The 144179-nt window shown below is 38.3% G+C and overlaps 1 protein-coding gene across 3 annotated transcripts; it reads right to left on the reverse strand.

Annotated features, from left to right (window-relative positions):
• Positions 1–41611: 41611 nt before the first annotated feature.
• Positions 41612–104112, reverse strand: MBNL3 (muscleblind like splicing regulator 3; the record flags this gene model as incomplete). Of its 3 annotated transcripts, none has more annotated exons than XM_082681294.1 (8): positions 41612–42115; positions 44884–44978; positions 47368–47403; positions 49223–49373; positions 52246–52482; positions 53676–53867; positions 66685–66849; positions 103936–104112. In XM_082681294.1, 8 exons carry the CDS (start codon positions 104110–104112, stop codon positions 42104–42106), a joined length of 1065 nt encoding a protein of 354 aa, XP_082537420.1. The 3 variants fall into 3 exon arrangements, with proteins under 3 accessions (XP_082537420.1, XP_082537421.1, XP_082537419.1); XM_082681295.1 differs by lacking the exon at positions 41612–42115 and adding an exon at positions 43897–43953 and having other exon boundaries at positions 49223–49268; XM_082681293.1 differs by lacking the exon at positions 41612–42115 and adding an exon at positions 43897–43953.
• Between the last annotated feature and the right edge of the window lie 40067 nt (positions 104113–144179).

A 144179-nucleotide genomic window follows, 5' to 3' on the forward strand; every position in this document is an offset into this window, starting at 1 on the left:
TGTCTCCAGGCATGGCCACATGTGCCCTGGGAGGAAAAATCCTCACTTGAGAACCAGTGCTCCAGAGAAGGACAGAAGAGTGAAGGTGGATTGAAGCTCAGGGCATCAAGTTGAAACATAGGTTCTTTGGGGCACCTGTTTTTGCACCCTTCACCTAGATGACTTAGGAGAAGTTGAGAAAACGACTGAGTAAACTAAAAGCCAATAATAGCCAACTGCAAAATGGAGAAGAAAGTAGTGAGTAAGGTATTGTAGGAGTCTCTCCTCCCTGCAAGCCAGGTGGAGAGATTTCTATTGTATAGTAGAAAGACTATGGGCTGAAGATTCAGACAGACCGGTTTGTAATCATAACGTTCTAGTTGTTTAGTCCTAGCCAAGTGACATCGCCTCTCTGAATCTCAGTTTCCTCATCTTATCTACGAAAATTGGATTTTTATTTTAATATTTATAATCATAACTTCCTACTAAGGAGGGCATATCTTTTTATTTTATTATATTTTTATTTATTAACATCTTTATTGGAGTATAATTGCTTTACAATGTTGTGTTAGTTTCTGCTCTATAACAAAGTGAATCAGCTATATGTATACATATATCCCCATATCCCCTCCCTCTTGAGTCTCCCTCCCACCCTCCCTATCCCACCCCTCTAGGTGGTCACAAAGCCCCGAGTTGATCTCCCTGTGCTATGCAGCTGCTTTGCACCAACTATCTATTTTACATTTGGTATTGTAAATATGTCCATGCCACTCTCTCACTTCGTCCCAGCTTAACCTTCCCCCTCCTCATGTCCTAAAGACCATTCTCTACATCTGCGTCTTTATTCCTGTCCTGACCCTAGGTGGATCAGAACCTTTTCTTGTTTTTTTGTTTGTTTTAGCTTCCATATATATGTGTTAGCATACAGTGTTTGTTTTTCTCTTTCTGACTTACTTCACTGTGTATGACAGACTCTAGGTACATCCACCTCACTACAAAAAACTCAATTTCGTTTCTTTTTATGGCTGAGTAATATTCCATTGTAGAAATGTGCCACATCTTCTTTATCCATTCATCTGTCGATGGACACTTAGGTTGCTTCCATGTCTGAGCTATTGTAAATAGTGCTGCAATGAACATTGTAGTACATGACTCTTTTTGAATTATGATTCTCTCAAGGTATATGCCCAGTAATGGGATTGCTGGGTCTTATGGTAGTTCTAATTTTACTTTTATTTTTATTTTTTTTTTATTTTGTGGTACGTGGGCCTCTCACTGTTGTGGCCTCTTCCGTTGCAGAGCACAGTCTCCAGATGTGCAGGCTCAGCGGCCATGGCTCACGGGCCTAGCCACTCCGCAGCATCTGGGATCTTCCCAGACCAGGGCACGAACCCGTGTCCCCTGCATCGGAAGGCAGACTCTCAACCATTGCACCACCAGGGAAGCCCTATTTTTACTTTTTTAAGGAACCTCCATACTGTTCTCCAATTTACATTCCCACCAACAGTATCAATTTACATTCCCACCAACAGTGCAAGAGGGTTCCCTTTTCTCCACACCCTCTCCAGCATTTATTGTTTGTAGATATTTGGATGATGGCCATTCTGGCTGGTGTGAGGTGATACCTAATTGTAGTTTTGATTTGCATTTCTCTAATGATTAGTGATGGTGAGCATCCATTCATGTGTTTGATGGCAATGTGTATATCTTCTTTGGAGAAATGTCTATTTAGGTCTTCCGCCCATTTATGGATTGGGTTGTTTGTTTTTTGATATTGAGCTGCATGAGATGCTTGTATATTTTAGAGATTAATCCTTTATCAGTTGCTTTGTTTGCAAATATTTCCTCACATTCTGATGATTGTCTTTTTGTCTTGTTTATGGTTTCCTTTGCTGTGCAAAAGCTTTTAAGTTTCATTAGGTTCCATTTGTTTACTTTTATTTTTATTTCCATTTCTCTGAGAGGGGGGTTAAAAAGGATCTTGCTGTGATTTATGTCAAAGAGTGTTCTTCCTATGTTTTCCTCTAGGAGTTTTATACTGTCTAGCCTTACATTTAGGACTTCAACCCATTTTGAGTTTTTTTGTGTGTATGGTGTTAGGAAGTATTCTAATTTCATTCTTTTACATGTAGCTGTCCAGTTTTTGCAGCACCACTTATCGAAGAGGCTGCCTTTTCTCCATCGTATGTTCTTGCCTCCTTTAGCAAAGATAAGGTGACCATATGTGCATAGGTTTTTCTCTGGGCTGTCTATCCTGTTCCATTGATCTATATTTCTGTTTTTGTGCCAGTACCATACTGTCTTGATTACTGTAGCTTTGTAGTATAGTCGGAAGTCTGGGAGCCTGATTCCTCCAGCTCCGTTTTTCTTTCTCAAGATTGCTTTGGCTGTTTGGGGTCTTTTGTGTTTCCATACAAATTGTGAAATGTTTTGTTCTAGTTCTGTGAAAATTGCCATTGATAGTTTGATAGGGATTGCACTAAATCTGTAGATTGCTTTGGGTAGTATAGTCATTTTCACAATGTTGATTCTTCCAATCCAAGAACATGGTGTGTCTCTCCATCTCTTTGTATCATCTTTAATTTCTTTCATCAGTGTCTTATACTTTTCTGCATACAGGTTTTTTATCTCCTTAAGTAGCTTTATTCCTAGCTATTTTATTCTTTTTGTTGCAGTGGTAAATGGGAGTGTTTCCTTAATTTCTCTTTCAGATTTTTCATCATTAGTGTATAGGAATGCAAGTGATTTCTGTGCATTAATTTTGTATCCTGCTACTTTACCAAATTCATTGATTAGCTCTAGTAGTTTTCTGATAGCACCTTTAGGATTCTCTATGTATAGGATCATGTCATCTGCAAAGAGTGACAGTTTTACTGCTTCTTTTCTGATTTGGATTCCTTTTATTTCTTTTTCTTCTGTGATTGCTGTGGCTGAAATTTCTAAAACTATGTTGAATAGTAGTGGTGTGAGTGGGCAACCTTGTCTTTTTCCTGATCCTAGAGGAAATGGTTTCAGTTTTTCACCATTGAAAATGATGTTGTCCTTGGGATTTTCATATATGGCCTTTATTGTGGTGAGGTAGGTTCTCTGTATGCCTGCCTTCTAGAGAGATTTTTTGTTTGTTTGTTTGTTTGTTTTTTGTGGTACGTGGGCCTCTCACTGGTTGTGGCCTCTCCCGTTGTGGAGCACAGGCTCCAGATGCGCAGGCTCAGCAGCCATGGCTCACGGGCCCAGCCACTCCGCAGCATGTGGGATCCTCCCAGACCAGGGCATGAACCCATGTGTCCTGCACCAGCAGGCAGACTCTCAACCACTGCGCCACCAGGGAAGCCCTCTGGAGAGTTTTTATCACAAATCAGTGTTGAATTTTGTCAAAAGGTTTTTCTGCATCTGTTGAGATTATCATATGGTTTTTATCCTTCAATTTGTTAATATGGTGTATCACATTGATTGATTTGTGTATATTGAAGAATCCTTGCATTCCTGGCATAAACCCAACTTACTCATGGTGTGTGATCCTATTAATGTGCTGTTGGATTCTGTTTGCTAGTATTTTTTCAGGATTTTCATGTCTATGTTCATCAGTGTTATTGGCATGTAGTTTTCTTTTTTTGTGACCTCTTTGTCTGGTTTTGGTGTCAGGGTTATGGTGTCCTCGTAGAATGAGTTTGGGAGTGTTACTCCCTCTGGTATATTTTGGAAGAGTTTGAGAAGGATGAGTGTTAGCTCTTCTCTAAATGTTTGATAGAATTCGCCTGTGAAGCCATCTCATCCTGGGCTTTTGTTTGTTGGAAGATTTTTAATCACTGTTTCAATTTCAGTGCCTGTGATTGGTCTGTTTATATTTTCTATTTCTTCCTGGTTCAGTCTTGGAAGGTTGTGGTTTTCTAAGAATTTGTCCATTTCTTCCAGGTTGTCCATTTTATTTGCATATAGTTGCTTGTAGTAATCTCTCATGACCTTTCTATTTCTGCAGTGTCAGTTGTTACTTCTCCTTTTTCATTTCTAATTCTGTTGATTTGAGTCTTCTTTTTTTTCCTTGATGACTCTGGCTAATGCTTTATCAATTTTGTTTACCTTCTCAAAGAACCAGCTTTTAGTTTTATTGATCTTTGCTATCATTTCCTTCATTCCTTTTTCATTTATTTCTGCTCTGACCTTTATGATTTCTTTCCTTCTGCTAAGTATGGGGATTTTCTGTTCTTCTTTCTCTAATTGCTTTCATTGTAAAGTTAGGTTTTTTATTTGAGTTGTTTCTTGTTTCTTGAGGTAGGATAGTATTGCTATAAACTTCCCTCTTAGAACTGCTTTTGCTGCATCCCATAGATTTTGGGTCGTCGTGTTTTCATTGTCATTTGTTTCTTGGTATTCTTTGATTTCCTCTTTGATTTCTTCAGTGATCTCTTGGTTATTTAGTCATGTATTGTTTAGCCTCCATGTGTTTGTGTTATTTCTGATGTATTTGTGGGGAGGAATGTGATCTCCGCGTCTTACTCTTCTGCCATCTTGAAGCTCCCAGATATTCTATTTTGTCCCTTTTTCCTCTTGAGAGTACTATTGTACCCCACCTATTACTTTAAAAATTCTTCCTTTAATTCCCACCTCCACCTGCCATATTGACAGAGGATTATCAGTCTCTGATGTGACCTTTCATCACTAAAAGGGTAACTTTGGAGACTCAGTTTCTCTCTTCCTAATCTTGTTCCCCTTGCTTACCATGGTGGCATTTCTTTGATGTGCACCTTGCAGCTGTACCTGTAAGATATTATCCACTGTGTCTCTACCCCTTCCCCAAGCCCTCAGCCATCTGGAAGGATGATTGCTTAATCCTTGTGCTCCACCCTCAGTTAAAGTCAGAAACCTTTGATCTGTCCTGTTCACTAGATCCTATATCATGACATATAAAACTCCTGACAACTACATTTTTATTAAATTTGCTTTCCTGGGTTTTCGTCGTAGCACTAAAATTCAGTCCCAACATACAATTATTTTTTAACCTATTATCAGTGTGATTTTACAGTTACTATAGCAGTAAAATCTGCACTCAACAGCATTATTACAATTTTCCCTTACTTAGAGGATATATTTGGTTCATGTTTTCAAGCCAAGGAAGGAAAGAAGTAAATAAAATGATTGCCATCAACACTACTGCAGTCTTTTGTATCCTTAACAGTCATCACCCGTGATACATATACCAACAGATTTCCTGTAAACACACAAAAGCCCTTCTTGGAAAAAGTGGGCTTTTTGTTTCCATCATGGTGAAGGCCAGGTCCTTTGGCAGGACAACGGATGACAAAGATAGGAAAGGATGAGAAGACCTACCTTTGTGCACTCTACACAAGCACCCTGTAGATACATGAACATGAACAGTGGCCTGACCCCTCTTAGCTTCCCGAGATCAAGTGACCCGGACTACAATTTGCTATTGATGAGTGGAGCAGCCCTGGGCTCTGGCAGGAGCAAGTGGGTGATAGAATCTTGCCCACTCTTAATTAATCTTTCATTTTACAAAATATTCCTTTGTGCAGGATGTTTAGGGGATGGTAGACTTGGCCAAACTTTTTATGCCTGTGAGTCTCAGTTCCTATGACTCCTGAGAAGCTGGGTGTCTGGACCTGGTCTGGTTCTCCTTTCTATATACCTGTAGAGGAGCAGGGATTATCTGTATGGAGATGGCTAGTTTGGAGAGTTGGTTTCTGGGTAATCCATGCTAGAATTGGGATATTACATCTGAAGCAACATGGGAAGCATTAGACAAGAAAATCAGTTAATACTAATGGAAAAGTCCAGAAGGCCAGTGGCAACATGAAGATTGAGGTTTAGTGTCAGTGAGAGACAGCCAATGGGTCCTCTTGGGTCTTTGCCCATAGCCTTGCAGATAGGTAGATGCATCGTGTGTGGGTTGATTGGGTTGGCTTGGCTTATGGCCCCTGTGCATCTAAAAGCCTTATTATTTCAATTCTGTATATCTACTGCCTAGCAAATATCCACTCATCAGACTCAACACTAGGATTCCTTCAGGAAGGCAAAAAAGAGGCTCATTTTAATGGATTCCCTTCTACTGTTTTCTTTCAAGAATAAAACCCATGGCTCAATACCTTTGTTCTCAACTTCCCCATTCCTACCAACCCCCATCCGCAAAATTTGTTTCAGTTTCAGTATCGTAAAACAATAACTGTTTTTGGTTATTTTGAAAGGCTTTATTACATTTAAACTCTTAAAATATTTCTTTCTTTTTCATATTCTTCTCAGAGCAAAAGTGGATCAAAAAGAGCTAAGCAGGAAAAATGGAAACTCCACTTCCCTTCTGTCCTGTTGGAGGCCCCTGAAAAATGAATTGAAGTCTTGCCACAGAACTTCCATAGAGTTGATTCTAGATAAAGTTTTCATTAAATCGGACTCACAAATACTGAAACCCAAAGCAGGAAATAAATTAGTGTTAAAAATTTTTCAAATGTTGTATGCCAGAAAAATAATGCGTAGATGTGTGAATGATGTGACTTTGTGTAATAGAGGTGAACATCTAATCTACAAACACAGACTCATGTAAAGTTAATTAGTATAAGTAAGACAAGCTTCTCCATGGCAATCTAGACTCAGGAACAGTCAGAGGCTTTAACACAAGGTCAGTGATATTTGGCTCTGAGCCCCACAGATTTTGGTTAATAGACTACAACCTTCTTCTTTGTCTTAGGCCTCTCATTTTCCGTTCTAATCAAGGAGCTCTTTCTTGGCCTGAACTGCCACTCTCTGTAGTTTTGCACTTGCTCTATTGGTCTGCACCTCCAAGGTTCCACTTCCAAGTTTCTACTTCACAACTTTCAAAGTTGGAGCACAATCATTATCCTTCATTGATTTCAGATTTCTTGGTCAAATACAAATTGTCTAGCATTCAAGAGACTACAGAATTAAGCTCCTTCTGTCCACTCTCCAACCCCCAAGAGTACCTTTCAACTTTATGGTCTTCTTTGAGGAACATTGGACAAGTTCACCATGAACCATTTGTGGGGACATTTTAGTGACATCTCTTCATGCTGCCCTGGGAATATTCTTCTCATCCTCCCTGACCTGGAACCACAATACAGGATGTTTTGACTTTCTGACTCCATGGTGAGTGATCTGACTTCTAAGGATACCATTCCATCCTCCTTCCAGAGGTTTTATTGAAAAGTCTTTTTGTGAATTGCTTTTCAGTGCTTAAATCCCCTTCCCTCTTGCTGCCAGGGTGCCCCTTGTAAATTGGAGTCCATTTGGCTGTTCCCTAATATCCTCAAGTTTCTAATGTATATTTCAAATTAGGGCCCCACACAAGAACCTTGCAGTAGTCTCCTCCACCCAACCTGTGACACTTTTACCGTCTCTTTAAAGCTTTCGCATTCACCCAATATCTCCCCTTTTAAATGATGTCCTTGGAAGTGTTTCTTTAACTTCACTATCCACTCTTAACTCTGCATCTTGGCATAGAGTAGGTACTCAAATATTTGCTGAATGAATCAATCAGTGATGAAATGATGGAAGGAAGGAATGATTGAAACAGATTTCCAAATGCCAAACAGTACTGAATAGGCACTAGAAGTGAACCAAGACAAAGGTTCACTTTGGGGTTCATCCTTCCCTGTCTTTGTGTTTTTGTTTTGTGAAACCACAGTAGAGGGAACCCTAATAGTTTCCTAGTTTAGAGGTATGCTGTACCCTGCCGAGGTGGCAGTAGCTATTTCAAAGTTGACAGTGTTTTCCATAAATTAAAAGGTTTTCCTGATTCACATCATTAGTCACTCCAACATTCTTGAATTTGTTCCCATAATCACTCCCTAATTTCAAGGTAGCCACAGACTGTGACTGACATGTTCGACTCCTGGTTTACAACACCAAGCCTAAGGGATCAAAAGCCTAGACTAAAAATATGGCAAAAGACAATTAAGGCAAGGTCAACTTCACTCTCTGTGCTGATCCCATACCCTGATTCTTTTACCATCTCTTAATAAAGGCCATTGAGTTCAGACTGAAGAGAAACAAAGAGATATTAATGGTCACAGCCTACCCAAGGGCCAGGGAGATGTGGACCTCATGTTTTTCTACTATTTTGACTTCTCCCAGACACACCATACCTTCTGAAACGCCAGGGGTAAATTCTGATTGCTGATGCATCCAACCAATAGATAACAAGCATTATCACAGTAACAACATAACAGCAAGTTTTCCTCAGAATTACTCGCTCTGTATATTTGAGTAATGCCTTCTCAATATCCATTTGCTCCTTTTTATTAAAAAACAGAACTCTTTATTCAGGGCAGCCTACCCTGCATATTAGGGGTAGCCATATTTCAGAGCTAAGAGGGGTAGCCAGTTAAATGTAAACAGAAGTCTAATAGATAAGGCTATCAGGAAAGCTGTTTTCCTTCTAAGAAGATAGAGATTCAGCTATCATACACAGTTTTGCCTTTGCTCTTTCCCCCTTTTCCTTGTCTGGACCATGGATGCAGTGCCTGGAGCTACAATAGCTACCTTAAACCTACAGGAATAAAAGACAAATAGTAAGAAAGACAGAAAAGGAAGATTGGATCAGGACTGCTTTTGAGCAACTAAACCAACCCTGGGATGCCAATCACCAAACTTGTAAAAGGAGAAGGGAAAACTCCTTATTTGTAGCCAAACACTCCTAAGTGATTTCTCTCTTTAACTCTGAGAGCCAACGAATTCTTTCTCAGGGCGAATCTCTGCCATGCAAAGTTCTCACCTTCTCTTACCACCAAGAAAGGCCCTGTTGAGAGTTTCTGTGGCCATCTCAGTTACTTTTGTTGTCCCTCTTTTCACTCTTCTTCCACAGGTAGTTTTGTTTTCCATGGAAAGAGGTTGAGAGTCACACATTCTTATTCCACAGGGGGCGCTTCCACTGAAGTTGAGGGAACCCAACCTCAATCTAATACACAGACTACCATTATCTATGGCAAAAGTAGAAAAATAGTGATTTGAAGGGGAAGATAATGTCTGTAGAAATATTTTGTGTTGGCCTGCCCAGTGTTTTAAGGCATCTGAATCCATTGCCAAGAATTACAAGTCATGGGCTTCCCTGGTGGTGCAGTGGTTGGGAGTCCGTCTGCCGATGCAGGGGATGCGGGTTCGTGCCCCGGTCCGGGAAGATCCCACATGCCGCAGAGCGGCTGGGCCCGTGAGCCATGGCCGCTGAGCCTGCGCGTCCAGAGCCTGTGCTCCACAACAGGAGAGGCCACAACAGTGAGAGGCCCGTGTACTGCCAAAAAAAAAAAGACAAGTAAGAATATTTTTCATAATTTCTGTATTTCTAGCATCTCATGAAAAATCCAAAGAACTGACAACACTGGGCCCTAATGGCAACAACTGACTAAAGTAGCACCTTCTCCACTGAGAAGGGAGTATGCACTTTCCAGATTACCAGAGTTCCCAGCTCTCCTCCACATGGCCCGCTGTCTACTGACTGTGCTCCCTACAGCCAGTGGCAGGAGGTAGGGTGGCGGATGTGCTGCCTGGCTGCATCTCCAAAAATGTGTGTACATATTTGTCAAAACTCATTGAACTACATACTAAAGTGTGTGCATTTTATTGTTTTTGTTTCTGTAAAAGGAAGGAATGTTGAACAGATTAGACAGTAAGCATGTATGTCAATATAAGTAAACATTTTATGTATAAAATATTAATCATGTCTAATTTATTGGTCTAAAAAAAAGGACAAAACAAAATATTGGACCAAACGGCCTGTTGTTGGCAGGCATGGGAGGAGCATTGCTTGGAGTTAAAATGTACTAACATCCATGTTTTTTGTGGAGGAGGGAGATTAAGGTATTATTTTCAACTTTAGGCTGTGTTATGAAAGAATACTGATAACGACTTAAAGAATATTACTTGAGGGACTTTCCTGGCCGTCCAGTGGTTAAGACTCCACACTTCCACTGCAGGAAGAACGGGTTCGATCCCTTGCCAGGGAGCTAAGATCCCGCATGCCGTGTAGCATGGCCAAAAAAAAAAAAAAAAAAAAAGAAAAGAAAAAAAGAAAAAAAATAGTACTTGATATATAAATTCAAACTGTTACAGGAAAAGGGAGTGGAATGTGAAAAAGAATAAAATACAATAATTTTACCATAACAATCATAAGAGAGAAAGAGAGAGAGAGAGAAAGAATTAGAAGAATAGAAAAAGAAGTTTGAATAGAAATGAAACAGTAAGATGGTAGAGACAAATCCAAATATATATAATCTCATTAAATAAACATTTCTAAGAAGGGTTGAAATAATAAATTATCAAAAGATATACCAGAGGGGGAAAAAGATGTACGAGGCAAAAGAGTAGAATAAAGAAAGCTAGGATAGGGGCTTCCCTGGTGGTGCAGTGGTTAAGAATCTGCCTGCCAATGCAGGGGACGTGGGTTTGAGCCCTGGTCCAGGAAGATCCCACATGCCGCAGAGCAACTAAGCCCGTGCACCACAACTACTGAGCCTGCGCTCTAGAGCCCGTGAGCCACGACTACTGAGCCTGAGCACCACAAATACTGAAGCCTACAGGCCTAGAGCCCATGCTCTGCAACAAGAGAAGCCACCGCAGTGAGAAGCCCGTGCACCGCAACAAAGAGTAGCCCCTGCTTGCCACAACTAGAGAAAGCCCGTGCACAGCAACGAAGACCCAAAGCAGCCTAAATAAATAAATAAATGTATTTATTTATTTATTTAAAAAAGAAAACTAGGATAGCAATATTACTAAAAGATAAAAAAGACTAAGACAAAAAGCATTATTAAGGCTAGAGATGGTCACCACAGAATAAAGGCTAAATTCACCAGAAATATATAGTAATTCTAAACTTGCTTGCATATGTATATAGCCTTGAAAATTCAGCAGTGGAGGAAGAGAGAAACAAACAAAATATAGAAAACAAATAGCAAAATGGCAGACACACAGTCCCACCTTATCAGTAATTATATTAAATGTAAATAGATTAAGCACTCCAAAGAAAAGGTAGATATTAGCAGAATGGATTTTTAGAAAATGATCCACTATATGCTCTCTAAAAAACACACACATTAAATTCAAAGGCACAAAGAGTAAAAGGAGAGATCAATGACCTAAATGTATGAGCTAAAACTATAAAACTCTTCAATGAAAACATAGGGATAAATCTTTGTGACCATGGGTTAGGCAATAGATTCTTAGAGAAAACACCAAAAGTACAATGTCAACAGAAAGAAATAGTGAAACTGGAATTCATCAAATTAAAAACATTTCTGCTTCAAATGATGCTATTAATGAAGTAAAAGTTAACCCACACAATGGGAGAAAATATTTGCAAATTATATATCTGATAAGACTTGTATCTAGAATATATAAAAAATTCTTACAACTCAACATTAAAAGCAAATAAATCAGTGCTAAACTTGGTTTCTGGTTTCCCAAGTAAGGAACTTGAAAGTCACCACTACATCCTAACAACAGGTAAAAAGCTGAACAGACTGAAAAATCAACAACTTTTCTTAGATACGTAATAGAGAGGCGAGGACACAGGACAAACCGCTGCCCCCATGACTGGAGAGGCAGACAGGCAAATACAGGGAGTCATGGCTCACTAGAGCTGACTCACAAGTGAAAACTGCCGCGGCGGTGCCAAGGTAGGAAAACCCAAACTGTAATTGACAAATTGCTCGAGGTTCAGTGTAGACAAGACTGAAAATTAAAAACTCCAAGGGGGCCCAGTCATAGAGAGGACCCCGTGCTTTTGTGAGTTTTACATCCAGGAACTCAACCAGGTTCTCACAGTAAATGTTGGAGAAAAATTCTATAAAAAATTAATAAACAAAAACCTCAATTAAATAGAGTTAGGGGACCAGAAGGGGGAGCTCCTGTGCCCTGTGAAGATGGCAGAGCCCAACAGGAAGAAGAAAGACTCCTATTCCTTCCTGGCAAAGACTCAGCCAATGAAAACACATGGACTCTTTGTTTATTATAACCCTCCCAACTTCCTTTTCCTCTCTGTAAAAGAGTTCTCCTTCCCTTGCCATGCAGGACTTAGCTTGCTATGGTCGCAGACTTCTGAATTGCAAGTCTCTGCTGATCCCAAATAAAACTATCTTCCCTGAACAAATATCTGGCAGTCTGTTTGTGTCAGGTCAGCAATTCCCTTGTTCTTCTGGCAAGGGGAGAGGAAAAAGAAACCATTTAGAAATATGCCAGACATTCTGTTTTTCTTTCTTGTTTTTTTTTCTTTTATTGACTATTATATGTAGGTATAGTTTATTTTTTCTTTTAACATCTTTACTGGAGTATAATTGCTTTACAATGGTGTCTTAGTTTCTGCTGTACCACAAAGTGAATCAGCTGTATGTATACATATATCCCCATATCTCCTCCTTGCGTCTCCCTTCCACCCTCCCTATCCCACCCCTCTAGGTGATCACAAAGCACCAGGCTGATCTCCCTGTGCTATGGGGCTGCTTCCCACTAGCTATCTATTTTACATTTGGTAGTATATATAAGTCCATGCCACTCTCTCACTTCGTCCCAGCTTACCCTTCCCCATCCCAGTGTCCTCAAGTCCATTCTCTACACCTGCGTCTTTATTCCTGTTCTGCCCCTAGGTTCTTCATAACCATTTGCTTTTTTTTTCTTTAGATTCCACATATATGTGTTAGCGTATGGTATTTATTTTTCTCTTTCTGCCTTACTTCACTCTGTATGACAGACTCTAGGTACATCCACCTCACTACAAATAACTCAATTTCATTTCTTTTTATGGCTGAGTAGTATTCCACTGTATATGTGTGCCACATCTTTATCCATTCATCTGTCGATGGACACTTAGGTTGCTTCCATGTCCTGGCTATTGTAAATAGTGCTGCAATGAACATTGTGGTACATAACCCTTTTTGAATTATGGATTTATCAAGGTATATGCCCAGTAGTGGGATTGCTGTGTCGTATGGTAGCTCTATTTTTAGTTTTTTAAGGAACCTCCTTACTGTTCTACTTAGTGGCTGTATCAATTTACATTCCCACCAACAGTGCAAGAGGGTTCCCTTTTCTCCACACCCTCTCCAGCATTTATTGTTTATAGATATTTTGATTATGGCCATTCTGACTGGTGTGAGGTGATACCTCAGTGTAGTTTTGATTTGCATTTCTCTAATGATTAGTGATGTTGAGCATCGTTTCATGTGTTTCTTAGCAACCTATATATCTTCTTTGGAGAAATGTCTATTTAGGTCTTCTGCCCATTTTTGGATTGGATTGTTTGTTTTTTTGATATTGAGCTGCATGAGCTGCTTGTAGATTTTTGAGATTAATCCTTAGTCAATTGCTTCATTTGCAAATATTTTCTTCCATTCTAAGAACTGTCTTTTTGGCTTGTTTATGGTTTCCTTTGCTGTGCAAAAGCTTTTAAGTCTCATTAGGTCCCATTTGTTTATTTTTGTTTTTACTTCCATTTCTCTAAGACGTGGGTCAAAAAGGATCTTGCTGTGATTTATGTCATAGAGTGTTCTGGCTATGTTTTCCTCTAAGAGTTTGATAGTGTCTGGCCTTACATTTAGGTCTTTAAGCTATTTTGAGTTTATTTTTATGTATGGTGTTAGGAAGTGTTCTAATTTCATTCTTTTACATGTAGCTGTCCAGCTTTCCCAGCACCACTTATTGAAGAGGCTGTCTTTTCTCCATTGTATATTCTTGCCTCCTTTATCAAAAATAAGGTGACCATACATGTGTGGGTTTATCTCTGGGCTGTCTATCCTGTTCCACTGATATATATTTCTTTTTTTGTTTCAGTGCCGTACTGTCTTAATTACTGTGGCTTTGTAGTTTAGTCTGAAGTCTGGGAGCCTGATTCCTCCAGCTCCGTTTTTCTTTCTCAAGATTGCTTTGGCTATTGCAGGACTTTTGTGTTTCCATACAAATTGTGAAATTTTTTGTTCTAGTTCTGTGAAAAATGCCATTGGTAGTTTGATAAGGTTTGCATAGAATCTGTAGATTGCTTTGGGTAGATTAGTCATTTTCACAATGTTGATTCTTCCAATCCAGGAACATGGTATATCACTCCATCTGTTTGTAACATCTTTAATTTCTTTCATCAGTGTCTTATAGTTTTCTGCATACAGTTTTTTTGTCTCCTTAGGTAGGTTTATTCCTAGGTATTTTATTCTTTTTTTTTTTGCAATGGTAAATGGGAGTGTTTCCTTAATTTCTCTTTCAGATTTTTCATCATTAGTGTATAGGAATGCAAGAGATTTCTGTGCATTAATTTTGTATCCTGCTACTTTACCAGATTCATTGATTAGCTCTAGTAGTTTTCTGGTAGCATCTTTAGGATTCTCTATGTATAGTAGCATGTCATCTGCAAACAGTGACAGCTTTACTTCTTCTTTTCCGATTTGGATTCCTTTTATTTCTTGTTCTTCTCTGATTGCTGTGGCTAAAACTTCCAAAACTATGTTGAATAATAGTGGTGAGAGTGGACATCTTTCTCTTGTTCCTGATTTCAGAGGCAGTGGTTTCAGTTTTTCACCATGGAGAATGATGTTGGCTGTGGGTTTGTCATATATGGCCTTTATTATGTTGAGGTAAGTTCCCTCTATGCCTACTTTCTTCAGGGTTTTTATCATAAATGCATGTGAATTTTGTCAGAAGCTTTTTCTGCATCTATTGAGATGATCATATTGTTTTTATCCTTCAATTTGTTAATATGGTGTATCACCTTGATTGATTTGTGTATATTGAAGAATCCTTGCATTCGTGGGATAAACCCCACTTCATCATAGTGTATGATCCTTTTAATGTGCTGTTGGATTCTGTTTGGTAGTATTTTGTTGAGGACTTCTGCATCTATGTTCATCAGTGATATTGGCCTGTAGTTTTCTTTCTTCGTAACATCTTTGTCTGGTTTTGGTTTCAGGGTGATGGTGGTCTCACAGAATGAATTTGGGAGTGTTCCTCCCTCTGCTATATTTTGGAAGAGTTTGAGAAGGATAGGTGTTAGCTCTTCTCTAAATGTTTGATAGAATTCTCCTGTGAAGCCATCTGGTCCTGGGCTTTTGTTTGTTGGAAGATTTTTAATCACAGTCTCAATTTCAGTGCTTGTGATTGGTCTGTTTATATTCTCCATTTTCATTAATATTGTTTGATCATCCTGCAGTTTATTTTTTCTCTAACCCTTCTTCAGTATTTCTTACATGGTCATAGTTCTTCCGTGTACATCAGTCATTTACAGCTCTAAAAATATTAATCTCTTTTTTTCTTAATTGTGATCAAATACACATAACATAAAACGTACTATCTTAACCACTGTTATGTGTACAATGCGGTAGCGTTAAGTACATTCACACTGTTGTGCAACCAATCTCCAGAAGTTTTTCATCTTCCAAAACTGAAACTTTATACTCATTAAAAAATTATCTTACATTATAGGTTATTACAAGATATTGAATATAGCTTACTGTGCTATATAGTAAATCCTAGTTTCTCTCTATTTTACATATAGACTTGCAAATACTTTCTCCAATTCCATAGGTTGCCTTTCCATTTTGTCTAGACAAATACTGTATGGTCTCACTTATATGTGGAATCTAAAAGAAAGTGAATTCATAGAAACAGAGATGAAAACGTTAGCTAACCTTTTTATGGTAATCATTTTGCAACATATACATATATCAAATCATACACCTTAAACTTACATATGTCAAATATGTCTCAATAAATTTGGAAATAAAGAGAAAAAAAGAAAAGTAAAAAAGAAGAATAAAACATTACTTCTGGTATCCGAATATTTACAGGCTAACTGGGAAGGGGACAATGCATGCCTTGAAAATAATCAGCATGGGAGTAAAAAGAAAGGAATGATTTGTGTCATTCCAATGCTGAGTTAGTGGATTTTGAGATAGGCAAAAACAGTGTGGATCAGAAAACCACAGAAGTGAGAGGAATGGCTCTAGAGTTGTCAGTAAAGAAGGTATTTTCATCAGTAGTCTTTTGTTTATGATAGAAGTCCTACTCTAGGTGTTTAAAAAATTATGTGGAGAAAGTTTTTTCATTTGTTCACACAGTTAAAAAAAATTCTTGGAGTCAATCTGGCTTAAAGAAAAACTGGGTTTGGGGGCTCAATGATATCATCCAGGTGTTCCCCATGTTTCTCCATCTTGCATTGCCCACATCTCAGCTCTGCCTTTCCTTATGCTTACATCATTATCAGGCAGACTCTTTCCACATGATGACAAAGATGGTTATCTGCACCTCCAGGCTTAACAAACCCAGCAGAAACAGAGTGACATTTATTTCCTAATAATTCTATCGAAGTCCCACGTGTGGCTCATTTTGTCACGACTTGTGTCACCTCTCCATCTCTAAATCTGATACAGTGCCTGTTTGGTCTGTCCTGGGTCATATATCCCCCTCTGGAACTGGGTGGGGTATGGGGTAGGGGTTTGAACTCTGCTACAACTCTATTGATTGAGTTAAGAGGAGTTGGGGTTTCCCAGAGGAAAATCAGGATTTTGTTACTTAAAGAGGGGGAATAAGATGTTGGGCAGTTATAAATAGCAGTTGTTTATTTACAGTGTCTTGACAAAACATAGCCCCAGATTTGAGTCACTTACAGACTCTTTGGGAATAGAAGATTGTTAGAGGGAGCATTTTTCTTCCTTGTGTCTTCCTTCCAAACTTGGTCTATAAAAAGAAGGACTTTCACCCCTTCATCAATATTGAATAGAGCTTATGCTCTTTTTTCCTACCTCTCACTCACTGTTTCTATCCAAGAGGAATGACTTACATGTTTGGTGAAATTGGGAAAAACGATTGAATTTGGTTAGTTCAGACCTGCCTTCCCCCAGTGTGACAATCTCTAGGTCCACGTGGCTGCAAATGGCATGAGCAATGTGGTAAATGCACTGAGACTAGGCTTCTTTGTTCTTTGTCTTAGTAGCAAGTCAGTCCAGTTTGATGTGGGAGAGGGGCAAAGTGACAGCCATTAGAATCCCATTTGTGGCCACAGATCCAGGCCACATTCTCCAATCAAGCCTTAGCAACAATAAAGCTGATTTTTTCGTCTCTGACTCCTTATCTATTTTTCAGATGTTTCTAAATGAAGGTGGTCAAAGGGATATGACCAACCCAACTGGAACTGGTGTGCAGGGGTAAGAAGTATACCAAGTTGGAAATCAGGTGACCTAGGTTTCCAGACAAGCAGGTAGGCCATGTCTCTTCTCGGGGATTCAGTTTTCTCATTCATAAAACAAGTGAGTGAGCTTTGGAGAGCTCTAAGGTTATCTCCAGATTTAGCATGTCATGATTATCACTGGGCGATAACCTGAGTCCTGAAGGCAATATATGATTCAGATTTTGAAAGATAAAAAAGTGAAAAGTTGGGGAGAGGCTAGCAGGGATGAAAGCAGCAAAAGAAGAGTTAGCATGGTAAATATGAAGAATAGAAAGAGGAAGGACTGATTGTCCAGCCCAGGCATTTGCAGACTGATTCACCCTGACAACCATTATAGTTTACATAATCACATGTAGGAGGAGTTTCACTGACGCATGTCTTGAAAAATCTTCTACTGATCTGATGAGCTTTATGATCCGATCTTAATAAAGGATCCCTTCCTTCCAAGCAGGAAGATGAAAAGTATCACTAAATATACTTTAAATCTCTATAATTCCTGTCTTAAAGAACAGCAAAGGGATGGGAACATGGACTAACCACTTGTGATTACGTTTTTTGCCTGGATTCCTTGTCTAATGAACATAGCAAGTTTTTTCCTTAGGCTCCATTTCATGAGTTTAACATTCATTATATCGGCTTCTCTGACCTTGTCCTGTCTTTGATTCTGATTCCAGATCTAACATGTCACTGTTATCATTGAGCAATGATAAGAAAGCAGAATAAAAGATATTATATATAGTTATATATAATATAATACAATGTATTATAATATATAATATATATCATGATACAATGTATTATAATATATTATATATCATATGTATATTAATGATATTGATAATATAAATATAATAAATGAGTATTAAAAATTTAATATAAATATAATATATATTATAATATATATATGATATAATCTCAGCTTATATTTCTTGCTTACTCAAGTCCTGCACCTAACAGCTCTGAGGAGCCCATTTGGGTACATCACACTCATTCACCGGAAAAGCTATGAATGTGTTGATCATGTCTCATCATGTCTTCATATCTTCAGGCAAAAGTTCTGCCTTCCTAACCTAGAATCCTTCTGGCTGGTACCAGGGTATATTCAGAGACATCTTTTATATTCGTCTTTAGTATTTTTAATTATTGATTTAATGGTTATAAGAACTCTTACTTGAGGCCATAATCATCATTTGAAGGAGAAATAGTGGCAAGGAGGCATTTGTTCACCAAAAGAACATATTATTAAGTTGGGAGTTCTTTCTGAAAAAGACAGCATCTTACCACTGTAAGATGTGTGGAAGGGAGGGCCTGACCCGCTATGTAGCCTGACCTGATACTAGAACACTTCCTAAGCTCCAGCCAAAGCTATTTTCAAAAAAAATTTATTGGAGTATAGTTGATTCACAATGTTGTGTTAGTTTCAGATGTACAGCAAAGTGAATTAGTTATACATATATCCACTCTTTTTTAGATTCTTTTCCCATATAGGTCATTACAGAGTATTGAGAAGCGGTCCCTGTGCTATACAGTAAGTCCCTATTAGTTATCTATTTTATATATAGTAGTGTACATATGTCAGTCCCAGTCTCCCAATATATCTCTCCCTGCCCCAACCCCAGGTAACCATAAGTTTGTTTTCTACATCTATGACTCTATTTCTGTTTTGTAAATAGGTTCATTTGTATCATTTTTTTAGATTCCACATATAAGTGATATCACATGATATTTGTCTTTCTCTGTCTGACTTACTTCACTCAGTATGACAATCTCTAGGTCCACATTGCTGCAAATGGCATTATTTCATTCTTTTTTATGTCTGAGTAATAGTCCATTGTATATATGTACCACATCTTCTTTATCCATTCCTCTGTCAATGGACATTTAGGTTGCATGTCCTAAATGTCCATGCAATCATGTCCTCCCAGCCAAAGCTATTAAGTGTTCATTATTTACCATGATCCTGGGCTGTAGTCTTTGACAGTCCTAGTGACTAGCACTCCCCCAGCCACTTTCTGAAAGAAATCAGCCCCAGGATTCTTCCTGCATAAAGTTGCAAGAGCCTATGCCATATACATTGAGAGCAGCTAACCCTAGGAATAGAGTTAGCTCCAGCCATGATATGTTGAACAAGAGATTTGCACATAATTAAGGATAACTTTATCTAAGACTGTTTGGCTTGAAACACTGCCTTATAATAGTGTCCTATATTAAAATGTACTGGTAACAAGGGCTAACATCTATAGAATAGATGTGAAGACTATCAGTCCTTTTGTGGCTTATTGAGAAACCTGGTCTTACAGGTCCTATAGATGTAGAGGAGGTAGAGAAGAAGAAGGAGTCTCTAAGGTTCTGAATGAAAGCTGATAATCATCCAAGTCTAGGGATTACTGGGATCTAAAATACCTTTGTGGATAAGATGATAAGTTCCATTGAGAAGCAGTAGAGCCTAAAGGTGGGGTGCAGACTCAGGAGCCAAACTGCCTGTGTTTGAAGACTAGCCTGCCAATAGATAGCTATGTGATCTTATGTAAGTGCCATCAATTCTCTGTACCTTAATTTCTCCATCTGGAAAACTGGTATAATAACGGTATCTGCCAAACTGAATTGTGAGGCTGCAACAAGTTTGTACATGTTAACGCTTAGAACAATGGCTGGCACATAGTAAATGCTCAAAAAGACAAAAGCTCTTAGTATTATTTTATCCTGTTTCTTAAGTGAGGCAAAATAACTTGTTGAGGTGCTGTGTTTCTTTTCCCCCTATTTTCCCTTTCCTGTATTCTAAAGAGGACTCCAGGTCCTTTGTTCTCTCTTTCCTGGGGAGAGAGTGGGTTGGGGTTCAGGGCCTAAAGTCTGTCTTCCTAGCTTTTGTTTACCTGGAATCCTGAGCCTATTGTAAGGATTGTGCTCAAAGGAGAGGAAGGAAGTAGTTGACTTTAGAGTAGGCAGAAGGACTGTGATTTCTCCAAGCCTTGGGAAGAACTGACGGCTGCTAGTTTGGAAGTAGTAAGGATCTGGGGCCCCTTCCTGGCAGAACCCCTGTGGGTGATGTATCTGTGGTCAACCTTAGGAGGCTAACTAGACTCTAGGTACTATGGCTTTCACCTAGGCATGGGAGAAGTGTAACTGCTTGCTTTTCCAGAACCATGCAGACTTGGACTAAAAAACATGATGGCCTGAGGATTAGAGATACTCTTCCTGTTTGACACTTGCAATGCAAATCTCCTGATCCTCAAGAGGGAAGAGAGCTCCAGGAAGTGACTGGAATTTAATTTTTTGCAATTCTGGAAGTGCAGATGAAATAAATTTGATTTAAAGAGAATAAAGAAATATAATAGTTTCTGTATACTCAAATCTGAGGAGTACATCGAAACCAATTACACAATAAACCATTATTACCAAAAGTAATTTAGTTTTTTATAGGGTCTTTTTTGTCATATTAGAAAGACTAAATGATATATAATTTTGTGCTAAGAAATAAATTACAAAGAAAAGATCCTTAAAGGGAATGAGAGGCCAGAGGGGTGGAGTGGGTAGCATCAAGGATCTCCCCACTTGAAGTCATTGTTTGTAATGGTGGACTCATTGATGAAGGTTTCCTTCAGAGTTAAGGTCAGGCTTTGGGGCACATGGCATCTGTCACTTTAGAGTATATATTACTTTCCTAGGACTGCTGTAACAAGGTACCACAAACTGGGTAGCTTAACACAACAGAAATTTATTCTCTCACAGTTCTGGAAGCTGGAAGTATAAAATCAAGGTATCATCAGGGCCATGCTTTCTCCAAAACCTCTAGGGGATAATTCTTCTTTGTCCCCTCTAGCTTCTGCTCTTTGCTGGTAATCCTTGGCCTATCTTGGCTTACAGATGAATCATTCCAATCGGCCTGCATCATCACTTCCATGAAGCTTCTTCACTGTAAGAAATGTCTTCTTCCTTTGCACTGCTATGACATCTAATTCTCAACTTTCTTGTGGTATATATATTATAGCACAGTTATTTATGATTATTTCTGTAGTAGGCACCTTTTCAGTTGTCTGCTCAGACAACCAAATCTCTTCCTTGGAAATAATAGTACAAAACAGCAAGGGAGAGTTCTGTCTGCCATATTCATAGTACATGATCCTTGGCCCCTGATCGTAGCTCATTTGATGAGGGGTGGACAACTGACCAAATTGAATCAGTAAAATTCTCTCCCTAGGGAATTTGAAACTCAGGGATTCTGGTGAGTCTTAGTGCTTTTGATTAAACTGAAGATATGTTAACCCAAGCATTGCTAGGACCAGCAGAAAGCTCAGAGAAACAAAGAAAGTTTTTCTGAACAAACGAGAATGAAGTAGAGGTGCAAAGAGGGATGGCTGTAGTGTTAGGAGAAATTAGAGGGAAAAAAATCAAGATGTTGGCATTTACTACTTACCTTCTGTTGCTTTCACCAAAGTTCTACAGGAGAGGAATTAACTCAAACTAGACCTGAGGAGGTCTGCAAGTAGATATAAAAAGAGATACAGTATTTCTAAGATAAGTACTTTCTGCCTATAGACTGTAGTTTAAATTGACTGATTGTCCCATAATTTGGAGCCTTACAGGATTGTAAAAACCACAGGCTCCTGTATCTCAAAACTGAAGCTGGCACAATCAGTGGCAAAGAATGGCAGGCACAGCAGAGGATACAATTAGTGGTCTAGGCCTTTCTCAAGCAGGTTCTGTTAAAAAATCCTCTGCCAGACCAAAGGGAAAACTCTGTTGACAATGACCCAGATATGAATGATGTCTCATCAACCAAGGTTATTTTAGGCCTAGGGAAATCCAAGTGCAGAGATGAGTAGATAAAAAAGAGATACTTTAAAAAAAAAAAAAGAAAAGAAAACACAGTGGAGCATAATAATAGGGCCTGGAAAAATTCAGATCCCCCTGGTATCCCCCAAGCACCTACTTTTATCAAAAGGAGAGCCAATACCTCAGATGCCTCTTAAAATAAAGGGGAAGATTAGCTGTGCCTCTGCTACCCTAAGGTAATTGAGGGACTAGGGGACCTCGGCAGAGTCCTAGGGCCTGTTGCTAAACTTAAGACAGAAATTTCTAGGCTAGTGTGAAGATTCAAGGACGTGAGTTGACGACAACTCTTCCTTTGACTACCACCCCATGGAAGAGAATTTAAATCAAATCTATTGTGGTAGAAGGTAGAATTTTAATTGCCTACCCCAGCATCTATTTTCTCCTTCTTTAGTAACAGATTCCCGGTTCTTATCTGGGCATATTGCCATTTGGAATGAAAAACTAGACAACATTTCCCTACCTCTCTTACTTAGACAAGGCCATGCATTTAAGTTCTCGTTAATGAGACATAGGCAATAGTGTTTTGTGGGCCTTCTGAGAAATCTGCTTAGAAGGGAGGAGGCTTTCCCTTCTTCACATTTCCCCATCCTACTGCCTGGAATGTGGATATGATAGCTGGAGTTCTCTCAGCCATCTTGGGCCATGAAGATGACAGCCATACCCTAGGGATAGTGGAACAGAGAGCCAAAAGGAAGTTGTGTACTTCATACCAGCTCTGGATGATTTACCTCCAGACTTATGAAGGAAAGAAACTTTAATCTTGAGTAGGACACTATTCTTTGGGTTGTTATCTTATAGGAAACTAAATTTAATACTAAGTGATATATCTACTAATTTTAAGGAAGTACATTGCCAGACAAAAGCAAAGCCTGGCCAAAACAAACAAACAAAAAACAAACAAACAAAATACCCAAAGGCCTATGATTTTTCAACCCCTAAGGCAATCCCCAAGTCACTGAACTCACATCTACAGGAAGTGAGTTGCTGAAATGGTACAGTCCCCAGAAGGATAAACCTTCCCAATGCCCCTTTCAGGAGTAGCCAAGTAGGAAAATGGACAAGGGAGATACTCTCAGAGAACAGAATCTGAGATATCCAGCTGGTTTGAACAAGAACTCACTCTATTGCCAAGTCAAGGAGCTCTTACTATTCATGTATATGGTACATAAATGGATATGATATTGTTTAAGTAATCTTTGTATATTGTATCAATTTTTTTCCATTTCCAAATGGGAGGTTTTATTTAGTTCATCCTGTTTTCCCTCTAAGGAACCAGCTCTCTCTCTTTCAATCCACAGGTTTGAGCAGAGATGTCCCATTCCCTGTCCCATTCCCTGGTTCAAAGAGTAGGTGCATAAACTCTAACCTGGCTTCAAGAATGGGCATGTGATCTAAGCTGGTATAATCATGTGCCCAAAACTAGGCCAGTGAACCAGCCCTTGGAATTACAGTGGAACTATTGGGAACAATGCACTCTCTTCTTCTGGATTGCTAATCTAGTGAGATCTAAGTGTGGACCTTCCAGTGATAAACACAGAGCTTGAGCACCAGCATACAGCTGTGCCTGAAACTAAACCATCCATGGACCTTTCAACTATATGACCTAATACATGCCCTCCTTTTTTAAACCAGTTTATTTTGAATTCAATCGTTTATAATCAGAAGAACTCTGACAAATAGACACCCATATCCTCGTAATGCACCCCTGCCCCCATTATACTTATGCTAAGAATCATTTACTGATAGTAGCTTGTGGTTTTTTCTCAGGGCTATTGGTATTTTTCCCTTCCATATTTATTCTTCCTTGTCTGATCTGCTTTTTTTTTTTTTAAAAAAAAAACATCTTTATTGAAGTATAATTGCTTTACAATGGAGTACAATTGCTTTAGTTTCTGCTGTATAACAAAGTGAATCAGCTATACATATACATACATATATCCCCATATCTCTTCCCTCTTGCATCTCCCTCCCTCCCACCCTCCCTATCCCACCCTCTAGGTGGTCACAACGCATCGAGCTGATCTCCCTGTGCTATGCGGCTGCTTCCCACTAGCTGTCTATTTTACTTTTGGTAGTGTATATGTCCATGCCACTCTCACTTTGTCCCAGCTTACCCTTCCCCCTCTCCGTATTCTCAAGTCCATTCTCTAGTAGGTCTGCATCTTTATTCCCATCTTGCCCCTAGGTTCTTCATGACCATTTTTTTTTTTAGATTCCATATATATGTGTTAGCATACGGTATTTGTTTTTCTCTTTCTGACTTATTTCACTCTGTGTGACAGTCTCTAGGTCCATCCACCTCACTACAAATAACTCAGTTTCATTCCTTTTTATGGCTGAGTAATATTCCATTGTATATATATGCCACATCTTCTTTATCCATTCACCTGTCGACAGAAATTTAGGCTGCTTCCATGTCCTGGCTATTGTAAATAGAGCTGCAATGAACATTGTGATACATGACTCTTTTTGAATTATGGTTTTCTCAGGGTATATGCCCAGTAGTGTGATTGCTGGGTCGTATGGTAGTTCTATTTTTAGTTTTTTAAGGAACCTCCATACTGTTCTCCATAGTGGCTCTTCTGATCTGCTTTTAAGCCACACGTGAGAAGCCAACTCCCATCCTGTTTGTTGATGCTGCTTGTTTTTAAGCATTGCCTTGTGTAAAGAACTATTCTGGATAGTCCTAAAGGGAGAAAGAATAGAGGTGAAGGCTTGGAGATGCAAAAGACAGAGAAGGCAAAATGGGAGGAAGGTTTGGAAAACTTCCTGGGAGACCTAGAAGACCAAACAGGAGGAAGGGTATTCAATTAGGAAGCTATTGCTATTTTGTTGTGCACTCTGTACCCTCTCAGTGCTCTGGGGGATATGGCAGAACCTCGGAAGGAAATGACTGGGTGGTACAATGAGGGAGGCAGATCCTAAGAACTGTGGCTCCCAGTCTTGCAAGTGGGATTCTTATGTCCAAGCTTAGAATAGAAGTAGCAGTGGATTCATGTGCTTTTTTTTTTAATTGTGGAAAAATATACATAACATAAAATTTGCCATCTTAAGATGAATAAAGAAAAGGTGATATATATATATATATACACATATATGTATACATATATAATGAAATATTATTCAGCCATAAAAAAGAAGGAAATCCTGCCATTTGCAACAACATGGATGGACCTCGAGGGCATTATGCTAAGTGAAATAAGCTAGACAGAAGAAGACACTGTATGATCTCACATATATATGGAATCTGAGTACATTGAACTCATAGAAGCAGAGAGTAGAATGGTGGTTGCCAGGGGCTGAGGGGTGGGGAAAATGGGGAGATGTTGGTCAAAGGGTACAAACTTCCGGTTATAAGAAGAATAAGTTCTGGGATCATAAAGTACAACATAGTGACTGTAGTTAATACTATATTGTATGCTTGAAAGTTGCTATGATAGTAGAGCTTTCATGTTCTCACCATGACAACAACAACAAAACGGCAATTATGTGCGGTGAAGGATGTGTTAATTAACCTTATTTTGGTAAACACCTAGCTATATATATGTGTATCAAATCATCACATTGTACACTTTAAACTTACACAAGTTATACAACTATATCTCAATAAAGCTGGAAAAAATTTACTATCTTAACCATTTTTAAGTGTACAGTTCAGTGGCATTTAAGTTCGTTCATGTTATCGTGAAACCATCACCAGCATTCACTTCCAGAACTTTTTTCATCTTTCAAACCTGAAACTCTGTACCCATTAAACAATAACTCCCCAGTCCCTGGCAGTCACCATTCTATTTTCGATCTCTCTAGGTACCTCATATAAGTAGTATTTGTCCTTTTGTGACTAGCTTATTTCACTTAGCATAATGGCCTCAAAATTCATCCATGTTGTTGCATGTATCAGTATTTCCTTCCTTTCTAAGGTTGAATTATATTCCATTGTATGTATATGCCACATTTTATTTATCCATTCATCCATTGATGGACATGTGTTGCTTCCACATTTTGGCTATTGTGAATAGTACTGCTATGTACATGGGTGTACAAATATCTGAGTCCCTGCTTTCAGTCAAGTCATTTACTTTTAAAGAAACATGAAAGCTTGGATAAAGAGCATATTTGTGGCGACTAGTGTGGACATAAGACCAGAATACCTCTCTCTGAATGTTTATGGCTCTGCAAAACACTCAAGGTCCTTGAATGAGCATCTGGGGTAGGGGGCAGTGGTGGGGGAGTTTTTAATTCTTTACCAGTCCATCAGGTGGGGACTCAGAGAAGATTAAATTTAAATTGGAGAAATAGGGAAATTCCTTATACCCATTTTGTAGAGTATTTTCATAGCTGCTATACTGATTTGACTAAATTTTCATTACTTGCTGCAAAACGAGACTTGACTCTATTTTCTCCTCTCTTAGTCTATAAGGTCTTTGCAACAGAATCCAAGTCTGAGCAGTTTCTTTTTATTCCACATAGGAGAAGTATCACACACAAAAAAGGTTAATTGAAAAAAATAAAAAGTTTAATTGTATGACATGCTCCTAAGCGATCAGTGATAAATCTCAACTCTAAAGCTATCAGAGAGGACAAAGGGCCATTCTATGATCTTTCATTCAACATAGGATACTACTTTTTAAAAAGTGTGGTTACATATGTTTATAGCGTAAAATTTTAACAACTTTAAGTGTACAGTTCAGTGCACTACATTCACAGTGTTGTGCAATCATCACCACCATCCAGATCCAGAAATTTTCCATCATCCCTAATAGAAATCCTTTACCCACTAAACAATAACTCGCCATTCCCCGCTCCCCCTACCCCCTGGTAACCCCTATTTTACCTTTTGTCTCTATACATTTTCCTAATCTAAGACCTAATGTAAGTGGAATCATCCAATGTTTGCCTTTTGTGTCTGGCTTATTTCACTTAGCATAATGTTCTCAAGGTTCATACATGTTGTAGCATGTGTCAGAATTTCGTTCCTTTTAATGGCTGAATGTATTCCATTGTACATATGTACCACATTTTATTTATCCATTCATCTGTTGATGGATAATTGGATTATTTTCACCTTTTAGCTATTGTGAATAATGCTGCTAGGAACACTGGTGTACAAGTATCTGAGTCCCTGCTTTCAAGTCTTTTGGGTATATACCCAGGTGTGGTATATACTGCTAATTCATATGGTAATTCTATGTTTAAATTTTTGAGAAACTGATGAACTGTTTTCCAAAATGGCTATACCATTTCACATGGCTACCAGCAAAGCAGAAGGGTTCCAATTTCTCTACATCCTCAGCAACACTAGTTATTTTCCATTTTAAAAATTATAGCTATCTTAGTGAGTATGACGTGGCAGCTCATTATAGTTTTGATTTGCATTTCTCTAAGATGATGTGGAGCATCTTTTCATGTGTTTATTGGCCATTTGTATATCTTCTTTGGAGAAATATCTGTTCAAGTCCTTCCTTTGACCATTTTTGAATTGAGTTATTTGGTTTTTTGTTGTTGAGTTGTATGATTATGCTTTTAAAATCCCTAAGTTAGGTGCTGGAAATATAGCAATGGGTAAGACACAGACTGTGTCCTCAAGAAACTCACAAGCTAGTGGGAGAAGCAGACAATATTCTAATGCAGTGTGGTGAATCCAGTGATAATTGTATGCTCAAGGTATTATGAGAGTTTCAAAGAGGGGTACACTAGTGGAGGTGGGAAACAGACGTGGAAGTTTTCTTGGGTGATATGGTACTTAAACAGAGTCTCAAAGGATGCTAGCCAGGCAAAAAAGGGGTGGGGTGCACATTCAGGCAGAAAGGAAGTGATGAGCAATGGTTTGCAGGCATAGAACAGTAGGGGATGTGCTGGAAACTCCAAGCATTTACCTGCTGTTGAAGTGGCAAGTCCAATGTAGGCAGTGGCAAGGGATGAGGCTGGAGAGCTAGACAGGGACTGGTCATGCCAGATGTTGTAGGCTGTTGTAAGGTGTGTTTATGCTTTATCCTGAGAGCTATGGAGAGTCATTCAAGGGTTTTAAGCAGAGGAGTTATATAGTGAAACTTGTGTTTTAGATCAGACCTTTCCAATCTTTCTTCATATTCCATCATGGTATACATAGCATGATGAGATTTGTGTGGCATTCTGAGGTAGGTGTACTTGCAGCTGCATGCTGCTGGAGATGACAGGACCAGACTTTAGCTGCCCCAGGTCCAACACAGCTGTCTCAGGAGCTAAGGTTGGGAAGGTGTTTTAGATAGATCATTCTGACAGTCATGTGAAGAACAGATTGGAGGAAAACAGCACCGGAGGCAAGCTATCAACCAGGTATAGTAGGGATAGAGAAAATAACTAGGAGATAGAACTGATGGGACTTGCTAGATTAAAGATAGAGGGTGGGGGAGGAGGAGTCAAAAGTGATTCCCAGGTTTCTCGCTTGGACCACTGGGTGGAGGAGCAGCATATTTAAGAGGGAAGATTATGATTTTAGGGCTGGATGTAAAGATTTGATTTACTTTGAGATGACTGGCTGGAGATGCCCAATAGATGGTCATTATGTTCTTATTGGCTCTATTGGCTATGGAGAATTGAGCTGCAGAGACCAAGAATCCAGTTCAGTGTGGAAATTCTTATGGGAATGACTATACCAGAGATCCACCTTCTTTGAAAAGTTTTCCATTCCACAGCCTCAAAAGGGCAACCTTTTGTATATGCCATGTGACTTCACACTTTGTCCACAGCTGCGTGTTATAGGGAGAAACATTTGACTCATCATTCAAATGATCTCTCATGAGAATCAGGCATTGGGGCCCCATGACTTAGTCAGTTTGGTGGGGAACCAAGCTTGAAGGTCCAATAGATCCATCATTCTCAAATTGCATCCCCAGATTATCAGAATCATTTGAGAACTTGTTAGAAATTCAAATTCTCATACTTCATCCCCTAGCTACTGATTCAGAGACTCTTGAATGGGTCCCAGTAATATATGTTTTACAAACCTCCCTTCTGGTGCAGGCTATCATTGATAGAGACTCTTGGGATAAGACTGCCATTCTGAGAGGAACCCTGATGAATCACCCAAGTGCTGATAAGTAAGCAGAGGAAGCTGGTTTGCAGAGAGAAGCAGGAGACTGAAAAGAGAGAGACAGACAGATAGACACAGAGAAACAGAGGCAGAGAGACAAAGAGAGGAGAAACAAGCTACCTGATAACTTCCCGGTAACATGAGTCCCAGTTGTTCTTCCTGCAACTGGAATTTGTGAAATTTCCCTGCATCACTGCATAAATCCCTTTTATTTGAATGGGGTTTTCTTCTTTATAATAAAAATGCCCCGATTTCTTAGTCGATTATTTTTCCAAAAACATATTGTGCATTTACTGTGTGGCCACTGTACAAGACATCATAAATGATAGCAAGGTCGGGCTTCCCTGGTGGCGCAGTGGTTGGGAGTCCGCCTGCCGATGCAGGGGACAGGGGTTCGTGCCCTGGTGTGGGAAGATCCCACATGCCGCAGAGCGGCTGGGCCCGTGAGCCATGGCCGCTGAGCCTGTGTGTCCGGAGCCTGTGCTCTGCAATGGGAGAGGCCGCAACAGTGAGAGGCCCACGTACAGAAAAAAAAAAAAAAAAATGATAGCAAGGTCAGCAAGGGTTATTGCCCTTGAGAGGCCCCGTTTAATGTAGGATGAATATAGATAATGTTAGAAGCCCTGTAGGGGAGGTGGCTGCTGAGATTTGAGATTACTTGGTAAGAACTAAATAAATACAGATCTTCCTTAACTTACGATGGAGTTACACCCCCATAAACCCATTTGAAGGTGAAGATATCATAAGTCGAAAATGCACTTAATACACCAAACCCACCAAACATTGAAGCTTAGCCTAGTCTACGGTAAACGTGCTCAGAATGCTTATATTAGCCTGCAGTTGGGCCAAGTCATCTAACACAAAGCTTATTTTATAATAAAGTGTGGAATATCTCATGTAATTTCTTTAATATTGTGCTAAAGGTGAAAACCAGAACAGTCTTATGGGTCCAGAATGGTTGTGTTTTGGATGGTCACCCTCGTGACCACGTGGCTGACTGGCATTGTAAGATCAAAAAATCGAAAGTTGGAAACTATCTGTAGTAGCTGCATCTCAGTGGTATCTAGTAAGGTCAGAGGAGACTCCAAGGAAGAGGTGATAGTTGATATATACCTTGAATGATGAGGGCAAAGAAGAGGAGGAAGAAGAGGGGAAGATGTTCCAAATAGAGAGAAAAATAGCACAAAGATATGGGAACCGATGGGGTGCGTGTGGGAAACGGTGAGTGGTGTAAGGGCAAATTCAGATTAAAACTGAGATGCTTAATTCTCCTTGTTGAAAATAAGTGAGGAGATGTCTCCCATTTCTTTCCAAATTTCTTTCCCTGTCCCTTACAAATGAATGTAAATCTCAATAATGGCTAAATCAACCTCTCGATAGTCTCACAACTCCGGGATGTTTCCTCAAGGATCTGGGAGCCATCTCTTTGAAATGCAAACATCAAGGGGGATAGAGCCCCATCTTTCAGTTGCTGTGGGAGTTTAGGAGCCTAACTTCCCTGGGCACCTTGCTCCAATTTGCAAGACTATCTTTGATAAAGATATGATAAGTTTGTTTCTCCTACAGATAAAGTCAACACAGGTGGCCTCCCCAGTGGATGAGAAAGTTAGGATGAACTCTGAATGACCACAGGTGCCGTCAAGTCCTCTTAGTTGGGGACTAGTTATTGTTTACCCCGAAAACAAGTATGGAATGGGTTGTATCTGTTTGATTACATGAGGGGGGTGAGATTCCTTTCTGTCTCTGCAATCACTTAGTGGGGTGCCTCTGATGCTCATCCCATTCCACTTTAATGTTCATTCAATAATAAAAATGTTTTCTTTCATGACTACCTTTGTGGAGAGGATTTGGGCATTGGAAGATCTCATTTTTTCAATTTCCCCAACAGAGGTTTGGTTTGTCTAGAGTGTACAGGTTACAGAAGGCAGGGGAGAGATGAAACGAGAAGGTGAGCATAAGGCCAGAGCACAAGTGTGCTATGTGAGCAGGTCAGTGTTATTCCACAGGCAGGGGGAGGAGCTATGGGAGAATTTCAGTCAGGGAAATGACGTAATGTTCGACCTTAGAAAAATGACTCCAGCAGTAACATATAGGGTGGGTTGGAAGGGAGAAGGGTCTAGTGTCATAGCACTGCATGTGGACACAATAATAATTGAAAAATACTAGTTAAGGGCTTTCTTAGTGTGTTACTACTCATAGGTTATTCTTGGACTGGCCTTTCCCTAAGCCCCCTATGAATATCTGGATTTTTGTTTTGTTTTGTTTTGTTTTGCGGTACGCGGGCCTCTCACTGTTGTGGCCTCTCCCGTTGCAGAGCACAGGCTCCGGACGCGCAGGCTCAGCGGCCGTGGCTCACGGGCCCAGCCGCTCCGCGGCATGTGGGACCCTCCCGGACCGGGTCACGAACCTGCGTCCCCTGCATCGGCAGGCGGACTCTCAACCACTGCGCCACCAGGGAAGCCCTGGATTTATATATTTTAATTTTTACCACAGGGACATTTCTCCAGGATGTGGAGAGTAGTGTCTTCAGGAACTAGACTATCTCTGATGATTTCCATCAGGAGAAGGGGAGTTGCTTATTACAGTGGTCTCTGCCATTGGCTGGTGCTGAGTTTATGATAAACACTTGCTTGATATTCAGTGAGGTCCTGTACACCAGCCAAACTGCGGTGTGCCGGTTAGCTCAAATGCCTCATTTATTGGCAACCCCTGCTGGAAGCCCCCAACAGTTACCATTGATTCATGTGAGTTCAGGCTTTCCTAGTATAACAACCCATAAATGGATTTCGGCACCTGGGACTTTGTAAACAGAAATTGAGAAGAATCAAAACACTGTGAATGAACTACATACACATTTATTAAATAGTTAACAAAGGCACATCAATAACCACTTACTATATACATATATATATATATATATATATATATAAAACACAGATATGATTCTTAACTTCCAATTTCCTCAACAAAGAATTGTCCGACTCTTCAGGGCACGAAGGCTAAGGGCAAAGTCTCAGTCCTGACCTTATTATTCCCCGCCCTCTTCTTGAGAACTGCGTTGATCTTCAGAGTTAACCATCATTTTCTGTAGCCATAATGTCTCTAGGAGCATGCTGGCTGCAGAGACTCCTCAGGTTCTTTCTCCATCCTCAGGTCCAGTTCACGAACAGGCTGTGTCTGCTTTAACAGGTGCTGTCGCTACTGCTTGCTGCCATTCATCCAGTTACTCTATGATTTTTCACCAACTTCTCTCTTTGCACTCGGACATGCATGCTGTGCACTGAATCACTTATGGGGTGAAACCTCCCTCTCTCTCATCAGGAAAATCTCTGATTTTTCTTGCATCTATCCGTTTTGCCCCAGGTGTCCTGCCTGCCTTTGCACTGCACTCTGTTTACGTGCAAAACACGAAAATGCTGGGCTGACCAGAACTTCCTTCTCATACCAATTGCTACATCCACTTTGGAATGGGGCATCTATTTGAAAGGACAGGAATCAAATCTCTGTTCCTCTCACAAACCTCACCTTTCTGTCTGGGTGGCTGCCCTTCTTATCAGTGGAGCCCTTGGCTTTTGTTCCCCAGACTCCCACTGTCCTCCTGCTGAAGGGAGAAGTCTAAGTCCAGGCACAGAAAGGAAAAGCTGGGAGGGCTCAGTTAAATGGGCACTTCTAGTACAGGGAAGAGTCAAGTAAAAAGTCAGAGTATGTTGGATATTAGCAAGCACAGGCATGAGGCTACTCCAGAAATGTGACCATTTGTCAGGCCCATCACTCTGTTATGCTCTTTACTACAGAGGTGGACCATGGCGTGGATTCAGGTCTGTGGAATTCGGGGGTGCTCAGTATCAAGTCAGTATTTTAGGTTCATTATGGTATCAGAACTTTCCTGACAATAACAAAATGACAGGAGCCTTCCTTTTTCGGCCTTCTTGATGTGGTGAATGACGGTACCACCCCTCCATGGGAATTTGGTTGCTGGTTAAATGCTGTGATTCAAGTGCCCAGATTTTTGCTTCACTAAAGCATTTCTCCGTCATCTACGCATGTGGCCGTCTGATATTTGAACACTGGAGAGTCATGACTTTTTAAATACAAACACTCCCAGGAGGGGCCGTGCATTAAGCACTTCTGGTCTATAACACCTTAGTGTGATTTGTCTCTTAGCAGCTATGAGCTGCTCTCCATAGCCTGAGATGCCCACCAGGAAAGTTCTGAAGGAAAAAAATCCATTATGTATCTGGGGAAGCAGGCCTGATAAGCTGCTACCATGGGGCTTCTAGAAGGCCAGAGGCCACCATGGGGGATGAGAAAAGGAGGGGCTTAAAAGGATGCTGGGAAAAGGCTGAAAAGTGTCAAGGTAAACTTGGTTGACATCTGGTTTTGCCCCTGAGTCAACTTTCTTCTGACCAATAGAAACTCCATTTTGATGACCACGGAGAATGCCTGCCCTGAATTCTTCCTTCTGTCATTCAGCAGCTTCAAAGAGAGGGACATTAGCTGAATTATTTAGAGGCTAAAGACCTCTTGTAAATGTCTATATACTGAACTGGTTTTAGTGCTGGAATTATGAGAGTCACAGAAACATATCAAACACGTCAAAGGGCTCAAAGTTGGCTAATCAGGAGATGCCACAGCGGGAACCACACTTAGAAATAGTCAAGCAGGGCACAAAGGGCAAGGCAGCTAGTAGCTCTGTATGATTCAGCTGATATTGGACAAGGACCCAACCTCCTCCCTGGCCCTTTTTACTGTTCTAGACACGTGAATAATACTTTACTCTGTTACAACCTCTCATCCAAAGTCTCTTCACATCACTTTTCTATCAGCCTGACTACTGAACAGCAGCGATATGGAGAAGTTCCTGATTAGTGTTTTTAAGTGTTTACACATCTGACCGAATAAAGAATTACCAAGTTACATTTTGCTTTCTTTAAAGAACAAAACCGATTATCCGTTCATTCCTGTGCCATTTGTTGGAGATAACCAATTTTAAGTGAGATAAAACATTTTAATGGAAAAAGTCATGCATCCCGTTGTTATGAGACCATTGATGCCCATCTTGAAAAGAATAAAATGAATGACACTGGTTTCATATGTTACACTCAACATGCAGGATAGAAATGAATAATAGGAAAATACAAACTAATAATAATAATGTATCTTAGAATATGCCTCAGAATTTCTGAAGCACAATAGAAACCAGTAAGCGTTATCACAAAATTTTTAGTGTTCTTTTGCTAAAATATAAGTGTGTCTTTCTTGTGTATACATCTAATACAATGGATGTATTAGCTATATAATTCAAAATACTGAAGGTATATATTTAGTAATAAATTTATTCTATGTATGAAATATAGCACTGAACCAAATCAAATCTTATATTAGAATTACTATTAGGATTAATATACTAGAAGACAAATAGCTTTTAGGTGAACTCGTAATGTGTGAATATGGATTCATAAAAAAAGACAAAACCAAGAAATTTACACATTTTATTGAAAGAACAAAAAATAAACAACATAGAAATAGCATACTAAAATGAATTCCATAATGCACACTTCTAAACACAAACAAGCAGTACAGCGCTATAACTTGGAAAAAAAACACCCCAAAATCAAAGCATCTGCCCTATTGATAGCAGTTGAGGGAATGAGCTATTGCATTTTGGAGGCAAAACATTATGGGAACAGTTTACATTTATTAAATACAGTGATCATTATTTAAATCTACAAGTGTTGCACAGGGCTAATAATTTTCTTATTGATAAGTATTTTTAAATTGGCATTTTTCTGCCCAAAATATGTGCTTCCATTTTCTACATTATACTGGATTGTTGTTATACAAATGCATAAAATTAGCCCTTTAAAAGAGTATATTTGGAGCATCTTTTAAAGAAAACTTATTTAAATTATTGTAATTTGGGGGCATGTCACAAATTGTTCATTTTCTAATGATTAAAGCAACAACAATAATAAAATGAAACTTATTTTGAAAAGGGCAATCCCAGAGTCCAATGATATAATGGTCATGTAATTCTCTCAACTGCTAGACACAAAAGACACAGCAAGAAAATAATTTGGTTTCCATCATTAACAAACAGCATCTGTATACCGGAATAAAGCTTTGGAATCATGCAGTTCTGTGACAGATCAATGTTGTAGGTTGTGTGTTTGGGGAGAAAAGAGCACTGCTTAAAGTTGGGTTACTTTTAGGTCTTGTTACAGGGGTTTTTTTAAAAATTAAAGTAATAATGATATACCTGTGACTTATTTCACAGTGATATGCTATAATTGAGGATGGGTTCTATTTAAAGATAAAATTCCTCTGGAATAACCCTGCTCTGGAGTATTGATGGGTGGTTCTCTTTCAGGAAAGAACAAGTGGAGGGGCTGGAAACTGAATTAGTCAAACTAAATCCTTTCCTGGGCTTAATAATAGAGGTCCTTTCATTCTCTAATTTTACTTACTTAAAAGACAGCACTGTGTTTAAGCTCCAAAGAGTGTGACATAGTGGCTGTCAGTATGTACCACATGCCATCAATTAACTGGTTATCTTTTGTGATGCTTCTAGGTTCATTCTTACTATTTTATAGGTGATTCTGCCTGACTTAAAATCTTACTATATTTCTATTGACCTTATGAAAATATATTCGTGTGGCTTATAGTTTCACAAGGAAATGTCAACACAAGAACATGGGTTAAGTTGGGGAAATATGTTGGTGATAAGGTTAAAGTTGGAGTTCCTAACTACAGAAGGAGTGAATGCTTACATTTTCTATCAATGGAAATACTGGTCAGATGGTCAGGCTGTTAGCTGTATGGCTGACTCTATGTGGTTATGGGCTCAAGGGGGGGAAAAAAAGGACATTTCTAACCAACTGGCCCTGAGCTATTGGACAACTGTAAGGCTTGGATTGCTTTCTGGCTTTGGCTTATTTTCCTGTCTCTGTAAGTGAGAACTATCAAAATGGGTAGCAATAGTAATAACAACTCCCTCAATCCCAAGATGGGCTCCTTCTCCAGGGCAAGGACAACAGGCCTCAAGATGGGAAGGACTCAAAGCCCTCATGGTGATCTATCCTTAAACCTTTCTAACCTCGACCTTTTCTAGGCCTCATCGCCTGGAGGCAACAAAAAGATAAATGGTGATCTGTAGGTGATGTGGGAGCTGAAATTGGCAGAAGTGATCTGATTGAAACATTCTTTTACAGCTCTGATGTACACAAGATTTCGGCTAGTTCTCTTCTGTTTCGTTAAAAGAGTAGGAGGCTGAAGTGGCACAGTGAAGCGCTGTCTCATCTGGTAAAGGTAAGTCAGAAAACAGCCATTTCTAAAATTGTGCCAGAAGCATTTTTTCCTTTGCTGAAGGGAATGAAATGCTCTGTGCTGGCCATACTTAACTGTTCAATTACATCTTTCAGTAGTTGCCAATTTGGTTTCGGCTTCTGGATCTTGAAGGGGAAATAGTGGCAAATGTTAGCAATTTGTCACTTAAATACATATTAATCGATGTAACCGATATATCTCAATCGACCATTTTCTGTGAAAGATGAAATCTACGTAGATCAGAATGGGAATATCCATCTTGCAATTTACAACTCCTTGCAACCATTGAAAAAAGACCTCAGCCAGAAACCTGCTGCCTGTGTGTGTGTGTGTGTGTGTGTGTGTGTGTGTGTACAGTGAGGATTAATTTAAAAACAAACGATCTCTGCTAGCAATCTTGCTAAAAGCTGAAGTACCTTAACTTTTGTTTAGTGCCGTTAGCTCAAGTTGACCTGTTAACCTGTAACCAGTCTTGTCTTATGACGAGCCCGAGCAAACTAGAAAGCCTCCACAACAGCAAAGCAACATCATGTTTTAGTTAAGTCTTGTAGCAAAAAAAAAACAAACCCTTCTTCTCAAAGCCTTAGAAATAACTCTCTCTTACTAACTTTTCCACTATTATCACAGACTTCTTATATCAAAAAAAAAAAAAAAAAGCTCCAAGGATCGCTCTCATGGACTATGTACATAAGTGCAAAAAAGGTGTGTCTCACACGTTCGCACCCTAACTGAGACCATCAGTTAACTGCAGCATATGTCTCTTCAACACTGTTATGGGGTCATTCCACAGTATCTGTATGGATGGTTTCACAAAGATGAATTAATTTAATCTGTGCTTTTGGCATTCTTTAACCCTCATTTGGATAGATTTGTAAAAGAGAATTCTTGTAGCTACAGCTATGCCACTTGAATAGAATGATTCTGAATAAGTAAGGTTATGGAAAGAGATCGGGGCATATTATAAATACGATTGTGTTTTGGAGTCTAAATACTGTGGAATAACCCTATCCACACAACAAATTCTATCAGCTCTAAAGCCTGATTCTAGAATCCAGATGTTGTAAACTTTTTGCTCAAAAAAGTCACACAAGGACACAAATTCAGTTTTCACATGGGAATTTGGATTAAAAAGAAAAATCCACCATATCTATTTCTGAGCTTTGAGCTGTATCTGCTACATGCTCACACTGTCAAAAACCACAGAGTTTACAAGTAAAATTTTCACGCACAAAAAAATGTCTAAAGGTAGCCATGTTGTAGGTTTGTTGCTAAAGCAACAACTAAATACAATTAGTTAAAAATTATTATTTGTATATAAAGTTAAGTTTGTTCTTAAACTGTGAACTGTAAGGAATAGTTATGAACTATATACCTTGTTGTTTTTCAGTGTCAGTTGAGGACCTATCTAGGCGGGTTGAATGCCTGTAGTAAAATCTTAAAGCTTCTCTAACTCTCCTTCAAAATTAAATTCATACTAATGATACTTAAAGATATGAAAAGGGAATAAAATAAAAACTTTAAAAAGTAATAAGAAAAATGAAAACGTGGCACCAGTTAGTGAGTTGGTGCCCAGAACCTCTATTTGTCATTATATTTACAGTTTGATTAGGCTGTCAACTAAACTTGCAAAAAAACTTGTCATACTCTTTTACATAGTGTTTATTCTATTGCCTTTGACAGGCACTGGTAAAATTAAAAATGAGGCCACTATCTTCCTAAATCTATTCAACAGAATTGGGAAATCATATTTCCCTCAATCATATTTCCCTATTTCTATTTCAAAGTGTGTGAAATGTAGAAGAGATCAAAGAAAGAAGATTCCAGTTTCCATTCGTTCTGTGCATCACAGCCTACCCTACAGACTGAAATAACTTGAAAACGTGTGGCTGCATTTTACCTAAGAGCATCCTCATGTACTCTCCAAAGGAGTGGAAGAAGGACCAAATAACATTCCAAGTAGCACACAGGCCTTCCCTACATACTATTTAATAAAATTTGATGTCAATGCTGTCCTTAATCAGACATCACTGTGCTTACTGGTCATGCCATGAAAAAGAGATTCATGTTGTAAAGATGAATTTTATTTGGTTCCTGCTGATGGTAAGGAGGAGGTACTTGCTTTGCCCCCATTGGAGAGCTGGTGAGCTGAGGCTGCCCATTAGTGAACACAGCCTAGTGGTGTAGGACAACACTTATGGCAAGATCAAAGTGCTTTAGCGTGTTCAGAAATGGATGGCAAAGACTGATGGAATAGGGAGAGGATAGCTTTTCGTATCATGATTAACTACAAATTAAAGACTCTAATTTAGACAAATGCAATGAAATGCGACAGCTAGTTGAGGAATCATGCTCCAATTGCAAAAGCAAATACTGCACGGATTTTATGAATCCATTTAATTTAAGTTTCTTAATCCTCTTTAGAATATACTTACGTTGTGGTCACATAGTGCTTTAAAAAATCTGACACTACTAAAACCCTCTTAAAAGAAAACCTTTAGATTATTTTCTCTGTATACATGACCTGTTTTATCCAAGTTTCAGCACGCTTGCGTATTTTTGCAAAAGGCTGAGAGGAATGGACAAAAACAATAATTTTGGATAAATAAAAAGAGGCCCTTGTAAATTAAAAAGCTTATAAAATGTTAACTAAGAATCACAAGTGATTAGAATTTTATATATACAGTCCATCCAGTAAATTGTTGTTTAGAGTCACTGATTAGTTTTGTGACTTGTCTTTTTCACCAGAAACTTATAGTCTAATGACTTCTTTTCTTTTCTTGAATAAAGATCACTTGAATAAGTCATTGCACAACTAGTTAAAGAGTGCTATCTTAAAATTGCATTTTTGTCAAAATTCTTTCACCTCTGATCAAAACCTTAGTGCTTTGAGTTTTCTTTCTTTAAATTCACTCACAAAGCAACTTTTAAAATGCCAACAATATCAAAAATTGTTGCACCAAAAATACCACTACCCTGAATATCTCTCACTGAACCTCTTACTAAAAAATACATCATTATTCATGTCTTCCAGTGCTTAAGGCAACATGCAAACAGCTGTACTCTAGGTTTACTGTCCATGTACATCTTTGTCAGAAGTTTAAAAAGTTAAGTGAGACAGTATGCTGTATCAAAATGTGAAATGACACAAAAGTTCATTTCACACTGAAAATGTCTCTGTCTCTTTTAAGGAATACATCTAGAGTAGCTCAGGTGCATCCCTCCTGGATTCATGTGATCAAATCTGCCCTTCCTGAGAGGCACCAGCACAGGTTTTACAAAACTCAGTTCCAAACACAAGTAATTTCACAAAGGCATATTCTACTTTCTTCTCTAGCAATGTCAAGATTTTGGGAAACAGAAATTAAGTAGTTCAAAGGACCAAAAGGTAAAAGTCAAGACACCTCTTGCTCTCTAACTCCAGACAATACTGTTAGCAGATGACAATGGCTCAGTACAAGCAAGACCATTTAGAAATCCCTGATGATCATGATTTGGATTGATAATTAAGATCAACAGGGTATCAGCTACTGAGGAGTTAATTTTGCTCTTTTGTATTCTGAGCCAAAATGATCTGCTTTGGGATGGAGTCTCAAATGTTCTGAAGCACAAACAATGTGAAAAAGGTGAACAACCAGGAGTCAGGAGATATTTCTGGGTCCAGCTGCTACCAAGTAGTTAGGCAGCCCTGGGTGAATCACATGCCCTGGCTGTGAAAAGGTTTTGCCAGTTCCACTGTTCTGTGATTCAAACACTACTAGCCGGCTTAAGGTATCCTAAATCAGATTTTCCCTTTGCTTGTCATTTTCATGAAGGAGAAAAATAAACTTGGTATGAACATCAAATTTGATGATTTTATACTTTCCAGTGAGAGAACACATATTTAGTAGAAAATATTAAATCTATCTAAATCAATGCAAACTATCATATGGTTCTACCACTGATTAATAATAGTAACTTTAATTACTGAGTAGGGTGGAAGAAGTATGTGACATACCATGGGAATTAATTGCTATTTTACTTGGTTATACAATTATTTCAAAAGTATTAGTAATGTGAATTCAGGTCAGCTCTGTGGAGTGTAGCCACTCTGTCTCATCCAAAGGGTGTTACAAACCTCTCTATTCGTCTCTATTATGATTTTCAAAACATATAAAAACAAAGAAATCCAAACAAACAAAAAAAGAGGCTTGGTTATGATATGAGAGATTCTGCTGTTAATAAAGTTTGGGAAGGGCAACACTTAACATATCACAGGCACTTGCTCCTTCACTGAAATGTTTAACAAAACTGGAAACTCAGCTGAACTGAGGCTAAAGACAACTGTGGACATCCTTCTTAGAACTTTTAAATAAATCGAAGAGTAATTTCAAATGGCTCCCTCCCTCCCTCCCCAGTCCCGCCATTTCTCCAAATCTATACTCAGATTCCAGCTGTGACGAACAGAAGAGACTGTCCATTTGGGGAGGAAAGGCCTCACTTGGAACCAATTCTCCTTCACCCTGACTGACTTTTCCAGACTGCATCTTACTTATTATTCAAAGAGTAGTCTAAAGAGCGTGAGCCATTTGCATTCAGAAAGTGGCACTTGTATCAAAGGTTACATTGCAATGGTTTTTACACACTTTCCTCCAATATGTAAAAACTAGCTCCAAGCCCCCCTCTCTCTGCTTAATTTATAACCTGTCATTAGAATACCTTTAAGCTTCCAAGAACCAATTTTTCAGCTGAAAATGACAAATGGCTCCGTTTTAGACACTCAACCTAGAAGACAGGATCCTTGAGCCACAAAAAATGTAATGGGCACTTTACATAATTTTTAGTATATACGCTGAGAAATTCACTTAAAGGTAAATTCTAGTTTTTCAATCTACTTAAGGAGTGAAATTCGGGTTAATGTTTTAAGAAGTTCCCTGTTATTTTCAGGTAATTATTTCTCTCTCACAAAAAAAATCCAGTAATGTGATTGTACTATGCAAGGTCAGATCTACAGGTACAAATTATACACATGCATGTTTATGAACAGGTTTTGGACACACTCAAAAGTGAGGCCTTTTAAACGTCTGCCTCAAGAAACCTACAGAAATATTCTAAAGAGAGAGGGAGAGCATATCAACATTAACCTATCATGTTTTTCAAGCACATGTGTTTCTGTTTCCCATTAATAGCATTTTAGTTAAAATCAAACACCACACATTACAGCAAAACACTATAGTATGTAAAAACCTAACACAACACACCACAATACAATACAATGCAATACAGTAATGGGGAAAATGGTATTGGATATATTTGTTACATCCTGAATCAAACCAACAGACTACTGTGTAAACAAAATGGTAAGGTAACACTTCCAAACAGACCGAACATTTATCCACCAAGAATGCACAATAAGCCAGCAGTCCACTGTAGAGATTCACTCAGCATGATGGTTATTGGAAAATCACAAAGAATAGTGTGATAAATTACAAAATGTTATGCTGTTCTACCTAATAATTCAAATAAGATAGACAGATGGTAGTTGTTAGTTTTCTGTTGGTGTTTTAACATCTCCATTGATTGTTTGATGCTTTGTTTTTTATTCGAATTTGTTGGTTGGTATGTTTGTTTTGTTTAATATATTGACTGCACCATGCTTATTGTTGTGTTGGTAGAAGAGGACATACGTGAATGTACATAGAAAGGCCATATGGAGGTTCTCACGGAGAGATTCTGATACTCCATAACTCTGTTGTTCAGAATTTCAACTGAAATGGAAGAAAAAAAAGAGTGAGAAATATTGGAGGGTTATTGAAGTAGGGGTCAGGATACTTGGTTCTTGTTCCAGTTCTGTGTGTGAACCATATGCCAAGATATTCCCCACTCTGAATCTACGAAAATCGAGCTGTTGGAAATGCTCACTAAGGAGTCACATAGCATGACAGTCTGATAGTCTATGGTTCTCGCTGAGTGACAGTGTGGACAGTTGCCCTAAGTTAACAGAGATACACTCGGTTGTTTAAGGCACTGTCTACACCATGAACATCCACCCATCCATCCACTTCCTCCAACAAGCATATATTGACAAAACATACTGGATTCCATTTTGAAATATGCAAATATTAAACAAACTTTAAACTTTTTATCTGTATGTTTTGGAGCAGTGCAGGAATAGCCTAAGTGTGAATTCTCGGTATACAGTATTTTACAAAATTACATTTTTGCACTCTGGAGAAATTTTCAACATCTGTTACATATTGCAATGATTATGATGTGCCAAATACCTCTAAATTTTCTAATGGAATCAAGTAAAAAAGAATCACTATTCCCAAACATGTTCTGTTGGAAAGTTAAATATATTTGACCACTTTTGTTTACCTTGATGTGAAGCAGCCCATGAGACTCAGGGAAGTGTTTACAAAGCCTATTATTCTCCTGTTCGTTGCTATTCCCAACTTGCCACTATCCAAAATGATACCCCTGAAAACTACTACAATATACAGCTACTTCAGTTATTCCGTGTACTCAAAGATGTCTTTTTTAAAACGCTCCTTATGATTGAAGGGACCTGTTATCTAATGTACAGCTATCTATATGCTCTGTCCAGAACAGTTAGTCTTCTGGGCCTGTGTGTCCTCAGCAGGAAAGAAATGCTAGCCAGGTTCTGGGGAACTAGTCCATCAAGAGAACAGAACTGTTGCCTTCTTCAACCAAGTGAAACACTCCAGGTGTGAGAACTTCAAGCTTTCAATGACTAATGGATGCAACTCAGAATCAGTGTATTTGTTTAATAACTCCCTATAATTATTAATTAAGATGCCTCAGCGTCTTGAGTGACTTTAAAAGTCACATGTTCCAAGTGAACAATTGCTCAAATTAAGTGTGTTGCCATTACAGGCTCTGGACCAGGCAAAGGAAATCAAAAGTGAAGGGGGAAAAAGCCGAAAACAACAACAAAAATTACCAAAAAAAAGGTGCCATGATGTGAGTGAAAATAATGATTAAATTATTAAATTATGTCACTCAAAATTGAAAACAGCTGGAGCAATTCTGCTAGACTTACATGGGAAGCAACACAAAGTGGCAGAATGTAAAAGCGCTATTTTCCATAACGTCTTTAGAAAAAGCATACTGCCTACTGTCTTTAAGATAACCATCTTAATCAAATTGTGACAAAATTACTTTGCTTTATTTCAATTAAAATAAAACAAAGCTAGAAAAATGTTAAAAGATTAAAATTCAAAATCGATCTGTGCCTTTGGCTAACCAATCATACCCCTTTAATAATGGGAAAACATTTGGGAATTTGTAAGCTCATTGGGAAAATACAATACCAGCTGTCATTTTCATATTAAAAAATTGCATATTTGCTGTCCATATTTCATTGTGGAAAATTTGGAATGCTTAAATCAAGCTCTAAGTTATAAGCAGTGCCTATTAATGAAAATATTTACCAAAGTCTTTAGCAAATGCAACTGCGTAGATAAAAGATATAACCTACAAATATTATATTAATACTTAAAGAGACTTACTGTTCTACTGGTAACTTCTACATCTGTGAAACAAACATGCTGCTATTCAGTTCATCTATTGATAATGGGGGTATCTATAGTAGTAAAAAAGATTTTAGATTAAAATAGTTTCTTGAGAGAATTCCATTTATTTTGTTCACTGCTTGGACATGGTAATCAATAACCGTAACCAATTTCACAGAAAAATTTAGACATACTAACCATATCCAATAATAGTTAACTTTGCGAAAAACACGGGTTAGAATGTGGTTTGTTTCCCCAATGGATTAATGCTCTGCGTCCTAAATGTTTATCATACTTGTAATTGAAACAGCAGTGGAACTTGCAGTCTTTAAGAGTGGTTACCACTTTAACAAGGCAAAATGGCCATAATATTACACAATAATTATTCTAAGTATCTCCTTATAATTTCAAGACTCACCCCAAACTCATAATTTGCCTTGTGACTGCCTGTAAAAACCTCAAGCAAATGCAAATTAAAACAACACAAGCACATCTCATGTCGGTATGAGAAGGAATTTCGGATGTAATCACTGGGTAATGATAAGCATATCTGTGCCTTGGAAAGAAATGTGTTATCTTTCTTTCCAGTAGATCTAAAGGTAAAGGTGATGATAGTACTAAGTGAAAGTTCAAACGCAATAACCAAAAATGGTAGTCAACTAAAATAAATTCTCCTCTCAACCAATGAAGAAACATTTAAAAAATATTTAGTATATACCTTTGAGGATTGGTGTGGAAGCAACAACTATATATATAAGATGTCAAGAGTGACATCTGTAACCAATTAAAAAAACACTCTGCTGACTCATCTCAGGATGAACAGCAAAGCAGGAACATCCCTCTAGAATATACACAAAAAGAGAAATTCTAAATGTAACAATGGCTAAAGAAACACTTAAGAATAGGGACTAATGTCTCTCACCAATCCCAAAAGCATATACTGTGCCTTACCAACACACCTTAGTTAGCTAGGTCTGAACAGGTGAAATAAATGGCCAAACCTGATTGATTGTAGCTGTTGCAGCGAAGGGAACGCTGGTGGCAGGTGGTGTTGCTGCAGACACAGTGGTAGGTGTAGCACCGTGCATCATGGGCACTTTCAGTAGGAAATCATGGAAGCAACACACGAGGGGGTGGAGCATTTACGTAACCGTGACATACACGATGGAATGGGGCGTGGCAGGTATCACAGCAACAAGCCATGTAACATCATCATGATGGATACACCAGGGTGCAACATGCAATCACAGTCAGTGCAAAGCAACACAGCATGGAAGGGGGAAATATTTAAAAAGAGAAAAGGGGAAAGCCAATTATAGTTACCATTAAGGAAAATGGAATCATTCTCAACATTTAGTTAGTTTTTGAGCAGAATCACACTGTAGTTGACTTCAAGGGCCAAATTTTCAGAAGGGGTTACAATGGGTACCTATGACAAATCTGAGTTTACCAAGGCTATCTCTGTGGACAGCTAGTCAGGCAGAAATCGCTATGAACAGCTAGTCAAGCAGAAAAGTAACTGGGCTGTGCATTCAAAACGGGAGTAGGGAACTGTGAATTGGTGTTTGGTTTCGCTAACTCATGACAGACATGAGCGCTGTCACTGGATTTGCAGGTGCGAAGATATACTTACCTGATCTGTATACAAAAAGATCATAGTTTGCTTGGTGGGTATGCGGTAGGGGAGCAGATAAAGAATACAGTGGCCTATGCACGCAGGTTTTTCAGCACACCTCTGGCAAACCCCTTGCAAACTTAGGCTACTTATGAAACAACGTAGGCCATTTATTTATTGTTTCATAAATAGCCGAAATTTCCAAGGGGTACTTCATAGTAAATATCCGACAGAATCTTGTCTTCACTGCAATATTACAGCGACAATGACTAGCAGCTGCAACATCTCTTTCAGGCTGATTTCTCTTTGCCTTTTCTAGTTTCTATGTCATTTTGAAAGCTGCTGGGATGCTTTCCTTATTTCTAGCTCATTTTGGATAGCAAGCCAAGGAATTAATGTGTGAATGGCACGTGTGCATATGTGATAATTTGCATCTATAATATATCGATTGAGTTCAGATTTTCTGAAAGTCTACAGAGAAAGTGAATGGCCTGGAGAGAGGAAAATCAACACATGCAACGTCACAGAAACCACAAATGTACCCCAAATGGTGATTAACAGAAACTCTGTAGTTATCTCTCATGCTCATCTCTAGTTATCCATTACCTATCAACATCCCTTATTGTAGCACATGCCAATTCTAAAAACACTCTTGTTTTCCCTTTGGGAGCACAAGAACTGTGCAGAAAGCAGCACCACTGAAGCATGCAGTTTGCATTCCTACACTGAGCTCTTAGGTGAAAGGACAAGGGAGCAGAGTCACAAAATGGGAAGATGGAGACACATTTCACGAACTTGCAGAAGTATGCTCTTCTAATCATATGCATATGATGCTTCTGTTAGTACCAGTGGAAATGTTTTTAATTCTGACAGAGCACAGCTAATAACAGGGGCCTCACCTGTTAGTGAGTGCTACTACTATGTAGTTGTCATTTTGACTTTTTTGTTTTATCTTGATAAACCTGTTAGTCCCTTTTGGGTTCTGCATCGACTTTGGTTGACCAATGGGATGGAGGTCAAAGCTGTTGCGAACTCTCAAAAAGAATAAAAGGAACTGGATTGATATGAGATGGTGGGGTGAGGTGGGATAATTCCTCCCTGTATGGAACAGAGCTATTTTCTCCTGGTCTGTTCCTGGTGCCCATGGAAACTATAGGAGCTGTGAACTCCCTAGGAGTTCTGACAGGGAAACAAGTCCCTTTCCTTGTCTTCTTCGGTGTTAGTGATGTACAAAATGGTTTCGAGATGGCTACCATATTGGATAGGTGGCTAATTAAAGGATCTGTGTGCAACTGGTTATTAAAAATCACATACCCCCAAAGAGTCATTTTGAAATGATTCTGTGGTGCCTGGTTTCCGTGCAGATAGCACTTCATCCTAGAACACTATAGAAATCATCACAAAACACTACAGAACGCTCTAGCTTTGCTTTTTTGCAACATCTGAGTATTGAATGATTTTGATCTTATGGATAACTTTTTTTTGGAGGAATTGTTGTGTTGTACTTTACAAATTATACATTTAAAATATTTTAAATATTTTACAATTTCTTAGTAACAGATGTAAAGCTAAGAATAAAACTGCCCATTCTGGCTAGATAAGGAAATGTTTCAAAATATTTCAGCTACTATTTTTAGGGTGAAAATACAGAAATGGCAGGGTCGGTATTTGACCACAGTGGCAACCAACTGTGAGAGTGTAGGACTGTTGTGATTCCACAAAGACATGTAACAGACAGCACCATATTAAACCTTAAATACTCAGAAAATGTCCAGCCACGTCATCCAGTTGCTTGTCTCTTTCATAGTCACAACAGAAAAACACTTTTTTTCAGACTGTAAAAAGTTGAGAATTTTTGTACAAAACCTACCAATACTTGAAGCAGGTACCATGCACAGTATTGGCCCTGTACACCATGCAGAAAAGCGTGAAAAGTAAAGAAAAGAGATATTTCATTATTGAAGTTTTACTGATAGAAATAATTTCTAACTAGAAAGATATTCTTAGCAATATTAATCAATCAGCACATGCATATCCAGTAATCTCCCATGCTCACAATTACAGCTTAAGATCCCAAACCCAGGTAATCAAAGTAATTCTTGGATTCTTAGGTATAAAAATGAACATTAATTTTTCTTTAAAGGTATTAGCTCACTTAAATTACATATTTATTCTGGACGAATACATCCTAAGTGATTTTTATTATGAAAGGAAGAATTTTAATTTATTATACGTACAATTTTCAAAATATGCACCAGGATCTGGCAGCTGGTGCCAATAAGTTGTACTTAGGGCACTAATCTATTATCATTGCTTTCTCCACCTCGCAACCAAGGACTTGACTGTGAACATATGGCAAACAGGCTTTTCATCAAGAGGGGGCTCTCAGCCTGACAAGTTTTTCTTTTGCTATTAATTAAGGAGAAAGGGATTCTTCTGATGTTTTTGCTTGTAAATCTAGATTTTAAATTAGCCAAATCCAGCCCAACAAGTCTAAAAATTGTGTTTTTAAATGATATCATGAGGAACTATTGTGGTTAGTTAACTAGACAAAAGACTGGATTTTTATGGCTTCTTTCAAAATTAATTAACTGATTAATGTATCAGTTAACCAATGGGTTTCTTCAAGTCCAGGCATACAATACCATGTGCTTAGTATGTTTATAATTAACAAGGTTTCTAAATTAATTTTTAAAGCATGTAACTTTCATGTAACAGTTTCCAAACTGGGGCATTTATGATTCTGACAAAAAAAAAAAATCTACCATACTCCCAGGGGTTAGTATTTTCAACTTATGCCTAAGAGACTATATGCTTGTTCTTAAAGTACTGAACCACTGGAAGAAAAGTAATTCCCCTCATATATGATATTTGTTTGACCTCAGCTCTTCTGCTTCTGGGCCTGCATGAATGCTGGTTTGAGACCATATCTGGTCATGGAAATAATTTCATTTTGCCAGCTACAAATCAACCAGCGGCATGTGGGATCTTGCCGGACCAGGGCTCGAACCCGTGTCCCCTGCACTGGCAGGTGGATTCTTAACCACTGTGCCACCAGGGAAGCCCCCTATGATATTTATTTGAAAAAATTATGGCTTAAATTTTTCTTTTCGATTTAGTGCAAAACTGTTATGCTATTAAATATAGTTGAATGTAGGAGGTAATAAAATATGCCACAAAGTGTCAGGAAAATGTGATAAACTGCTATATATTTTATATTAACTGGTTTAAGAGTTAGAGGCTAAAACTACCTGTTTTATATATATACTACACTGTATTATATTGTAAATGCAAGGGTAGTTTTATTATAACTATCTTTGGCATATCAAAGATATATGGACTACCTATTTTTGCAATGCTGAAGCTTGGAAACTTTCTTTTTTTTTTTTGAGGGCAGACCATTGTCTTTGAAAGTGATACCTAAGAATCAAGGAATTAGTTTGAGACTGAAACAAGTGAATCAAACATGAGAAGCAAAAATTAGAAAATGCTCAAAAGAAAAATGTTGACAGTGTTTCCTAGTTTGATTTCAAAACCATTAATTATCAGGAATCATAGGAAAGCAGTTTGTTCAGTATACAAACAGATTGAGCATAGCTGCCTTGTTTTATTTCTAACCACAATATCTGTTGACCGTTCTCACATAAATGCTCTTTGGAAGCTGGTGGGCACTGTATTCATTCGCAACATCAAGCAACTCATGGTGCCCAGAGCCCCGTTCTCACCTGCAGGGATAAATGCCGGCTGCGGGAGTTGCAGGTTAGCCAGAGCCTGCTGGCAGTGGAAAACACTGGGATTAAAGACCGGGGTGGCACCATTGGTCTTTTCAAGTGCTGATCTCTTTGGTATCAGTTGAAGTGCACCGGGCTGCAGGGCCTGTGAGGGAAGGGTGGATTAATAAATAGTATTAAGGAAAGTAAAATATGTACACAAACCAAGCAAGCAGCAGTTAGATAAGGTCTGGCCTGGGAACCCTTTGCAAGGGTCGCCATTGAGCAAGGTAACCAACTTCAGAGATGAAGCCATTGACTATATGAGTACATACTCAGTCCAAAACAGAAAATAAACATACAGGGGGGAAAAGAAGCTTTTCAACTTCACTAATTTAGACAAATTAATGAAGCTGAAAAGGACCTCATCGTGTGGGCTGGATGTGACAGGATGCTGTTGACAGCAAATAATCATTTAAAATTAACATCTAAAGGATGCTCATCTCCTAACCTATTAAAATGAGATTAGCAGAAGCAACAGATATAGCAGAAGAAATTTTTGCCAGTTACAATTCCAATATAAATCTAGGAGATAAATGGTATGTAGGTGAAAAAACAGATGTCAGTAGATCAGAGTCTAAAGCTCCAAAATCCAAAATTCAATTTATACAAGGATTTCAGGTCCAAACCCTATAACTGTATATTTCCCAACTAACATGTAAGGAAAAAGCAAATGAATTAATGTGCCCCCGCCACCTCACCCAGATACCATAGATAGCAAAATGTATGCAATTCTCACTTAGAGAGACTTGCTGTGCATTTCGGTATGTACTGCTTGCTTTGTTGTAAGGTTTAATTCTGAAACCTCTTAGCGTTTTAAAATCCTCCTTTCATGTCTACAATTCTTTCAAAATCCCACTGTGCTTAAAATATTCAGTCAAAGCTCCCCCTGGATCAGATTCATTGGAGAAATTTGACATTACTTTACATTTTTTCCTCAGCAAATTGCACAGTACTTTAAAAACTTGTCCCAGCAACAACGATTGGGTATGCTCCAAATTCTTAAGGAGACGGGCACACTTATGCTGAGTATCTAGCCTTCCACAAGCCGAAAAGGGGCATGCCATCACCTCCTTATTCCTATGGACAAGAAGGCCTAATGGTACCTCTATTTTCATTTGGGAAATAAATATCACGCCTTCAAGTCTTTCCTTTTAAATGCATACAAGCTGCTTTCAGTAAAGACAACCTGAGCTGTGCACATGAACACGAACAGGGTAAAAATCTCTGCTTCACAAAGCATTTCAACTCTGAATCTTTAAAATATAGAAAGCTTAAATTTCTTCATGCAGCCTCCTTTGTTTAATCTTACCTCAAACAAATTCCTATGGGCCAGTGTTACTTTACCTTTAAGACGCTGCTCTGATCAGTCACTCAGAAAAGAATTCTATATTGACGTTCAAAAGTACCAGTTGAAGACCTTACTATATATAGTATGTTTAACTCTCTACATGGATATTTGGGGCTGACTTATATGCATTCTAACAAACACACCAAAATCATCAGAAATAGGCACATACATACAAAGGCTCCATGACTGAGCACTGGACAGGTAGGTACACCATGGCACAGGCACGGTATTCCTTGTACATCCCATGCATATGAGAACCTTTATTTTTAGGGGGCCAACTGTATTCCTCTCCTTTACAATAGGGTGCGTTGTTTCTGAACTGTATGCCACCAACAGAAATAACCTAACAATTGGAGGCTTAAATTCTGCATTGAATATTCTGGATACCTTCCTATTTTCATAGCTTAAAATTCCCTCATCCAAAATAATTTAAGACAAAAAATATTTGGTGAAGTCTTTCTTTTTTGACGTTCGTTAACAAATTCCGCTGTCCAGATCAAGCCAGAAAATAAGTTTGTTCTATTTTGGTACTCAGCTCTTTCACAAAGTATTGGGTTCAGTTTTGAGAGAGCAGGGGTACTGAGAAAGAGAACAAGTCCAAATTTGGGGTGTTTGGCTTAGGGAAAAGACATGAGAATCAGGCTCCTATGAAATAGGGATTGGCATGTTTTGCAATAAACTAAGTGTAAGTTCCAGTTACAACAAGGTAGATTTTAACTTAGTATGAGGAAAACCTTCTCAACAAATAGGGATGTCTGAAAACAAATGTATCTCTCTTATGAAAAGGAAAGGTCTCTGTCATGGGCTTCAGGGTCATGGAGGTGATTTTTTTTCCACAGCTGGGAAAAATGAGGTTTCCTCAGGGTTTTGTCCCTTATTGGGGTTATACCCTATTACATGCGGAAAAGCCCAGACTATAAAAGAAATGAATAGCCCACAGCCTATCAAAATAATTGACAGCTGTGACAAGCGTAAGTAATCGTAATTCCTATTTTTTAACCTATCACGCTATAGTGTCATGCAAATAGTTTCCTACCTCCTATCTTTTCGTGGTTCAGTAGGACTAACTTTTCCCCCAAATTTACTTACTAGGGCAACTCAATAGCCAGGCCTCTTCTCCAACCATGTAGAAATTCCCCCCCAGCCTTGGCTGGCTGCTGACTTGAAATCATTAACCTTTGGGAAATTAGAACCTATTTTCCACCCCATCCTCCAAGTCCTCTGTTTGTGAAAGGCATTAAGGATGTTACCAGCAAAGTGACCATCTAGGTGGCTCACGGGGCAGAAAGGCAACTTTCTGCCTTTTTACGATATTAAGGTTAGTTAGGCTATAAAAACCACTCCAAAATAATTTACTGTTTAAGTTGTATAATTTACTCTTTCTTTAAAAATGGGAGAAAAAGCACAGTAAGTTAAAATCATTAGGAAAGATTTTAAATAGTTATTTTTAGAAAATTTTAGTGAACTAGAATAAATAGGTTCTCTCTTTTCCAGCTTATAACCTGGGCAATTCATTTTAAGGTCCCCTCATGACCATCCAAGATCATGGTTCCAGGATATTAGACAAATTGAGGGATATAAGAATCATTTATCCCCAAACAGTCGACGAGTCCTGGCCTGTTCTTACCATGGCAGTGGCAGCTGAATGGTTCATCTGGTGATGAGCTGCCTTGAGTCTGGCTTGCAAGTGTGCAGGAGGATGAAAGTACTTGCATTTCTCCCGGGAGCATCGACCTTTGATATAATCCATGCAGATGGTCACGGTATTATCACTTGCCTCAATCATGGAAACATCAGTAGGGTGAGCATAGCGGCAATCGTTCTCACCACGGGTACAATTTCCACGCTGAAATTCACGGCAAACCTTAAAGAAAAAAAAAATCACATTGATGCTTGGAAGGTGATTAGCTTTTATTTATTTTGCTAGTGAATGTATAAGAGCAACAGTATACATTCTTTTGTCATCTATTTAGGAAAAATTCTAAAAGCTGAAGGATAATGTCGAGCCATATTCACTATGAGATGTAAACCTAAACAAAATTTCTATTCCGAGGAAGAAAAACTCCAATCTTCCCAAAGGAAAAGTTTGTCTGCTTTCCTTACATTGAAATGCAAGTATTGTTGAAAACCAGTTTTTAATCCTCCACTTGATACACAGCCTAAAGTGTAATTAGCTAAGTTTGCAAGAGGGGGTTATTTTGTTAAGCTCCAAGATGTGTCTTTATTACACAGCAATGTGCTTTCTTTTTTTTTTAAAATTAATTTATTTATTTTTGGCTGCATTGGGTCTTCGTTGCTGCGCGGGGGCTTTCTCTAGTTGTGGCTAGCGGGGACTACTCTTCATTGCGGTGCGCGGGCTTCTCATTGCGGTGGCTTCTCTTGTTACGGAGCACGGGCTCTAGGTGCGCGGGCTTCAGTAGTTGTGGCACACAGGCTCAGTAGTTGTGGCTCGCGGGCTCTAGAGTGCAGGCTCAGTAGCTGTGGTGCACAGGCTTAGTTGCTCCGCAGCACGTGGGATCTTCCTGGACCAGGGCTCGAACCGTGTCCCCTGCATTGGCAGGCAGATTCTTAACCACTGCGCCACCAGGGAAGTCTGGCAATGTGCTTTTTACAAGCAGACTTGTGGACCATGACTAAAGGACATGCACAGATTCCAGTTCAATACATGGCAAGGCATTTAAGGAGCTGCCAATGGAGCTGACTTTTTGATTATTCTAGCAAGTAGAGACTCATCAACGAATACAGTAATCCCACTCTGCAAAGCTGGAGCCTGGCTGAAAGGAGCATTCCCACCAGACTTTCTGTGCCATAGCAAAGGAGATGCACAGTCTGCAGCTGGGTACACTAAGACATTGTTTGACCTACTATACAACCGTGCACTTCATAACAGGGTAAAATTGCAGTAATAAAATGTCTAACATTTCTCTGAAGTTATATTCCATAAGCTTAAAATTCAGATGTACTTATTTAAAGCATTGAAAACATTGGGCTCTAAGAATGTTTATGCATAAGGTTAATATCTACCCCATAGGGATTTATATATTTCTACACAAATACCTCCAGTTTATCTGTACGCATCGGTTTTGGACCAGGAGCTCCTGGCAGTGGGAGAGGCGGGTTTCCAGAAATCAGCACAGGTGCATTTGGTAAAAGTTCGGCAGGGACCAGGCCCATCCCAGGATGAGGTAAGTAGGGATTGAAAGCCATGGCAGGATTAGCTGCCAGGGATGGAGTCACAGGAAAAGAAGTCTGTATGATTAAAAGAGAAAAAAAGGTGTTAGAGGTCAATAGAATATTCCTATTATTACACAAGGAAGCATTCTTTCAAAAAGCTCAAGTCATATCAAAAGTTACCATTGTATTTTCTGCTTTATTTTTAGTCTCATACTAATTCCCATAAAGGAGGAGTTCCTTTTAAAACCACAAATCTCTTTGAGTAACAAATTTATTGGTAACCTGATAAGCCAAGCCACATAATTTTAACAGTCATAAGTAAATTAAATCCCACTGATGGAGTCTGTTCCAAATGTGTTTTCTCTAGCACTTCCATTTTTACCTAAAAACCATGTCACCAACGATATCAAATACGTGGGCAATCTGCCTTATCTCCTCACACAAGCATGGCCTTTGCACACAGACTTCAGGTTCTCCCCCTTCATGCCACCCTCTTCCTTCCCTTCCCCTTCCTCGCAGTACTGCTTGGCTCCAAAGCTGCTGGTCCTACCATGGTTCCCAACTGCCCTACCAAACACTTGCTTCTTGGCCCACTATCAATTAAGGAAGAAAGCAAGAAGGCAGGAAGAAAGGGGTAGATTTTGAAAAGTGAGAGCTGTAAGGGCTTCTTGCTGTCTATCTAAAATGAAATTAGTACGGTCATTTTTTTTAGAGGTCTTATTTTACAAATGAATCTGACTTGCCTAGCCTTGTCTTTATCTGAGGGATCAGATGATGTGCACAGTTAAAAAGGGGGCCCTGAACATGCTACGAGAATCCCTATTAGGCAGGAAGAGATAACAGGATTATAAGGTACATACACTAGAGTATAACTTGTAAAGAAAAGTCGTGGAAATGCAAAGGAATCTTACTGGTTTTTCTATTTTTTTTTATTAACAGGTTATTTTATTTGACTCAAATCTTATTGTAAACATCACAAAAAATGTTAATCTCCATAAATACTCAACCTTTATGGAGACAACAAAAAACTAATTTAGGCTAATTGAAAATAAATTCTGAACTGACAAATACATATAATGTATGGTAACACAGCATAGTTATAAACACTTCACTCTAGATGATACACAGTTTTGTTATTAATTCTCACTTAATCTAAATGGAAATTATTGAAAACTTTTAGTCAAATGTTTGGTTTTTCTTTTTTTTTGACATCTTTATTGGAGTATAATTGCTTTACATTGTTGTGTTAGTTTCTGCTGTATAACAAAGTGAATCAGCTGTACATATACATATATCCCCATATATCCTCCCTCTTGCGTCTCCCTCCCACCCTCCCTATCCCACCCCTCTAGGTAGTCCTGATCTCAAAGAGTTTCATATATGTACTGCCTTTATTATCTGTAACCACATAATTTATCACTTTACTGTGCTGTTTTCCAGTTTGTTCCCTATGTGGGTGTCTTTTCTTCTCAATGTGGTCATAATTTCTTTGATAGTTCTCTTGTCTCCCCTATAGTACCCAATATATAGTGAATGACTGATATAATCAATGACATAATTTAAAAATAATGTAAGCATTTTAATGAATGAATAACAAATCATGGTTAAATATAGTACATTTCTAATAGTGACTTTATAAGGTAGGTAGCGCATTGTCATGCAAATGGTGATGTCTCATGTATTACTAATAGCATTGTTCTTTCTTGCTTTCTTTTTATTTCTTTCACTAAAACAATAATCTGTTGCACTGCCAAGCTATGCCCACACCTTCTGCTAAATCACATTAATAGGAACAGCTCTAAATGCAGGCAGAATAGAAGTCTATTGAGTATGAAGTGGGGGGCGATCTATATTCATGGCGCCACACCCTAGTCGGACTTGAAACTTTCAATAGCACAGCCTTCTCCTTGAAACCCGTTACAAACAACATTCAGCTTGGAAGGAAGGACTTCCCCATTAGCACTCTACCTTAGATGAGTTTATCATTAGCTAACTGGCAAATTTGGAAGGGCAGAAAGAGCATGCCCCCTCCTCCCCAAACTGGCAAGACTCACCAGGGTTAAGCAGAGAAGGCATGGTGGCCAAGAGCTTTAAGAGGAAAGGGGTGACGTCAGGTGGCAGGAAAGATGATGGGGCAGTCAGGGAGGTGCTTTAAGGTTTGAGGACAAAAGCCAAGGGCTGACCCAGCCTAACTAGCGCTGTGATGTAACAGGGAATAGGGACATGTCATACTTCTCATGGAATGAAAACTATTGAATTAAAAGGAAAACTTGCAGGTGAGTGAATTTTCCAGATTAAAAAATCATTAATCACTAATAAATAACTGATCAATAATATTTAAGAATAATGTACATGTAAGCAATGCTTCCTATTTATAATAGCTCTGAACTTCTGTATTTTTTCCTTCCTTTTTTGGGGGAAATTTCCTGGTTAACTTCTGCTTTCTTTAGAATATGTTTTAACCCTCTCACGTTTGTTATATGTTCCAATTGTATGAAAACAAGCTGAAAATGAAAAGTCTATATAAATAGTGCAAGGGACTTGCTGAAAAAGTTTAGGGTTTGTAAGGTTATACTGTGCCATGTTTAGGTTTTAAAGTTAGTATTGTAGATTTTATAACCATTTTCCTCCTTGGTATAAACTTCATTCTATAACTCTGTTTATTGAGAAGAAGCAGGTTTTTTTTATTCCCAACCCTCGGGCACAGGGAGGAACTCCTGAGTTTCTTATTTATTTTCAAATGGACATTTCTGTTTCTCACCACCACCTCTGCCCCAGGGTAACCACTCCATTTTCATGAATGTGAACATTCAAGGGCTTAGCTTTAGTTAACAGCCACCTGTTATATCAGGCAGCCTGCAAGTTCACACATTCAATTTTAATAAGCGACTTTAATCCTTCCTATACCTGTATTGCAGCCTTTGATGTCAGTTGAGCTAACATGAACCAATTAGTGGGGTAATCTTAATATTAAAGAAAAAGGTTCCTAACAGGTTGAATCTGATTTCTATTTACAACCTGAATGGTCTGGGCACTTAAATATGTTTCAGATATTCACTCAAACCTAAATTATTTCCTAAATATTTGAAAATATGAGAAAACTTTCCCTCCTAGAACAGGGGGTATGGATTTTCATCTTTCTCTGAGACTTATAAAACCAACACGAATGATGGCGACAACTGACTATATGAATAAAACGATCACCTAGACAATTATTTACCCTCAATGTCTCTTGCAGTATTAGCTGCTAGGGTAGGAATTCCCGCGAGCTACCAGTTACTTGCACAGTACCTAGGAACTATCAGGGCCTTAGGAAATGCCTTCTAAAATTTGGTGAATTGCCTTTAGAACAGAGGCACCTAATCTTTTTCGAGTCCTGAACTTCTCTGAGAGTCTGATGAGAGCTGTAAACCCTGTCCACGGAAAAATTCATATGTGCATAAACTGCATGTGATCTCAAGAAGTTCAAGGACCTCATGAAACTCACCCCTGGTGTGGGGTTATGGACGACTTACTGTTTAAGAGCTTGTGTTCTAGGGTAACGGTTGGCAAACCACATCTCCTGAACCAAATCCAGCCTGCCCTGTTTTTGTATGGCCAGAATGGTAAGAGTGGTTTCTACATTTTTATTTTATTTTTTTTAAATTTTATTTGAATTATAGTTGATATACAATGTTGTGTTAGTTTCTGGTGTACAGCAAAGTGATTCAGTATATATATATATATATATATATATATATATATATACACACACACACACACACATATACTACTTTTTCATATTCTTTTCCATTATGGTTTATTATAGGATATTAAATATAGTTCCCTGTGCTATACAGTAGGACCTTGTTGTTTACGCATGCTATACATATTAGTTTGCAACTGCTAGTCCCAAACTCCCAATTCAACCCCCCCACCCCTCCCCCCTGGCAACCACAAGTCTGTTCTCTATGTCTGTGAGTCTGTCTCTGTTTTGTAGATAAGTTCATTTGTGTCACATTTTAGATTCCACATATAAGTGATATCATATGGTATTTGTCTTTCTCTTTCTGACTTACTTTACTTAGTATGATAATCTCTAGGTCCATCCATGTTGCTGCAAATGGCATTAATTCATTCTTTTTATGGCTGAGTAATATTCCATTGTATACATATACCACATCTTCTTTATCCATTCATCCACTGATGGACATTTAGATTGTTTCCATGTCTTGGCTATTGTAAATAATGCTGCTATGAACACAGGGGTGCATGTATCTTTCCAAATTATAGTTTTGTCTGGATATATGCCCAGGAGTGGGATTGATGGATCATATAGCAACTCTATTTTGTAGTCTTTTGAGGAACCTCCATACTGTTCTCCATAGCGGTTGTACCAATTTACATTCCCACCAACAGTGTAGGAGGGTTCCCTTTTTTTCCACACCCTCTCCAGCATTTGTTATTCTCTACCTTTTTAAATGGTTGAAAAAAGGTACAAGATAAGTAATATTTCATAACACATGAAAATTATATGCAATTCGTGTTTCAGTGTCCATAAATAAATTCCACTGCACTCACTCGTAGACCTATATAACAAAAGTGTGGATATCTGTTTTCTCTCTTGTTACAGAAGTACCTACATAATATCCTCAACTTTGTTTCTTTCCCACAAATCCTCAAATACTTTTATTAGTCATTTAGAGAAAATTTTGCTGACCCTCATTCTAAAGGACTCCAAAAAATAAAGCACTCCATCAATTTCTGAAGTAAAGCACTAACTATATAAAAATCTATTGGTGTGAATTTAATACTTGTAGCAAGATTCCATAAGCTGAAGAAGTTAAACTTTACAAACAGATACTAAAGTATTCACTAAAATGTTCTTTTACATAGTTAGTAAAATTCATGTTCTTAACTATTTGTTTATAAAACAATAACTACTCAGTGACTAAGAATGGGGAGATAGATGGACTCCTGTAAAGGTAAAATTTTAGGAGCCACCACATTTTGGCCTTAAAGGATTCTGAAGCACCTCTGAATAATAATACAGCTCAGTGAAAAATGATGCCTCAAATAAATATGTCTAGTTCACATATACATCTTAGTAACACTGATTTATTACTTAAAATGAGTTATTCCTCAAGCTAGTATAAAGAAAAAAATTAAATGTTATGCTAAATCCATCTCTGTATCTCCCCACAGCCTAGATCTATTTGTAGTTACTTGAATAATATCCAAGGTCAGTTACAATTATTGTTGGATGAATGCAAGACACTTAAGTCTCTTAGGCTAATCCTGGCCTGAAGTCAACATCATAATTGAGGTCTCCTCTCTCTAAATTCCTGTCTAAAGGTGGACGACTAAACATTTTCTTTTATAGGATGGTAAACATTTGGTAACAATTTGTTGATTTGATTTTAATACCAGAAAAATAGCACTCTTAACTTTATCACTCATAAGACCTTAATTTTATTACTCATTTACAAGCATTTATACAGTACAAAAGGAAGCCCCTTTCCCCAGTCACCATGCATATTTCTATCCTTAGATAATCCCAAAGCACAATGAAATGTATCATTTTTGTTTCCATCAGACTTTACTAGCTGTTGACGAGGAGCACAACTGAATCGTTTTTGTTTCACAGTTTTTGCTTGGTCATCTCCACATTCTCTGAGCGTTGTTCTAGGGGGACTGCAGTGGCCAAAAGGCACACTGCAGGAGGCCCACATAACCTCCAGACTAGTTAATTGGTCCCTCAATAATTGAGAGTGAACTTTATAAACAGATGCAAGCCGATAGTGGTGTTTATGTACTAATCACACTTGTTAATGAATAAGTCACTGTGGCCCAAGAGAGAGTGAAGAAAAACAAATACATTCAAGGGTCAAAGTGAATAGTTATCTTCACCTAGACCTGGCTTTTCTGACCTTACTAATCATGGAAGTCTCCAAATAAGGGGGAGCATTGAAGGAAGACAGGTAGGGGAAGGGTCGATAGATTATTGTGCGTATAAAAGGTGTAAAGTATCACAAGAAAGAGGGAACAAGTCATGGTTTGGATCTGCCTGTAGGTGGTGGGAGAAGCTGCAGAGCAGGTCAGGAATTATAATCCACAGCTGATTCCTAGAGGTAAGGATCTGGCAGAAGGGTAAATGACTTCTTCCTCAGATGGGTGAGGGGATTTTAACTTTGCTCCTGAGACGTGAACAAGAACTGCCCTAAAAATTATTTGTTGGTGAATCACTATGTAATAACAGTGACAATTCAATTAACTTTAGTATACCACTAGGAAAGAAAAAGTACTTAAAAAATCAAGTGGTTACCCAATTTTAACAACGGGTATGAAAAAAGGAAGGGTTTGGGGGGAGGGGGAAATGGCAAGAGCTGAGAAAAGCAAAGAACCCACAGGAAGCCTGGAGACTAGAGACATCTCAGTGCAAATCCAGGATAAATGGATGCAAAGGGTTATAATTATCAGAGGTTCAACAAAGCACCACCACCACCGCCACCAAAACAACAACACAAACTAAAACGAAACCTTGCATGGCTAATATAAAAATACTCTACGGAGGAAAAAAGAAAGCCCAAAGCTATAAAAATATGGAGGATCAGGTACAAAGCAGAAACGATGGGGATCACGAAAACATTAATCCACCATTTCACTACTGTTAGATCATATATTCCTAGAGGGTAGAGACTGTTTCTAATTCACCTTTTAATCCATCTCTTACTCTTATAAATGCCTGGCACAGAGTAGATGCTCAAGAAATATTTAGTGAATTGAGTCAAAAGGGATTCCTAAGCCATTGATTACTTTTAGGTTTACCAGTTAGAAAAATCCAAATCAAAAATCACCAAACAAAAGAAACACTCAGGGATCGAAAGTTAGTGGCAGAGAGATTGAAAAATCCATCAGTTTTGGTCTCTATCTCGGAAAACTTTAAGCAGAAGGCCACTCCCAAACGGTCTTTTGAAATGCTAAACAGTATTAGAAGCACAGGGTACTGTATAACACATACACATGCATGTGCACATGCACGTACGCACACCCACACATATGTATGCGTGGCAGTTTTTAATTGGAGTGGCTAAATCATCAGTATCAAAAGGTATCCAATAAAGAGTCTGGAAAAAAAAACGGTTTAGTGATACTACAGACTGAAATATGCAACTTCTTATTACAAAATGTGTGGTCCCAGGGGACGATTGAATTGCTAATGTTTCTGATATCCACAGAATGGTTTAAGAGGGGAGACTAGGTGAAGAAGGTTTTCAAATAATATTTAGCACATCTATAAAGATTATTATGGCAGATTAGGATTTTTGGGGGAAAGATTATTATCAGGTGGGGAGGGCAACCACATTTTTTCACACTAGGTCTCCTGATGGCCCTCTCAGTGACAAACCACTGAACTCTACTGATCTGAGCAAGAGGATGGTGATAAGAAAAAAAATATCATCCTCTCTAGGTGAGATTGCCAAGCATTGGCTTTGTTTCTCGTTGCTGTTGTGATTTTTTATCCTCCGTCAGGGAAAACGATTTTCACAGATCCTCCCAACTTCCCTGCCTTCATCTCACCGGTGATGAACGGCAAGCCATGCTGAGGTAGCTGCTGGAGCTTAGACTGTGACCGCAAGCAGGAAAGCTAACGGGCCCACATGGTCTCATTAGCACCAGCCTCTCACCAACCGACCTAACCAGATCCAGAGGAGGACACAAAATGGGCTGAGAGGAGATTACATTTTAATTTATCTCCTGGGAATATATGAGGGAGGATAAAGGGAGAGTGTTGAGATTCCTCACTATCAAAGAAACTGCGCACTGTAAAGATATCATGTACAAATGCCCTCTGTTTGACAGCAAAAGTACAGCATTTTCATTTCACTTTTTAAAAAAACAGATTTCACATTGTCTATTAAGCCGAGTGGGGCAAGGCAGCAAACCTCCAGCTGGTGTGATTTATTTTGCTTTACTCTAAAAGGAGCTTTAAGCTGTGTGACATGCACAGCCTCGGGAAAGGACCTGAATAACTACTCTACTTTGGACAAGTAATTGCAATCAGGAGTGAATCCAGGATCTGTGGGGCCCCAAGTTTAGGCCTTCAGAACAAAGGATACACAAATATTTTTGGCAAATTTTACAAACACACTGTAAACACATTGCTACGCCTCCTCCCGGGGCCCTGGCATGACACCACGCTAATGAGGGGCCCTGAGCCTTCACTAACCTCAAGGTAAGCCTACACCTGGGAACAATTTGTGGAACAAATACATAATATTAGGTCTCAGTTGCTACATCTAAAAGTAAAATCTTTTCTAATTTTTTAGAAAACTTAGTAAAATCTTGATAAAACTTTGGGCTTTTAGCATGGTATCACTCCAAACACTCCTGTGATATGATCTGCTCAACCTCGGTCAATGTGGAATTTCACATGATAATGACAGTCATAATTATATTAAGAGCATATTAATCTTATAATTACATAATGCCCGTCGTCCACTGACTTGAACATTTTGCAAAAATCACTTTACAAAACACCGAATGTCACCACATTGAGATGAAAGACGTAAAGGTTGTCATTCATCGTTTCATGAGTAGGTAAACTGAGAGACTCACTGAAGAATCTTCATTAAAATTCACTGTAATTTCTGTATTGTCCATGAGACTGGTAATCTGGAAAATGGATAGAATTTCCTTTTCCATTAAATCTACAAAATGTCTTGCTCACCTTTTTAATGATAATTTTTTAATAGAAGAGCCCTGACAACAGGGAGATAGCATATATACTTCAGTCAATCAAACTAATTTATGTGAGCTAGAAAAACTATAACTCTGGATGAATATGCAAAATGTAGAATGTATCTTGGTGAGGGAAGGATATTATCCTTTCATCTTTAACTACAAAATCATTTAATATTTTCAAAAGTTAAAAAGTAAATAAATATTTTGCAATTTTACTTCTATTCACTTAAATCTGTCCCGGTCCAAAGTTGCATAGAGTAATATAATATCTTAGAGGTCCTATTTAATTAAAGAAGAAAAACGTTCAAAACACGGGAGCCTAAAAATACTGAAATTATTCACTAATTAGTATATCTCCCTTCCTCTTATCTACTGCAACTTCCTATTTTTCCCCATTTGGTCCTGAAGTGTTACATCACCTTCATTCCTTACTATATTAATGTCAGACAGACATATAAGCTTGTTTCTGAGAAATATATTTGGTAAATAGAATTGTAAAAATGATGCAAAAAGGTGGGGAGGGTCCAGACAGACATGAGATGATTCTATCTGTGATAAAGAAAAAGACTGAAGTCCCGTGTTTATAGCCTCTGTGGTTTGGAACACCATGACTTGGCCACAGGAATGCAAGTCATGAAAAGCATACAGCAGACCGGAGGACTTGGCACACCGTGATGGATGATCCAGTAATCTCTGTATGAATCATCAGGTGAATACACCCGACTGGGTCAAGTTTACCTGTGTGTAAAGAACTGGTTCTACGTGAATCATCACATTCAAACAGAGAAGCAAAAGGAATTTACTAGATATAGACAGGTCTAGATTATACAAAATGTCTGAGCCAAAAATATTTTTAATAGCCTTCTAACATCATATCCACCTTTTACATGCATATATTACATCCAGCAGTGAGAATCCTTCCTTGGAAATTTCTTTCTGTAATGAAGATTCCAAGTTGTGAAAAGACCTGAAATTTTGAAACATTAGCTTTGCTTGAGAGTTGGAATCCAATGTGTCTGCTTGCCCTAAAATTCTTCTCCAGTGCTCGTGTCTGCCTCTTAATTATGCCAAGGGGAGTTCTTAATTGTACAATTTTTTGCTGTGAACATCAGCAACTATCTCTCTTAAACTGCACTGAAAAATATTAGGGAGTCACACCCTTTGCCTCACTTGCTAAACTTCCTCAATAAAGCTAACAAGAGCTTTCTGAGGTGGAATTTTATACGTGCAAATGTCAATTTAGACCTGTTAGATACAGTGAACAAACTTGCCTGCTACAGCAAGCATTCTACCCGAATTGACTAGGTGTGGCTTTTATTCATTGTTCAGTCACACTGAACAGAATCTGTTCTCTAGCTACATTTAGGTTGACGTTCCCTTTATCTGGGGGCTTATAATAAGCAAAACAGACTCGATTTTCCAAAAGCAGATGTGCTCTTCTGTTATCCTAGAAACAGATCAAAGTGTGCTTTGTGGGAAGACCTGAGGTTCAAGGCAGTGATACCAAATGGGTCTTAATATGCAGCCAGACAAACAGCAGGACTGGAAATTTAAACAAAAGCTTGAATATTTTAGAGAAAAGAATCAGATGATCAGGGCGGGAGGGGGGTGCGGTTAGAAGGGATAGAGAGTTGTTTGGGGAGAGTAGGTACCAAGGAAATGAAGTAAAATTATACATTGCTTCCATAGTAAAATCAAGATCCATAATAAAGAACAGTTCTTTCAAGTCAGACTGGTAAATGTCACTTAAAATTGCTCACACTAGCTCAATTACAACATGCCCACAAGGCAGCTTTCTAGACCACAAGAGAAGATCATATCAAACATCTCGAGGTTAGCTTTTTGTACACATAGTAACTACAGAAATCAATCTTTTATCAGTTTATCACATCACAACAGCTACTGTTAAATAATCTACAAGGCAGAAAAGCAATTTCCAATTGTTCCCTGGGGTCTTCTAAGCAATGTCTTGTGTCTTGTGATATGCTATAAAATAAATTGTATTCCTGTGAGTCATATCAGTCATATTCTGCAGCCTGAAATTGCCCTCATTGAAGAAAAAAGGGAAATGTATTCTGTTATAGAAAGCATGGAGGATCAAATTAGAAAGCACAAGAGGCTGAAAAACTCAATGAATCTCTCACTGGACTCTAAAAAGCCACTCCCTAATCAATAATGCATGAAGGGTTGAGACTTGGCATGGAGATACTTGACTGGAGGCTGAAGGGAAGATGAATAGTCTGCCTTCTGTCTTTACCCCTATTTTACCCCAGGCCCTTGCTCTATGATTCCCTGAAATAGGGTAGTTGACTGATGTCCCTTGACCTGTGAAAAAATATATGCTCCAGCTGTATAGGAAATGCTGGGCTCAGGTGTGTGATAAAATCTGGCTCCTATTCTTTGCTCAGTCTGAAATTGGGACATCCCACAAGAGGCCAAGAGGAGTAATGGTGGGTTAAAGGCTCCCTTGCTTTATTCCCCATCTACTCACATTTTCTGGACTCACCAAGCATATTCATTTCTCTGTGGCTTTGTTCATACTATTCTCAGTATCTAGAACACTTTCTCTTCCTTATCCCTTCAGGAGTAAGGACAAACTGAAATACTTCAGTGTTTGAAAGCTAAGGACAGAGTTTGAAGGAGTTCAACCATGTAAAGTATTACTAAAGATCAAAGGGGAACTCCAGGGAGCTCACTGGTGACCTTCTGGGAACGAATTTATCAATGTAATTAATCAGCACTGAATTCCAAGGCAAATGTTTTTGGCAAATGAATAGCGTAAAACATGAAATCTATTTATGCTACTTAAAATTTTCTAGACATTCTGGAAAGAGTATCATGGTACAGAATTTTAGTGACTTGTCAATGCCTCAAGCACCTGTTTTTTGCATTATCTATAAAGATGTACCAATTAAGGAGTAGCCTATCTATACAGATGTCCTTGAATTCTGAGAAACAACTTTCTAATGAGATACACTTTGCTGAGAGCAGATTGACCTATTCCCACATTTTTGTTGCATCTAAATACTATATACATCTTTCAGTTTTCAGTGTGTTCATTATATAGTCACCAATGAAGTGGGTTACAGAAAAGAAAACATAAGCCTTTCAAATTAGTATCCGGATAATGGTTAAAAGGAAACAGGCCAGCTGGAATTAGAATGAGACACCACGGAACTAAATTTGAGACCTGGAAGAACTCAGTAGACAGGGACAGTTTTCAATTCCCCCTTAAAACTCTAAGACCAAACTACAACTTTATATTTTAAGGTATCAGGACAAGATGAATTCTCCGTAGGACAAAATTACTTTTTAGGTGATCCATTTAAACTCACTGATCCACACAAATACTAGACATTGGTCTAGAATGACGCCAAAATATTATTAATTTCAGCAAAGGGAAACTGTGGCTAGATTAAGTTAAAACCGCCATCAACTACCTGGCCAGTATTCCTCAAGACTGTCAAGGTCATGGGAAACAGGGAAAGACTGAGAAATGGTCACAGACCAGAGGAGAGAGGGGAGACAGGATTCAAATAAATGCACTGTGGTGTCCTGGATTGGACACTGGAACAGAAGGGGTACACTAATGGAAAATCTGGTGAAGTCTGAATAAAGTCTGGAGTTCAGTTAATAGTAATGTGTAAATGTCAGTTCCTTAGTTTTGACAAATATACCATGGAAATATAAGATATTAACAGTGGGGGAAACCAGGTGAGGGGTAATATGGGAACTCTCTGTACTATGTTTGCAACTTTTCTTTAAATCTAAAATTATTTTAAAATAAAAAGTCTATTAAAAAGTCACAACAAAACTACCATCAGAGAGCAAGGAAATTTGTTTGAATTAATATCCTAAAATTAAAAGGGTTATATGTAATAATAATCAAACCTCTTCCTCCTCTTAAAATGTCCCTGCTCCTTTATTAATATTCTTCTATAAACTACATTCATGGTTCCTGCAACCCAGGTTTTAAATCCAACGCACCTGATTGCTCCCTTCATGTGCACAGCAGCTTTGTAGTGTCAATTACCTATCAGCCTGCATCCTCAATACTTTGGTGACTAACTTCCCAAAGGCCCTGCAAGGTTATTCCAATGTAGATATATATCCTTAAAAAATAAAAGACATACATATGCAATTTTGAAAAAGCAGCACTGTGACTTACAAGTGATGGCATTTGACCATTTTGGAGCATAAACTGCATCTGCTGGGCAAACATGGCTGCAGCAGTCTTTTGTTGAATCAGATTGTTCCGTCCATTAATTTCCAGCTGCGTTTTTAAATGCGGAGGAGGGTGAAGGTACTTGCAGTTCTCTCTAGCACACCGACCCTGAAAATGAAGGATTAGATGAATTTACATTAATATTTCTAAAAATCTGGTGTGGCTAAGAAAATAAGAAAAGTTTATTAATCTCTTAGCATATGTGATGTACTTATGTATATGTCATAAGTACTTTACTTGAATGAATGCATTCAGTCTTCATACAAGGCTGCTAAGACTGATACTCTCATAATCTTCATCTTCCAGGTGAGGAAACTGAGACTGAGAGAAGCTTGCACAGCTAACATGTGACAAAACCAGAACTAAAACCCAGTTAGTCTAGTCTGATTCCAGAACTTATTCTCTTAGCCACTTTGCTCTGCTCTACTTTGATACGCATCAACTTATGTTTAAAATATAAAACATTAGGAATAGTGTATCATCATAACATTACAGATTTATATAAAAATTTCCCAACATGAGACATCATGCATGTTAAATATGATTTAGGGTGTGTATCTACATATACAATCAGGAAAACTGAGGGAAAATGTTACATATATACACATAAATGTATCTTAAAACTTTTAGATCCATTATTCTGGACAATTTTGGCTCTCAAGTTTTTTCCTGAATCCATACAATGTGAGAAACATCCTGAAATCCACTGATATTTTGTTAATCAAAGAATAAATCTCTACCTTGGGGCTATGCTGTTCTGTAGATTCCGGAGGCACTGGCCCTGGATCACTTGGATAATTGAGACCAAAGTGTACTTGGGAGTGTCTGGTATTCGAATGTTTTATGGATGGTTTAAGCACTTCCAGACAGGATCATATGTCAGTCCTGTGGAACCAAACATGCGTTTGGTATTACCTAAATGCTGATATGGCTGATAATTATGGTGTTGACTATGTGGTAGCAAAGGATGTCACTGAACAGGTATTTATCACATTCTCAAATGTGACCTGTTGTGTTTGTTTAACTCTTGAGCACTGGGCAAAGCAGCTAATGATTCTCTCATTTGGATTACTAGGTCTGCCATAATCCTTTTAAGATAAGCACAACTGCAAGCCATTCTTTTTCCCACAGTTGCTAAGATCCTTCATAGTGCGTGAGCTTACTGGAGGGAGGGGTGGGAAAAAAAGGCAACTTTTTTTTGAACCCAAGAGCGCAAGTTGCTAGGCCACCCGAATTCCCAGGAGAAAGTCAGTTAGTTCATCAAGTGTTTTCAACACATGCTACGAATTTTCCCTATTTATGATGCCTTAACGGATTATGTAATCACTTCTCCATATTTAGTTATCTTGTTATCCAAGCATTCCTATAATTTCACTGAGAATCAAGGTGTGTCCTTCAAAATTTTAGAGAGTTACCTATAAAGCAAAACCAGATGCACTGCAACTGCTCTTTTAAATATCAGATCAGTGGGACGAGGTGGCTCTTTTATTTTATCTCCCCTGGCAGGAAGCTGAGTATAACTTAAAACATAGCTTGAGAAGTCAAGGAAGCCACTATTGTTTTCCGTCAGGCTTGTCCTGTTGTTTCTCAGTTTGATCAAATTTTTAATCAAATTATTTATAAAATCAAATAATACCCTAGTTTCAATGTGTTTTTATATTTCTCTGGAAATCCTGGAAAAGGAAGAATTTCTTGGTAGTAAGAGTTGAGGGTGGTATGAACCCAGTCTTCCTGAACTCATTAAGTAGCCTAGGAAACAGCTACATAATTTTAGTACATATAAGGACTATAAGGAAATCCTTATATGGGCTAAAAATTGCGGTAATGGAGGGTTCCCCCCAGTAATGTCCCCCCTAAGAGAAAACATAAGCTTCTTTTTTTTGTTTGTTTTTTGCGTTACGCGGGCCTCTCACTGTTGTGGCCTCTCCCGTTGCGGAGCACAGGCTCCGGACGCACAGGCTCAGCGGCCATGGCTCATGGGCCCAGCCGCTCCGCGGCACGTGGGATCTTCCCGGACCGGGGCACGAACCCGTGTCCCCTGCATCGGCAGGCAGACTCTCAACCACTGTGCCACCAGGGAAGCCCCATAAGCTTCTTTTTACACCTACTACAACCTGCATCAAAGCAAAGATAGTCACAAGGATTTTAGTTCCCAGATTCTCCACCCTCTACCCAGTATAACTGGGATTATCTGGTTCAGAATTAACAGCTCAGGGGAAGTAGTGACACTTGGTGGCTTCCAGGGCCAAGCATGGTAGTTTATACTTCCGGGGTTTCTCTTTTCCTCCCACACCCTAACATTAAAGATTTCCCCAAGGTACAGTCCTAAATCCTCTGCTCTCCTCCTTAATCTCTTTCCCCTGGAGAAATGAAGTGCTGGTAAAATTTCATCTCTCACTGCAATTGCTCAGATCTTAAATCTCTATCTCTACCTCTGACCCCTCTTCTGAATTTCAGGTCTTTTTTATCACTACCTGCAGCTGCATTTGGAAATCCTGCCCCCTAACCAGGTCTAAGCAACTTAGTCCTGACCTTCCTTCTCCTTAGACTATCTTTCCTCTTGCTGCCTACTAGCATTTAGGGCCATTGCTCCAATTCCCAGGCTTTGGGACAGTTGCATAGCAGCCCTGAAAAAAGAAACCAGGCACCTGCTGAGCAGGATTGCCTTAGGATCACAAACCCACCTTGATAGCTTTCCCAGACAAGTGGCAAACACAACCATAAACATTTAAACAGAACACAATTTGTAACCCACTCCCTGCGCCCCCAAAATTAGATGAGGACTCTCTCTTACATTCAGGAATTCCAAACAATAGATCAGTTAAAAAACAAAGGAAAAGGAATACCTTAAGATTTTTGCCATTTGTTACAGTTTAGAGTTTTAACGTCATTTACACTGAATGTCATCAGAGAGGAGAGGAGAATGGGAGGGAGTGAGACAACATGGTGTATTTGGCACATTTCCTGCCGATCTACAGGTAAAGAATTGCTACCTGCCTTTGTGCTGCTATGTTACTGTCCTTTATATATAATAACTTTTCTTAAGCTGTTATGTTTGTGCTGCTATGTTACTGTCCTTTATATATAATAACTTTTCTTAAGCTGTTATGTTTGTGCTGCTATGTTACTGTCCTTTATATATAATAACTTTTCTTAAGCTGTTATGTTTGTGCTGCTATGTTACTGTCCTTTATATATAATAACTTTTCTTAAGCGTTTTCTTGGGAAACTAATGACATTTTTACAAATCAAAAATGGTACACAGAAATAGAAAAAAAATTACACTTTAAAAATTACATCAAGTTAGGCTCTAAAACTAAAGTATGGAATATGAGGCAGCATAAGATTTTAAAAAACTTATTCATCTTAGTTATGAGATTTTACTTGATTTATAAAGCATTCTCTTCTGAATGACAGAATCCATCATTTAATTCTATAACAATGCAAATGCACAGAAACACTACCTTACCAGAGACTGCTTCTTATGTTAAAGAAAGCTTATAAAGAAAAAAAAACAACCTGCATTTTCTATCCAAACAATAGATGAGAACAAATAATTTAACATCAACGTTATCTGTGGAACACAATATTTCAAAAGAAAGCCAAGCCCCTCAAGTTTTTTCAAAACGACTTTAGGACTCAGGATAATATATTTATATGCACAACACTTGGTGATAACAAATCTCCCCTGTATTAATTCTTCAAGGTGCCCAAACTTAATTACAGGCCAAAATACTTTCATTGGAGCTGAGGAGAGGGTGGCGAACTTTGCTCTTGACGTTTGCTAACATTTGCTTTTAGTCCTTGGAGGGGATTAAGGCTTTGGTAAGCAAGTATGAATGGGATGGGGTGGAGGCTGAGGAGGGATCTGCCCAGCACAGTATGTAATCACTTATTGTTTTTGTCCTTTGGAAAACCAGAGACTATGGAGTAGAAAGGTTCCAATGTTTTCCTGAGGCCAGCTAAGCACTCTTGAATGGGCCACAAGACTCCCTATCACATCAGGTCTATAACAGCCCAGAAACCATCTTGCGCTGAAAAAAAATCACCCATTGTGTTTCCTAAGCCAAGTCAATGTTGTCCAAGCCCTCCTTCTAGAGCCACAGGTTCAGAGTTGCCATGTGCTCAGTGCAAAGTAGGACACCATGTCATAAACGACTCTAAATGTCGTACCTGTGAAAATTGCCATCCACTGGTAGAGCTGGCTCTATCCTAAAAACAGCAGCTAAGGCTGGTCAAGATGTGTAAACCTCTCTCCCTCCCCTCCACAGACACACAAAATTAAAGCATTGAAGAGATTAGAGTGCAAGCTCATTTAGGCTTGCCTCAATTTCACTCCTTTTCCATTTCCTTTGGCCTCATTGGGTTTTTCACTGTGATACGGAGTCAAGAAAATAGCAAGGTGATTCAATGGGAAAGTGATTCTCTGCTGAAATAAGCACTAGTATATCTATGAAGCTTCCCTCTCCCCTTTCCCATCTACTCTCTTTGAAAAAGCACCCGAAAAGCAGCAGGGGAATAAATGACCAATGAAATTTCTGAAATACATCAAAAAGTTGATGACAGACAAAGGAAAAAGTTGCAGAGCATTCATAAAACCTCCCAAATTCAATCTATTTCCTTTTTCCTACCTTCAGGCTTTTCAGAAATGAGCACAAAGAGTACTTGAGTGAAAGAGAAAAGTAGCATTGTAGAGATTCAAATCCCACCCAAGTCTTGGGAGTTATGAGAGTGAGAGTCTGTCAGAGACAAGACTTCCCGGGCACTTGGTGGTAGAAACCCCCTGTGAAGTGTACTTTTTTATGTTCATGAGAGAAAGCTCTACCATCCATCAGAATAAGAAAAGGACCCCAGGAAGCTGAAAATTACCCTTTGTCAATCACCAGTATATTAACAGGAACAGCTGTTTGCAGAATGACTTGCTTCTTCAAATACATTAGGAATTATGGGGGGAAAAAGCTCTCAAATACAGTGGTAACTGGATTACTTTTTCAAAGACATCTCACTGCTCTGCTAGACTATCAAGAGTTAAAAGTTAAATGTTAAATAAAGGCAATGAAGAGATGATTTGATTTCTATGAAAAAAGTTATTTCATTTTAATGATCATGTGTTAAATGAAAAACCCTCTTGATTATACTGCCCCACTGAAACGTACTTACATATGCATAGACATGGCTTCTCAGAGGAAGTAACAGTAATTTTAGAATTACAAATGATACGTAGTAGGTTGCCTGGTTCCTACAACCATCACGGACCTATTAAGGGCTAGGAACAATCTGAAATGGCTAAAAGTGAGGCAACATGAACATAAACTGAGTGTTAGCCAGATATCAGTATAGTAAAGGCAAACTTCCCACTTTCTTCCTCTTAGAGTTCTGTCTTTATAAAAATGGATATCCTCCAGTATTGTACCATCTATGAATATTGACATATACGCACAAAAAGCATCCTTAAAATCTTGCATACAACTTTTAATTTAAATTTGGGATGCAGACAAAAAATCCTTTTAAAAAAGTCTTTTTTTTTTAACATCTTTATTGGGGTATAATTGCTTTACAATGGTGTGTTAGTTTCTGCTTTATAACAAAGTGAATCAGTTATACATATACATATGTTCCCATATCTCTTCCCTCTTGCGTCTCCCTCCCTCCCACCCTCCCTATCCCACCCCTCCAGGCTGTCACAAAGCACCGAGCCAATATCCCTGTGCCATGCGGCTGCTTCCCACTAGCTATCTACCTTACTACGTTTGTTAGTGTGTATATGTCCATGACTCTCTCTAAAAAAGTCTTTATTAAACCATTTCCTGAGTTTATTGAAGGCAAAATGAATGAGCCAGCCAAGCACTCCCCCACTGCAGTCAGCACTGCATCTCTGCTGCACTCTGCCTTCCTCTTTTTACATTTTATTGAAGTATAGTTGATTTACACTGTCATGTTAATTTCAGCTGTACAGCAAAGTGACTCAGTTATACATATGTATACATTCTTTTTCATACTCTTTTCCATTACGGTTTACCACAGGATATTGAATATAGCGCCTTGTGCTGTACAGCAGGACCTCGTTGTTTATCCATCCTACATATAGTTTGCATCTGCTAATCCCAAACTCATGAACTCTGCTTTCTTGACATCCCATATACACATATACAGGGCAATGACTTCGGTGCAAACCAGACACCAAGTCTGAATAGGTAAGAAGCTGGAAGGAGGGCAGAAGAATTTTCTCGCCTATCTGCCTCAAGAAATCTTGCAAGTGGTGACCTCCAAAAGATGAAGGGAGGAGTAGGCTCAACAATCACACCATTGTTCTCTGCAGCAGCCCGCTAAGATAACCTGATTACCAGAATCGGAACATTTAGGGCTGAACCGGATTTTAAGGAACATCTGTGCACTTTTATCTTACAGAGAAAGTGAAGGCCAAATTGATGAGATGGCTTGTCCTAATTAACAAGCAGCTCAGTAAGGACAGAAGCCAAGTTTGCAGACTCTCACTACCCAATATGGATTTTCACTTCAAATGACTCTTTCTCTGTAAAGATCTTCCTGAACCCCTCTCCCCACCCCACCCCCACTTCCCTCTCCCTCTCCCTCGTTTGTGTCTCCAGCTGCGTCTTGTACTCCCTTTTATCATAGCACTTATCACTGTGTACATTGATACATTGTTTGCATGCCTATCTCCCCATTCCACCTTGAGTTTGTCTAAAGGCAGGACTATATCTTACTCATCTTTGAACCTCCAGGTCTGTTTCTGTGCCTGGTGAATAGTGACCACTCCATAAAAGTTTGCTGAATGAATGAATAAACTTCGTGAGAATAATTTTATAGGGCATCACACTAAGTCGGCCTTAGAGGCCTAATTGCTTCTCTCGCCATTTCCTTTCCTAAGTTCTTTCTTCTTCCTCCAAGAAGAGAACAAGAGGCAACATATGACTGAGGCTGTTCCTGGTTTTCTGTTGCAAATGAACCGTTATTCTATTCAGGTCCAGAAAATAGCTACTTCGTAACAATTTTTTTTCTATGAATATATACTCTGGGGTGTGTGTGATCATCATGGCTGAAAAATCCTGGTAATTCAGTATAACTGAATCAGAAATGTTAGGAACCCATGAGGCACAGACACAAACCCTGGTCTAATTCCCAGGGGTCTGTGGTCACAAGAACCCCCAGGATATAGCGGCCCACAGAGCAGAATAAAGGAACCTGCAGCAGATTCACATTTAATCAGCACCTGGGCCTGCCCAAGGGGAGCACTGCATTTCTAGGGTCAGCTTAGAATAAACTGCCTTCTTCAACTGCTCCATCCCCACCCTGCATTTCTCTAACCAGCTGCAAGTCAAATTCCCTGAAGCCACTGAGACAAAGGTGGCTTCAGGATAATCACATGGAGTGGAGCCTTCTTGTGCATCTCTATTGCATATGCTGACTTCTTACAAGAAAAATGTTCCCGCTGTGCTTTAAGACCCATGTTCAGCTGCATTCACATTAAACATTTATTTTCAAATAATCATTAGCTTGAAAATTTTTTGAAGAACAAATAACACCAAAAATCATAGTTGCGGCCATAGTGAAACCAAGCCTGCCTCCCCAATACCCCAGATCTGCTTCCTGCCCACCCCCCAATTTTTCTCCTCTGGTCTAATCAAATACCTTCAACTGCTTGAGAAAAATATTAACTGGATATCTGTTCAATAATATGCTCCTCAGGAATGTATGATCTCTGTTTACAAAACAGCCAACCAGAATCAAATTAAAACCCAAAGACAATTGAAGCACACTGGTGCCGAGTTACCGAAAGTCAGAAGGCGTTTCCAATGCTAAGGATTCACGGACGCTGTCTTTAAAGTAGCTGATGGCTGCCAGTGTAAAATGTCATTAAAATACAGAAAAAAAGGAAAGAAAAAAAGAATGACATTGAATGTTACTCCAAGAAAACAAATACACAAAATCATGCAACTTCAAGAAGCTACTTACTACATAGGCTTTGTTACAAAACAACATAAAGGGGTCTCTCCCTTGGCCCTTAGGCAGTCAAATCTCTGGCTCCCAGGGTTCTCACGGCTTCCTTCTCCGGACACCCCATCCAGTCACTAACCACAGCGATTTGGAACCAGGACAAAAAGGATGCCGGCTGCTTGCACCCTTTCTTCCCAGCTAGGGCTTCTGCCTGGGATCCTATCTAGGGTTGCCAGATTTATCAAATGAAAACACAGGATTCCCAATCAAATTTGAATTTCAAATGAACAAGGACTAATTTTTTAGGATAAGTATGCCCCATACAAAATATTATACGGCAACCCTCTCCCTATCTATTCTCCACCCTTGTGAGTTGAGCTAAATAAAGTCAAATCCTCAAAAACCCATTTTCATCCCGTTACCTTAAGGTCATAAGCAGCCCCCTCTATGGAATCAGCCCAGGCTCTACTAGGCCTTCAGTTGCCCGGAGCAAAGCAGAAGGCACTCTCAGCCCCAGCTTACCTGACCAGCTGCAAGGAATTTAAGGAAGTTGACTGTTGGAGAAAGCAATTTTTTATCCCCTGGCTCCTCCCACCAAAAGCTTCGCACGTCTCCCTACCCAGTCAGCCAGTCCACTTTCCCAACCACCGTGGCGCAACTGTATATTCAAATGACTTTGATGCCTGCCTGCCGGAGCTCCTCCTTTAAACTGGGATGGGGGAGGGTGTGGTGAGTGACCACCATGCCGGAACTCCTGACTCTAAATTCATATACATTTTTGAACATATGAGTTATTACAGGAAGATGAGGCTCTTATGTTTTTAAGGTTTTTGTTAGTGGGGGGAGGGAGAGGAGGACAGGTTAACCTTAATTTCTTCAGTCCTGTCGGTGGTATTCTTAAATTCAAGCAAAAGTCATCCATTAAAGCCCAGGAAAACATCTGCTTAAGTATTATGTTTCCACATGCACACATAAGATCGATGCAGATACATATTCAAAACCTGCAAAAAATGGCATGAATAGCCATTATTTGCATAGATGTCTTTTTCAGTCAACCCTTGATTACTCATATTAAAAGAGAGGGAGATGTAGAGGGGCATGGTTAATTCTAATGAACAAAATAATATACTCAGCAAAAATGGCAATCCGTAACAGCCCTACATGACAGAACAGGTATATCACAAAAGTGGCAATGGTGAACATTTAGGAATCAGTTATTAGACACAATCCTGAATTTATTTTTTATTAAGATTGCAGTCTCCTTTGTTGGAATTATCAAAGAGTCAGAATTAGTAAGGTCAGAGAGAATGAAATTGTACTTCACTGGGGAAGCTTATATGTTATAGACAACATGTCATGGAAACATTAAAGCTGGAAAGGCTCTTAGAGATCCTTCAGTCTGTGTACCACAGACCACTATTCCCAAGAGAGGAGCCTCAGAAACTGAGCTTCCTGGTGAAATACTTGTAAGGAATGGTACCCTCTATTCCCCTCTTGGAGATTAACAGTCCACCGGAGCATACTAAAGGTTCCCCCTCACATGTCTTAGAGTAAAGAAACCTGCTGACTTCTGTTAACTGAAACACAGTTCAATCGCAGAAACCATGCCTCTTTTTTTTTTCCATAAAATACCTTTTAACATATTTCGTTAGAGAATCGTTATGAAAATACTGATTAAATTCAACTCCCTCCTACTAAAGCTCAAAGCAAGCCCCATGGCATACAGTGAACTCCAAGGAACTGGATCGTCCGTCGAAATGACATTGAACACTCCTGCCCATGCTCGATCTCTGCACAGCTAACAAGATGTAGATTTTCTCTATGATGGCTACAAAGAAAGATCCCACAGTCAGCTTCCCAGCGCTCCTTGCCAAAGTCATAAGTTCTGCCAGAGCTTTCCAAATGGCTGCCGGGCCTTTCTTCTTTTGTTTGAATGCTTCAGTCAGGTAACTTCTGAAATCACAACTTCAAGCCTTCTCTGTCTAACTGGCTTTCCTACACTGTGACTTCTATCCCTTGAAACCATGCCAGTTACCTTAGGTTTTCCATGACTTAAGGGTCTCAAGTGAGTTTTAACGGCACTAAAACTTGGGAAGTAGGAATGTATTTGGCAATCCCTCCAATTCCTAAGGGTCTTAGTTGTGCACTAAACTTAAACCTTGTGGTTTCCACCTGGCAAAGTTAAATTTCCTGTCTCCAAGCAAAAAGAAAATTTCAAAGAAGAATTAAATGTAGACAAATATCTTGCAAACTTAAGGGGAGTAAAAGGTGAGAAAGGCACTGATTATTGTTCAGATGTAAACAATTTATCTTTGCAACGCTCAGTATGCTGCTAAGAATAAATTAAATAATTACATCTCTAGAGCCAGCCATGTACCCCTCCACCCAGAGGTTATATAAAGGGCAGATACGGTTATTGATTTACCTCTGCATTTTTGAAATTAGAGGCACAGAGATAAAAATCAGTCCTTTTTTTTTTTTGCTAGACATAAGTTTTCTTTCAGATAAAGAAATTTAAAAGCATGATACCAAATGGTTGTTTACAGGGTCTTGCTAAATTCATAAGTAGAAATCATGTTTCAAACGCCGGAGCCAAATGTATCCACTTTAAAATACGCATTTTTCTCACAATCCTACCCAACTACCAAACTAATACCAAATATGCAATTTCCAAGCAGAAAGGTTTACTTGGTGACATGGACTGCATTAAAATGCTTTGAGGCATGGACTAGCTCTACATTTCGTTAATGATAAATATATTTTTATCACCAAAAGCCTTACTGAAACCTTTATGCTAACTTGTTATTAAAACTGTAGGCATTTTAGAGTATCAGACAAATCTCCAAAGAAAACTCCAAACTCCAAATGCACTGTGTATTTAAATAAAGTGGGTTTTTTTTTTTTAGTCAAGTGATTCTTTATTAGGCCAAGTTGCTGTTTGTTTCTGTTCTGACATAAAAGCAAGCAATTTATTGATATAAATTCTTTCTCTTTTAAAAATAAAGATCTATTCTGCCTGGCCTGATTATTTACCAAATATATTAAGTTTCATCCAAAATGTATTTCAGAGATATGAACAGAACTGACAATGCTCTAGATGAAACTACCGAGACTACTTTTTTAAAGAATATGTTTAAAAATGATCCTCTCTCAGTCTTAGTAAATATAGCAACCTTGTTAAACTCACCTTCTGCTTTCAGTGAGCAGTTAATATTTGATGATGATGAAACTGTTCCTGGTATTTAAAGAACTAAACAAGGCCATCCACAAACAATGTAACTAGAAATGGGGTTGTTTAAAGAAGATAGAATGATAAATGGAAGTTTTACATTTTAAAATAAATCAATCCCTCAACCATAAATGTCTCATATCTTTACAGAGAAGAAGTTGAAATATGACCCCTGCCAAAGAATGCCTATCTCCAAATCTAAAACAAAGTAAAGCAAAGGACAGCGAAAGTTAATTAGTTTTAAAAATCTATTAATTGTTCTCTGCAAGTCAGTTTAAGCAGCTAGAAGAGTTAGTGGGTGAACAGTGCACTTGTAAGGATGCAGTGTTTCTTAAAACCATAAACCCTCTATATTAAGCACAAGAAGGTTTCTAAGGTCTAGTCACTGCCTTTTAATTAGTGGAATCCTTATTCTGGTGAGGGGAAAAATAGGAAAAATAAAACAAATCCCTAGCTTCATTGTGCCTTCCCTGAAAATCAGAATAAAATTAGAAAACTTCAGAAAACATGTCTTTCTGGAAAAAAAAAGAGCCCAGTTTATATGTCTCTTATACAAGGTAAATCAAATTCTATTCTAGAAAAATATTTGATCAAGTGATAGAGAAATAAACTAGGCCATATAAAACATCGGTGTGCCAATATTTCACAGTTCTTTTTCTACTAAAGGTAACTGGAGCATTTAACCGTTTTTGTTTTGTTTCATGTTTTACAGACTCTAGTATATAAGGTCAAATGACCCTTCAGATGTGAACTAATTCTGACCATTTATGAGTGGGCTACAGAATAACTGTATCTACAGGTTTAGCTCATGTAACTTGGCATGAGATGACTGTTGACACACATTTAGAGACCACGTTGAGGCCCCTGTAAAATTATATTTTCCATTAATATCATGAAAGTAGTCATAATGACACAACTCATTTGAGGGAATTATTGAACGCTGTGGTCAGGTTTGCATTTTTTTTTCACATCATGACCACCTGAATAATAATAACAACTGACTTTATCGTAGGTATATTTACCATGTGCCAGACACTGTTCAAAGTGCTTTACGTGCATTACCTCATATAGTCTTCACAATATAACCCTAGGAAGTCAGTGTTTTACTGAAGAACTGAGGCACAGAGATGTGAAGAAACACGCTCAAGGTAACAGAACAAATGTCGCAGAGCTGTGATTTGAACCCAGGTGGACTGAGTCTGCAGCTCACATTCCTAACCCGTACACTAATGCCTCACAACACCATGGTGTGTTAAACTGAGGAATGAGCTCGTTCAAATATTTCTAATGGTTGGGTCACTATTTTCCTTCTAAGATTATAATAAAGATTGCATACCAACTGGCCGTTAGGTATGTCTAGAAACTATTTAATAGATAAATGTATGCCAAGTGGGATGTTTTGTTAAGCACCTGGGGATCATAGGTGACTTGAAAACGAATAAGACAAGATAACTGAGTGTCCAATGTTTTTTACACCACATCCACCTGAATAACTTTACTGTGTATTTACCATGTGCTGGGCACTGTTCAAAGTGCTTTAAACGGATTATGAAGTCTTTCATCCTAACCAAAGCAGAACAATTAGTACATATATCTCATCTCTTAGCACAGCTTTTTAGCAAATGTCTACATGATAGAATTTTGCCAGTTGGTCTGGGAGAAGCAGTGTCCTGGAATCAGGAGTCGGGTTATAAGAGCTTAAGCACAAATGACCATGGCCTGACAAAAGTAACAGTCCTGCAAAACCCCATGGACATAGAGAACAGATGGAAGTGGGGCTCAATGAAAGGGTTGGTTGTGTGCCTTTTTGTGACTATTATTATTACCACTCTAAAAGAAGAATCTTAAAAAAAAAAAAAACACCACGGCAGTGCCATTTAGAAGCAGGTTTACTCAGACCATAAGTGTCTGGGTGCTGTAGGTTCAACACTATGACAAAGCAGAGAAAATCCCAAACGATGACAAAAGATCAACCTTATCACAAAGAAGTACAAAGTGTTCTTCTGAAGCATTTCATTCCACAAAGAACAGACAAATAAGGATTCACACACACCACACATACCATCTCACAAAAGACTACGCCACCAAAAGCTCAGTTTTAGTGGGGATTTGACTTAAATGACTAGAGAATGTATAAAAATATATAAACTTATACATGGGTGCATGTATAAAACACATGCACCCCATGTGCAACATGGGGTGATGATTTGTGGGCCTGGGAACTAGGATTTGACTTTTTCAGTGCTTCAACTCTGCCTGTGAGCAAGTTATGTTTATTTATTTTCTTTTCTATATTGTCAATTTATTTTTGATTAAGTAAACATTACTCACAAAATAAGACTAAAGACTTCAAATGCAAATCAACATGTAAATGCATCAGGTAAACATATAAACATGATGTAAACACATCAATTCTATTCACTCTAACTTAGCATTTAGGTTTTTCCACAGCTTTTAAAAGACAAAATATTCTAGGTATTTGCTGATGATGTAGTAGGGAACCTAGATCTTATATAAGTGACTAGACAATTGAACGTGTAGAATCCAAAAGGGTACTTATACTTTTAAAGACAATTTGATGGGGAAAATAATAATGATAAACAAATCCAAAGTTGAAATGAATCAGCTGTTTGGAATCAGGTTGCAGGCAGTTCATACTCTGACTTCTAACACATTTATTCTGAGACAAAGCAGGAACAAATCTAAATTTTTAATATGAATGCAGTATTTTACTAAATACGAATGCAGCATTTTATTAGGAAGAGGGCTAAACTGGGATTTAAGTGTCCTGGATTCTAATTACCTTTAGATCATGGCTAAATTATTTTCCAATTCTGTTAATCAGTTTTTCTAGGAATAATTCCCGCCCCTACATACTTCATAAGTACTTTGAAAGAATAAAGGGAACAAGTGAAATTTAGTATGCTTTGGAAGTAAAATCAGTAAAAAAAAAAAATATTTATTTTCTTTATTAGTTAGTTAGAACTAAAATTGTTGCTGTGAATTAAGTATAAAAAATTCAATAGATTACAAATTATGTTTTACCATTTTACCTCCCCACAGAAGATAATGCACTATTATATGAGGAATCCTTGATTTTGTGAGTAATATAAATTATCATGTGTCTAGAGAGGGAATTTATATACAATGTTAGAAAACCAAGGACACTTCTCTTCTTAGAACCAGATATTGTTACAGTTGCTGCTCCCACAACTCAGTAGTAATGGTAGGTGAAAGAGCAGAGGATAAAGAAGCAGATCCAAGCTTTAATCTTATCCTTGCAAATAACTGAAAAGAGAAAGGAATTATTGCTCCCTTTACAATTGGCAATAAGCCAGTGCCTACTTAGAAGACCAGTTTACCTAGTCAAGAGGCACTTCTCTACCATCACAAGCTTCTTACTTTAAGATCTCACATAATGAAAATTCACTTTAGAATCATAATGAATAAAACATTCAAAGTAATCTCTATCATATGAAAAACTTGGGAGCGTCACATTTTTTGGTTGGTACTTTTTATATTTTAATTTTGCCAAAACTGCTGTTATATTTTATTTATAACACATATTAAAAGGATATAAAGAAATCAAGGAAGTCATTTTTTTCCTGGTAAGTTAGGAGGATAAAGCAAAACAAGCTTTAGGCTATAAGAGAAGATGTTAATGGTGCTTAAAATACTAACAAGTAATTAATTATAGCAAAGGGATTTTGAATATTATTTATATAAGTTGGTAAAATAATAATGAATCTCATTATAAAACTGTTTCTAACTATTTGAACAGATTTTCATTTTTCTTATTTTTCATCTCAACAGGCCCAACTGCTTAGAAGCCAAGATTGACTCATATAAATGTGAAACATGTTGGAACATATATACTTATACACTGAATATTCTTATTGTACTGAAAATTATATTGAATATGTATTTCTATTGTAAAGAACTAATAATAAATATATATTATATACAAATATATATTATATATGTTATATACACATATAAGCCCTTTTTGTCCCCACACTTGCTGCATATAAAACTTTGAAAGTCCACTTGTGGCAGCTAGTAACACCTACAATAGACCTTTTGGGGTATAAAAAAAGTCACTAATCCTTCCAAAGGGTTACAAGAGACAAGTGATTAAAATAATCTTTTTCTTCTTGGTTTCACACATTTACACACCAATGTTATTCTTGTCCAGCTACCTGTGATGAGATGTTCAATGGGAAGTTTCTATGTGCTCCACAAAAATAGGGTTTCTGTGGTAAAAGAATTTTGAGAAATGTTGAGTGTAACAGAAGTAAACTGCTCTTTCGTGCAGTACGTCTCAGAGCCTTATCTCAGCTAATAAGCACTGTGGTGCTCCCTGGGGAGAGAAATATAATAAGTTTCCCAAAGATATATAAGTCTTCCAGAACAGATGTCATTTTCTTTCCACCAGATCTGAGTATAAACAATAAGCCAGAGTGCTGAGAATTCTGAAACTGAGAAACATTATCTTTAGTTGATACTCTCTTGGACTGTTAGGGTTTTCTCTAAACCAGTGGTCCTCAAACTTGAGTGTTCATCAGAATCACCAAGAAGGCTTTGTAAAACACAGACTGTCAGATTCACCTTCAAAGTTTCTGATTCAGCAGTCCTGGGTAGGGCCCAAGAATCTGCATTTCTAACAAGTACCCAGGTGAAGGTGGTGCTGCCAGTCAGCCAACAACACTTTCCCAACACTGTGGGAATGGCTGTCTTACGGAACAATAGATTTAGCTATTTACTAAGCATTTTCTTATGTCGCTAATAATCAGTTTCTAAAAGGTCATATAGACGGGGTTTTGATATCTTAATTCCACATCTCTGACCTCAGTAATGATGTTAGCAGTCGTATAAAAGAAGGCCAGTCCAGGTCACACAAAAAAAGGATTGGACCTCTCAAGATTCTATTCTACTATTCCTAGAAAACACATTCATTTTCTGTTTACAAAGTAGTGCTATTAGTTATAAAGGTAAGTATATAAGAGCTCTGTATTACAAGTTGCCTATGTTTGCTCTACAAATCTCCCCAGAGTGTTTTTCAAAATGTTTGCTACATACCCAAATTTAAGCAGATAAAGGATTTTCTAGTAAACGCTCCTCGGCTCTCTAATAAATTAATACCTTTACTCACTGCAGAAACCACACTCATTTGAAAGTACTACCTCTTCTCCTCACCCCCAAAAAAGGTATCTGGAAAAAAGACAAGCTCAAAGGAGGGAAATACTTTTCACATCAAATAAGCAAACAACCCAATGTTGACCACAGCATTTCAACATGGATAACCAAAAGGTGAAGTATTGATAGACTCCCAAACCTCAAAGCAAGCACCAAATACAAAGTTCATCCGTTGTACCCTGCAGTGATGCAGTAAGGAAACAGGACATCCCATACAACACTTTGTCCTTTTCATTGTGAAGAAAATAAATACCTGGCTAAGGAGTTCCAAGTATTTGTTATCATTTCCTTTCTGATTAAGAATAGTCTCAGCAGTACTCGGTTTACTTCTACCACTGGCAGCCTATTTAAATCTGAAGCCCCCAGTTTGCAATACCATAATGCTTGCAATACATTGGCACGTCTAAATGAAAAACACTCAAATAGCTTAATAAGCTGTAAATAAGAAATTCAGAAATAGAATTAGCCCCTTCCCTTGCCCTCTCACTAGGTATACAACTCCATTCTTCCACAAGGGCTTGGAAACAACTTACAGGAAAGACACACTTCCAAAAACACCATTATCATGGGCCTAAAGAGTAAGAGTGATATAATGGGGAAGGTGGTGATAATTACATCAAAAACTTCAAAAATCTAGATAAGGTTAATTGCTTCAGCTGGGCCCTAAATGTAGCTCTGCGCTTTCTGGCAACCACTGTAAAGAGGAAAATGTATTGAACTGCATTGTTCTTATTGCTTGATAAAGGAAAGTACACTGGTTAATAAGCACCTCTCTGTAAAAGAGACTGCTGGATACTATGGAAGACAATGAATAGGGCAGGGAACCTGCCCACAAGGAGTTTGCCTATCTTATCTCTTCTGCAACTGCAGAGGCCTGAGGACTGTTGCTGAGAGGGGCTCTAGCACTTGACATTATGGGATAGAAATCAAAGGAAAACAGTGGGGTAGAAATCAAAGGTGACTAAACTAGGGGTCTAGAGGTGCTATTGAGGAGGAGGAGAAATTTGATGGGGAGAATGAGACGTCTCTGAGCCATAATTAATCACAGCTCTTCATTTTTGCTTCAAGGAAAGCCAAGGAGTTTATAATGTGTGATAAAAATGGCACAAATAATTCTCTCTCTGGCAGAGTCTCACTTTCTCTATCACCCCCCCCCTTCATTAGTATGTTACTTTATTCATTACACTTTCATTCTGGTTTCGCTTCAAATACATTATTATTGGAGCTGAAGTATTTCAGAATGAAAAGCTTTTCTCAGATAGGTGTCTCCGAATTTCTTCTTTTTTTCTCTACAATCTCCGGCATGGAAGTAATGTCATTTTTTTCCTTAAGTGTTTCTCTAGTGAGGAGAATAGGAGATTTGGGGGAGGAATAGTGAAATATGATTAAATACATTTTATCAGCAATATTTCGTAGATGGAATAAATGTCATGTGCCACCGGAGTGAGGCCTTGAGAATTTGGGAAGAGTGAAAGAGGGTCTTGGTTTTGTCTTAGCTGTCAGTTGCCTATTAAGATATGCAAGTCACAATTATGGATATTATTGTAAACTATTAATGACATCAGCTGAATGCTGCTAAATACTTAAAACCATTTTAAGTTTCCTTCTTTGTTGAAACATTTTTCTAAAATGGTCCAGGTACTTTTCTTATTTTTGAAGTAGGGTCAGTTGCCCAAACCTGAATCACATCTCGATTACTAAGGATTGCACCCAAGGCCTCAGGATGTCTGTCCTGAAAAACAGAAATCACTATGACAAATGGAGATGAAGATGGAGAAGGTATAAGAGATTGAGCTGACTGCACAAATACCGAGGTACAGCTCATAAGCCTAGAAATCCTTTTTTAAATTCCATCTTGAAATTAGTTTCCCATTTCTTATTACTTTCCCATTTCTTTTAAAAAGCAGATTGCTAGCTAAGTTTATCTTAAAAAGTCAATGCACAGGCTCTCTCTCTAAGAATTTTTCTTTGCCTTTCTAAGCTGAAACTCTTCAGACTTTTTAAATATCACTGTACATTCGAAGCAATCATTATTGATTAAACTTTAAATATATATTTTTACTGGATTAGGCAGTCACCTTTTACACAAAACCCTTTTCTGCAGATTATGACCTGGTACTTGACTCAGAATGACCTTATTAGTGCTAATCATGCTTCCAAGAATACCTTTATTTGCAAGCTAGCCACTTGCTGTAAAATTCAATTTCAACTATTTTAAGGCAGAAGATGATGCTTGAATATTACTAGATTATCACACTAATTACTTTAAAATAATATGTAACAGTGGCCATTCAGTAAATTTTTTAAAAATCCACATAGAGGGTAAAAACACTCAAATGCTAAATTTGGAGAGTATCCAAGGCGTTTGGCCAATGAACATTTCTATAATGCCAAGGGACAGAATTAAATTCACAAAAATCAGCAATCTGTAGGCCATGAAATCTAGGTTAAAATGTGGTTGAGTGAGGAAAGTTGGCACATGGGTGTATACAATTTTCATTCATATTTAGGTAAAAACTGAACTGGGAGTAGAAGTACAGATGCAGGTGGAGAGATGACTAGGCACCTTGCAGGGGAGCCCATATTGGTTCTCCCTCTGTCAAAGCGATTCAACAAGCTCATGTTTCATTCAGGGACCACTTTTCAAGCTCCCAATATTTACTACGTGTGCTACGCACAAAAGCTGTGGTGGTGAACAAGACACCGTCTAATGTGAAACCAAAAAAAAGTATGACAAATCTTCATTTCAAATTCAATGAAATTGGATATTAAGGTGAACACAATAGCAGTAGGTGGAAGTAGTATTTCAACCAACCCCCTCTTACTTAACCATGTTGACTTGAGCAGCATCTCAACTCCATCACTGGCTTCTCCTTCCCACGGCCACCCCCTAATTCAAATTCTTATCATTTCATACCTTCAATATGAAGCTCTCTAAGCTTCAATAGCAGCTTTCTAAGAGGTCCCCCTGTGGCCAGTCTCTTTTGCTCTATTCATTCATCTTGCATAGGCTGATGATGCCATTTCTCTACTCAAAATTGTCAGATTCCACAGCACTACAAAATCAAGTTCAAGCTCCTCACTTCCTTTTAAGGCTACTCCTCTACCAACACAGGCTCTATGCTTCAGCCAGGCTGACTTAACACTCGACTCCCCAAATCCACACTACAGTTTTTTCCCCTCTGTCTTTGCTTAGGTTGTCCTTTCTGCCTGGAATGTCCTCCTGTCTCTCCTTCCAAGAATATCTCACACGGTACCTCTCCCATGACTACTTCTTTAACCACCACAGCTGGATATAATCCCAGCCCTCCCTCCTCCCTTGGACTCTTTTAGTGGTTCGTTTGTACCTGGCTTATGGCACATAACACAAGCAGCTTCATACTAAAAGGTCAGGCAGGGACCATATCTTCCATAACTTTGTATTCTGTGCAGTACTCAGCCCTGTGCCTAACAAGTAATAGTTTTCAATAAATGTCTGTTGAATGAATCATTTCCTTGGGGAATTGAATGTATATAGATAGAACTCTTAATGGATTTAACAGGACTTTCAGCATTAAATGACCCCTGACATTTATAAAATCCATGTAGTAAATCACAAGCAATAGTCCTGCAAATTGAGTACTGCTGCTTGCTCTTGTATGAAGAGAAACAGAGGTAGGTAGGATTCTCATGACTTCCTCAAGGCCACACAAGGAGCCTTGGTTAGAGCTGTTATTACAAGTCAGCATTTTCTATGTTTATGCCACTTGCTGATACCATGCTTCACATCAAGCATTTCCATGGTTACATCTGTTGTTCACCCAAGAAAGAGGCATTTATCAAGACTACCTCTAAGGCCTCTATGAAAAATAAGACAATATTCCAAAATACATACAATGGAATATTATTCAGCCATGAGAAAGAAGGAAATCCTGCCTTTTTTGGCAATATGCATGTACCTTGAAGGCCAGACACAGAAAGACAAATACTGTACAATTTCACTGATATGAGGAATCTAAAAAAGCTAAACTCATAGAAACAGAGTAGAATGGAGGTTACCAGGGACTGGGGGTGGGGAAAATGGAGAGATGTGGTCAAAGGGTACAAACTTCCAGTTATAAGGTGAATATGTTATGGTAATCTAAGATACAGCATCGTGACTATAGTGAACAAAACTGTATTATATACTTGACAGTTGCTTAAGACAGTAAGTCTTAAACTGTTCTTACCACAAAAAGAGTAACTATGTGAGGTGGTCATCATTTCCCAATATATACTTGTATCAAATCATCATGTTGTACACCGTAAACTTACACAATGTTATATGTCAATTAAATCTCACTAAAGCTGGAAAAAATCCTTCCTCTAGTGGGGTACTAGCAGAATAAAAATGGACAATTAAAAAATTTTTTTTCAGTTACTTGGAAGTAAGTTAAGATTGAATTTGTTTCTATATAGAATGCTTTTCCGGCTAATAGAAAAAGCGAAATAACCAGGAAATGGCAAAACAAACAAACAAACAAAACACCTCTAGAGATTATGTTTTTATACAAGTTGGAAAAAATTTAAGTTTGTTGAATAAAGTATGTGATAAATATAAACATTAACAACAGAAAAACAACTTCTGGGATAAGTATTTAGCAAACATTTTAAAACCACACAGAGTTCTTAAATATATTCAACGTTCTCAAACGGTTACTTCAGGGTTACTATTTTTTCATAAATAGGATGAACAATTTTAAGGCAATATGACAATGTGATCTTAAAACAATGTCATCTTAAAAATACAGTCTCCAAAATGTATTTGGAATGGAATAAGAGATGATTGATACTATAATGCTGCCTACTCAATGTACCTAGACACATGTAAAAGATGGGTTAAGAGTTTAAAGTCACAAAGCACGTGACCGCCTGGAGGGGTGGGATAGGAGGGTGGGAGGGAGGGAGACGCAAGAGGGAAGAGATATGGGAACATATGTATATATATAACTGATTCACTTTGTTGTAAAGCAGAAACTAACACACCATTGTAAAGCAATTATACTCCAATAAAGATGTTAAAAAAAAGAGTTTAAAGTCACAGAGAAAAAGGTTTTCTGTTTGCATTCCTGCATCCTAGAGACAGAAATTAGAACCTTAGTACTATCTAGTTAGCTGGCAAATCATGGCTGACACATAGGATATCTCTTACTTAGTTCAGGAAATTTGCCATATTTAACACAGTTATATCACTGTGACTCTATGTTTTCAAGCTGTTGGATGGTTTTCAGTGTGGAAACTGCCTTCACTGTCTACCCACAAGAACATGTGTAGGAGCAAAAGGCTAATCTCTTTTCTACAAATTCCCAGTGGGTAAATAAAAATCTGAGTTTCAACAACAACAAAAAATATGTCCATTTACAATAGAAAAAACAGTCCAATTGAAAGCATACATTGACATGCCTATGACCAAGCAACAGCCGCAAAAACCGATGGATCGTTTTGTCACATCTACTTCTGTAAGTAACAGAGTTTGACATGACACTAAGCCATATTATACAAGCTCATCAGGAATAATATTGGAAAAATAATTTACTCCAACTCTAGACAACATGGTTAAGTCCAAATAGTGGAGATGATTTACAAAACAAAAGGTCGTAGACCAAATGGAATCATTCACTGACTTTTAAGAAAACAGTATCAAGAAAGACAGGAAAAAGCATGAGTTAAACTTCTCATTACGTCGAGCAGTAAAACTTGACTTTGTGGTGAGAACTGAAGGCACAGAAATAAAAACATTGAAAACCTAAGCAGGGTTGCAAATCTGGATTAGACAGCAACAGCAACAAAAACCATAAATTTGGGGCTTCCCTGGTGGCACAGTGGTTGAGAGTCCGCCTGCCAATGCAGGGGACACGGGTTTGTGCCCCCGTCCGGGAGGATCCCACATGCCGTGGAGCGGCTGGGCCCGTGAACCATGGCCGCTGAGCCTGCGCGTCCGGAACCTGTGCTCCACAACGGGAGAGGCCACAACATTGAGGGGCCCGCGTACCACAAAAAAAAAAAAAAAAAAAAAAAAACACACATAAATTTAAGAAACCAAAGACTGATTACACAGTGGAGGAAATACAGAAAAAAAATGAAAAGATTATTTAGAGATAATGAGGAAAGAACAGATGGCCAGATGGCTAAAATTCCTCTGGAATATATACCCCTGTAGGTCAACAATCAAGCGGCCAGCTGAGACAGAGGAAAACAAGGCAAACCTGGGGACTTTACAATCAGAAACCTAATCTGTAAGGGCAAAAACAGCAGTGAGTAAATGATGTTCTATGAATAAAGTCATGTTCCTAGAAGAACTAATTGCTATTTCCAGATGCACAGAAGTACCTTGTATCCACGTTTCACAAAAACGTGAAGTAAAGAAAAAAACAATATTTATAATGACTTCATATAGCTATGTGACATGAGAGAATTATTATATGATCAAGTAAGATCAGACATCTATTTCCATAACATGTAAAGAGCTTCTTCCACACAAAAGAGTTGACATATAGTAGACAGTTCTCAAACTTCAGATATTCAGATCTCTTGTACTAAATGGGGTTCCTGTGACAAAGGGTCCATCTTAATGGTACCAAATTTTGGTTGAAGAATACATCCCTGGCCATATCACAAGTCCTTTCTTACCAGGTAGCCAATTGCAACCTTGGCTGCAAGGGGGAGAGAGAAATGATCTTGAGCTATGCTTCCATAAAACAACGTTTTAAAATTCATTGGATTAGATTCCAAATTCTTTTACAAAACTGTATTTGACCCATAACAAGGCTGAGCTGCTAGTGCAATATTTTCAGTTAATCTGTGACAGGTACCTCCCTAGCTGGCCAGGACTTTGTACTAATGAGTATATCTATAACAGCATCAGACATCAAAGAGTTTCATGCAGTGAAGATATACGTGATCCACAGCCCGTTACAATCCCCGACTCTGGCTAGCTAACTCAGCAATGCAGGGTGTGAAGAAAAGGATGGACGAGGGAGTAGAGACAGCTCAGTGTTCTGACTCTTGGTGATTAAACAAAGCTTAGTATCACTAAGTTAGATAACATGGTCTAAAAATAAAAACACCCTGCCTCTCTTCCTCCTTCTTTTCAAAATTAATAGCCCAAATGACTGTCAGAGAACTAAATATGAAACTTTAATTAAAGTCTTCATCTAAACACAGTGTCATGAAACAATAAATGAGGGAGAGATTAGGAAAGGGAAAGTTGACTTTTTCCCCCTTTTGAAATAACAGAAAGTGAAGGAGAAACACAAAACGTTGAAAACAGGGCATCCCAATGTCATGTGGGACAGTCTGACATGATAAGCACTGGATGCTTTTGGTTTAGTAAAACAATAGCCCAGTGCTTGCTTCGACAGCACATATTCTAAAATTGGAAAGATACAGAGAAGACTAGCATGGCTCCCGCACACGGATGACACGAAAATTCGTGACGCGTTCCATATTTTTGAGCAGTATGTTTCTTCTCTTAGAATTAAACGAATGCTGCAAAGATCAAAAACAAACAAAACACAATAAGCCCAAATGATGTTTTCTCCATCTCCTTCTTCACCACAGGAAAAAAGACTGAAATGATTGGAAGAACACTGGAGTTCTCAGGATCTTTTGATAACTGCTTATGTGACGTTGGACAAGGGACTCTCCCTCACTGGATCTCCAGTTTCCTATATGTAAATGGTGACAATCTGAAATGAATGTTCTACATTCAAAGTTTTTGATTTGCTAGGTTTGTGAAGCGCTGTTATGGGTATGAGTGCTTTCTTAACTATTTAAATTATCCAACCCATCTAGTTAGTTGAGGTTAGTCCCAAGACCAGCCACTCCATGCATTTCAGAGTTTTCTCATTACCACACCCAAAGTTTAAAAAAGAGAAGAAAGTAAAAGAAACATTAGGACTTTCCTGGTGGCACAGTGGTTAAGAATCCACCTGCCAATGCAGGGGACACAGGTTCAAGCCCTGGTCTGGGAAGATCCCATATGCTGTGAAGCAAATAAGCCCGTGCGCCACAACTACTTAGCTTGCGCTCTAGAGCCCGTGAGCCACAACTACTGAAGCCCGTGCTCCGCAACAAGAGAAGCCACAGCAATGAGAAGACCGCGCATCGCAACCAGGAGTAGCCCCCGCTCGCCGCAACTAGGGAAAGTCCGCACACAGCAACAAAGACCCAATGCAGCCCAAAATTAAATAAATAAATAAATTAATTAATTAATTAAAAAGATTTTAAAAAAGAAACAATAATACTCCACTGTATTTCTGAGCATCAAAAGACAGGAGATGCATGTGCAAGACTAAGAAAGTTCTTTTTAAAACATTTAACTTTGAAATAATTTTAGACTTACAGAGAAATTACAAAAATAGTACAGAACGCCCCTGGAGACCCTTAACTCAGATTCCTGTAATGTCTATAACTTACATACCATACATAGCACAGTTATAAAAACCAGGAAATTATCTTTACTACAATACCATTAAATAAACTAGAGACCTTATTTGAATTTCACCAATTTTTCCCCTAATGTCCTTTCTCTGCTCCAGTATCCAATCCAGGATCCCATATTGCATTTACTTGTCATGTTTATTTAGTCTCCTCCAATCTGTGACAGTTTCTCAGTCTTTCCTCATCTCTTGGTCCATTTTCTCCTCCCTCCCTTTCTTGACTGACAGTTAGTAGAGAAGTGTGTTACCCATCACTTCTAAGATGGACACTTCCACATTTTGACAGCTTGGATATTGGGATGATCCTTACCATCAATGGTATGTTGAGGAGATGTTGAATAAATGAAGAAGATATTTATCGATTTTCACAAGAGGAAAACTTTACAGCACAGAAACCCAGCAGACACCATCTTTATCAGGTGATTAAGGTTAACATGAGAGAGAAGATACATCAACATCAAGTACCCTCGAATATGACGCACATCATTTCTATGGTTTTCTTGCCAAAAATGCATGACCTCAGTCAAATCATGAGAATGCATTTGACAAACCCAAACTGAGAGGCATTCTACAAAATAACTGACCAGTACTCATCCAAAGTGTCAGGGTCATGAAAGACAAGGAAAGGCTGAGGAACTGTCACAGATTGGAGGAGACTAAATAAACATGACAAGTAAATGCAATGTGGGGTCCTGGAGCAGAGAAAGGACATTAGAGGGAAAATTGGTGAAATTCAAATAAGGTCTCTAGTTTACTTAATGGTATTGAACTAGAGTTATTTCCTGGTTTTGATAACTGTGCTATGTATGGTATGTAAGTTGTTGACATTACAGGAAGCTGGGTGAAGGGTATGCAGGAACTCCTTGTACTATTTTTGCAACTTTTCTGTAAGCCTAAAATTATTTCAAAATAAAAAGTTTAACAAGTGAGGCTGAGCTATCAATATGTATTTCATTGGGTACTGACTGTAATTCCATTTTTCTTTCAAAAGAGATTTTTGAAATGTCCAAAATAGCATTGACTTTTACCGGTCAAAGATACATCCTTTTTAAGGTCAATAATAGAAGATAGAGATCCTTAAGTAAAATGTTATTTTCCTTGAGTCTCAGGATGACAGGTGCTGTCTATGTATCTTTATAATACAGGCAGACCCCTCTGATCAAGCTCATAAATGATTCTAAATCTTGCATAATTCAGCAACCCTTGGGATTATGTTGCTAGGAGTCTTCTGCTCCCAGTAAGTTTTCCCTTAGCAAGCAGGGATGAGGTAAATATTCACTCAAAAATAATCAAATTTTAAACTGGTGAAAACTGCTGTGACTAGTGATACTAGTACAGAATATACTGGTAACTCAGGACAAATTGACCTACAAGGATAGATTCACACCCATACGTCTATAAAACCAGTTTCACTTGCCAAAATATTATTATGCTTGTGATCATATGTGATGTTTGAAGACATAGTATGGGGCTGTTTTGTGTTTTCCTCACCCAGTCCTCTGATCATGCCTGCTGCTAAGGCCCTTGCCAGGAGATTTTTGTCACAAAACTACCCAAGGTGGTGAGTGCAGTGGGCAGATGTGATGGGTGTTGATCTTTCATAATTAAATAATGACAGCATATATATCCTCCCTAGATAACAAGTGGCAGGTATCACAGTGCTTCAAGTATGGAGAAGAAGGTTTAAGACACATGAAATTGCTGAAGCAGAATACATGAAGACAATATTGGCTACGAAAACAATCACAGATTCTAGTATTTTCAGTATTTTCTAGTATTTTCAGGAATGATCTTTTGTTAAAGTCAAGGGACAGTCGCTAAAAATACCAACCTAGATCAATTGCAAACTGTAATATCAAGAAATTGGCACAGAATGGGTGAAGCAATACTTTGGAGAGAAATTCTGAAATAAATTGTGCCAAGCCGACTAGGCAATTGAGTCAAAAAACAGCTGCATATCAACATGACACAAGACTCTTTTACGTAGCTGGAAATTAATCTATGGGCTGTGCTATCTAGATCTCTATCTGAAGATGGTGCAAACTTCATCCCTGAACACTCAACATTCATGGAGTGATGGGCACAGCACTTCAGCACAATGCACAATTAGCCATCAAGCTTGCCCTCCTTATTTTCATAACATTCCCTCATTATAAGGTGAGTATAGGATATTGTTAACTATTGTGCCTATTACGAAGGCAAAGAACCATCACCATCTGGTAGAGTACCTAGCGCTAATGGAATCCTTATAAAAACAACAAAAACAAAAGCAGCTGCCCAAAACTCATCAAGTGATTGCTTGTTATTTAACCACTCATGGAAGAAGAAACAGTGCACAGATACATCTCAAAAGTGTTTCAAGCACAGAAACTCAAAGTGGGTAGCAAATGCTGCAATAACCATCGAGGTATGTTATTTTGTTATTTGTGTATTATAGATATGATAGTAGTACAACCCACGTAGGTCAACTATTGTCAACTTGGTATAGTTTTCATGCTTATCATGGATAAGGAATAATATAAGAGAACTACAAAGCTTTTATGCAGACGTGGAACTGTGATGCATGTGCTATCTAAATGACTAATTAATTGTTTGAAAGGCACTGTATGTTTCAAATACTAAGATTTTCATTAAAATTTGAGGATGTAAGGATTATGTAAATCATCTTTATCTTGTGCGACTGGTCATCAAGATTTTAACATATGAAAAATTATTTTAAAAACACTGGATATACTGAGTAGACAGTGTATTTAAATAATTAAGTGGCTTATTACTATTCATTGGCCATTATCTATTTAGTCTCTGAATTAAACATTTTCCAAGCTTTAAAGTGGTAGTGCAGTATGCATTTTGTTAACAATCATGTTCCATATTACTTTTTCAAAATGTTTCCATTATGGCATTCTTTTGCCTTTAAATGGGAGAACTGATCTGAAGTATATCAATGATTAGTAATATCACACATCTCTTTCCGCCAGACACCTGAAAAGACAGAATTTACAAAGCCTGCAAGGAACTCTATATCTAAGAGTAAGCCATAAAAACAGTGATACTTAGCTTGAAGAACTAACATCACACTCATGGCAACTGGATGTGGGCATGTCCATTTGAAACATTAATGTGTAGTTTTAGATAATAAAACCCTAACTAAATAGAACTGTTTTGAAGAACTCCTAAAATAAGCATCTTAGTTAATAGTAAGAAGATAACTTTTCATTTAATTCACTTTTTTGGGGGGGGGGGCCATGTTATGCGGCTTGCAGGATCTTCCCCAACCAGGGACTAAACCCGGGGCCATGGAGTCAAAGCGCCGATTCCTAACCACTGGACTGCCAGGGAAGTCCTTAATTCACTTTTATAGTGATACATGGCTTTTCATTTATGTTATCTCATTGGAATCTCCACAATATTCATGGAAGTTAGGTAGAGAAGAATTACCCATGCATTACAGATAAAGCAACTCAAGCTCTGTCAGATTAAGTAGCTAAAGTCAAAAACAGTAGTGGGGCTGGGACTCCTGAAACAAGATCTGTAAAGTGACTAGTGCAGTGCTGGACACTCTATATGAACTGGCTAAAAGACATCTCCTTTTTTCCCCCTTAAACTAGTCCAGTGCTCTTTTCCATTTAAGGCACTGCACAGTCCTTGATTTAAGTAATACACAGAAGATTTAAATAATACATAAAATAATTGTAGATGAAACCTGAATGAAAATGAAATAAAGAAAACAGAATAAGCCCTTTAGTTATAATATCTGCTACAAAAAAGAGCAATTCAGACATTTTCAATGTTAGGAATTGCCATTATCTTTATAACTAGTTCCCATTCTTGAACTGGAATGGTCTGCAACAAAAACTAGCAACCACGAAATAAGCAAAAGTAACTACTTAAGTAGGATATCACGATAACATGTTTTCTGAATAAATGATCACAGGAAGGAATGCATCTCTATTAGCCAAAGCAGCCATAAATAAAAATGTGAATGAGGTAAAATTGGTCATGATGAGGATAAAACAATATCAAGAAATTGAGGCTTGGTTGGGCAAGATGGTGGAAGAGTAAGACGCGGAGATCACCTTCTTCCCCACAGATACACCAGAAATACATCTACACGTGGAACAACTCCTACAGAACACCTACTGAACGCTGGCAGAAGACCTCAGACCTCCCAAAAGGCAAGAAACTCCCCACGTACCTGGGTAGGGCAAAAGAAAAAATAAACAGAGACAAAGGGATAGGGACGGGACCTGCACCAGTGGGAGGGAGCTGTGAAGGAGGGAAAGTTTCCACACACTAGGAAGCCCCTTCGCGGGCGGAGACTGCAGGTGGCGGAGGGGGAAAGCTTTGGAGCCGCGGAGGAGAGCACAGTAACAGGGGTGCAGAGGGCAAAGCGGAGAGATTCCCGCACAGAGGATCGGTGCCAACCGGCACTCACCAGCCCGAGATGCTTGTCTGCTCACCCGCCGGGGCGGGCGGGGCCGGGAGCTGAGGCTTGGGCTTTGGTGGGAGCACCGGGAGAGGACTGGGGCTGGCGGCTTGAACACAGCCTGAAGGGGGTTAGTGCACCACGCCTAGCCGGGAGGGAGTCCGGGAAAAAGTCTGGACCTGCCGAAGAGGCAAGAGACTTTTTCTTCCCACTTCGTTTCCTGGTGCGCGAGGCGAGGGGATTAAGAGCGCCGCTTAAAGGAGCTCCAGAGACGGGTGTGAGCCACGGCTAAAAGCGCGGACCCCAGAGACGGGCATGGGACGCTAAGGCTGCTGCTGCCGCCACCAAGAAGCCTGTGTGCGAGCACAGGTCACCATCCACACCTCCCCTCCCGGGAGCCTGTGCAGCCCGCCACTGCCAGGGTCCCGGGACCCAGGGACAACTTCCCCGGGAGAACACACGGCGTGCCTCAGGCTGGTACAACATCACGCCGGCCTCTGCCGCCGCAGGCTCGCCCCGCACTCCGTACCCCTCCCTCCCCCCGGCCTGAGTGAGCCAGAGCCCCCGAATCAGCGGCTCCTTTAACCCCGTCCTGTCCGAGCGAAGAACAGACACCCTCCAGCGACCTACACGCAGAGGCGGGGCCAAATCCAAAGCTGAGCCCCTGGGAGCTGTGAGAACAAAGAAGAGAAAGGGAAATCTCTCCCAGCAGCCTCAGGAGCAGCGGATTAACTCTCCACAATCAACGTGATGTGCCCTTCATCTGTGGAATACATGAATAGACAACAAATCATCCCAAATTGAGGAGGTGAACTTTGAAAGCAAGATTTATGATTTTTCCCCCTTTTCCTCTTTTTGTGAGTGTGTATGTGTATGCTTCTGTGTGAGATTTTGTCTGTATAGCTTTGCTTCCACCATTTGTCCGAGGGTTCTATCCATCCGGTTTTTTTTAAAATTTTTTTCTTGATAATTACCTTTTATTTTAATAACTTTATTTTACTTTATATTCGTTCTTTCTTTCCTTCCTTCCCTCCTTTAGATAACGAATCATCCCAAATTGAGAAGGTGAACTTTGAGAGCTAGATTTATGATTTTTTCCCCTTTTCCTCTTTCTGTGAGTGTGTATGTATATGCTTCTGTGTGAGATTTTGTCTGTATAGCTTTGCTTCCACCATTTGTCCTAGGGTTCTATCCATCCGTTTTTTTGTTTGTTTGTTTTTCTCTTAATAATTATTTTTTTATTTTAATAACTTTATTATAGTTTATCATACTTTATTTTACCTTATCTTCTTTCTTTCTTTTTTCCTTCCTTCCTCCCTCCCTCCCTCCCTCCTTTCTTTCTTTCTTTCTACTTCTACTAATTCTTTCTTTCTACTTTTTCTCCCTTTTATTCTGAGCCATGTGGATGAAAGAATCTTAGTGCTGCAGCCAGGAGTCAGTGCTGTGCCTCTGAGGCGGAAGAGCCAACTTCAGGACACTGGTCCACAAGAGACCTCCCAGCTCCACATAATATCAAACGGCGAAAATCTCCCAGAGATCTCCATCTCAACACCAGCACTCAGCTTCACTCAACGACCAGCAAGCTACAGTGTTGGACATCCTATGCCAAACAACTAGCAAGACAGGAACACAACCCCACCCATTAGCAGAGAGGCTGCCTAAAATCATAATAAGTCCACAGGCACCCCAAAACACAGCAACAGACGTGGACCTGCCCACCAGAAAGACAAGATCATGCGTCATCCACCAGAACACAGGCACTAGTCCCCTCCACCAGGAAGCCTACACAACCCACTGAACCAACCTTAGCCACTGGGGACAGACACCAAAAAACAACGGGAACTACGAACCTACAGCCTGCAAAAAGGATACCCCAAACACAGTAAGATAAGCAAAATGAGAAGACAGAAAAACACACAGTAGATGAAGGAGCAAGATAAAAACCCATCAGACCTAACAAATGAAGAGGAAATAGGCAGTCCACCTGAAAAAGAATTCAGAATAATGATAGTAAAGATGATCCAAAATCTTGAAAACAGAATAGACAAAATGCAAGAAACATTTAACAAGGACCTAGAAGAACTAAAGATGAAACAAACAACAATGAACAGCACAATAAATGAAATTAAAAATACTCTAGATGGGATCAAGAGCAGAATAACTGAGGCAGAAGAACGGATAAGTGACCTGGAAAATAAAATAGTAGAAATAACTACTGCAGAGCAGAATAAAGAAAAAAGATGAAAAGAACTGAGGACAGTCGCAGAGACCTCTGGGACAACATTAAAGGCACCAACATTCGAATTATAGGGGTTCCAGAAGAAGAAGAGAAAAAGAAAGGGACTGAGAAAATATTTGAAGAGATTATAGTTGAAAACTTCCGTAATATGGGAAAGAAATAGTTAATCAAGTCTAGGAAGCACAGACAGTCCCTTACAGGATAAATCCAAGGAGAAATACGCCAAGACACATATTAATCAAACTGTCAAAAATTAAATACAAAGAAAACATATTAAAAGCAGCAAGGGAAAAACAACAAATAACACACAAGGGAATCCCCATAAGGATAACAGCTGATCTTTCAGCAGAAACTCTGCAAGCCAGAAGGGAGTGGCAGGACATATTTAAAGTAATGAAGGAGAAAAACCTGCAACCAAGATTACTCTATCCAGCAAGGATCTCATTCAGATTTGATGGAGAAATTAAAACCTTTACAGACAAGCAAAAGCTGAGAGAGTTCAGCACCACCAAACCAGCTCTACAACAACTGCTAAAGGAACTTCTCTAGGCAAGAAACACAAGAGAAGGAAAAGACCTACAATAATGAACCCAAAACAATTAAGAAAATGGGAATAGGAACATACATATCGATAATTACCTTAAATGTAGATGGACTAAATGCTCCCACCAAAAGACACAGATTGGCTGAATGGATACAAAAACAAGACCCATATATTTGCAGTCTACAAGAGACCCACTTCAGACCCAGAGACACAAAGTGAGGGGATGGAAAAAGATATTCCATGCAAATGGAAACCAAAAGAAATCTGGAGTAGCAATTCTCACATCAGACAAAATAGACTTTAAAATAAAGACTATTAGAAGAGACAAAGAAGGACACTACATAATGATCAAGGGATCGATCCAAGAAGAAGATATAACAATTGTAAATATTTATGCACCCAACATAGGAGCACCTCAATACATCGGGCAAATACTAACAGCCATAAAAGGGGAAATTGACAGAAACACATTCATAGTAGGGGCCTTCAACACCCCACTTTCACCAATGGACAGATCATCCAAAATGAAAATAAATAAGGAAACACAAGCTTTAAATGATACATTAAACAAGATGGACTTAACTGATATTCATAGGACATTCCATCCAAAAACAAAAGAATACACATTTTTCTCAAGTGCTCATGGAACATTCTCCAGGATAGATCATATCTTGGGTCACAAATCAAGCCTTGGTAAATTTAAGAAAACTGAAATTGTATCAAGTATCTTTTCCGACCACAACGCTATGAGACTAGACATCAATTACAGGAAAAGACCTGTAAAAAATACAAACACATGGAGGCTAAACAATACACTACTTAATAACGAAGTGATCACTGAAGAAATCAAAGAGGAAATAAAAAAATTCCTAGAAACAAATGACAATGGAGACACGACGACCCAAAATCTATGGGATGAGCAAAAGCAGTTCTAAAAGGGAAGTTTATAGCAATACAAGCCCACCTTAAGAAACAGGAAACATCTTGAATAAACAACCTAACCTTGCACCTAAAACAATTAGAGAAAGAACAAAAAACCCCCAAAGTTAGCAGAAGGAAAGAAATCATAAAAATCAGATCAGAAATAAATGGAAAAGAAATGAAGGAAACAGTAGCAAAGATCAATAAAACTAAAAGCTGGTTCTTTGAGAAGAGAAACAAAATAGATAAACCATTTGCCAGACTCATCAAGGAAAAAAGGGAAAAGACTCAAATCAATACAATTAGAAATGAAAAAGGAGAAGTAACAAGTGACACTGCAGAAATACAAAAGATTATGAGAGATTACTACAAGCAACTCTATGCCAATAAAATGGACAACCTGGAAGAAATGGACAAATTCTTAGAAATGCACAACCTGCCGAGACTGAATCAGGAATAAATAGAAAATATGAACAGACCAATCACAAGCACTGAAATTGAAACTGTGATTAAAAATCTTCCAACAAACAAAAGCCCAGGACCAGATGGCTTCACAGGCGAATTCTCTCAAACATTTAGAGAAGAGCTAACACCTATCCTTCTCAAACTCTTCTACAATAGAGCAGAAGGAGGAACACTCCCAAACTCATTCTATGAGGCCACCATCACCCTGATACCAAAACCAGACAAGGATGTCACACAGAAAGAAAACTACAGGCCAATATCACTGATGAACATAGATGCAAAAATCCTCAACAAAATACTAGCAAACAGAATCCAACAGCACATTAAACGGATCATACACCATGATCAAGTGGGGTTTATTCCAGGAATGCAAGGATTCTTCAATATACACAAATCAATCAACGTGATACACCATATCAACAAACTGAAGGAGAAAAACCATACGATCATCTCAATAGATGCAGAAAAAGCTTTTGACAAAACTCAACACCCATTTATGATAAAAACCCTCCAGAAAGCAGGCATAGAGGGAACTTTCCTCAACATAATAAAGGCCATATATGACAAACCCACAGCCAACATTGTCTCCAATGGTGAAAAACTGAAAGCATTTCCACTAAGATCAGGAACAAGACAAGGTTGCCCACTCTCACCACTCTTATTCAACATAGTTTTGGAAGTTTTAGCCACAGCAATCAGAGAAGAAAAGGAAATAAAAGGAATCCAAATTGGAAAAGAAGAAGTAAAGCTGTCACTGTTTGCAAATGACATGACACTATACATAGAGAATCCTAAAGATGCTACCAAAAAACTACTAGAGCTAATCAATGAATTTGGTAAAGTAGCAGGATACAAAATTAATGCCCAGAAATTTCTGGCATTCCTATACACTAATGATGAAAAATCTGAAAGTGAAATCAAGAAAACACTCCCATTTACCATTGCAACAAAAAGAAAAAAATATCCAGGAATAAACCTACCTAAGGAGACAAAAGACCTGTATGCAGAAAATTATAAGACACTGATGAAAGAAATTAAAGATGATACAAATAGATGGAGAGATATACCATGTTCTTGGATTGGAAGAATCAACATTGTGAAAATGACTCTACTACCCAAAGCAATCTACAGATTCAATGCAATCCCTATCAAACTACCACTGGCACTTTTAACAGAACTAGAACAAAAAATTTCACAATTTGTATGGAAACACAAAAGACCCCGAATAGCCAAAGCAATCCTGAGAATGAAAAACGGAGCTGGAGGAATCAGGCTCCCTGACTTCAGACTATACTACAAAGCTACAGTAATCAGGACAGTATGGTACTGGTGCAGAAACAGAAAGATAGATCAATGGAACAGGATAGAAATCCCAGAGATAAACCCACGCACATATGGTCACCTTATCTTTGATAAAGGAGGCAGGAATGTACAGTGGAGAAAGGACAGCCTCTTCAATAAGTGGTGCTGGGAAAACTGGACAGGTACATGTAAAATATGAGATTAGATCACTCCCTAACACCATACGCAAAAATAAACTCAAAATGGATTAAAGACCTAAATGTAAGGCCAGAAACTATCAAACTCTTAGAGGAAAACATAGGCAGAACACTCTAAGACATAAATCACAGCAAGATCCTTTTTGACCCACCTCCTAGAGAAATGGAAATAAAAACAAAAATAAACAAATTGGACCTAATGAAACTTCAAAGCTGTTGCACAGCAAAGGAAACCGTAAACAAGATGAAGAGACAACCCTCAGAATGGGAGAAAATATTTGCAAATGAAGCAACTGACAAAGGATTAATCTCTAAAATTTATAAGCAGCTCATGGAGGTTAATAACAAAAAAACAAACAACCCAATCCAAAAATGGGCAGAAGACCTAAATAGACATTTCTCCAAAAAAGATATACAGACTGCCAACAAACACATGAAAGAATTCTCAACATCACTAATCATTAGAGAAATGCAAATCAAGACTACAATGAGATATCATCTCACACCGGTCAGAATGGCCATCATCAAAAAATCTAGAAACAATAAATGCTGGAGAGGGTGTGGAGAAAAGGGAACCCTCTTGCACTGTTGGTGGGAATGTAAATTGATACAGCCACTGCGGAGAACAGTATGAGGTTCCTTAAAAAACTACAAATAGAACTATCATATGACCCAGCAATCCCACTACTGGGCATATACCCTGAGAAAAACATAATTCAAAAAGAGTCATGTACCAAAATGTTCATTGCAGCTCTATTTACAATAGCCTGGAGATGGAAACAATCTAAGTGCCCATCATTGGATGAATGGATAAAGAAGATGTGGCACATATATACAACGGAATATTACTCGGCCATAAAAGAAACGAAATTGAGCTATTTGTAATGAGGTGGATGGACCTAGAGTCTGTCATACAGAGTGAAGTAAGTCAGAAAGAGAAAGACAAATACTGTATTCTAACACATATATATGGAATTTAAGAAAAAAAATGTCATGTAGAACCTAGGGGTAAGACAGGAATAAAGACACAGACCTACTAGAGAATGGACTTGAGGATATGGGGAGGGGGAAGGGTAAGCTGTGACAAAGTGAGCGAGAGAGGCATGGACATATATACACTACCAAACGTAAGGTAGATAGCTAGTGGGAAGCAGCCGCACAGGGAGATAAGCTCGGTGCTTTGTGACCGCCTGGAGGGGTGGGATAGGGAGGCTAGGAGGGAGGGAGATGCAAGAGGGAAGAGATATGGGAACATATGTATATATATAACTGATTCATTTTGTTGTAAAGCAGAAACTAACACACCATTGTAAAGCAATTATACTCCAATAAAGATGTTAAAAAAAAAAGAAATTGAAATGGTTATTAAGGTTAATTCATTTCCCCCCCCATATCTATTTTAACATATTTTGAAAAAAAATCTAAAATGAATCACAGCAAATCTTACTAATTCAACCAGGAATCTATTATCATTTTTTACTCTTATGCTTTAATTTGTACGTTTATGCTTAATTTAAGAATAACCATGGATAAAACATGAAAATCAGTGCATTTTTCATTCTGCAATCATATATGTTCTATTCTACATAATATCTCACCTGTCCTCATATTTTGTTTATACTCATGTACATAATATTCAGGTTTGATCACCTTGGCAATAGACCTTTCCTTATAAAATGTGCTCACAAATATGAAATTGGTCAATCAGTTGCTCAGGAAGAAAATTACATGAACCTAGTTTTGTAGCAAATATGTTTAAGTTAAAGGTTCAAAATATCCTTTAACTAAGAAAATTCAAAATACCATCATTTTCCTCCTGGATGGTGAGATTTTCACCTTATACTTTCTCTGTCTGACTTTATTTATCCTCTGATTGGTCCCTGCCAAGTATATTTTGATAATATAGATAATAAGCTATATTTCAGTGAAGGACTTCTCTATGTTGAGGACTATGACCACTGTATTAAAATCTAAATAATATACACAGACGTAAAGTACAGCAAGGCTACAACTTCTCACTCCTACAAAAATTCTTGAATTTTTTTTTATTTAAGTCTATCTATCTCGGTCAGTGAGCTTTGATTGGTGAGCTTTAGTCTGGCTTAGTTCTACAAAGTCTACATCCTGTCTTAAAAAACAAACTTACTGCTTTCATGGTATCATTAACTTGACTAATTTCAAGGCACAACATATTTCCAAAAAAACCCAGAGAAATCAACAAGTTTCAATTAAAAATGATGTGCATTTAGATGAGACTCACCTTTAAAGAATCAAAACAAGCCATCACACGACCATTTTCCACATGGCAAACTCTTGGCGGATGGGCAAACTTGCAATCTGCATCAGCTCGAGAGCAGGTTCCTCTCTGAAATTCTCTACAGACTTCCAAAGTCAGCCACTTGGTATCACGAACCAGGGCAACATTGACAGCCGTCATATTGAAAGCAAAGTTAAAATCAAGTGCACCCTCTCTACAACACTATTACTGCTGTTGTTGAAAGGTTAAAAATAAATTCAAGCTAAATGTGAAGAGATAACTGGTCGCTTTGGTGAAAGGTTTCTTTGTTAGCACTTAAGTTTTCATTTAAGTCAAATTTGGTGGTCTAGTCAAACAAAAAGCCCACTATAAAATAAAAATCGTATCAGAATAACTAAAAATCAAATTAGAGACCAACTCCTAAGAAGGCAGCCGTCAAGGTTAAGATATTGAGTGCTTTATTTTTTTCCTCTGCTGAAGTTACTTCAAATAACTGGCAGAGTTTCAAAAGGATTCTGTGCTCTCCAGTTGATATTTTCAATTATTCTCGCAAAAAGCATATGCTGCTGGCTGCCTGTCAATGTGTGGAATGGTCTCAAGTCAAGGGGAGAAAAGTTTTTTTACCTGTCTCTTGGCTTTAAAGATTAATAGGATGTTACAACTGCAATTTTTTTTTTGTTTTTGCTGCAAAATCGGGAGGAGGAAAAATGACTATGAAAATTGAGAATCAAAGAAAAAAAGAATGAACGAGTTGCTGAGAATGAACTACAAGCACACCAGGGTTTTTTTGTGGGGGCGGGGCGAGGAGAGGTGGCAGTGATGGTGGTAGGGAGAGGGGTTTATAAAGAGGCAGCTCGAAAGTGGAATCCAATCAGCAGTTTTCAGAAAAGGCACTTTCCAGAAACCTGCAAAAAATAAAATAAAATAAAATAAAATTAGCTAATATAACACATTGCTTCCGTTTTAAACTCTAGATTTGGAAAAGTAGTAATATATCCTCTTTAAAACAGGAAGCATCTAGATACTGACAGTGCAACGTAGGAGACAGTCAGCCATTGTCAATAAAAAGGGCATTTCCCAGTGTAGAACTGTACATAGTAAAAGGAAGCAACCACTTCGATTTACTGTTGAAATACAAGACTGGGCAACAACCCAATTAAAAAGAAAAAAAAGATTATTTCATTTTGGTCTGTTTGGGGGCAGAAATTCATTCAGGGGTCCACTGCACAGAAAGAGCCAGAGCCTGACATGTCAGCGCTTTATGTAGTCATGATCCACCTGTGTGTCTTCAGGTTTTAGAGGCTACCAAAGACCTGCCATTAAACTGGCTTTACTATGATCTGATCGAAGGCTTGATGATCTGCTCTCAAAATCCAGAAAACAGAAATTGCTAGGAAAATTTAAGATGCTCCAAGAGGTAACTGTGTATTTGAAATGTAATTGTTGATGATCACACAAAACAGATATGACATAACTAGCTGGAGACCCACTGCAAATGAGGTAGGGGAGAGACTGTGAAATGTAAAATGTGCTTCAGATCAAGAAAGAAATCCTTTGAAAAGATGCTGGATTTTTTTTTCTGTGTATGCTCTATTAGTTCTTAGTCTTTATGAAGGGATATTGGAACAACTCAGAAGGAGGTTTCAGCATGGACAAATAAGTGAGACCGAAAGCACTGTTCATACACTGGTCATACATTAAATACTGTGCAGCTTTAGGGTTTGTACTTTAAACCAGTGTCGACCAGCAACAATTTCTAGGAACTCAGCTGAGAAGATAGATTAAATGTTAATTTATTGGCATTATGCCATGAACACATACCAAAATAACAGGGATTTTCTAAAGCAAAAGTAAGCTCTGAGTATCAGACAAATCAACTAATTGTTAACTTCATCAAAAAAGTAGAATTAAAGTTCTTGAAAACATTTAATTTACTTTTTAAAACAGTTTCTTCAATAATTTTACAGAATCTGGATTTTTGCTTTATTCTTTCCGCATTCAAGATGAAACTCAATATCACCTAATTTTTCAGATACCATTAGGAAATTAAGTATATAGAAAATTCATGCAGGCTTATCCATTTAAGAGCAAAACGTGTTTCTCTAAGTCATTCTTCATGGAAATATTTCTAAAATGTATTATATGTAGCTTTGCCTTCTTAAAAAATACTGAACATAATTTGGGCTCTGGTTGAAGACTTGGGGTCATAAAATGCCCTGGGAAGTATTATAGTTCTCTTTCAGTGGCAGATTGTTAATTGTCACTTCTACTGTCACTTCCCTTCCTGCCACAATATCTGCCATGGTGGATTGTCCAGCTCCTTTCTGGAATACATAATAGCTAATCATGAGGTTGAATAAGAGTTAGTTACTCACTGTATGAGGGGCCTGTGGGCAAAGTGCAGGGCTTTCATGCAGAAGGTCTGTGACTACTCTTACTGGTTTGGAAACCCTTTTGCAATATGTTCCATTCAGGACCATGTTCTAGAGGGTTAAGGTTGCCAGGTGAATGACCTCTAAAAATATTTAAAATAGATATCTATTTTAAACAGCCAGATGGGGGAAATGCAAATGAAAATCACAATGTGATACCACTTCACACCCATTAGGATAGCTACAATAAAAAAGAAAAACTGGAGGGGTTTCCCTGGTGGTGCAGTGGTTGACAGTCCGTCTGCCGACGCAGGGGACACGGGTTCGTGCCCCGGTCCGGGAAGATCCCACATGCTGCGGAGCGGCTGTGCCCGTGAGCCATGGACACTGAGCCTCCGCATCCGGACCCCCTGTGCTCCGCAACGGGAGAGGCCACAACAGTGAGAGGCCCGCATACCACAAAAAATAAGAAAAAAAAAAAAGAAAAATTGGAGAAATTGAAACTATCGTACATTGCTGGTGGGAATGTAAAATAGTGCAGCTGCTGCAGCAGTATAACAGTTCCTCAAAATGTTAAGCAGTTACAATATGACCTAGCAGTTCCATGCCTAGGTATATACCCAAAAAAATTGAAAGCAGGATCTCGAAGACATATGTGTACACTCATGTTCATAGCAGCACTATTCACAATCGCCAAGAGGTAGAAACAACCCAAGTGTCCATCAGCGGATGAGTGGATACACAAAATGTGATACGTCAACACAATGAAATATTACTCTACCATAAAAAGGAATAAAGTACTGACACATGCCACAACACGAATGAACCCCCCAAAAATGATGCTAAGTGGAAGAAGCCAGTCACAGCGGCCACATATTGTATGGTTCCATTTATATTAAATATCCAGAATAAGTGAATCCATAGAGTCAGAAAGCAAATTAGTGGTTGTGAGGGCCTGGGGAAGGGGAGAAAGTGGAGCAACTGCTGAATGTGTATGGGGTCTCCTTTGGGGGTGACGAAAATATTCTGGAATTAGACAGTGGTGATGGTTGCACAATGTTTTGAATATACCAAAGCCCATTCACTAAACTGTATACTTTAAATGAGTGAATTGGAGAATATGTGAATTATATATCAATAAAGCTATTTTTTAAGTCTAAAGAGACATGACAACAACAACAAAAAAAGCTTCATAAGTGATGGAATTGGCTACCCCAATCTTTTCTTTCTTAGATTCTTCTTAGACACACATTCTTCTAAGTAGTGTTCTGAAGTTGAATTTCAAGAGTAAATTCATTTCCACGCTTGTATTATAGAAAGTACTCTAATAAAAGAGTATGTTCTGTGAGTTTGTAAGTTTAGATTTAAAGATATATTCAAATTTAATCCTATAACTAAATTACATGGGCTGCCTGAACACATTTGAAAGAAAAATAATGAAAAAGAAATATATATATAATGGGTTTTTTCCTCAGAACATAAACGGTGAGTGAGGGTCTGGAGAAAGATTTCTCTACAGAGGTCTATCAGTATAGAAACAAATAATAAATTTGAATTTTAAACTTTTACAAATGAAAAAATACAAACAGGAATTGAACTCTGGTCCTGCATTTTATGTAAGACAGGGGGAATGGGAGAAGGAATTTTCTTCATTTTTAAAATTGACCTGTAACCTCTGATGGGACCCTGGCCAGCTCCTCAAAACAGTTCTAGCCAGCGCATATCTGCATGTCTTCCTTCAAACTGGAACTATTTTTGGTGCTGGCACAGAAGAAGCTAGGTGCAACAACTAAAAAGAGCTGGTGTGACAGTGGAGAGATGTTCCGTCCTGCCGTGCCGCTCATCTCTGTATAAAAGACGGGGAGGGGGGTCCATTTTAAAGATCAACTTTGTTTGGGGGACAATACAACTTTATCTTCACTACTTTAGACTTGAGTAATAGGAATACGAGTTTGTTTTTCATGATTTATAGTCCTCTAATGTAGAACATGAAAAGTTACCGTTTCTTAGTACATTTGTACTTGTATGGTATTCGCAGCTTGCAAGTGTTTTTATTTCATTGATCTTTGGAGCTCTAAAAAATACTCTAAACCATGGGTGATAACCCAAAAAGACCAATGAAGGAAATGAAGCTCAAGGAAGCTAAATTACTTATCTGAAGTTACAAAGCCTTAAGTGGTAGAACCATGGCTCCAGGCAAGATCCTCTGACTCTAAATGTCATGCTTAGATCCTGGCAGAGAAATGTAGCAGTGATCATTTCTTATCTCTTGTCTCTCTTGGGAATCTTAAACAACGAAAGCCAGTCATTTTTGCGTAGTACTTATGATTCCTTCTCAAAATTATGTTCATGCCTGTTGCAGTGCCATCTTCATAATATTCCTGTGTTGTGCTGCACCAACATTTATCCACATCCACTATATGCCAAGCACCGTTCTAGATGTGGAACAAGACTGATAAGGTCCCTGCTGTCGTAGAACTTCCCATGCTCATTTAAATAGAGAAGAAACCAAAGGCATAGCAAAGAGAAATGATTATGAGAGTTTATGAAGGGGTGGAAGCAGACTCTAGGTATTCTGATTCCAACACAGGTCTCTCATTCTCCCATGAATGGTACACCAAGCACTCTAACTTAACAATACTCTTAAACACACACTCAAACACTATTGCATAGAAACAAGTCACTAAAAGGAACACCCCAGAAATTACCACACCAAGTCTTACTGCTCTCCGGACTCCTCTTGAAGACAGTACTACTGTTCCCATTTTACAGTGGGGAAACAGAGGTGGAGAAGGGTTAAGTCTTGCACAACTTCATGTAGCTCCCCTCAAGCCATGGTTCAAACTCAGGCAGTCTGCGACCAGAGCCCACCTTCTTAGTCATGTCATCATACTGTGTCTCCCTTATGGCACGGATCACATTCTTATTATAGTCCCTTAAGTTTTCTCCCTTATCAGACTGTAAATTCCACAAAAGTAGAGATCATGTTTTACTTAGTTTTGCTGACTCTATCTTCTCATTGGAAGTTAGAGCATGACAGCATTTCTCAGGATTCTTACTTCGAAAGGTCAAAGATTAAATGGTAACTTAACCCTTCCAAGCAAGGATTTTTGTCAGTTGAGCATCCTCTAGGCTGGCTGAGCTTTGGCCACCTCTGTCAGTTTCATATCTATCAGATTTGTAAAGTTGAGTATTTTCTCATAATTCTAGCTTTCAAATTGAAATGTTAATACCTGCAATTCTTGATATATAGAGCACTCAGTTTCGATAAAGAATGGTCTATTCCTGCTCTTTTGGTAACAGCAAGATCTTATCTTGGATTTAGAGTAAAAATATGAGATAACCAAATGACTTTTCTCTATATCTTTGGATAGTAGGTTAATTTTTGGAATGTTTTTGCCCAAGAATCAGTGTGATGAAACTGAACTGGGAGTGGGGTGAAGGAGATTTCACTTTGAGCCACAGGAAGAAACAAGAAACATCCCCAAAGTACATATTTTTCCTTGAAAGTAAAGGAGTTATTTTTGAATTTTAATTAATGCTCCTTTACAAAAATTCTATATTAGATATAACATAAGGAAAATAAAAAATGTTTTTACTTCAAGAAAACAATCCCTTTTAAAAATCACATTAAAAACACTTAGGAATAAACCTGACCAAGGAAGTTAAAAGACTTATATGCTGAGAACTATAAAACATTGATAAAGGGAATTGAAGATGATTTAAAGAAATAGAAAGATATCCCATGTTCTTGGACTGGAAGAATTAATCTTGTTAAAATGGCCATACTACCCAAAGAAATCTACAGATTTAATGTGATCCCTATCAAAATATCCATGACATTTTTCACAGAACTGGAACAAATAATCCTAAAATTCATATGGAACCATAAAAGACCCTAAATTGCCAAAGCAATCCTGAGGAAAAAGAACAAAGCAGGAGGCATCGTTCTCCCTGACTTTAGGCTATACTATAAAGCTACAGTAATCAAAAAGCATGATATTGACACAAAAAACAGACATATGGATCAATGGAACAGAATAGAGCCCAGAAATAAACCGACACACTTACAGTCAATTAATTTTTGACAAAGGAGGCAAGAATATACAATGGCGAGAAGACAGTCTCATTGCAGCACCATTTGCAATAGCCAAGACATGGAAACAATCCAAGTGCCCATCAACTGATGACTGGACAAAGAAAATGTGGGGTGTGTGTGTGTGTGTGTGTGTGTATATGTGTATATATATATATATATATAATGGAATACTACTGAGCCATAAAAAAGAATGAAATATACCCATTTGCAGCAACATGGATGGACCCAGGGAATAGCATATTAAGTGAATATCAGACAGAGAAAGACAAATATCATATGATATCACTTAGATGTGGAATCTAAAATATGACACAAATGAACTTCTTATTTACAAAACAGAACCAGACTCACAGACACAGAAAAAAAACTTATGGTTACCAAAGGGGAAAGGGAGGGGGAGAGAGAAATTAGGAGTTTGGGGTTAGGAGATACAAACTACTATATATAAAACAGATAAACACAAGGTCCTACTCTATAGCATAGTGAACTATATCTAATAGCTTATAGTAAGCTATAGTGGAAAAGAATGTATATACACACACACCTGAATCACCTTGCTGTACACCAGAAACGAACACAACATTGTAAATCAGCTATACTTCAATTTAAAAAAAGTTTTTACTTTAAAATTACATACACACTAGATTCATTATTAAGTAGATTATCTATATTTTTAAGGATTCAAACATTTTCTCATGGAGTTGTTCTTGATGGTAAAACAAAATAAATAAATATTTTCTACTGATATAATGGAAATAGTACCTTGTTCCAGAGTGGCTTGCAAGGCCACTGCCAGCAGTTACTTTTGTCCCACTTTTTCTTACACTTTCCTCGTCTCCTCCTTTCTTTTGCCTTCCCTTCACAAGCCAGCACATAACATAGAAACATTGCCAGTGTCTGGTCCAGAAGATCACAAAGACGCTCTTTGGCACCTAAAGCAATATCTGAAGAGGCATTTCTTTAAATGTATTTATCGACCTCCGGAATAAACAATGAAAACAATGTTTTCTTTCTTTCCATTTTAAGCTTTCCTTACATCTGTATTACCACAAGGAATTCTTTGTGGCCATTTATTTTGGCTCTACGAATATATGACACGCCTGCTACATGCTGCTTGAATTGGCAGGCTAACAAGGCTTAAAAGCTTACAAGTTTTCTAATTTGCTTCAAGTTCTATTTCCCTCACATATTTAGCTTAGTGGTCCACCAATCCAATTCTTTAAGGCATATGAGAGGTCCTCAGCACTGTAGATGGAAGCCATGATTTCACAAGCATCCTATAGAAAACTGAGTTTTATGTCTGAAAAAAATAAGTGTGAAAATAAGGACATTTCACCTATGTGCAGAACTTTTTCATTAAGCTTTTCTTTTAAGTTTCATTGAATTTTTTTCACAATATTCCCAGGGTAACAAATTTATCTTTTACAAAAAGCAGGTAAATCAAGTTATTCTGTTTCATAAAGCAATTAAAAGACCCACCTCAGTGCATATATATGGTCATAAAAAGAAAAAAAAAAAACAGGTGCTACCCTGTCTCTTTCAAACATAGCTCTAGCAACAAATGTGATTGGTTTTGTTAGTCAGAGGAGTTCATCTTTTTTTTAAAAAAAGATATATCTCTTTTAAAATAATATATGAAATTATGAGAACTTGCTAATAAATGCCATTTAAATATTTTAAACTAATCCAATTTAATATAAAAACAACCCAAAACCTGGATTCTGCACACAGTTGTTATCAAACAACACTGGTTAATTGCTTGCTTATGTCCATGGGACAGAAATCCCAGAGCCATTAAAAGATCACCAAAAAACTGGATTTAAAATTGAAGACAGTAAGAACTTAACATATTTGGCAATTTAAGTCCCATAATGCTCAAGCATTTGAGATGAGAGAAATACAAAATGTCACAAGACATTGCATTTAATATATGCAGGGTGATTTTGCTGAAGATTCATTCAACAAATATTTATTGGGCATCTAATATGACCTAGGCACTGATCTAGGTGCTGGGGATGCAAAGTTGAACAAGAAGATTAAATCCCTGTCCTGAGAATCATACATTCAATTGGTTGGCCACGAATGGGGATGGGGGGGTGGCGAAAATAAATAAAAAATCATATCCGTCATTCATTTTATCCATTTAACAAATATCTATTATGATTCCCTAAAATTCAAGCCAATGAGGTCTTTAAAAATGTTCATGTGGAATAACAAATGTTGGTGAGGATGTGAAGGAAAGGGAACCCTTGTACACTGTTGGTGGGAGCGTAAATTGGTGCAGCCACTATGGAGAACAGTACAAAGGTTCCTCAAAAAACTAAAAACAGAACTACCATATGATTCAGCAATCCCACTCCTGGGCATATATCCCAAGAAATGAAAACACTAATTTGAAAAGATACATGCACCCCAATGTTCAGAGGAGCATTATTTATAATAGCCAAGATATGGAAGCAACCTAAGTGTCCATCAACAGATGAATGGATAAAGAAGATATAGTAAACAATATACAATGGAATACTACTCAGCCATAAAAAAGAATGAAATGTTGCCATTTGCAACAACATGGATGGACTTAAAGGGTATTATGCTTGCTGAAATAAGTCAGAGAAAGATAAATACTGTATGTTATCACTTATATGTGGAATTTAAAAAATAAAACACACTAGTGAATGTATCAAAAAAGAAATAGACTCACAGATATATAGAACAAACTAGTGGTTGCCAGTGGGGAGAGGAAAGGGGGGAGGGGCAAGATAAGGGTAGGGGATTAAGAAGTACAAACTATTATGTATAAAATAAGCTACAAGGATATATTGTACAGAACAGGGAATATAGCCAATATTTTATAATATCTATAAACGGAGTATAATCTTTTAAAAATTGTGAATCACTTGTTGTATACCTGAAACTTTTATAATATCGTAAATCAACTATATCTCAATAAATAAATAAATAAATAAAAATGAAAATGTTCACGTGGGAAAGTGTCAGTTAATCAACAAACATTTATTGTGTCCACCAACAATATGCACAGACTTGTGTCACACGCTTCCGGGGAACCAGACGAGCTTTAAAATACTGCCTGTGTACTCAAGAAACCTCTTTTGAGTTGGGGAGACAAGAACAACATAATATGAAATAAAAGCAAACAATGTAGACAATTAAGAGCAAAATTTAGTAACATTAACAACAAATGTGATGAGAGTTCTGAGAAGAGGATGTCACTCAGGCCTGAAGTTGTCAAGGGAGTTTTCCAAGAGGAGAAAGTGGAGCTGGGTCTTAAAGAATGAGAAGGACCTAGGTGAGGATGGAGGGGCAGAGAGACTTCCTGGAAAGAGGAACAGCACGAATGAGGATGAGAAGATTAGGTATCAGGTATTTGTAGGATGGTGAGCACACATGGGCGGGCTAGGATGGCAGGTTCATACTGTGGAAGACAAATCATTTGTGGGTTGTTTCTGAAGATCCTTGAAAATGGCTCAAGGACTGTAATGTTTATTATAGAAATAGGAGCCGCTCTCAAAGATTTTAAGCAGAGTAGAAACTTAGTGGCCATAAATGCAGTATGGTAACAATGATCTGCCCTTGCAAAATTGTTTTATTTAAGGAGCCCACAACACACAATCAGAGCAAAGTTTACACATCTGACATACTCTGGAAGAACAAAAGATGAGAGAGAAGTGGGTGGATGTCAGAGTGTTTCTCTAGTTCACAGGCTCTGTGAGGATAGGACAGGCAGTGATTCAAGTCAGGCTGTCATGAAAAGTGGGTAAAAAAACAAACTGAAAAGTGCAGCTTCTTGCTTTCATTTTGCTAATTACACATTTATCAATGACCCCCATCATTAAGAACACATAACTGTATTCCTATTTTACGAAGTGACTCAAATGTTTTTCAGTCTTACTCTCTGCAAGGTAAATTCCTATTAAAAATGTAGTTGAAACTTCAGCAAGAATTTCTTTTCTTCAGTTAGATTTTGCTACAGAACAAGCTCATGCCAGGAGTTAAATTTAGATAGCAACTTTTTGGCTGTAATGGCATCCTGTAAATTCCTGCTACAGGACTTTAACCAGCACCCCAGTGGCTGGAAAGTGTTCGTGCTCCTCCCAAAGTACATACTGAATTGAACTCAATTCAATTTTCAGGGCCAATTTACTCACTGATAAGATTTGGTTGAACATTCACTATTCACCAACACACACACACACAAACACACACACATTGGAAAACAATCATCAGAAGCTATCACAAAATGTTTATTTATCCTTTAAATACTTGAACAGCTCAAGTAACTCTCTAGTCAAATTTGTGAGTCACATAAGTATGATTATTTGTCAGAGAGGTAAACTAAACTAGCATCTAAGTGATTTGATCATGTAAAGGGATTCATCACTGTATCTAGTAAGCATCCAGTGAGGGCTTCCTTACCCGACTTCATCACTGGTATTATGCCCAATAAATTCAGATTCTCAATCTCAGCACAAAGCCTCCAATCCTTATTAGGAGCACTTATAGGACTAGTAAAAGACTGAGGAAAAAAGCTTTATGGCTAAAAAAGTTGGGAGAGGACCAAAGGTACCCTGATTTCAAGGACCAAGTAATTTAATACATCAATGCCAAAAGTTCTAGTAAGACTTGAAGGGAGTTTTCTGGGAAAGTAAATTTCTTAAGCAAGTATACACAAGAGTTCTATCATCTATGTCTGAAGTTACTGTTGCTAGAGGCATTATTTCACATTCATATTATACACAACTGTGACATATCTGTAAGCTAACTGCCTAGAGTTAATTGGAAAGCTGGGTACTTTAGTAAAGAATTATTCATCAAGAAAAAATAGGGAGACGACTCAAAATCAGAAATAAAAGAGTAGATATTACAACTGATGTCACAGAAATACAAAGGATTATGGGAGTACTATGAGGAATTATATGCTAACAAATTGGACAATCTAGAAATACTGGATAAATTCCTAGAAACATACTACCTACTAAGTCCAAATCATGGTGAAATAGAAAACACGAACAGACCAATAACAAATAAGGTGATCAAATCAGTAATCAAAAGCCTCCCAACAAACAAAAGTCCAGGACCAGATGGCTTCACTGGTGAATTCTACCAAACATTCAAAGAATTAATATCAATCCTTCTCAAACTCTTCCAAAAAAATAGAAGAGAATGGAAGTCTTCCAAACTCATTTCACAAGGCCTGCATTACCCTAATATCAAAACCAGTCAAAAATGCCACAACAGGATTCCCTGGTGGTGCAGTGGTTAAGAATCTGCCTGCCAATGCACGGGACACGGGTTTGAGCACTGGTCCAGGAAGATCCCACATATCGTGAAGCAACTAAGCCCATGCACCACAACTACTGAAGACCTGTGCTCTAGAGCCCACGTGCCACAACTACTGAAGCCTGTGCGCCTAGAGCCCATGCTGCGCAACAAGAGAAGCCACCACAATGAGAAGCCTGCACACTGCAACAAAGAGTAGCCCCCACTTGCTGCAACTAGAGAAAGCCCACGCACAGCAACATAGACCCAACACAACCAAAACTAACTAACTAAATAAATAAATTTTAAAATGCCACAAGGAAAGAAAATTACAGGCCAATTTCCCTGATGAACATAGATACAAAAATTCTCAACAAAATATTAGGAAACTGAATTCAACAATATATTAAAAGGTTCATACTCCAAGATCAAGTGGGATTTATTCCAGGGATGGAAAGATGGTTCAGCATCTGCATATCAGTCAATGTGGTACACAACATTAACAAAATGAAGGGGCTTCCCTGGTGGCGCAGTGGTTGAGAGTCCACCTGCCAATGTGGGGGACACGGGTTCGTGCCCCAGTCCGGGAGGATCCCACATGCCGTGGAGCGGCTGGGCCCGTGAGCCATGGCTGATGAGCCTGCGCTTCCGGAGCCTGTGCTCCGCAACGGGAGAGGCCACAACAGTGAGAGGCCTGCGTACCGCAAAAAAAGCAAAACAAAAAAAAAATGGAGGATAAGAATCATATGATCATCTCAACAAATGCAGAAAAAGCATTTGACAAAATTCAACACCCATTTATGATAAAAACTCTCAACAAAGTGGGTAGAGAGGAACACAGTAAAGGACATATATAACAACTCAATGGTTGAAAGCTTAAAGCTTTTCTGCTAATATCAGGAGCCAGAGAAGGATGCCCATTTTCAGAAACTTTTATTCAACATAGAATTGGGAATCCTACCCAGAGCAATTATTCAAGAAAAAGAAATAAAAGAAATCCAAATTGGATGGGAAGAAGTAAAACAGTCGCTATTTGCAGATGACATGATATTACATATAGAAAACTCTAAAGATTCCATCAGAAAATTCCTAAAACAAATAAGTGGATTCAGTAAAGTTGCAGGATACAGAATCAATACACAAAAGTCTGCTGTGTTTCTATACACTAATAATGAAGTATCAGAAAGAGTAATTAAGAAAACAATCCTAAAGTAGCAGGACACAAAATTAATGCACAGAAATCTCTTGCATTCCTATACACTAACGATGAAAAATGTGAAAGTGAAATTAAGAAAACACTCCCATTTACCATTGCAACAAAAAGAGTAAAATATCTAGGAATAAACCTACCTAAGGAGACAAAAGACCTGTATGCAGAAAATTATAAGACACTGATGAAAGAAATTAAAGATGATACAAATAGATGGAGAGATATACCATGTTCTTGGATTGGAAGAATCAACATTGTGAAAATGATTCTACTACAAAAGCAATCTACAGATTCAATGCAATCCTTATCAAACTACCACTGGCATTTTTCACAGAACTAGAACACAATTTGTATGGAAACACAAAAGACCCCGAATAGCCAAAGCAATCTTGAGAACGAAAAACGGAGCTGGAGGAATCAGGCTCCCTGACTTCAGACTATACTACAAAGCTACAGTAATCAAGGCAGTATGGTACTGGCACAAAAACAGAAATATAGATCAATGGAACAGGATAGAAAGCCCAGAGATAAACCCACACACATATGGTCACCTTATCTTTGATAAGGAGGCAAGAATATACAGTGGAGAAAAGACAGCCTCTTCAATAAGTGGTACTGGGAAAACTGGACAGCTACATGTAAAAGAATGAAATTAGAACACTCCCTAACGCCATACACAAAAATAAACTCAAAATGGATTAAAGACCTAAATGTAAGGCCAGACACCATCAAACTCTTAGAGGAAAACATAGGCAGAACACTCTAGGACATAAATCACAGCAAGATCCTTTTTGACCCACCTCCTAGAGAAATGGAAATAAAAACAAAAATAAACAAATGGGGCCTAATGAAACTTAAAATCTTTTGCACAGCAAAGGAAACCATAAATAAGATGAAAAGACAACCCTCAGAATGGGAGAAAATATTTGCAAATGAAGCAACTGACAAATGAGTAATCTCCAAAACATACAAGCAACTCATGCAGCTCAGTATCAAAAGAACAAACAACCCAATCCAAAACTGGGCAGAAGACCTAAATAGACATTTCTCCAAAGAAGATATACAGATTGCCAACAAACACACGAAAGAATGCTCAACATCATTAATCATTAAAGAAATGCAAATCAAAACTACAATGAGATATCATCTCACACTGGTCAGAATGGCCATCATCAAAAAATCTACAAACAATAAATGCTGAAGAGGGTGTGGAGAAAAGGGAACCCTCTTGCACTGTTGGTGGGAATGTAAATTGATACAGCCACTATGGAGAACAGTACGGAGGTTCCTTAAAAAACTAAAAATAGAACTACCATACGACCCAGCAATCCCACTGCTGGGCATATACCCTGAGAAAACCATAATTCAAAAAGAGTCATGTACCAACATGTTCACTGCAGCTCTATTTACAATAGCCAGGACATGGAAGCAACCTAAGTGTCCATCAACAGATGAATGGATAAAGAAGATGTGGCACGTATATACAATGGAATATTACTCAGCCATAAAAAGGAATGAAACTGAGCTATTTGTAGTGAGGTGGATGGACCTAGAGACTGTCACACAGAGTAAAGTAAATCAGAACGAGAAAAACAAATACCATATGCTAACATTTATATATGGAATCTAAAAAAGAAAAGAAAAAAATGGTCAGAAGAACCTAGGGGCAAGACGGGAATAAAGATGCAGACCTACTAGAGAATGGACTTGAGGATACAAGGAGGGGGAAGGGTAAGCTGGGACAAAGTGAGAGAGTGGCATGGACATATATACACTTCCAAACGTAAGATGGATAGATAGTGGGAAGCAGCTGCATAGCACATGGAGATCAGCTCGGTGCTCTGTGACCACCAAAGGGGTGGGCTAGGGAGGGTGGGATGGAGGGAGATGCAAAAGGGAAGAGATATGGGGACATATGTATATGCATAACTGATTCACTTTGTTATAAAGCAAAAACTAACACACCATGGCAAAGCAATTATCCTCCATTAAAGATGTTTAAAAAAAAAGAAAACAATCCTATTTACCATTGCATCAAAAAGAATAAAATACCTAGGAATAAATTTAACCAAGGAGGTAAAAGACCTATATATTGAAAACTATAAGACATTAATGAAAGAAATTGAAGAAGACAGAAATAAATAAAAAGATATTCTGTGCACATGGATTGAAAGAATTAATATTGTTAAAACATCCATACTAGCCAAAGCAATATACAGGTTCAATACTATCCCTACCAAAATTCCAATGAGATTTTTTACAAAAATAGAAAAACAGTCCTAAAATTTATATGGAACCATAAAAGACCCCAAACAGCCAAAGCAATCTTGAGAAAGAACAAAGCTGGAGGCACCACACCATGGTCCTTGATTTCAAACTATATTACAAAGCTATAGTAATTAATGGTATTGGCATAAAAACAGATGCATAGATCAATGGAACAGAATAGACAGCCCATCAATAAACCCACTCATATATGGTCAGTTAATTTATGACTAAAGAAGCCAAGAATGTACAGTGAGGAAAGGATAGTGTCTTCAATAAACAGTGTTGGGAAAATTGGACAGCCACGTGCAAAATAACGAAACTAAACCACTATCTTACACCACACACAAAAATTAACTCAAAATGGATTAAAGATTTGAGTATAAGACCTGAAACCATAAAACTCCTAGAAGAAAACATAGGTAGTAATAAGCCCCTTGACATAGGTCCTGGCAATGATTTTTTTGAATCTGACACCAAAAGTGAACACAACAAAAGCAAAAATAAACAAGTAGGACTACATCGAAATAAAATGCTTCTGCACAGCAGAGGAAACCACCAATGGAATAAAAAGGCAACCTACTGAATGGGAGGAAATATTTGCAAAGCATGTATCTGATAAAGGGCTAATATCCAAAATATATAAAGAACTCATACAATTCAATAGCCAAAAAACCCCCAAATAATCTGATTTTAAAATGTGCAGAAGATCTTAATAGATATTTTTCCAACGAGGATATACAGATGGCCAACAGATACATGAAAAGATGCTCTACAACATTAACCATCAGAGAAACCACAACGAGATACCACCTCACACCAGTCAGGATGGCTATTATCAAAAAGACTAGAAATAACAAATGTTGGTGAGGATGTGGAGAAAAGGGAATCCTAGTGCACTGTTGGTGGGAATGTAAATTGGTACAGACACCATGAAAACCAGTATGGAGGTTCTTCAAAAAATTAAAAATAGAACTACCATATGATACAACAATCCCACTTCTGGGTATTTATTCAAAGAAAACGAAAACACTAATTTGAAAAGATATATGCACCTCCGTGTTCACTGCAGCATTATTTACAGTAGCCAAGGTATGGAAACAACCCAAGTGTCCATGGATGGATGAACGGATGAAGAAATTGTGATATATAAGTAGACATAATGGAATATTATCAGCCATAAAAATGAATGAAATCTTCCCATTTGTGACAACATGGATGGACCTTGAGGGCTTTATTGTAAGTGAAATAAGTCAGACAGAGAAAGACAAATACCATATAGTTTCTCTTACATGTGGGAAAAAATACACACACACACACACACACACACACACACACACACACACACATAAAATCCAAGTGTTCATACATATAGAGAACAGATTGATGGCTGTCAGAGGTGGGGGATGGGAGTGGGAGAAATGGGTGAATATTTTTGTTTGTTTAAATAAATTGAATTTTAAAAAAAGAATTAGGAGTGAAGAGTTCAGAGCACAGACAGGTCAGAATCTTAAGTTCTACATTTCCCAAACTTCACACTGGCCTGAGAGTATCCTTAACAGCCTCTAAAATAAGAATTCCACTTTTCTCTTGATATTTCAGAGTGATTTATACTGGATTGGAAATTATGGGTGTCTCTTTATAGAAAAATTTAGAGAAAATGTAAAATGGGCTGTCTTTTTAACACCTTTTAACTGAATTTTGGACAAGTAGTCAATGCCCTTGCTAACACTAAAGAAAGGTGTGTAACTATAATACTGTCATTATAAAGTTGTCTTCCTGGCCCAGATAGAATAGTTCTCCTCTGTCGTTCAGTCAATCTCAACAAATCTCAAAGGAAAGATTACAAAACTCCCAAAGCAGAGGGGGGCGAGGAAGAAGATTGCTTCAATTGTACCATGAAAATGGAAAGCAACACCTAAACCCTGAAATGTAATACTCATCTTCTATAAGAACAGTTCTGTGAAATCTATCAATTTCAACTCTGGTTTGCCTCAATAAATGGGGAAATAACTTATGTTCCTACTTCTGTAAGGTATATAACTTAAATCCAGATTTCAGATTTTAAAAGGAAGGTATAGAAAAATCAAGCCCACATCAAATATGAAAATACCCCAAATAACTGTAAATGTGGTCACAGCAGAATTATCAAAGCCAGGGCTTCCCTGGTGGTGTAGTGGTTAAGAATCTGCCTGCCAATGCAGGGGACAGGGGTTCGATCCCTGGTCTGGGAAGGTCCCACATGCCGCGGAACAACTGAGCCTGTGCACCACAACTACTGAGCCTGAGCTCTAGAGCCTGCGAGCCACAACTCCTGAAGCCAGTGCTCCTAGAGCCCGTGCTCCACAACAAGAGAAGCCACTACAATGAGAAGCCCGTGCACCGCAACGAAGAGTAGCCCCCGCTTGCCGCAACTAGAGACAGCCCGTGCACAGCAACGAAGACCCAACACAGCCAAAAGTAAATACATAAAATAAATACATAAAATAAAATAAAGTAAAAATAATTATCAAAGCCAATGAGGAGCAAAGTAACCTATTGATTATTTCAACCTTGAACAGTGGCCCAGAATGGTTCATCTACTTGGCTAAAATGCCTGAAACTGTTCGTGTACACATGAAGAGCACATGGTCCGATTTCCTCATATCTGATACCTTGTCCATCTGCGGTCAGAATGGGTGGGCAGATTCCCAAAGTTTAACCCAACTGTCCTGATTCATTTAGTTTCTTTCACTGACAGCACATATCCATGTTTGAGCTTAATTCCTGGCTATGGATGAATTTCACATTGCTGAAAACCAGAAGGGCACTCTCTGAAGCTTTGAATCCCTGGGGAAAGGCAGTCCCTTGCCACTGATATTATAAGGATTTATTGACCCCTGTGAGTCTGTGTCTTCCATTAATTTCAGTGCAACTGCCTTGACACCCTCTTTCAGTTTCAGAGACCACCACCTTCTTTACACACGATTTTGTCCCAACTGCCTCTCTACTGTAGACAAACTTTAGACTCTACTTTTCTATGATGGTCTACCTGGTCTTCTTTAATTTCTAAAACCTTTTAGAATCAGAATCAGTGTACCTGCTTATAACCATCTGACTGACCCTCCCGGCCACAGTCTATTGCTAGCCAAAACATATGATCTGGCATATTCCTCCTGCTAACCAAATGTTTGGTTTTGGCTTCTCTTTTCCTATTTCTACCTATGAGAGTCCATTTCTCCTGCTATCCTCTGTGGTCAGGATAAACATAAATACCAACTATTCCATTAAGAATATTCTCTATATCAATTTCGAATCAATTGAGACACTGGGAATTTTACTGAGTAAAAATTCCAAAAGTGAGTTTAGGGTTCACAAAATAACCACTAAAACACAATAAGAAGGATAAATTTGCTTTGCTGAGCAGATTTAATGATGTATTCTAAAGTGGTATCTTAGTTATTAAAGAACTGGTATTTCTAGAGGTTAATAATACTTAACATTTATGGAGCTCGTATTCTGTGCCAGACACTGTGTTAAGAGTTTTATATTCATTATCTCATTCAATCATCCCAATACTCTATGAAGTAGATAATATTAAGGAGCAATGTTAAAGTCTAATTTCAAAACAAAATCTGTCACAAATCTCAGTTCCAGACTTGTCACCAAATAGTAGTATTGAGTTTTTCAATATTTAAAGTTCTCAGATGTCATAATAATAGAGCTATGGGCACTAATTTAAAAATCTCCAGTTTCTCAATTTTCTTCCCAGCTTCCTGTAATTACAATATGAAAGCTCATTACTTCCTATCCATGGAAGCCAGAGGATCCTGAATTGCTTATAATTTTTTGAATATATCTTTTCATGCATGTCTGGCAAATAAGTTAGAAAATGCTTGACACATTGGGTTTAAAATCTCCCATTCAAAAGAACATGTGGTCCAGAAATCTGGCATCCAGCTGGCAGAAGGGAAGCATAAAAGCCTTTGGGCATACTAAATCCCTCCCCCAATAATAAAACTCTCTACAAAAAAAAATGCTTATCCAAATCAAAGTGAAAACTTTGAACCAAGATTGAGAAATTATGAAAAAACTGTGAAGCTATAATACTATAGCAAAGTAGCCAGCACCTATTAAAACTCTCTCTGTTGCTAATTTGTAAGCTTGTTATATCAAAACCTGGAGTATGCAAATCAAAAGGAGAAGACAAAATAAAAAAGATTTCTCCACACGAGGATTTCACGACATGATCTGAGTAAGAGCCTGAAAAGAAAGCAGGATTTGAAAATAAAACTCAAGGAAAATGCTGAAGTCAAACCAGCAAGGAAGTCTGTACACTAAGGTAAGCACGAACATATATGGAAACTAAGAAAATACCTATAGATAAGAATCATTCAAAAAATCGACTCATTTTTAAATGGCCAAGCAAAAAAGGAGGAGAAGGAGTAATGGCTTAAATATTGGATTAAAGAGAGCATTTACATTTATACTCAGGTGAACGGAATCCCATTAAAACTGATAAATTCTATACTGTAGTTACCATGTTGTGTTCATCAGTTTAAAATCATGTGAGTATACCTTATAGGAATGATGAGGAAATTAGGTTAACATGATATCATCTATATCACCAAGTACTGAATGACTAAAATGATTAAATTGGACTGCCATATAATTCAATGTATCAGTGAAGGAAACCAAAATGCCTTGATTCTATCTTAAATAACAGTATATCTCACAAAAGATCATAAAGTTCTCAGCATAACAGAAACTTCTTCAACTCACACTGACATAAAACTGAACTTAAATTCCCAGGGTCCAAATACGGATGATATCATCAATCACATGTACTTGTTCCACTAAAACCATTCAAGCCTCAAGGAACAAAACAACTTTCACATTAGTAATCACTGAAACAATACAGCTTGGGTTATTAGGTTTGTCAAAAGTCAAACAAGACTCGTTCATCAAAGGATAAAGACTTTAAGAATGCTAGAGTTGCAAGTAATCCTGAAAGATCAAATCTAGCTCATTACCTTCAGGTAAGTAAATGAAGGACTCTAAACCATTCAGGTAGATGGCTCATATCCAGTTACTGAATACATATTGATAGTAGTTCTCCATAATTTCTCTTTCATAAATACATTCTTCAAACAAACATTTATTAAGGACTAACTTCAGGAACACATAACTAGATGTCAAGGCTATAAACACAGATAAGCCACAGCTCCTCGTGTTTGCATTTTATTTTTAAAATTTCAAAAAAATTTGGAAAAGATAATCTTAGTGGATAGGTGACGTGATTTCAGGAATCCAGATGTTATATAACTTTCATTTAAAAAAAACTTATGTTTAGGCCCACAAGGTTACTGATGAATAGGCCAAACCATAATATCCTCAGGAACTCATTCACTCCACGTGTGACCATGTTTCTCAGGAATCTTCCCATTATTTCTTTAAAAAAAAATAAATTTATTTATTTATTTTTGGCTGTGTTGGGTCTTCATTGCTGCACACGGGCTTTCTCTAGTTGCAGCGAGTGGGGGCTATTCTTTGTTGTGGTGTGTGGGCTTCTCATTGCGGTGGCTTCTCTTGTTGCGGAGCATGGGCTCTAGGGGCACAGACTTCAGTAGTTGTGGCTCGTGGGCTCAGTAATTGTGGCTCGCGGGCTCAGTAATTGTGGCTCGCGGGCTCTAGAGCGCAGTCTCAGTACTTGTGGTGCACGGGATTAGTTGCTCCACAGCATGTGGGATCTTCCCGGACCAGGGCTTGAACCAGGCGGATTCTTAACCACTGTGTCACCAGGGAAGCCCTTCCCATGATCTCTTGAGCTGCAATTCTGTCTCTCCCACAAACATCCATGCAACTTTTCTACAGTTCAGCTCTGCCTCTCTCTCAAGGAAGGCTTCCTAAGCCTTCATTGCTGGAATATCTTCAAACTGATTCCTCCTCTTCCTCAGTCTCAATCACTCCTGCACTCACTACAAGATGGATTCCATCTCCACCATTCTATTAAAACTGTTCTACATTCTACAACTGCATTCAAGAACAATGCTAATTTGAATTAAACATTGCTAGAGCTGTAGGTACGTTCACTGTTACCTTCCCTAGCACAGTACCTAGCACAACTAGGTTCTCAATAAGTGTTAGCTGAGTTGAAAATTATATAAATAACAGAGGTGGCAGTAGGCATAAGATAGTAGTTACTCATTAAAAAATCTTTGAATTGTCAGTCGTGTGTAGGTAAGAGTCCATATATTTACAAAAATGTCTTTTTTCCTTCATTCATCCTCCAAATATGTATTAGGTACTATATACGAGGCACTGGACATGGTTCCTCTTCTCATGGACTTTAGTAGTCTAGCAAACTATAATTGTGATGCCACACACTTAATAAACCTGTTTATAGAAAGAAGAGTACAACATGATTTTTTTCAATGTATCTATTTTATGGTAGAATAGAATTATAGAATGTGCTTCTTTAGAAAGGGAGAAATCTCACTTTTTCCTCTAGGGGCAGCTTCTCACCTCTACCAAGAAGAAGGCATCACCGGGTGCTCAAACAGAACTCTCCGCCACGAACTTATAATGTCATAGTTGTGTAGCTATTTCTGTGAACCACTGTTGCGCAGGACCTAGCCTGGTACGTGACACTTAATAGGCTCTCAATCCATTTGTTTTCATTGCACAGATGAGAAAACTAAGGCCCAGGAAAGTGAAGAAAGGCTAGTTGTTCTGGACTGTATAGAATGAGCTTTAGAATCACAAAGACCTGGATTTGACCTTTGGTCAAGATATTTAACCTCAGCATCTCAGTTTCCTTGCAGGATTAAATCATATGACAGATGTGAAAATCCCTGGTGTGAGGTAGGCACTCCAAAAATCCAAGATCCAGGTTAATGACACAGAACTGGTTTTAGACATGGTAGGACAGTTGTTAGGAATTTAAAGAAAGTGAAAAATATATAAATGAGCAAATTATGGTATTTATTTGATGTTTTAGGCTTGAGCCAAAGCAAACATTTAAATAAATTCAGTGTAGGAGAGTGCAAAAGACCTAGATGGAAAAAAGTAGAGCTTCCCTAGGGACAGAAAACAGAGCTGATGTAACAGCATCCTTACAGACTGGAGTAGAACTTTCCCAGATATTAGCAACATCAGTTAACTAAATCGGAAAAAGTTTTATATAATCAGAATAAAGGTATAGTGCTTCAAGGTGGCAAAAACAAACAATAAATGAAAGATCTTTAAGCAGTACCTTTTCCAGACCTTTAAAAAGGAAACAATTTTAAATGTCTCATGAAAAATTGGAAACTTTAAACAGCTAAGTACTAATTTATGAGAATGAAAAAGAGAAAAAAATTAAATGACCCAGCTTAAAAAATAAATTAAAAAAAACCCTAAAAGATATCCCATCTTTGCCTAGTGGTTGAGAATAGGATTTTGGAACAAGAAGCCCTTATTCATAATCTTACCTCTTACCAGATGAAAGATCTTGGGCAAGTTATCTAAATCATCTGTACTTCAGTTTCCTCATCCATAAAATGGTGTCAATGACAGTATCAATCTCACAGGGTTGGATTGTAGATTAAAGTGTGTTAATATTTATAAAGCACTCTGAAGAGTGCTTGGCACTAAAAAGTGCTTCTGAAATAAATCATCAGAATTCATTTTGTTCAATATGGAAATAGGAATCTCACAAACCTCATCCCATGACTACAATGACTAAAAAAATTTTTTTAATGTTTTGCTATGTATTTACTCTGAAGCCATCAAGTTCCTTATATAAATACTTAGGAAATGAGGAACTCTGGAGATGAACAATATAAAGGCAAGCAGTTGACTTGTTTTCTGTTTCTCCAGAAGGATCTAGAGGTGAAAATATATAGAGAGACACATGTTAGCTCAACACAGTGAAGGACCAGCTCAGAGCTTGAACTGTCCAACAGTGCACTGACCTGCTTTGCTAGGTGGTGCGCTCCTCTGCACTGGGTTTCTATCACACTGAATGGGAAGTTGGACTAGAAACATCAAAATCACCATACGAGGCTAAGATGCCATGAGTCAGTAACTTTTTGTCAGAGAGAGGAAGTGCACTGCTAACTTGTAGGCTATGTGCATAGCACTGCATTTGGTCTTTGAGCGACAAAAAAAATGCATATAAGATAGATTCTCTTCCCTCAAGGAGTTTATAATCTATTTGAGGAGACAACCTCACCTCTCCAAATTATTAGAGGTAGCATACGACTAAGTTCTGAATGTCCCTTGCTTTATAACCACAAACTCCTAGAAATACAGAGAGAAGCTGTGCCCTCTTAGAATACTCTCTCTTATCCAAAGGTAGTATTTCTTGTAAATCAGAATGACTGTGTCTATGTGAATGAAAGAAATAAGCATCCCAGGGTTCCTGTTTTCCTTTAGTGTGAATATGAAAGTGTTATATCTACCAGTGTCTCCCAAATGTGAAGCACTGCCTTGACAGCAGCAGGTCCAGGCAATGCAGGAAAGGAGAGGAGAAAGAGTGAACCTATACATTTTTATCACACATAAAAATCTGTGCCTTTTATTGGTAGTTGAGTTGTTTAGTCATGAACTCAAGCAGACCTGAAGCTAAGATACATTCCCCACATTTTTGCTTTAATACGAGCCTGAGTCACAGACTCACAATGTGGGCAATGATGATCTACAGGCCAATTCCTTCATTTTCCAGACAAGATAACAGGACTATAAATGAGAAATCACTTGGTCACAGTTACAAGAAAGTTAGTGACACAGCCAGCACAGGAGCTCAGTTCTAACAACCAAAATTGAATACTTTGTTCTACATCTTGGAGAAGTTTTAATATCTTTCTTTTTCTTTCTTTCTTTCTTTCTTTTCTTTTTCTTTCTTTCTTTCTTTCTTTCTTTCCTTTCTTTCTTTCTTTTCTTTCTTTCTCTTTCTTTCTTTCTTTTCTTTCTTTCTTTCTTTCTTTCTGTTTCTCTCTCTGTCTCTGTCTCTCTCTCTGTGTGTCTCTCTCTCCTCCCTTCTTCCCTTCCTCCATCAGTATCATTCTCTCTCTCTTTCTTCTTTCTCTTCATATTTAAACTCTTAATTTTCACAGCATGAGAACACATGTGATCATAACTGAAGCCACTATGTCTCTACTTAAAACCATTCTATTTATTGAAAGGGAAGTTGAAATAAATGCTTTCAAAGGTTCAGAAGAAATAGAGTAATGGCATCTTTTTACAAAGCAGACTATAAAACTGCCAGGAACTTGCTAGGGAAGTTAATAGATGATCTTTACTATTTGATGCAAATTAGCTTTTAAAACAATCCAAGCATCAAAGTCCAAAGGAAAGCAGGAGTTAGAATTAGTGACAGTGGCTGGCAGCTAGCTGGTGGAAGAGAGACCACCACGGGATTTTTCAGAGACTAAAAGAAGTTACAGCCACTTATCTACATGTGTATATTATACTGCTGGAAGCCAATGCATGAAGGGAGGGAAGGGTGCACGCACTCGGGGTGTGTGTGTGTGTGTGTGTGTGTGTGTGTGCGCGCGCGTGCGTGTGTGTGTGTGTTGTTGGGTAAGGGATAGAATCTTATGACTGCTGGCTAAAAGGGGGTTAAAACTAGTGAGACTGTACTGAATACATGACATGGTTCTTTCCTATATAAAAAGTGCCAAGAAATAATACTTCATCTGAGACCTAAAGAAATCAGACCTTAGTCATTTAGGGCAACTAGAACTAGCAGCAAAGCAATTAACTAGGGCAGTAGAAGAGAAAGCTATAAGCAGAAAGCCTATGGGAAGCTGTATAAAGGCATATAGCCCAAAGCCTCTTAATACACAAAGTTAAAAGGAAGAGAAAAATTCTCCCTAAAGGAAAAAACCAAAGAAAGCATATGAGGTTATTAATAACAAAGTTTGATGGGAGAAAGGTACTCATAGTCATGCACTTTCATTTCCTTAAATATTACTAAAAATGGTGTATCAACCTGTCTATAATAGGTAACTGATGGAATATTTATATTGATCATTTTAATAATTAATTTTCATTGAAAAAATCTGATTCACTTGTGTACTATAAACCTATTCTCACTGTTATTCACACGTGGGAAGCCCAGATGGTTACAATTTACAAACAGGCACGACCTAGTGTCAGCTAACAGAATTGAAAGCATAGTGGCTTGCCTGAATAAGGCTAGCTGTACAAGCATAATTTAGGAAGAAATATGTAATATCTCAAAAATGTCACCAAATAACTAAGGCTATGTCTTTACAATAACTGCTTTTCTCACTTTGGTAGAATTTAAAATACATTCATATTATTACAGCTGAATCAATTGCACAGCAATTTCTATCAATGGATAAGATTTAGAAAATGAGTGGATTTCTCATTCATAATCAATCAAACAAACATGATCTGTATAGATGGTAAATTAAACAAAGGTCCAGCCATCACTGTACCTAAAAAGAGGTTGGCTGAAATTTTTTTAAGGGATAAGAGGAGAATAATCTGGCATTAAATTGTGAACATAAAAAATGACTGGGGCTTCCCTGGTGGCGCAGTGGTTGAGAATCCGCCTGCTAATGCAGGGGACACGGGTTCGAGCCCTGGTCTGGGAAGATCTCACATGCTGCGGAGCAACTGGGCCCATGAGCCACAACTACTGAGCCTGCGCGTCTGGAGCCTGTGCTCCGCAACAAGAGAGGCTGCGATAGTGAGAGGCCTGCGCACCGCAATGAAGAGTGGCCCCCGCTTGCCACAACTAGAGAAAGCCCTCGCACAGAAATGAAGACCCAACACAGCCAAAATAAATAAATTAATAAACTCCTACCCCCAACATCTTCTAAAAAATAAAATGACTGCATGAGAAGAAATAGCTTTTCTTCATCAGTTTTATGAAAAGATAAAGCACACTATTGTCCAAAATCTATAGCTCATATAAAATAGATTCAATTAATAAAAACACTGGGTGATCCTTTTTATTTTTTTATATTTATTTGCTTTTTATTTATTTACTTACTTTTTTTTTTTTTTTTTGTGGTACGCGGGCCTCTCACTGTTGTGGCCTTTCCCGTTGCGGAGCACAGGCTCGGGACGCGCAGGCTCAGCGGCCATGGCTCACGGGCCCAGCCGCTCCGCAGCATGTGGGATCTTCCCAGACCGGGGCACGAACCCGTGTCCCCTGCATCGGCAGGCGGATTCTTAACCACTGTGCCACCAGGAAAGTCCTGGGTGATCCTTTTTAAAAGTCATGGTTACTAGAAATCACTTCGGTAGAAATCTTTTCAATACATGTCCCCCTTTTTTTTATTTTTTGCTTTTGGTCTTAATAAACAACATACAGTAAACCTAACTAAATCTTTCTTTCATTACTAGAGATATTATAATGGCTAAAGGCCAGCATTCCTGGACATCAATTCTTCTCAAGGTTAATAGAAGCTGTTGGGGTTTGGCTTGAATATGAATTGACCTTAGACTACAACACAGGTAGTTTTTTTTCTTATAATCTCTGGTAAATTCATATTTTATTTCTCCTAATGACCAAATGCAGATAAAATTCTTATTGATTGTGGGTTTCAGACAGTTGAGTTCCATTTAACAGTTCACTGTATTTCACAAAATGTATCAACAACCCTCAGTAAAAGGAAAATGATGATCTTACAATGTAAATTCAAAATTAAATATATCTTATAATGCTAGCTAAAATCAAGAAAAACTGCTCCTTAGAATTGCAAAGGTTGATAACATAAAGAATGGAAGAACATTCAATTTTCACATCTAGTAGGAACTAGAAATGAGACTTAAAACCTGAGAAAACAACTCATTCCATATTCCATTTCTTTACTAGGTTATTCATACCAATAGATAAATCAGGAAAACGATTAGTAATAAGTGGAATAGTGCTGTACCTACTAAATGGTATACTGTGTTTGCTATCCAAATATACCAGTTATGCTAAGCAGAGGTAAGAAGAGCATGCTTTAAAAACTATCTGATGCAACAGAAATGCCGTTTCCTAAAAGCAGCTGTAAGCTGAAATGATAAAACAGGATCAAAAAAGAAAAGGGAAGGGAGTAATGCAGAAAAAAGGGAGCTAAAACAGACTTTTTAGTGCTGAGTGCATAGTAGGTTTTCACAAATACATGTTAGTGTAAATATCGAATTCTAACATAGAGCCAATCAAAAAGCCTCCCTCGAGTAAATTACTTTGAGTATATATATTCGCACCTAGAAAACTCTATTTAGGGCACATCTTGTAAACTACTATGTATTTATTTTGTTATGATAGCAGTAACTCTCTTAAATAAATTAGAATATTTGTTGCTCATTATACTGTGAATGATACAAAGCTGAACTTAACTTTGAAAGCTCTGCTTCTGAAGAAAATGCATGCGGTTTTCCGCTAAGCACACACAAGCGACATTTCCATCTGTATGGTATTCTTTTCAGGAGATTACTCCCTCTAACACAGGGTAGCACGAGCATTCCATCCACACAGAACTTGAAAATCCTTGCATAAGCAAAGTGTTACTGTTATTTGGAAAAACTTCCACTGGCAAACTGAAACTCAAAAAACATTGTAAAGTGTTCATCTTTATTCTACTTTTAGCCCACATTTCTATTTCTAAACAATGAACAAATATTTTGGAGTGTGTATGATACTGATGAAAGAAAATAATCTTCCCTCCAGATACAAATGCATATTTATTTTTAAAAAAAGGTGCACACGCAAAAATTCAGTGGTGATACCAGTTTTAGACTCTTTTTTACCAGGCTGCCTTATACTACTATTAGTGAGAAAATAATTCTTCAATTATATTTCATTGAAAAAGAGGACACAGAAGATTAATATTCTGTATTCTTTCCCCCCAACAAACTCTATGAATTTGCAAGTGCTTAAACTGAAAGCAGCTACCTCTTTTTGATAATGATTCTGGTCCCAAAGTAATTTTCTCAATGCTATAATTTCTATGACAAATGATTTTTATTAATATTGCTGGCCCATCAGATATTACAAAAGTCCATAAGTTCACATTAGGGTCTTGTTACAATAACACCTCATTTATTGGAACACTATCGGGCAAGGAGGTATTCAATAAAATTGAGATTTCAAAAAACAAAACTCTTAAACATGAATATTTGTCTCATCATCGATCTGGAGACAAATCTTTCTGAAATGTTTTTAAAATTTTGTTGCTTCCTTAGACTTAAGACAGTAAAAAAAGAAAAGTTATACTTTTTCTGATAATTCTAGGTCATCATTACAAAGAAACATTAGTCATGCCTTGAAGGAAATGTTGAGCACTTTTTAAATGTCCCAAATGCCTGTGTGCTTGGAATCCTCATGCCTACTTTTATAGTCTGTCTGTCTTCCTCCTCACTGGCAAGTATTTATTAGCTGTGACTTCAAGAGTACAACTGCCTCTGTTACCTGCCCTACAAACACACTGATTAAATTTTCTGTTTTACAAAACCAGATTCAATCAAAGAAAACATAGCAGACAACTGCTCTGTGTAAGGTGTTAACTCAAACATGCTAGATTTGTGTCTTGAAATACAAATGACGTGGGCTCTGGAATGCTCTTAGGGAGCGCTTGGGGGCTTCTCTATGAGGGCAGTTCAAAAGCTTTAGGATCTGGCTTTCATGAGATCTCAAGTGTCTGTTTAGAAGCTGAGGTCTGGAAGTAGTGCCCCATCTCTTTATGGGACATGACTCTTCTCTCAGAATGCTAGTTAGCATTTAAGATGCAACCGGGAGGAAACAGTCCATGAAAAGACCGTGAAGGTCTTAGAGCTCCAATGGCATGGGTGGTGGGAAAGGGATAGATCTCACAATTGGCTATGAGCCAGGAATGATATCCAAAATATTAAACAACACTTCTAGGATGGGCACAAGCCAAGCAGGACTGATGCTACTCTGCTAGGAATTGCCTTTTTTTTCTCCCCCTGAATCATGGGGGTGACCGGGAAGTGAGCAGTGGAAAGCGTGCTCTGGTCAGTGCCTATTTACCAACTAATAAGGAATTATTCCAATAAATATTTCAGTAAGATATGCCCGTACGGATGTATACTGCTGGACTATCACACTGATACTTTGTGCTAGGTGCTTGCTAACGCATGCCACATGCTCAGATCCCTTGACATTACGTGCACAGTGTAAAGGGATGTACAAAAGCTTGTTTGAACTTAAGTTGTTGAGCGAGAGGGAGGCTTAGATTTTCCAGGAAGCCAAATAAGAGAAAGCATAGTTTGGATTCCTAGGGAGAGACAGAGCCCTTCTTAAATCTAAAATATGACTAAAAGGCATGCCAATGATTAGGAAATACAAGGGAACTGGTTATTGCTGCTTCTGTTTATTTATCTTAGTACAAACTTTGGAGAGTTAGTCACTTGAACACATGATGATTTCTAGAGATAATTACAGTAGGTTATAAAGACTACTTGTGGGTAAATTTCTAAGCCCAACTTCACTGCTTACATATTTTATTTAAGGGAACTTCAGATTAAAAATTGATAATGACCATACATGTGAAAGCTATAATTAACCCATTTACTTATTGCTACTGAGGAAGCTTTCTTGGTGGGCACAATATTAATATGTTTCCATTTAATGACAAAGATAAAATTGTAATCTAAGTATAATGATGAGGACATTGCAACAACTTGGTCCATAAAGGCTGGAAGAACAAAGTGGATTTCCCCTGGACCCCGGATGAGCTGCACTTAGTATAGCATCTAGTCCCACCAGTCTTCTGTTTTCTGAGCCAAACTGGCTCCCTCACTCCTTCCTGTCATTTTCAGCATTTTTTCATGTGCTTAATCCTGAAAATGACTATATCATCATTGTAATAGAAATAATAAATGTGACATAATATAGAAAGATGAAAGGCTAACAATAATGTGAACTAAGGCAAAAACAGTAATCTCGATGTTAGTTTATTATTATTCTAAATGACTTTGTATTTGTCAACTGTTTTGGCCAAGCAGAATTCCAAAACACTGCCAAAAACCTTTATCAGCAGTAGGAGACTGAAAGTCACCACTAAATTCTGGCCCCTAGACAGCATATTGGCCAATGATGCTAGTGGCTGACTAAAAAAATGTCCACATAAATCACAAGACTGGCAAACAGAATGGCATCAATGCAGTCAAGAAATGTAAATCCAACTCTGTTGTATGCTTTATTTCTTGGGGATTTTAAACTACACATCAAACATTCTAACAGCATTGATCCCTTAGCACAAGCTAGTGCGTGAGCTACAGAAATTTTATCAAGATAACTGAGAGGAGATAGTCACGTAATTTATTGTAAAATGCTGTGGCCTTGTAAAAGGAGCAGAAAGGAATGTCAAAGTTGACCTCTCGTTTCCAAGCAGAGATAATAGAGAGCCTACTCGGCTTTTGGTGTGAAAAGACTCAAAGGACTATGGACTCTGTGTAAGAGAAAAGTTCACATCAATTTCTAATTATCTGAATTTCATTTAAAGGTGAGTGTGTATGATTTATGAAAAACAGAGTAATGAAGCATGAAAGTTCAGATGAATTGAAAATATAATAACAGGAAATATGCACACTGTGTTTACTACGTGCCTGGCACTAACCTTAGCATTTTCACGTACATTATTTACTGTTCATAACAATCCTATGAAGTAGATACCAGCATTTCCCCCATTTTATAGATGAGGAAACTGAGATACTGAAAGACAAGTAATTTGGTCCAAGGTCATACAGTGGATGAGTGGAAGAGCCGGGTCAAATTCAGGCATGCTCTAGAATGCTTGCTGTCAATCACTACTCTGTACTGCCTCCCATGGGCACAAAAGTGAACAAACATAACCTAAAATTTAAAGGCTTATTCCTAGGTATATATTTTGGCACAGAATGAATCCCAGAACCTTTAAGTTCTATTAAGATATAATATGATTTCTGGAGGTGCCAAGCAATACTAACAACAGCTCTACTTAAGTTTTATTTACAAATGAAATATGTAATTGCATTGCATTCATAGATTTAATGTCAAAATACATGGCATTTGGTAGATTAGAAAAATGCAGTTTAACTTCTTCTTGGTAAAAAGTGAGTGCCTTCTTATTGGATGTGCTCCAATGTAGGGGAGAATGCCTCAGATGGGATATGCATATCAGATGAGTGGATGAATGAGATCCAGACACCGAACCATACTCAAGGTTTCAGCATCCCCATCAAACATGCCTGGCCACCTCCATCTCAACACTTGTCACACTATAGTGGAACCCTTGCCTCTCTGTTTGCTCGAATGTCAGCTCCTCAAGGGCATGTGTTATTCATCTTCAGTGTCTGCTCAATACCTCATATATACTAAGTTCCTAACAAATACTTGCTAAACCAATGTAAGTAGTGAACATCTGCTATATGGAAGACATTGTGCTGGTGGGCAAACAAAGATTTGGTCCACATGCAGGGTAGCAAGGCAAAGTGCCCAGTATATGGTGGGACCAATAAAGGAGGCACCCCAAAGAACAGAAATGGTCAGCGTGAGTCTTTATGTAAGAAATCAACTTTCCCCATAAAGGTTACAGAATAAGTGGGAATCCCAACATGTCCCAATCCATTGCTTCTCTTTAAAAGTAGATCAACAACCCCCTTCCACTTCTAACAATACATAGTTCTATAACTTGGAAGTGTATTGCAAAGTCTACAGCATCTGGTCATTCCAGATGTTTACTTCCTTCAAGCAGCACTGTCTTTATCCAGTGTTCAGTCCTAGATCACTAATACATAATGAAAGAGACAAGCAGCAAACTCAGGTTCCCAATGAAGCCTTTTTTATGTTTCCATAATATAGCCACAGGGGTTATAAACATAGACTATGGAGTTAGAAAGTTAAGTTCAAGTTTGGATGCTGCTGTTTACTAGTAGAATGTCTTTGGGCACGCTACCTAATCTCTCGGAGCCTGAGGTTCCCCATCTGTAAAAAGGAGATAAATAATAACACCGACCTCACAGGGTTGCAATGAGGATGAGATGAGATAATATGTGTAAAGTGCTTATCACAGTGCCTGGCACAAAGTCAGTAGCTGTTTCCATTAGAAAAGAATACAAAATTACATCACCTCTTCCTATCACTTCTTAATATGGTCTTAATATTCGTTTTATCTTCCTTTTTTCTCCCTAGTAAATTGTTCTAGAGTTAGGCCTTCTCTGCAACTAAAAACTGGTTATCAATTAATGTTATATTTAAAGAAAAAGGAATGACTGTTTTATTTTAGGTCAGATATTACATGGGAAGATATACTTGAAAAAGATCCAAAGATACTACATATCTATAATACAACCATAATCTACTCCAGAACTCAGGTTTAAATAGAAGTTAAAACTGTTCCTGTGTGTGTTTGTGTGAATATGTGTTGGGGAGGGAGGCATTTAGTACGTAGGATACCCTATTATAAACTCCTAATAAACACGTAATCGTAAATATGCTTTTCAAACAAAAAGAAGATACACTGTCTAAGATATTTTATTGTTGAGGCAATTTTCCAAGGTTGTACATATAGTGATTTCCTGGTCAAAGGCTGCTTTGGAGGGGTGCCAGGGTTGATATGCTGTAGAAAATCAACTGCAAAAATCACACATAGCTGGTGTACCTAATTTTTCTCCATGCATTTTTTGCAGATTCACTTTTTTCATATGAATTTGTGTAGCTTGTTGACTGGAGTCAAGATAAATTGCCCCCTTTCCCCTTTTTCTATCTACTGCTCTGCACATATAAGAGTACAGTGTTCAATTTGAATATTGGAAGAATCAAATTCCTTCCAAGAAAAGAGGCTACAGACCTTTGGATGTCAACACGGATATTTAGGAACATTAATGTTGTTCCAGGAACTGAGGCTAAAGGGCCAAACTTAAGCTTACCTTTTGAGATAAGAGGGAGCTCCGATGATGAACAGACACAAAAGAAATCGAATAGAATTGGAATCTGAAGAAATGAGTAACTACCTCTCAAAGTTGGCAAGTCCTTTCTATTAAAAAAAAAAAAAAAGACAGCAAGTCCGACAAAACCAGACTTCCTTAGCTTTGAAAAAGACAAGGTACTTGGCATCCTAAAGTAAATTAAATGTTTCTCGCAACTTAATGCAGCTGGGCAGAAGTGGAGGCAAAGGCTTTTACTGAAAAGCCATTTTAAGAGAGGTCTGTTTGGAAATACTCTCTCATCACTCACTTTTGTCTTCGTTGCTGGAATTTTTCCACTTGAAGCTCGACAAACAAGTCGTTAATCATACAGGCAAACACACACAGAGACACACAAAGATAATGCAGTAAAGACTGGGAAAAAATACATTTTCTACATGTATTTTAATTTTAATTATTTAAATCATTAATTATTAAACATTCAAATGAGTGTTAATAATTTTGCTTAGTTAATTTCAATGTGTAAAGCTTGTTGTTAAAAAACATAATTTCACTGAGCAAAAGGACTCTGGGGTTGTTATTATTGATACTATACAAACCCCAAAAGAATCCATTTGCAAATTCAATGTCTTTACTGAATCCAATAAATAATTATCAACCAGAGAGCAGACCCCGGGTAGAGGAGCTGGGATACCTGAGAGGTATAGTTAATTGGTAATACAGAACACAGCCTTTGAAGAGATATCAGATTAAATTAGTTCGTTAAGAGATGCATAGAGTTCACAACTTGATTACCAAGCTGTCTGATTCTCTCAAAACAATAGCCTTAATTGAAACCAACCATATAAACTTGCCTTCGTTTGCAATTCTTCCAATTATCAAGCAAAGAGTTGAAAATTGTTGATCACAGATTTAATCAGCCCATCCAGGCTATTATTTCAAGTTTGGATCTGCTGCCTATTTTTACCTGAACAGAGTAAAATATACTCTCAGTAACTGAAATGTGAAACCATTTGGTGTGCTTCTCTATTTAGGATAGTACAGAAATCTATTTTCTCCAGTACAAAATGGTAAGGAAGAAGTTGAAGCTACAAATCATAAACAAGAAATTAAAGGCAAATTCTTCATAGTCATTTTAGAATTACACTTAACATTTTCCCTGCAGTAGGGGGAATCTTTTAATCTAAGTTACTGCTGACTTTGTGCAGTGTGTTCTCTTGGCAGGAAGATGTTATTAAACCATTTTGATTCCTGTTGATGGAGTAGTCTTAAATTCTTATCAACAAGTCATGTTTGCACAGTAATTTGAAATGCAGCACAAAAAGCCAAAAGCTGAAAAAAATTATATACATATATACACTCACTCATATATGTATGCATATATGTATACATATATGTGTGTGTGTATAAATATGTATGTGTGCGTGTGTGTGTGTGTGTATATATATAGTTTAGGGGGGAAGAGGGAATGTAGCTTTAGTACAATTTAATCCTCAGAATATGGTATTCATTTTAACCATCAATTCCCAGGCATTCCACCTAAGAAGCCCTTTTTTACTTCCTGGAATATATGGCAAAATAAACACAGTTTAGGAAATCCTGATTTAGATAATTAGTACCTTTACAATAACTTCAAAGATTTAAGTTTTTCAACATGTCACAAAATTTGCATCTTCTCTATAGAGTAAAAAGCATTTTCAGAACCTCAAAGCAGCAACCATTTCTTTTTGACTAGAATCAAACATCACCCTAGACATTATATACAAGGCTTACATTAGAGATATTTGTACCAATAATCATCAGCTTCTAATAAAGGAAGAACAAAATATGTTCAAGAAGAAAGAACTGGGATAGTGATTAAAACGAGGGGAATTGAATCTGGACCCAAGGTTTACTTTTTAAATTACATGTTAAAATATAAAATCCACAAAAAACTGAAGTTGCCAGATGTGACCCAGGGAAGCTGCTGCACATGTTAAAATTTCTAACTTGATGAAGGACTGACACTGAATCTTAGTCTAAAGGGAAATCATAGAGTAAAAGTCCATCCTTGGCAGTTATATTGGAATCCTTATTATTTTTTATAGCTTTTCCCACCTTCTCTTTTGTTTTCACTGAGCCTGACCTATAGAAAGATGCCAGTCACATTTTCACTAATTCAGTAGCACTGACTTGTCTCTAAAGCCATTTAAAAACAATCCTATCTATTATTTTGGGTGAATTCCACTGTCTTTTTTTTTTTTTTTTTTTTGTCCAAAGCTATCCCAGTTCTTTAATGACAAGCTTAATCCTTTACCTTAAGGGCAAAACGAATAAACACCAGAGCTCTTCACAGATTAATCAGACTGCACAAATAATACTGTGCATATTAACTGAGACGCTGGGCAAGTAATATAGGCACTCGATGCATATTTGGTGATTTACAGACATTTCTACACTTGATGAGTAAATATAGAATGAAAGCTCTGCTTCACCTCTGCGTCCCTGTCAGCACATCTAAGTCACTCCTACCCTAAAAACAGCAACAAGAGAGGGAGGGGAAGATGGCGGAAAAGTAAGATGTGGAGATCACCTTCCTCCCCACAGATACAACAGAAATACATCTACACGTGGAACAACTCCTACAGAACACCGACTGAATGCTGGCAGAAGACCTCAGACCTCCCAAAAGGCAAGAAACTCCCCACGTACCTGGGTAGGGCAAAAGAAAAAAAGAAAAAACAGAGACAAAAGAATAGGGACGGGACCTGCACCAGTGGGAGGGAGCTGTAAAGGAGGAAAGGTTTCCACACACTAAGAAGCCCCTTCTCGGGCGGAGACTGTGGGTGGTGGAGGCGGAAAGCTTCGGAGCTGTGGAGGAGAGCACAGCCACAGGGGTGCGGAGGGCAAAGCAGGGAGATTCCCGCACAGAGGATCGGTGCCGACCGGCACTCACCAGCCCGAGAGGCTTGTCTGCTCACCCGCCGGGGCGGGCGGGGCTGGGAGCTGAGGCTCGGGCTTTGGTCAGAGCGCAGGGAGAGGACTGGGGTTGGCAGCGTGAACACAGCCTGAAGGGGTTAGTGCACCACGGCTAGCCGGGAGGGAGTCCGGGAAAAGGTCTGGAGCTGCCAAAGAGGCAAGAGACTTTTTCTTCCCTCTTTGTTTCCTGGTGCGCGAGGAGAGGGGATTAAGAGCGCTGCTTAAAGCAGCTCCAGAGACGGGCGCGAGCCGCGGCTAACAGCGCAGACCCCAGAGACGGGCATGAGACGCTAAGGCTGCTGCTGTCGCCACCAAGAAGCCTGTGTGCAACCGCAGGTCACTATCCACATCCCCCTTCTGGGGAGCTTGTGCAGCCAGCCACTGCCGGGTTCCCGGGATCCAGGGACAATTTCCCCGGGAGAACGCACAGCGAGCCTCAGGCTGGTGTAACGTCACGCTGCTCTCTCCCGACGCAGGCTCGCCCCGCACTCCGTGTCCCTCCGTCCCCCCGGCCTGAGTGAGCCAGAGACCCCGAACCAGCGGCTCCTTTAACCCCATCTTGTCTGAGCAAACAACAGACACCCTCCAGCGACCTACACGCAGAGGCGGGGCCAAATCCAAAGCTGAGCCCCTGGGAGCTGTGAGAACAAAGAAGAGAAAGGGAAATCTCTCCCAGCAGCCTCAGAAGCAGCGGATTAACTCTCCACAATCAACTTGATGTACCCTGCATCTGTGGAATACATGAATAGACAACGAATCATCCCAAATTGAGGAGGTGGACTTTGAGAGCAAGATTTATGATTTTTTCCCCTTTTCCTCTTTTTGTGAGTGTGTATGTGTATGCTTCTGTGTGAGATTTTGTCTGTACAGCTTTGCTTCCACCACTTGTCCTAGGGTTCTCTCCGTCTTTTTCTTAATTTTTTTTTCTTTCTTAATAATTAATTTTAATTTTAATAACTCTATTTTATTTTACTTTATCTCTTTCTTTCTTTCTTTTCTTTCTTTCTTTCTTTTCTTCCTTCCTTCCTTTCTTTCTTTCCCTTTCTTTCTTTCTTTCTTTCTTTCTTTCTTTCTTTCTTTCTTTCTTTCCTTCCTTCCTTCCTTCCTTCCTTCCTTCCTTCCTTCCGTCCTTCCCTCCTTTAGATAACGAATCATCCCAAATTGAGGAGGTGGACTTTGAGAGCAAGATTTATGATTTCTTCCCCTTTTCCTCTTTTTGTGAGTGTGTATGTGTATGCTTCTGTGTGAGATTTTGTCTGTATAGCTTTGCTTCCACCATTTGTCCTAAGGTTCTATTCGTCCGTTTTTTTTTAAATTTTTTCTTCATAATTATTTTTTAATTTAATAACTTTATTACATTTTACTCTATTTTTTTTACTTTATCTTCTATCTTTCTTATTTCCTGCCTTCCTGCCTTCCATCCTTCCTTCCTTCGTCCCACCGTACCACCCTCCCTCCCTCCCTCCTTCCTTTCTCTCTTTCTTTCCTTTTCTTCTTCCTTCCTTCCTTCCTTTCTTTCTTTCTTTCCTTCTTTCTTTCTTCCTACTTCTACTAATTATTTCTCTCTACCTTTTCTCCCTTTTATTCTGAGCCGTGTGGATGAAAGGCTCTTGGTGCTGCAACCAGGAGTCAGTGCTGTGCCTCTGAGGTGGGAGAGCCAACTTCAGGACACTTGTCAACAAGAGACCTCCCAGCTCCACATAATATAAAATGGCAAAAATCTCCCAGAGATCTCCATCTCAATGCCAGCACCCAACTCCACTCAACGACCAGCAAGCTACAGTGCCAGACACCCTATGCCAAACAACTAGCAAAACAGGAACACAACCCCACCCATTGGCAGAGAGGCTGTCTAAAATCATAATAAGTCCACAGACACCCCAAAACACACCAACAGATGTGGAACTGCCCAACAGAGAGACAAGATCCAGCCTCATCCACCAGAACACAGGCACTAGTCCCCTCCACCAGGAAGCCTACACAACCCACTGAACCGATCTTAGCCACTGGGGATAGACACCAAAAACAACGGGAACTACGAACGTGCAGCCTGCAAAAAGGAGACCCCAAACACAGTAAGATAAGCAAAATGAGAAGACAGAAAAACACACAGCAGATGAAGGAGCAAGATAAAAACCCACCAGACCTAACAAATGAAGAGGAAATAGGCACTCTCCCGAAAAAGAATTCAGAATAATGATAGTAAAGATGATCCAAAATCTTGGTAATAGAATAGACAAAATGCAAGAAACATTTAACAAGGACCTAGAAGAACTAAAGATGAAACAAACAAAGATGAACAGCACAATAAATGAAATGAAAAATTCTCTAGAAGGAATCAGTAGCAGAATAACTGAGGCAGAAGAATGGATAAGTGACCTGGAGGATGAAAGAGTGGAAATAACTACTGCAGAGCAGAATAAAGAAAAAAGAATGAAAAGAACTGAGGACAGTCTCAGAGACCCCTGGGACAACATTAAAGGCACCAACACTGGAATTATAGGGGTTTCAGAAGAAGAAGAGAAAAACAAAGGGACTGAGAAAATATTTGAAGAGATTATAGTTGAAAACTTCCCTAATATGGGAAAGGAAATAGTTAATCAAGTCCAGGAAGCACAGAGAGTCCCATACAGGATAAAGCCAAGGAGAAATACGCCAAGACACATATTAATCAAACTGTCAAAAATGAAATACAAAGAAAGCATATTAAAAGCAGCAAGGGAAAAACAACAAATAACACACAAGGGAATCCCCATAAGGTTAACAGCTGATCTTTCAGCAGAAACTCTGCAAGCCAGAAGGGAGTGGCAGGACATATTTAAAGTAATGAAGGAGAAAAACCTGCAACCAAGATTACTCTACCCAGCAAGGATCTCATTCAGATTTGATGGAGAAATTAAAACCTTTACAGACAAGCAAAAGTTGAGAGAGTTCAGCACCACCAAACCATCTTTACAACAAATGCTAAAGGAACGTCTCTAGGCAAGAAACACAAGAGAAGGAAAAGACCTACAATAATGAACCCAAAACAATTATGAAAATGGGAATAGGAACATACATATCGATAATTACCTTAAATGTAAATGGACTAAATGCTCCCACCAAAAGACACAGATTGGCTGAATGGATACAAAAAGAAGACCCATATATTTGTGGTCTACAAGAGACCCACTTCAGACCTAGAGACACATACAGACTGAAAGTGAGGGGATGGAAAAAGATATTCCATGTAAATGGAAACCAAAGGAAAGCTGGAGTAGCAATTCTCATATCAGACAAAATAGACTTTAAAATAAAGACTATTAGAAGAGACAAAGAAGGACACTACATAATGATCAAGCGATCAATCCAAGAAGAAGATATAACAATTGTAAATATTTATGCACCCAACGTGGGAGCACCTCAATACGTAAGGCAAATACTAACAGCCATAAAAGGGGAAATCGACAGTAACACATTCATAGTAGGGGACTTTAACACCCCACTTTCACCAATGGACAGATCATGCAGAATGAAAATAAATAAGGAAACACAAGCTTTAAATGATACATTAAACAAGATGGACTTAATTGATATTTATAGGACACTCCATCCAAAAACAACAGAATACACATTTTTCTCAAGTGCTCATGGAACATTCTCCAGGATAGATCATATCTTGAGTCACAAATCAAGTCTTGGTAAATTTAAGAAAATTGAAATTGTGTCAAGTATCTTTTCCGACCACAACGCTATGAGACTAGATATCAATTACAGGAAAAGACCTGTAAAAAATACAAACACATGGAGGCTAAACAATACACTACTTAATAACGAAGTGATCACTGAAGAAACCAAAGAGGAAATCAAAAAATACCTAGAAACAAATGACAATGGAGACACGACGACCCAAAACCTATGGGATGCAGCAAAAGCAGTTCTAAGAGGGAAGTTTATAGCAATAAGAGCCCACCTTAAGAAACAGGAAACATCTCGAATAAACAACCTAACCTTGCACCTAAAGCAATTAGAGAAAGAAGAACAAAAAAACCCCAAAGTTAGCAGAAGTAAAGAAATCATAAAAATCAGATCGAAATAAATTTTAAAAAATGAAGGAAACGATAGCAAAGATCAATAAAACTAAAAGCTGGTTCTTTGAGAAGATAAACAAAATAGATAAACCATTAGCCAGACTCATCAGGAAAAAAAGGGAGAAGACTCAAATCAATAG

Source organism: Grampus griseus (assembly GCF_964374135.1).
Source record: "Grampus griseus genome assembly, chromosome: X".
NCBI classification, from domain to species: Eukaryota; Metazoa; Chordata; class Mammalia; order Artiodactyla; family Delphinidae; genus Grampus; species Grampus griseus.